The sequence below is a fragment of the Pogona vitticeps genome, chromosome 5 (genome assembly GCF_051106095.1).
Source record: "Pogona vitticeps strain Pit_001003342236 chromosome 5, PviZW2.1, whole genome shotgun sequence".
Taxonomy (NCBI): Eukaryota; Metazoa; Chordata; class Lepidosauria; order Squamata; family Agamidae; genus Pogona; species Pogona vitticeps.
Window position 1 is genome coordinate 108,881,018 of NC_135787.1, and position 143,730 is coordinate 109,024,747.

The window sequence follows — 143,730 nt, forward strand, 5'->3', positions numbered from 1 at the left end:
GGGTCAGCAAGTTAAGCAGTTTTGTCCAGTTTTGGGATACGTGCCAGAGAAGGGGTACGGGAAGCGACAAAACTAGGGCTGAACTGTGCCCTTTACCTACTGTTTCAAACCCATTCCAATGGTTGGGTCTGAACATGGTGGGACTCTTGCCCAGGGTGACTAGATGTGGGGATGATTTCGTCCAGTCTAGTATAGGTTGTGCCACTGGATGCCCTGAGGCAGTGCCCCTAAGAAAAATGGTAACAAAGCTTCTAATAAAGCTGGATGCATGGGTAAATGCAATGGATCTGTGGCAATTCACTCCTTTGTTTGCATGAGGGGAAGTACTGTATATTCTCTCTTGCCAGGTTATGGTACTGACCCTATACTGTTGCATTACCATGATAAAAGTACAATTGACTGGGCTCCATCACCTCAGTTAAAAGAGTGATGGGCAAAGGTCACTCCGTGCTACAGGCTGCTAAGGAACTGGACATTGCTCCTGTGAAAAAAACACCTTTCTCTTGAGATGGTGAACTTCAAACCTCTCCAAACTCATGATACTGCTTTGAATTATGTGGCTGCATCTCCATATCCCGAAAGAAAGCTAGTCTGTGATCTGATTCCAAAAAAAAGGCCCACATTAATGAAAAGACAAAAGATTTCCTAACTCCACTTCACTTTGCTGCAGGATGCAGCAGTGCGTCTGTGGTTAAGTGCCTTCAGCAGCAGGGGCTGATGGTCATGAGGAGGACAAGGGAAACCTTGTTCCTTTGCACGATGCTTGTTCTTGTGGTCCTTGTGAGGTGGCTGAGCTCCTTGTTGGACGTGGTGCAGTTATCGATGTGGCTGATTTGTGGAAGTTTACCCCTTTACCTAAAGCTCCTCTGTTAACCAGCTTAAAGAGGGTTCAACAAGCAGCTGCAAAAGCACTTAAAATCCTGCTAGGCAAACCCTTGCCCAAGAAACCAGATGATGAAAGTCTCAACCCTTCTGAGATAAGCCAAGTGCTTGAGATTTCACCTAAAAGAAATTTCTCAGTGAATCTTAAGGTGACCCATGATAGTGTTTCCTGACTAAAGTTCCCATGGGCAAATTTGTGGGTGAGAGTGAAAGTCAGAGCAATAAGATCTCAAAGAAGGACGCAGCCGTAGAAGTTCTGGAGGAGGAGAAGAAACTGCCTACCCTCTCCCCAGCTGAGAAACTGAAGCCACGAGCCAGAAAGAAAGCAGGCTTCACTCGGAAAAGGCGAGCGGAGGAAATCCAGTGGATGTCAGAGTGCCAGGTGACTGTCGATCGTTGGAAGAGAGCGCGGACTTCAAAACCAGTCTTTGTTGCACCAAACTCAAATTGGGAATTCCTCAGCTGTGTGGGTGCATTGAGCATCGGACGTGGAGCTGGACTGTGCCAAGTGGATGACAGTGAGAGTCTACTCCCAGTGACCTTTACCACCAGAAGACTTCGACCTCATGAGAGACATTTGTCTGCCATCGAGAGGGCATACCTGTCTGTTGTATGGACCTGGAAGAAACGTAAGCCATACAGATGGAGAAGAAAGTTGATAAAGAGATCAAATGATGGCAGCGTGTTAAAGGGCGTGTTGGGATACTTGTGTGAGCTCTGTGTTGGTGAAACAAGCAGGGGCCATGGGTAAATGCCACAATAATGTCCTTGCATATCTTGTCCTTCTGCAACCAGACAAAGACCTTTCTCTTCAGGCAAGTGTTCTCTTAGTGACTCACTACCTGAATGTGAGTTTTAGATGGATTGTTATGCATTACTGTTATGCATTACTGACTGGGTTTTTAGTACTACTTGTGCTTTCCATTTCTCATTGTGGTGTTTGTTCCTTTTTAATATTTGCATACTTACTGTATTTAGCTCTAACATTGTCTTTCAATGATGTAAGCTGCCTCTTCATACCCATTGTTTTCAGCTTTAAGTCTTTCAATTAAGGCCTGGGGATACTTTTTAAGGACAAAGGCAGGGTAAAAATATTTTGAATTAATGAATGAATGGATAAACAAAAAAACACACACACACACTCCTGACTCACATGGTTGAACAATCTCCATACATCCAGCATTATTATGCATAAGCACAGTATATAAATTATGCTGTATTTTACATACATAATTTTGTCTTCCTAAATCTGGATATGTATAAACTATATTTCTCAAACATTGAGGGTCCTCATAATCATTTTAGGGCATGCAAATTAGCCAGCATGAGAGACTCTGACCCTGTAATGATCCTTAAAAGCTTGGCATCTGCTCAGAAGATTGGCCACATGTTCCTTTATCTGAAGTGTTAGCTTTGTTTGAAACAATATAATTACTGTATTTTTAAAGCTGTGCTGGAGTCTTCTGTATCATATGTGAATCTATGAATCTGAATGGTTTTAAAAAAAGGCATTTCTTGCAGGAAGATGACAAGGTGTTCTACTCATTCCTAAGGTATCTCAAGAACTGCTTCTTTTTCCTTGGGCCAGCAACAGATCGTCCTTTGTATGCCTGGGACTCCCTCTTGTGGCATAAGATAATGGTACACATGTGAGGGAGAATCATCTCGTTAACTGACTGATTTGATTGACCATGGACTGAAGGCATTATGGACACTATGAACACAACTGCTCTGTTCTTATTGCTATGCATACTAACTGGTGGAGGAAGCTACGTATTGGCCTCTTTTGATCAAAATTAAAACTGAGTTAGTTGCAGAGAGAAAATGTCAGCACAAAGTTAAGCTTAGGTGTGAAGTATTGCTGCCAAAGAAAGGCGTGAAGGGGAAGAACTCACAAAACAAACATGGGTCTATATTTGTGAATATAGTTGAATCCTGAACTTGAATGATGATGACCTGAGAGGGGTCTTGGTGGCATATTTTTAATTAAATAATTTGGTCAATACAAGCATTAACTCATAGAAGACTAGGGAAAGAAGGGACCGTAGGGGTCACTGAATGCAGGCCCTTCCAAAGCAGGAAATCCCCACCAAGAGGGTCCCAGACAACTGGACATCTAATCTCTGCTTAAACACTTCCAAGGCCACCCATCTGATTGTCAAACATTTCTTACCGATTGTCATGCTCAACTCCCTGAACTCCCTCATGGAGCTTGGTTTGCATACCCTTTATCAGCCTTGCTGCCATCCTCAGGATGGGGACACCCACTGAGGGTGCGGTTACACTATTGAAGCAAATTGGGCAATGGGTTGTGGGTATTGAATTCTGTTTAAATTCATGTTGTAGTCACAGTATTTTGGGGTCAGTGTGTGCATCCCTTTGGGAAACCTTCTAATCCATTTTTAACTGTGTTGTATATTGGTTGAGGGTTTTTTTAGAACTCTTGCATTTGAGGTTTTGTCCTGCTCCCACCTGCCCTTATGCTGACTGCCTCTCACAGCCACTAGCTGCTGTTACTGTGGTGTTGTTTTTAATATTTTTAATTACTTTATTTACTTGAACTTCAACAACCTCTGATATGCAGATGATACCACTCTGATGGCAGAAAGTGAGGAGGAACTAAAGAACCTTGTAATGAGGGTGAAAGAGGAGAGTGCAAAAAAAAGATCTGAAACTCAACATCCAAAAAACGAAGATCATGGCCACTGGTCCCATCACCTCCTGGGAAATAGAAGGGGAAGATATGGAGGCAGTGACAGATTTTACTTTCTTGGGCTCCATGATCACTGCAGATGGAGACAGCAGCCATGAAATCAAAAGACGGTTGCTTCTTGGGTGCAAAGCGATGAGAAACCTTGACAGCATCTTAAAAAGCAGAGACATCACCTTGCCAACAAAAGTTTGCATAGTCAAAGCTATGGTTTTCCAGTAATGATGTATGGAAGTGAGAGCTGGACCATAAAGAAAACAGACCGCCGAAGAATTGATGGCTTTGAATTGTGGTGCTGGAGGAGGCTCTTGAGAGTCCTCTGGACTGCAAGGAGAACAAACCTATCAATTCTAAAGGAAATCACCCCTGAGTGCTCACTGGAAGGACAGATCCTGAAGCTGAGGCTCCAGTACTTTGGCCATCTCATGAGAAGACTCCTTGGAAAAAACCTTGATGTTAGGAAAGTGTGACGGCAAGAGGAGAAGGGGACGACCGAGAATGAGATGGCTGGACAGTGTCTGCGAAGCAACCAACATGAATTTGACACAACTCCGGGAGGCAGTGGAAGATAGGAGAGCCTGGCGTGCTCTGGTCCATGGGGTGATGAAGAGTTGGACACGACTAAACGACTAGATGATGACTTCAATTTATTACAATCTGGCATAGTGCTAGCACAGAATGACAGATAAAAAAAACTAAAACAGGTTTCTCTGCAGCCCAATACATGCACACAAAAACAGACAGACAGAAGAGGTGGAAAAGGAGGGTATCAATGGAGCCAGAGATGGAACTGACCATAAACAATGACTAGGCTTGAGAAGGTAGAGAAGGAGAGGGAGTACAGAACCCCAGTCCAGAATGAACCTGACCAGAGATATCCTGACTAGATGGCACTTCTAAGCTTGTGAAGAAGGGAGAAACACACACAAGGGATGAAGAATGAGAGGGAGAATGGAAGGCTCACCAATGAGTGGGAAACCTCACAGATACTACAATTTACATTGACTGAGGCATTCACATGTATCTAAAATGATTCAAAAGAAACTGATTTCACAAGCGATTTCAAATAAGCGACCCTCTTGCAATCAAGCAAAATGCCTCAATTTCCAATGACAACAACACCAACAAAACATGCTTCCCAGGAAAATCCAAACTTCCATGTGCGTCATGGAGCCATCTTTTTAAAAATTGATTTCAAACATGCTAAGCCTGATTCAAATATAAGTTTTTTTTCCTGCATTTAACTGCAAACTGTGTTTAACATCAATACCATCAGCATGGTCTTTCATAAGAACCTTTGTGCTTAATTCTTTCTTAGGCATCTGGATAAACCAAAAATGAAGAGTTTTGTGAAGCATTTTTCTCTAATGATTGCTCTTTGGAGATTTCTATTTACCACAGGAATAAAAGATTCCTTTGAAACTCACACCTTCCTTAATTTACAGTGATCATTTACTTTTCCCCACCTACTTTTCCCAACTATGGAACTCCCTCCCAAAAGAGGCCAGGCTGGGCCTCTCTTTGTTGTCCTTCTGCAAGCAGGCAATGACTTTTCTCTTTAAGCATCTTTCTCTCAGAGTGGTTGCCTAAGATTTTTTTAAATGGGGCTATTGTGTTTCTGCAGTTCTTAAATACATTTTTAGAACAATTTTTGTATACTAGTTTTACTATTATATTTGTTTAATTGTTTTTAATACTGTAAGAATGCATTGATTTTTAGCTTTTGATGCTTTTTAAAAAAGATATTTCAAGCTCCCTTGGTTCCTACTGAAGAGAAAGATGGAGTATAAATATTTTTTTAAAAAAATAAATAAGACATAAAATAAATATTTGTTTCCTTTCGTTCACTTACGTACAGTCTCAAATAGGTGTCCTTTTGCCTTTTGAGCCCGATAGCTCTGTCCCCGCTGGGGAGTGTGGGCTTTCTACCGCCTCACAAGCCAGTGCACCCCTACACACCTGCAGTTTGCTTTTGGACTGGGCTGGAGAGGCCAGTGGTACTCTCCAGTGTTTGCAGGTGAGCATTGGGGCAGAGGAATTTAAGGAGTTGGAACCAGAGAAGGAGGACTGTTGGGTGGATGGTCTCAAGATGCTGGAGGTCCATGAGGTAACCGTGACTGCAGGTCACTTCAAGGAGAGCTGGGGGAAGATCTACCACCGTGATCTGGGCTCCAGTCAACAGGTGGAGTTCTGCATTCCTCTGGAGGAGGCTGAAAGGGTGGGCCAGGACAAGGCAAGGTGACACAGTGGAAGAATTACACTGGGCATGCCCCTGAAAAGCAACCCCAGTGTGACCCTTTCACAGCACCAGGCTCCAAACAAAGAACCCACCAGGTCAATCAGCTATCCCAGTGGTTCTTAACCTTTTTGAAAGAAACGCCCCCTTGAGCCATTGAGGAAGTTATCATCGCCCCCCTCTTATTTCTTATTATATCTTATTTATTTGTTTGTTTGTTTATTTATTTAAGACACTTAAATCCAATGACCCCTAAAAACAAAACTCAATTCCAAGAAAATGAAATGCCCCCAAAAAGTAACATTTAATGATTTAGTTGCAAGCGAATTTTAAGACTCAAAAAGAAATATAAAAAGGGCATAAAATGCAGGAACTAAAAATTTCAAGATGAAAACTCTGAAACTAAATTAAGATAGGAGGAAAATATATATTCATGCACATTGTAAAAAGGCTGCAGCCATCTTCACAGGTTGGCTTGCTCCAGCGCCCCCTACCGCCCCCCTTCTGCTCCAGCGCCCCCACGCCGCCCCTTTTCGTTCTACCACCCCCCTGAAAAATGAAATCGCCCCCTGGGGGGCATTATCGCCCAGGTTAAGAACCACTGAGCTATCCCACCTTCTCTACTGCCACCACTGCAGGAACTGCGTTGGCAAGGCAAGACTTCCTGGGTCTGGCTGGACTTCAAGTATACCTCAAGGAAGGCACATCAGCCCATGGCTGCACCCTCACCCTCGAAGGAGCATCGTGGACCTGACTGGGTAGGTGCTGAAGCTACCCAGATACAGGAAACTCTACAAGCTTGTATATGGCATCCTTGCTGTAACCCCTCATGCCTTGTGCACTCGAGGAATGTGTTGGAGTTGATGGAGAAGGCAGGGTTCCGCCCTCCACAGACTGAGACCAGTTCATTTGGGAGAATGCTAAAACTCCCTTAAAGAGACACGTTCTGTTAAACAGAAATATTTGAGTTCCTGTAAAACAGGAATAAAGAGTTTTGTTTGCACACCACTGATCCTTTCAGTGGAAGGTAGTGTGGGGGCTTCTCACATGCCCCAAGTTTAATTTCATCAAAAAGTTCTCAGATTTCTTAGAAGTGAAAGAGTGGATTTTACATATGTCCCCCCCCCCAACAGCCAGAGAGATACTTTTGTAGTGTGGAATCAGGACCAAGAATGATCCAAATACTGGCTAGTGTTTTGTAGAAGCAGAGGAAATAGTGGTGCAACAGCAAGTAAATAACACTGACAGAGTTGTAACTAGTAACTGTGACATTTACCCCGTGGCCCCTGCTTGTTTCACCAAACTCAGAGATCACAAAGGTATACCAACACGCCCTCTAACATGCTGCCACCAGTTGATCTCCTTATCAACCTATATTTCCTATGAAAGACTGAGGTCCATTCAGTACTTAACTTTGAAATAAGAACAGGTTTATTGATTACAAGTTGTTTCAGGAATAATTCTTAAGCACATTCTTAAAGCTTTAGTAGTTTTCTTTAAATTTTTCTATCTGGTTTCTTAACTGGAGACAGGATAGGCAGTTTTTTCCCCTCCTCCAGAACATCGATGGCTACATTCTTCTTTGTGATCTGATTGCTCTTGATTTCATTCTCACCCACAAGCTTGCCCTCAGGTACTTTAGTTGCAATAGGTGGGGAACCACTATCACAGGTCACCTCAAGATTCCTATGCAAATTTTTTTAGGTGAAATCTCAAGCACTTGGTTTCGGTCAGAGGTGTCAAGACTTTCATAACTTGATTCTCTCCTTTTAATTGCTAGTTTCTCCTCTAGGGGTTTGCCTTGCAAGATTTTTAGTGCCCTTGCAGCTGCATGAGGAGCCTTCCCAGTACTAGTCCCTTCAGCTTTCTAGTACTCTGGTGACTCATCTACAGGTCCTGACCATGCTAACTGCAATTCACTCCCCTCTGTGGGTCTCAGCATCCCACTATGTCCTCAGGACAGAATGCTCTTTCCTGGGCTTTTTCATCACACCAGCCCCTCTGCTTTTCATGAGCACTCCTCAAGCTTTGCCCTGCTATCTCTGAAGAATTCTGCAGACCTATGCGTTGGCAAGGGATCGAGATCACTGGTGATGGGCATAACTTAGCTTTAGTTTTGTCATTTACTGTACCACTCGCTTGACAATATATCACAAGTCTGACAAGACTGTTTAAATTGCTGACCCATATCTGGCCAGTAAAAGTTCCTTGCAACCCTTCGTTTGGTACATGATATTCCCATGTGAGCTCCAAAAGCATCACTATGCACCTTGCTTAAGATCTTGTCTCTATATTTTTTTAAAGGCACAATCAATTGTTAAAGGTTTCCATCTCCACCCCTCTGAGGTGCTAACAAAATTTCCCTATATAACAGATTGTTATCTATTATACATCTCTCTGGGTATTCAGGCGTTAATGAAGAGGGAGTTCCCTTAGCTTTCTCAAAGCACTGCTTAAGGGTGGTATCCTCCTTCTGTTCCTTATCAAATGATGAATTATTAGGGCTTTTCATAAATATTACTTCTGCCATTTCATCCACGTCAGAGTTTTCTTTTAAACGGGGGCCTTCCAGGTTACTTTCAGAAGTTAGGGATTCCATTTCTCTCTCAGGGAAAGAATGAGGTCCATTCAGTACTTAGTTCTTAAGCACATTCTTAAAGTTACACAAAGCTTCAGTATTTTTGTTTAACCTCTTGTCTTAATTAATACAGGTCACACTCTGACTAATCACTCCTTAAACATTCTCTCTGCCTCGAACCCCCAAAACTTTCTCTCTTCTCTGTCTCTGACTGAACTTCCTAGACTATGACTCACCCCTCCCTTCTAGTTTCTCTGGCTCCGCCTCCCAACAGCTCTCATTGGTACGTGCAAATACACTGCTGAATATTCATGCCAGGGGTGATCGCTACATTCAGTATTCATGATAGTTGTCTTCTTAATTTATTTATTCATTCATTTATTTATTTATTCTATTTATATCCCGCCTATCTAGTCGATTAAGACCACTCTAGGCGGCTTACAAAATTTTCCTGCTTTTGCACTTTCTTCTTTGAACTTCATATGGAATTGTTTCAAGTCATTGCTGCTTTCTTCCAGTACTATGTTTTAATATAGCATATCTTAAATTAGCGATGTTTCTTCCACTGATTTTCATTCATCCTCCATACTAATCCAGCTTTCCATATGATATGTTCTGGATTCATTTTGAACAGAGAGAGAGATAAAATACACCTTTGTCTGATAGCTTTCACTGTGAGAAATACTATTGTAAATACACTATACTAAAGCAGGATAATTGAAGTTTGATATTGGTTTTACAGCATGGCCATTATTTTCTTCTTAGTCAGCCCTTCAACCTCTATCCTTATAGTCAATTTTCTACATTTTTGAAGAAAAATTATTCTGAAATGAAAAATAACTTGCTATTTTCTTTTATCAGGTCTTTAAAGAACAATTACAGAAGGTGGAGCTGAAACAAGTCTTTGATATAGTTTGCAATTGAAAAAAAATCTTTCCAGATTTCCTCTTCTAAATTAAACTCTCCATGCTAAAGAAAGATGGCACCAGGAGGCAGGATCTTCTTCATGAAAAGGACTGAACCCTGTCCAACTCATCTTCTTTCTAAAAATATAAATGGAAAGTCTATGGAGTTCCAGCTGTCAGAATGGGGGAAAGGATGCATACATGTGTGTGTGTGTGTGTGTGTGTGTGTGTGTGTGTGTGTGTGTGTACATGTACATATATATAAATCAGCTGCCATGAAAAGGAGTGAGGAACCGTCTAAAATATTGGGAACAAACATTCAGTATACATTTGGGAACCTAATGATTTACGTATAATCCGTATACATGGAATCCACAGTTCATCAATGCTTGCATTGGCCCAAATTGCTTCCCTTGTTATTGGTGCCAGGCTGCATACAGCAGCTGCTTTGTAAGAGTTCCAGATAAATCCAAGGGGCATTGGGCATAATTACAGTCAGTTCTGGTTCACCTTCACCTTTTGCAAAGGAACTGCCTTACAGATCCTTCCCTTTGCTGGATCAGGTGGGGCCACTTTCAGAGCCATGAAGAATCCCGCCAGTTCTCTTTGTCCAAGTCTTTAGCTGGAGACATTTGAGCTTTTAGTATTGCAACTGGAGAGCTAAATGCTCTGTTGTGCTCCTCTGCTCACAAAATAGTACTTTTAAAGCTAGACAGTACATTTCTAAACTTCAAATGATTACTGTATGCTCTGGATTCTTTTCTGTTGACTCCTTTAGAACCAAGCAACTTATAATACGCCTATTACACCATCTAACATATTTGTACTAAGCTAGCAACATGTTGCTCTTATCTTTCTGATTGCAGGCTTGTATTCTTTGTACATGTCAATAAATTTAAATTCTTGCCTAACCAGACTTGTATATTCTAATAAGAAGTTCTCTTAAACTTTGCTCAGCTCACATTACTGCCTTGATACCTTCAGCCAAGTCAGTCTATGGAAGAGTGCTTTAGCTTTCGAGGATGAACCGTTGGGATGTTGAGAGCTGTCTACGAGTAAATAAACGAGATGGGGAGCAAAATTAGGCAAGATGCTGGCAGTGAGGAGCAGAAGTGTGGTGTGGTGGCAGAGAACAACTGTGTGTCCTTCAGGTGGCCACCCTGAGAGAGGCCCATAAATTCTTTACAAGAGGTATTGCCTTCTTTGCAATGGCTCCAATTTTATGGAACCAGCTTCTGGAGGTGCTCCAGCTAGCCCCCTCCCTGTGGCCTTTTACAAAGCAACTAAAGACATTGCTATTCAGGGAGGCTTTCCACACTGAACCCAGATGACCACCTTTCTCACCCCCTTTTTTCCCCATTCCCCTCCACTTCTTCCCTCCCCTCTTCTCCTCTATCCACTCTGAGATTAATCAGTGCCATCTGGTTTTGTTTGTTTTAGGGTTATTGCTATTGGTTTTCATATTTCTATTTTTATTTTGTTTTCTATTTTACAAGTTGTAACCTGTCATCTAATCTAAACAACTGATCACCAAAAAATCATTACTACTGTACGAGGCACAGAGATCAGACTTTGATGGCATTATGGAATTGGCAAAAAAAAACTATTCCCCATAGTCTGTGAGAATGGTGCCTGGTAAGTGAAATGGCTATGAAGAATCTTACCTAAAAAGTTTCAAGGGCAAGAGAATGCCGCAAGAAACATCTTTCTATAGTGTCCCATGATACCTTAATTAGGGGCACCTGCCTTGTCTAATCAATTACTTTTGTCAAAAGTTACCAACTAGAAAATTTGGGGAAGAACACAACCTGATTGGTGAAAAGGGTCAAAACATCTAAAGAGGTGATGGTGGGATATCAGTAGGAGCAGAAGAATGGAGCATTCAAGCTTATGTCACACTAGCTTTTACAAAGCTGTTGCTTGCTTAGCTTCATCTCTCAGAAGAATGTAATCTATGCCTGCCATTCTGCTGAACTCTACATACATACTGGAACTTTGCTGCAGCTTTATTACTTTGTAAATATAGATGTTGGTTGCTAGGCTTATTATTTTCTGTCAATCTTATTCTTAACTGCCTATTCTCTGAATAAGTTTTGTTTCTATTATGGAAATGCTTCATGTCATTTTGATTCTTATGGAAGCTTTAAATGTGCTTCTGAATATGTATGTCTTTTTAAAATACCTTCAATAAAAATAATAAACTTTTACAGCTGTGTAATCTACCAAGGGGTTGGTGGTACTTAAGGGAGGGGTACTCCATATTTTTGAGTACTTTGCAGGGTTGGTTCACAGTTACAAGCAACACAGGAAGCTTTTCCCAACCACTAGCACACTGGTTCCTCTTGGCAAAGGCAGCGAGGCTAAGTGGTCAGTGGATCCTCTCTGTGGGTGGTCAGTTTCAAGATAGATGACACAACAGTAAGACCTGAATTAAGATGCATATAATACCAAAGAAAAACTTTGATTTTTAAATATGTACAGTATATATGGCCTATCCAGGTCTTAAGCAGAGTGTCAGAAAAAAATAATTATTCCCAAACCAACCTGCCAGAATGCTCAAATAAGATATAAATTTCTCCTCCTGGTGTCCTGCTCTCTGAAGTAAAGATGGTGACAGCATGAGAAAGAATCCTTTGCAGCAGAACTATCATTGGACTACTTTTTCGAAAGAGAGGTCTATCTGGTGCTTATTTTGCTATTTATTCAATACCAAACAAAGCCCTCAGTGTTCTTCCAGACTTTTAACTTTTTTGAGCTTTCAGTTCTCATTGATTTAATCTGCTGCTTTCAATTCTGACATTTCAGCCTTTATTGTCTGTTTTTAATTTTTGTTGAGTTTATCCTGATTTCTTGTGAACCATCCAGGAAACCACTCAATGTACTAATACATGAAACAAACAAGCAGACTTGAGTTTTAGTATTTTCATTTGCATCTTCATATAACAGAAGATTAGAAATAAATTTGAACCAAAATTTGATTTTTATCTTATATACAGCAGGGAACAACCCTAATGCAGACATCCCCAGAACTATTTCTTGTTTCTTCTGAACATACACAATTAGCACAGTAAACTGGGTACAGAAAGATATTATTTCTTCTGAAGCCCAACTTCAGGAATGAAATAATTTATGCTTTGCTCACTCAGATTGTCTTAGCTTCAGATGTCAGATACCACAAAAACCAAGCTTCCACCTATTTCTTCTATGAAGACCACAGTTTACAATTCCTTCTATCATTTGATTTAGCAGAGTAGAAGAGGAAGGGAAACCTCCAGTTCTCTCATACCTTCTCTTCTCCAAGATCTCACCTCTAAGGTTCATCATACCATGCCTGTAGCTGGGGGAGCATGCATTCCTCCTAAATATAGCTGTCTACAAGCTGGCCTTTTTTCAACAGCTTCTGGGATTTCCATTATGCTCTTCCACTTCCAATCACCATCCTGTGATCTTCCAAATAAATCCAAACCTCTACAGACCCACCCCAAATATGTTGCTCATGTCCCTAATACATCCAAAAACTTAATACTGTCAGCAAACTTGAGGCTACAGCAAAGGGACAATTCAGAAGTGATCTGCTTCCAGCCCAGAAAGCACTTCCTTGCAAAGCATGTGTGTAGTGATATGTCTTACAGGCACACCTTACTGGAAGCACCGCTTCATCTATGACTATACAAAGCTATTTAATTAGTGTGATGCAGCATTCTTACCTACTGACAAAGTGATAAAAGCTCAGGGCTTTTGCATAAGAAATATATGGAAATAAAATGTCAGCAACTCTCAATGTTTGAGCCAACTACAAAAATTCTCTGTAACATAAAACTTGCAAACATGCATGCTTTCTCTTATAACAGCACTACAAATTTTTCTGTAGGATAAAGGCGCCAGAGTGATGCAGGGTTTTGATTCTTCATCTCTCATCCTAACACATCTCCCCACACTTTTTGCAGAAGTACACATTTTCAACTGCTGCTGTTAATCTGGCATGGGCTGACTGTACCACTTCTTGTCTTCAGCTGTGATTGAGCAATGTCAGCTAAAGCACTTTGTATCTTTTCCAAGAGCATATCTCCACGATAAACCACCTCTTCTAGACGGGCAGCTGCCTCATGGTTCTCTTCCTCCAAGCGATACAGACTAGCAGCCTATACATGAAAGAAAGATAATTTAGCAGCACGTTTGTGGACTTGACCTGAATATATTTTTGAGAGAGAAGACACTTAAGCACTTTTTATTTTTTTGTTCTTCTGAACATATGACAGCTGCATATTATTACATAATAAAAAAACAGATGACTTCACATGCTTCCACATGATAAACATAATTTAACCTTTGCACAGTAACACTCACAGAAAATGTTTTTGTACTCCTGAGATCCTTGCTTCCTAAAAACCTACAGCTGATTTAAGATAAGCAGATTAGAGGTTTTCATGGCACAGTACCAGCTAGGTCAGTCCTCAGTTTCCATTCTTGGACATGAACTTCAAGCACATGGCTCCTCTCAAAGCCACACATGGCTCCTCTCAAAGCCACATTTTCTTGGATGGCACGGATTCCTAGATAGATTTCAATCCTGCTTTATAGCTGACTATTATACAGAAGCCGTTTAAGAAGCTCTGTTGAAGTGTGTATACTAGGGACTGGATAGAAGGTGTGACCACTATACTCTTGTGCACCATCTGACTGCACAATTTTTACCTCAGCATTATTAACAGAGATTGTGGACCTTCCTGGAAGGGTAGTTTCAGAAGGCAATGCTGGAATGCTATTTGACTCTTTGATTATTTGCCAATAATACTAATGCTAATAATAGTAATGATGATGTTTCATCAAGTCAATACTCTCTAAAGTTTTATAGTAACTACTGTAGTGTTTAATATCTGCCTGAAACTGCTAGAGACTTGCTGTGGAATTTGCAGTATCAACAACATGCAGATGACACCCACTCTTTCCATTATTTTCTTCTTCATTTAGATACCCCACGAAGGTTCTGGCCTAACATATGCAGATGGCATTGGACTAAATGGGGACAATAAAGAATTTAAGGTAAAACTAGACAAGGCAGATGTGATCCTAATCAGAACAGCTATTTTTAATAGGCTAGCACACCACTGGTGTAGAAATAATGCTAGATCTGAGTTTGAGCCTAAATGCCCACGTGATAGCATTTCCCCACATAGGTTCAGTGTACTGGCTACACTTGAGCCTAGAAAAAAAAATGCTGGTCCAGCTATACTGACACATGATTAATTATTGTACTCCACATGCAAGGTTATGTGTTCTGCATGGAAATACCAGCAAAGAATGATCAAAAACCTCAAGTAGAAAACTTTGAGGGGGGGGGGAGGCACTGTGTGGCCTGAATAATTAACTTGTAAATTGCTCAGAGTGTGTGGGACGGTATATAAGCAGCATGCTTTTTTTGCTTTACTTTTTCAACTTGTGCAAAACATAGGAGCCAGATTCCTGATTGGAATTAGATACTGGTAGTATGTAATTCCCCTACTGACCCAGTTTCAATCACTGTTTCTGTCTTCAGTTTAAGGACCAAAAATTTGAATTAGAATTACTTTAGATTTTGGTATCACCTTCTCACCTGTAAGCTCATCTACCTACTAAAAGATTATTAATTAAGACCTGTGTATCCCACAGATATATATCTGCTACTTATTTAGCTGGGATTTGAGAGGACATGATCTGTAGCTGATCCAGAGTTCTGGAACTCCCTACTTAGTGAGGGTTGCTTTGCTCCTTTTCCTACAGCCTTTCACTGAAGAGTTCAGAAAAACTTCAGGTCTAGACAAAATTCCTGATACTTTCTAATGGAAAAATTCCAAATTATTCTATCAGAAACTGCTTTTAAAGTTTTATCTGATCTGTTTTGATTTTTCAAGTGCTTCCTGTTTAAATGTACCTGCAGTTTCTGAGTTTTTATATAGTGGTGCCTCGCTTAACGGGCGCTCCGTTTAGCGATGAAACTGCGTAGCGACGAACTTTTTGCGATCGCATTGCGATGTTTCCTATGCGTTTTTTCGCTTTGCGATGATCGGTTCCATTTCGCTTACCGATCATTGCACAGCGATGATTTTTTAACAGCTGATTGGCGGTTCCAAAATGGCCACCTGGTAAAAAAATGGCCGCCCGCTGTGTTTTCGCGTGGATTCCTCGCTTTAGAGGCAGCGAAAACGGCTGCCATATGGAGGATCTTCACTTTAAGGTCAGTTTTTTGCCCATAGGAACACATTAAACAGGTTTTAATGCATTTCTATGGGCTTTTTAAAATCGCATAGCGACGAAATCGCTTAGCAGCGATTTTTGCTGCACAGATTAACATCGCTATGCGAGGCGCCACTGTATATGATTGTTGTGTTGCTTTATTGTTTGTGATATCGTATTCTTTTCATATTTTATAGGAATATTTTTAAAGAAAAACATATTGCTCCAAATCTGAAGTTTTGGTGTTTCTAAATTTAAGAAAATGTCTAGAAATCCAGAACAAATGTCATTAGCACTAAAATTTTCCTATAGAAACTTGCCAGTCTTCCACATCCATCACATCAAGTGCTTACTTCTTATCTAACTTCAATGTCAATCAAATGAATGCTTCCATGACTCTGACTTTTGATACAAACAACTGTTTACAAAAAATCCACTTGGATTTCCTGCATTGAATGCACAGAAATCTGCAGCATAAATCTGTAATATAATCACAGATTCAGGAAACCACATTATACAGGAAATTTCTACAGTCACAAAATATACAATTAATAGAATAAGAGACCGACCTTGCTACTTTTGTGGACTTCACTTTTCGACACCTGTAACTGTTTCATATGTCAAACATTCATGCACTCAGTCCAATATTTTAACATAGTGGTTAGTTACATTGTCTTGGGGTAAACTGAAATTCATAAAGCACCCTACTAATTACAGTGTTGTTCTTTTGAAGCAGCACTTTGCTACTAAAGTCATGAAAATATTTTTATGAGTGCTCTGAAGTCATTTTCAAGTGTTCTTGTTGCCCACATCTTCCAAAATGGACTAGAGTTGTTCTCAAAATATGTTACAGATTTAAACTGCATTCTTACCTGTAATGTGGCTGTAGATTCTTCACTAGGCAATGAATCTATTAAAACATCAATATCCTTAGCAGTTCTTGCTATTAGTGCAGCAAACAGTTGGGCATATTCTACAAAGGCAATAAAATACGATTTACATTACTTTTAACATTAATGCAGAAGAGTAAATTAGAGCTATCATCTTTTTTGTTCCAGTAATATTTTTGAAGAAATTAGTATTAAGCGATGTCCGCTGGAACCAGTAAGACTTAGTTCCCAGAAAAAAAACCCTCTAACATTATTCTAGACAACTACTAACAGCGCTAGTTACAATTTAAATTAGCTGTCACTAGTAACCATGCCTACACTCTTTCCCAACAGCTAAGAAAATGGAAAAACAGGTAAAAGTGAAAAATAAACACTTGGTTTCTGTTCCACATGCACAGATGTGCAACTGCTTGAGTTAAGTAGAAGTAAATATTTTGACAATACATTTAAGGAGACTTAAAGACAGCCAGAAGCTTTTTGAAAGGGTAGTTTAAAAACAAAGTAGCCAATTCATCATTTTGGAAGACATACAGTGGAGTCTCGACTTACGGTCGGCTCCATTTACGTACTTTTCAACTTACGGAATTCTCCAGCCACAAAGTTTTACTTCGACTTGCGGCCGGAGAATCGACCTACGGACCTGAAGGGGGAAGTGGGGAAAGGCTTTCTTCACCTCCCCCTTCCAGTCTGTAGGCAGTAGGTCGTGTCTCGAGATGCCTTCCAGGGCTGCTCCGCTGCCATGGAAGGCATCTCGGAGGCCCCCCACCGCCAATAGTGCTTTGGAGCCACTATTGGGAGTGGCGGGGGAGGTAACCTCCGGATGCTTTCCAGAGAAGCCTTGGAAGGCATCCGGAGGTTCCCCGCCACTGCTGCTGCTGGGAGCTGAGCCGTGCCTGGCGATCCCAGCCATGCTCGGACTCCTGGCCGGTCCGGGACTCCGAGCATGGCTGGGATCACCAGGCACGGCGCGACTCCCAGCAATGGCAGCAGCGGGGGGGACCTCCGGATGCCTTCCCTGCCGCCATGGGAGGCCTCTTGGAGGTCCTCCCCCGCCGGTCATGCATCCGAAGCACTATCGGCGGTGGTGGGGGACCTCCTATAGTGGCAGGGATGGCCTCCGGAGGTCTCCCCCCGCCGACGCAGGCTTTCCCAGGGTGGACGGGCCTACCATGGGAAATCTTGGTAGACCAGGCCTACCGGGGGAAGCCCTCCCCTGGTAGGACTGTCCACCCTGGGAAAGCCTGCATCTGGGGGGGGGGGGAGCTCCGAGAGGCCTCCAGCAGCCACGCCAAAGCCCTTGAAGTCCTCCAGCAGTGGTGATGGCGGCAGCAGAGGACCCCTGGAAGACTTCAAAAAGGTAAGATTTTCTTCTTAAAATTGTATTTTAATTTTGTATGTGTGTGTGTGGGGGGGTTGGGCGGGTTATGGATTAAATGGTTTTCAATGCATTCCTATGGGGAATGCATTTTCGACCTCCGGACTCCGTTCCCATATGGATTAATTCCGTAGGTCGAGACTCCACTGTATTTGACATAGCTTCCCAAACCTGCACTTCCTCAAAACTGGGCCGAGATAGAACTCCTTTTGTGAAAGGTGCCTCCACCTGATTTGAAGACATTGTCTTCCACTCACAACCCACCCCATTCAGCAGAATCCCTCAACCTTTTGCAGAACCTTTTGTTTGAAGATCTACAATAGGAGGAGAAGAGGAAGGAAGTCCACTTCCATCACAGGGTTATGCATGCCTAATACATGACTCAACGGAATATGTTTTTAGTATTTACAAATTTCTACAATTTATGCATAATCAATATTTGGCTTGGAAAGGTTTTATTATGAAAACAAAATAGGAATACTACAATTATTTATCTAATTCGTTGGAAGAGATTTTAAAAGTTTAAGCAATTTTATCAAAAACCCCACAATAACATATGCAATGACTAAAATAAGAAAAATGGTACATCTTGACATTCCGCTAACCTTAGGCTACTCAAGATTCAGACACTTAGCACAGAAGGCAGACAGTAATTTCTGATAGTACTGATAAATGTAGCTAGTTCATTTAGCCACCAGAGTAGACTTCAGTCTAGATGGGTGGGGTATAAATTTAACAAAATAAATAAATAAAAATTAAGGCAGCTTTTCTTAATTTTTGGGTTAGAAAAGTGGAGGAGGGGTGTCTTATAAATGGGGGCATCTTATAAAAGGAAAAATATGGTATATATAATAAGAATACATAGGACTAGAAAGAAATTCAGATTTACAACCCATTATTTACTTCACACCTGACCCTTACATCTGTGGTACTTATTTCTCCCACCTTACAGCTACAAAAGTACTACAAAGGGAATAAAGAGGTTAGCTTGCCTTCTGTAGGATTAGCAGGTTGATCTTTGTTTATTGCAGTCTGTATATTGTTGAAAGATGCAGGAGGGGCACACTGCTGCAATACTCCAATAGCATTACAAAACTGATCTGCAAGCTATAAAGAAATCCAACCTGATTAGATTCCAAAACAAGTATACTCCACTGTGTTTCTGCTCTGCCACCTAACAGTAAAATTCTACTTAGCAATTAAAAGCAAATTACACTTGACCTGGGCAAAGGCCTTTATTCTTACAGCTGTTCTATATGTGTGTTCCTTTTACAAATACAAATTGTGATGAACTTAGAGATGCAAGGGCCTGGAGGGAAAAATTGGGGGGAAAAGTTTTTCCCCATTTTTTTCCAAAGCCTTTTTGATTTTTCCCCCCAGAAAAAAAGGAAGAAGAAATGGAGTTTGGAATAAATTCTTTAACAGCGATAAACAGTATGCCTGTAATATGGTATTCAAACTATATAACATTCAAATCTTAATAAAATACTTCTGAGACTTTATGTATGTAGGTTCTATCTAGAGATATAAAATTTCTGAAAATGTCTATTTTTTCCAGGGGGGACTTTTTTTCTGGAAAAAATGGAAATTTTTGGAAATTTTACATTTCTAGATGTACTACAACTTCAGATAGGGAAAGTAGGCAGGGCAGTCAAAATTTCTTTAAACACCACAATAATTTTAAAGTTAGATGGCAGATAGATTTTAAAAGTAATTTATAAGGAAAAGAAAAGTACATACTACTAATAACATTAACAATGTTGATGATAATACAGTGGTGCCCCGTATAGCGAGGTTAATCCGTTCCGGATTAACCTTCGCTATACGAAAACATCGCTGTGCGGGTAAGGAAAGCCTATTGGAACGCATTAAACTTAGTTTAATGCGTTTCAATAAGCGTCGAAACTTACCCCTCCAGCGATGTTTTCGCGTCCGGTGGCCATTTTGGAGCCGCCGATCAGCGGCTCCAAAATGGCCGCCGGATGACCCGAAATGGCCCCTATCAGTGTTTTCGCGCCCTCCCCTTGCTTACGGAGGTTGCGAAAACGCTGCAGGGGGGGGCACTTCGGGCCATCCGCGGCCATTTGGCCACCGGACGCCCCAATCGTCGCTAAACCGCAGAAGCCTGTGCTGCCGGGTCAGAAGACCAGCAGTCATAAAATCGAATCCACGCGACAGAGTGAGCTCCCGTCGCTTTGTCCCAGCTCCTCGCCAACCTAGCAGTTCGAAAGCATGTAAATGCGAGTAGATAAATAGGTACCACCTCGGTGGGAAGGTAAAATGGCGTTCCTTAGTCATGCTGGCCATGTGACAATGGAAACTGTCTTTGGACAAGCGTTGGCTCTACGGCTTGAAAAACGGGACGAGCACAGCCCCCTAGAGTCGGACACGACTGGACTAAAAATGTCAAGGGGAACCTTTACCTTTTTATAATTCCATATGAACCTGAACTATTTTTGTTGAATATAGTACCAGATTTGATAAAAAAGAAAATATATACTTGATCATACATGTATCTACAGCAACAAGAATTTTATATGCAAAATACTGGAAAAATGGTAAGTCACCAATAATCAAGGAGTTAATAGAAAAAGTTTTTGAAGCAGCAGAAATTGATCTTTTAATCAAAGTAGTAAAGGACAAAGAAAGGGTTGAGGCTATGGGGAATAATTGGATGAGAACATGAATGGGTTAAGATTATAAGAAAGAAAATTTAAGATATAAATGTAAATCTTAAAGGCTTAGAAAAATTGGCAAGATTAGTGTGGAGTAAGTTTAGTAAGAATTCATAAAGGTAAAAGCAATAATGATATAAAGTGTTCTCTGCCAGATTCTATATTTTTATTTACCCCTTGTTCCAAATCCCCTTCCCTACTATCTTTCCTGACCTGATGAAAAATAAATAAAAAACAATGGTGATGATGAAGCACTGAAAAAAGGTGCCAAAATTTAAAGAAATTCTAATTCAAAACAGGAGAAAATAGATTTGGGGAGGGCCACATTTAAAAATGAAGCAAAGGGAAGACTAGAACTAGAGAGTAACTGTCGCAGTAACACTGAAACGATCTCTCCAGAAACATGAATAGACCACCCTCAATCAAATTACAGAAAAAATGAGGAGAAAAACACTCCCATATTATCAAAGCTTTGCAAAACTTCTGTGGGCTCTTTTCAAGTACAAGTGGTCGGCCCAGGTTCACTTTGACAAAACGTGCCAAAAATTAAGCCACAATAACAGCTTAACAGAACTTTCATATTTGAATAAAGAATACCACCAAATATCCAAACGGAGGGCATAATCTAGGGAAGTTTTTTCTCTTTTTCTGAACTCCAGCCGGTAAAATAGCCCAACTACGTCCGGGAGCCGTTCTTTAGAAAAGGAACTTTTCCACTTTCTGTGTCGGATCAAATCCCAGGATATGACCACCAGGGCCCTATTCTGCTCGCAGGTCGCACACGTGCTTTGACTGGACGGTCTTGGAAACCATACACGGGACCAGGCAGGACCTCGTTTGTTCCTGCAAGGAGACGCGTGAGGGGTGTGTGTGTCGGTGGACAGAGCACACAACTGGACGTCTCGTATCACACACCCGCCGCTTCACAGCTGTGAGCCTGCAGGCTGCCCAATGCCAGGCAACAGCAGGGCGCAGAAAGGAGCCGCCTTTTCACCTCGGCCCCAGCCCGGCGGCCCTCCCTTCCCCAACTCACCGAGTTCACCGCGTCCTGCAACTGGGTGAGACGGTCCGCCATCGCACGCCAGCCACTCGACCACCGCTTCCCCTCTAGCTACTCATAGGGCGAGCCAGCAACCAATGGGACGTCGCAATATAAGCTAAGCAGAGACGGAAGGCGGCGCTACCAGGTAACGCTCCCAAACGTTTCCTTTTGAGTCCGACCTTTACGTCGCTGGGAATCCGGAAAAGCAAAACTTAGCCCTTTCGTTGTCTCGGTGGTTAAGGAAAGAAAGAGCGGCTTCGTGGAGCTCCCTCTGTCGAAGGGAGGCGGCATCGTCGATTCCTTTTGTCGAGAGTGAGGAGGATAGCCGGTGTGATGTAGTAGCGAATAGAGAGAGATGGAGTAGCCGTGGGATCAGGCATGGAAACTCCCTAGAGGAATGAAACTGCTAAAGCTGCTTTCACTTTAAAGAAAAAAAAAAATCAATTCATCCCACTTAAACCCCCGTTGCTCCCCCGCCCCATTTCAATTCATCTCCTGCTTTTCACGTTTATTGATTCACAACTAGTTCCCAGCAATAATTTCAGGAAGTCTAAATTCGGCTTCCTAGACATAGCCTGTTTAGTGTCAAGTGCAGAACACAAGAGGTCTTCAATTCAGATGTAAAGAAGACAGAGTTACCTCTTTGTGGTGTCCTTAACTAATGGTTTAAAATCTTTTATTAATCTTGCACTGTGAACATGGTTAAATAATGAAGGTTGCCAAGTTTGCATTCAAAGTTGTGGACTCTGCACGTGCACCAATGTTTTATGTCACTTCACGATACTGGCACACTTACAGGGGGGCGGTGCAGACTAAATAGCGTTTCATCACATTGGACCATCCCACTACAACCCAGCCATATAGACAAAGGGTAATCCTGCTAAGAGTTCAGGCTCATAATGGAGTTGGGCCTCCTGACAGGGTTGGATTTTTAAAATTATTATTAAATAAAACAATAACAACACTAACATAAAATGTGTATACATATGTACCATACAATACTACTAAAATTGCCCCTCTGTGCCACCATCACCCTCGGGACCAGGTAACCAAATACGTACTGTATATCCTTTTGCAGTAATCTCTTTTCACTGCATTCCACTCAAAGAATACATTGCTGGCTTATGATCTCTCCCTTTGACAAAAACATAGTTCAAATATGGATTCCATACCTCTTTGAAATCATTATATTTTGTCATTCCCCTTTTACTTTTATTTCATCATTTATTGCTAAACTCCACATTTCTTTGTAACAATCTTCAATATTAATTTGTCATTTTTCCAATTTCTTGCAAACATTAACCTTGCTACTGTGACTATTATAACAATTAACTTTTTCTGTTTTTTTAATTATGATCATTCTTAACTATATTTAAAAGGACAATATTTGAATATTATATCTAATAATTTCTCTAATTTCTTTGAAAACCAGTGCCCATTCTTTCTTTTTTGTTTCACAAGTCCACCATATATGTAAATAGCTCCCTGATGACTGGAAACCTAACAGTTTTTTTAGTTCATCACTGCATTCTGTGAGATTCTCTTCTGTGAAATGTGGATAGAACCAGACCAGTCGTCATTGTTTAGTCGTGTCCGACTCTTCGTAACCCCATGGACCAGAGCACGCCAGGCCCTCCTGTCTTCCACTGCCTCCCGCAGTTGGGTCAAATTCAAGTTGATAGCTTCAATGACACTGTCCAACCATCTTGTCCTCTGTCGTCCCCTTCTCCTCTTGCCTTCACACTTTCCCAACATCAGGGTCTTTTCCAGGGAGACTTCTCATGAGATGGCCAAAGTACTGGAGCCTCAGCTTCAGGATCTGTCCTTCCAGTGAGCACTCAGGGTTGATTTCATTTAGAATTGATAGATTTGCTCTCCTTGCAGTCCAGGGGACTCTCATTTGATTCAGTTGTAACAGTAAACAGGGCTTCTAATCAGCAACTTTAATGTTTATTAACAACTGCAAATTATTTCACAAAATGCATTTTAAAAAATCTTTAAAATTTATTTTTTTTAAAAACAATTGAAAATCAGTACACCTTGTCAGAAACCTTCCAGCGCTTCAGCCCTATACTCGTGCAACCGTTGCTTTGTATGAAATAAACGACAACTGTTAAACTGGAATGAAAGAAGTGCAGGCATCGTCCAGACTGCTCCGTGAGCCTGACTTACAGTGGACCCTCGACTTACAGACAGCTCGATTTTCAGACTTTTCGAGTTACAGACTTCTCTAGCCACAAAATTTAGGTTCGACTTGCAGCCAGAGAATCGACCTACTTAATTGGTTTTCAATGCATTGCAGGTCAATGGAGACTTGACCTACAGATTTTTCGACCTGCAGCCACCGTTCCAATACAGATTAATTCCGTAAGTAGAGGGTCCACTGTACTCTTTAACTTCCTCTGACCAGCGGAAAACGTCCACCCAAACTATTCAAAAAGTGCCTGTTTTTTTTCACCCGCTCAGCATGTGCAGTAGACTCAAGGATCCGAAGACACGTGGGTCGTGATAGCGTGGGAGTAAAAAAAAAGTAACGAAATTACAGTTACCAAGGGAGACGGTTGCAAAGCTCGGAACGCATCTGGGCGACGAATGGAACGAAAACTCTCCAGCACGCCCGTCGGGCTGCAAGATAAAGAGGGTGAATTCCCGGAAGTGAGCGCTTGCTGGCCTCTGGCTTGAGACATGGAGGCGGGGCGGGGCGGGGCTGGCGCGGCTTCGAGCGAGTAATGAGGCTTGGGCGCGCGCCTCCGCCTCCCATTAAGGGGTCCCCCCCCCACACACTTTTTTTTTTTCTTTCTCTCCTTTCACGAGTTGGGACGGAGGTTCCTTACTCGACACAATGTGGCTCCCCGGTTTGTTGCTGCTGCTGCTGGGGCTCGTTTTCCGAAGTCAAGCTGCAGAAGAAAGCTTGGCAGGTAAAAGGCTCAACGAGAGCGCTTTTTAAATATATATATATATACACGCCGCCCAGAACAGCACGGCGCACTAACGGGGCGGTATATACAGTAAATGACCGACCCAAGCAAATATGGTTTTTTCCCCTCAGTTTATAGATAAATTCCGAAACAGCGGTCCGGCCCTTGGTTGGTTGGGAGCCCGCTTCACTTGACTGAGAGGCGCTTCAACGCTAGTAGCCATCTATAGTTTAGCTTTGTTTGGGGAAATAATCCTTCGTTACCGCTTCTGTAAGCCGAAGCAAGGGCCGTTTTGAACTTTCCGCATATTGGAAATGGGGTGTGGGACTCGGAGCTGTTTTCCCATCGAGAGGTTTAATGGGGGAGTCGACAGGGTTGAGTGCATTCAGTGAAGCAAGAGGGAGCAGGCCTTGGGTTAATCTGAAGGGTTGTAAAACCATTAGTAATGTGTTGTGAAGGTTGAGTAGAAAACTTGTCAGTTTTGAAGGTATTCCTAAATCAGCTCAAGCAAAGCTGTGTTCTTTTCAGAGGGTTGCTTAGCTAGTCTGTACCGAGGTGCACTTCACACATTGTGCAGCACAAACCTGGGGTTTGCCACAAGGTATACCCACAGAGTGCTGTAGTTAATCTCACCTCTCTGAAGTAGATGCCTGTCTATTAAACACACAGTTTCTCAGGCTTGATTGTACATTTTATTGATTGTACAATGCTTAGCTTGATTGTACATTTTAAAATAATCTTTGCCATACACATGGACTATGTGATGGCTTGAGTCCACATTTGATCATGCTTAGAGTAGACCTTTGAATGAAACTGAAGTTAGTGATGGCTAACTTAACCCATTGAATTAAGTGGGTTTCCTCTAAGTACGACCCAATTTAGACCCATCCTGATGTAGGAAAAAAGCCCAGTGAGAGTCTCTGACAATATCGATTGTGAGTTATGGCTGTTGGAAGTGGATTTTAGTATGAGAAGGAAAATTACAATCTACATTGTAGTGTACTTGTTATAATTCAATGCTTTTGTTTGCTGGAACATTCTGAATGATGATGTAGTTAAGTCCTGCAGCCTTTTTCCCAAATTAGGTGTCTCCCAAAGGAAATGAATTGGCCACGAGAACTGTAACCTTGAAAGAACTCGTCATGTGTTTTTATATTTCAGTCATGCGTTTTTGGTATAGTGAATTGCTCTTGGTTTTCTCATGGGTTAATTAACAAGCATGCTATTATTACAGAGCAAAGTCTATGCTCTCTGCTGTGGCTAATCCAGAAAAACGCAGCAGCAAATGTCTCCTTCAGCTGTAATTTTATTTAATGATTAGAGTGGTTTTGCACATCTGACTGATTTAATCTTGTAGTAGTATTATATGTACACTTTAATAATAATGCATTAAGAGTAATTTAACATTAGAAGACATGAGGAATGCTTCGGTTCTACTGCAGTGATACTTGAAATTATATAGCTGGGAAATTCCCCTTGTCTTCCGAAGGCTTATTACAACACAATCCTGTTGTCAACAGGCCTAAGTGAAAGACGTGTACGTGTCCTTGTTCAAAGTTAAGGTACAGCAGAGAGTGTGCTATTTTGGGGAGAACTGGAGGGAAATCAGTAATGCAAACTGCTTTAAACAGAGACTGAAGGCCAAAAAACAAACATATACACAGCTGGTTATACTCGCTTGTCACAGCTGCTAAACTCCAGTTTGGAAATGGACTGGCCATCTTTTTTTGTGTGCCTCACTTTCCTCATCAAAACAACTCCAGAGTGTTAGAAATGCTATTCTCCTTAGTCTACCATTGGCTTAGCACTTTGGCTGTAACCCCAAACTTCATTTTACTTCACTGGAAAATAGAAATGGGTTTCTCTGATTGGCTTTTCACTACCCCTGTCTTTTCCTGAGCATTGGTAGCTCATGCAATTAGACGGGCATGGGAAGAACAGAGCCATGCTTGTTGGCTTCGTACCTGTACTTTCAATTGTATCCTGGTTGTGTGGGCTTGCTCCGCCTCCTCCATGCTCTGTTTGGGTTAAGTCAGACAAGTTATTTACTTAAAACATTCACATCTGTTGCAAATGGTGGAGGGACAGCAAAGCCTCATTCTCCATCCAATGGAATGGTAGTTCCATGCGCTATGAATGTTTGAAGAGAGCTTCTCTTCCTAGGACATTGAGATATTAGCTCCTGTGGCTTAGTGTATTAACTGAAAACTAGAGTAGACCCATTGAATCACAGGGGATTTGATGAGCCATCCCCTTCATAAATTCCCTTGATTCAGTGGGCCAACTTTAGTTGTGACTTGCTGCACAAAGAATTTCAGCCATTGTATTGGTCCTTGTTACATTACATTGCAAGGGTTGAGCAGTCCTTCTTTCTCAAAATAGTTTCCCTTATTGAGGATTAGAACTGCATCTTCTTGGGGAATACAACTTTATATTTCATCTTCTACTGAAGATTACAAATGTTAATAACATGATGGGTTCCAAATAATACAAATGTGCAAACTGAAGAGAAAATATATAGTATGTTAAAAATAGGGAATTCAGACAAATAAAAAGCCTTCCAAAGATATTTCCTTCCTTCAGATATATGTACAAATATTTTTTTAAAAAGAGAGAAGCATGAAGATTCATTTTGGCTGCAGTGAAACCCATTTTGGGGTAGGAAGGTGAGACAGAAATCAAATACTACCTCAGGACTGTCTTTTGAAGTCCAGAGAAAAGGGACAATCACCAGATATCACCAACTTTAAAGATGCTCATTTCAAGGATTAGGGACCACAATGTCTTGTGTGAAGAAGTGTAGAAGTTTAAGATGGTGAATATGGAAAGCGTGGAATTGATCCCTGGGTTAATAATCAGTTTGTAAAAGTTGGGAAAGAGTAAAAACAAAATGGCAGTTAATTTATGCAGAATACTCTGCTCAATCTCTGGTGTTCTGATCTGGATACCATTAGAACAAATAACAAATGAAAAAAACCACAGGGACTGTTCGTGGTTGAGAAAAGTGTCTTTGTTTTACCACCTTTGCTTTTAAAAAAGGGTGTTATTGCTTTGAAAAGTATCATGAATCTTCTAGCTAAGGCATCAAAGCAGTTTGTGTGAGCTGCGCACCAACTTTATGGGCTTCTGTATTGCTAGACACCTCTCTGGAACCCTGTCATGTGCTTGTGATGAGTGTGTTGGGAAAGGAGTGATTCATGGATTCTCTTCAGCATTTACGTACTTGTATTTGAAGTGAGGTTGGTAGAAGATTGCTCTTGTGGTATTTGTAGAAACTTACCTTAATGGAGTCAAAACACTTTGAACCTAAGAGTGTAAGCACATAGTCAAGGACTGTGTGCTTAGTATTTAAGTTAAAGTGTTCCAGAAGTACAGGGATAGTTTGAGAAAAGAAAAGTAATTGAAAATATTTAAATGAATAAATGCTAAGATACAATCTGTGTTTAAAATTGTGTAATGATAAATTAGAAAAGAAATTACATTGCTCCAGAATACAATTGTTTTGTCCTGCCTTTGGTTCAATGGCTAAAATCCTGTTGCGTTAAGTTACACTGTGTAAGGCTCATGACACCTGCAAAAGGAAATTATATATGTACTGATTTTGGGGAAATTAAATGTTTCTTATTTCTCCTGAAGGTCTGAATGTGCCTATATACTGTAAATCACTTTGATTCTTAGTGAGCTATTGGAAGCCATGGAAATTACTGTGGTAATAACGTAATAACGTGGTGGCGCTGCGGGCTAAACCGCAGAAGCCTGTGCTGCAGGGTCAGAAGACCAAGCAGTCGTAAGATCGAATCCATGGGACGGAGTGAGCGCCTGTCGCTTGTCCCAGCTCCCGCCAACCTAGCGGTTCGAAAGCATGCAAATGCAAGTAGATAAATAGGTACCATCTTGGTGGGAAGGTAACAGCGTTCTGTGTCTAAGTCACACTGGCCATGGGACCACAGAAGATTGTCTTCGGACAAACGCTGGCTCTATGGCTTGGAAACAGGGATGAGCACCGCCCCCTAGAGTCGAACACGACTGGACAAAAATTGTCAAGGGGAACCTTTACCTTTACCTTTTTTAACGTCCTCTCTCTGGTGGCTATTTTGGTTAATTAAAGACTTTCCACTCCCTTTCTGCAGCCCCTGGTGTCTTTCCAATGATGAGCCTCGGGATCTCTAAGAAAGAAATTGGGGATGTTTAATTTCTGGAAAACCACCAGTGCTGGTGACCTTGTCAGCCTTATGCAATGTACTGTAATACTGTATATGGCAAAAGGATTTCAGTCAGTGTATGGAACAGTCGTGAATAATTTGAATTGGCTTTAATGTATTATATATTTATTGATTTCTTGAGGTGTTTTTTGGTAAGATGCTTTGTGTTTTCTTCAAGCAAAGTATAACTTTCTAAAATAAGAAGTGCAATTGTGTAATATGATTGTACTACATTGTTTCACTGATTATTTGTCCTGCAGGTGGAATAGTAAAAAGGGAAGAATGGGGACTGAGCACCTGACAGGTCACAATACACAGTCGGCTTTAGTGGGACACCGTTTGTTCTAGGTGAAAAACATATGAGTTGCAGGATATGTCCCAAGGGGTTCTTACCACACTTGTTATTGTGTACTCCACTACAAGAGAGGAATACTGTTTGTGTAGTATATTTATTTATTGGATTTATACATCTCATTAGTGAAATGCACTATTCTATTTTAAAAACAGAACAATCAGTCTAACTAAAATAAAACACAACGAATAGCAGTAGATTCAAAGAGGCATAAATTACAGATTGCATGCAGAATGCAAGGCATATAGAAACATCAGGCAGAGTGTGAGCAGGAGACAGCTAGTGTGCCGTCCTCCCAGGTGTCGGAACCCTAAGAAGACTGAGGCTGTGTAGAGGGAGTGTTAGTGGAGATAGAAACAGAGGGACAAATCGAGAGATGGGTGTTAGAAGTTTGCCTAGCAGACGAAGAAGGGGAGGAGCGAGACCTAATCACGTGGGAGGAGATACTAAATGAGGGGGAAAACGCGCTGGCTTTTCAGATCACGACTGAACTGCCAGGAGAGAAGGTAGAAAAGGGAGTCCAAACAGAGCCGATGATAGGACCTGAGAATTTAGCCGGGCTATTGAAGGAATTCCCTAATCTACACTCAGGCGGAGGGCTGCTGCCTGATCCGGTAGGCAAGGGAATTGGAGAAGGAGGGATAAAGGCAATAGAATGGACAGTGGTCGTGTACCCCCGCAACCACCCTGGGGGACGGAGGGTGATTTGTCTCAGTCCCTTTTTGGTCCAGCAACAACCACCCGAGGGAGACTGGGCGAGACATCCCTGTTGTGGGACTATATGTGCGGTCCGGACCACGCCACTGAGGCCGATGTCAGATCACGAGAGGTTTGGGCCAGCCCCGATGTAAGAAGCGTGTGGACTATGCCAGAGTTGCGAGTTAAAAGTTATAAAACTTTACCGGAACTAAGCTTAATGGACCCGTTCGAAGCAGTGGAACGTGAAAGTTTGTTAAATAAAAAGACAGTTGTTCTAGTTAACGACCAGCCTCCAACTCTTATTGCTGCGCCTACAGGGGACTGCCTGTGGTGGGAAGCGAACCCGCTCACAGAGTTACCAAGAAAGTCTGTCTTTTTTAAAAAATATTTTCAGATGCTTTTAAATGCTGGGAGCGATGGGGCCAGGTGCAGCTCCACTGAGATTTGGTTCCAGAGTGTTGGTGCCACCGTGAAGATGAGTTGGTGCCATCTGGTAGATGATTCCCTGGTCTTTTTCAGAGTGGCCACCTGGAAGAGCATAACCTGAGAAGACTTAGTGGAGCAGGTAGATGACACTGGGGAAAGATGCTCCATTAAGTAGCATGGCTCCAAACTGTGAAGCCTACAAAGCCATTATTTAGTGTGAAAGGGGCAAACAGGAGTGAGCAGTGATCATTCTTAGGTTTGTCTGCTGCTTCCTGTCAAGTAGCCAGGAGAAGGACAGTTTGTTCCCCCTTTTGTTTAAAGTTTGTCATCTTGTCCAGACCCACAAACTGAGGTTAACTTGGATTATATTTCAAACAATCTGAATTTGAAAATGATATCGTAGAGCTGTTACCCTTGCCCGACTAAATGCATTACCATCGGCAGTACTAGAAGGGAAGTATAAGAAAATTCCATTCTCTCAATGTAGATGTTCTTGCAATTTGGGTGCAATAGAAACAGTTATGCATGTTCTCCTGCCCTGTCCTTATGTTGATATTTGGAAGAATTTTATTGAACCTCATCTAAAATTACTCCCTGGGCACTCTGAGGCTTTTTACATGCTTTTATTGCTGTCTGGACACAATATAGATATCTGGTACAATGTGGCAAAATTTCTTGCAGCTGCTGTTAAAATCTGTTAAAGGAAGGTTTTAAAAATTACAGTACAGTACTTGACTAGTTATTAGTGGGAACCTGAAAGGGGAGACTAAGGTAGCATAATGTATTACTTTGTTAGGATGTTTTTAACTTAATACATGCTTTTATGTGTGTTTTACTGTTCCGGCTTGGGATTCCTCCAGTCCAGACTTTCGCATGATGTATTCTGCATATAAGTTAAATAAGCTGGGGGACAATATGCAGCCTTGTCGTACTCCTTTCCCAATTTTGAACCAATCAGTTGTTCCATATCCAGTTCTAAGTGTTGCTTCCTCTCCCATGTATAGATTTCTCAGATCTCTGGTTTTTCCCTTTCTATTATTTTCCTCTATTTCTTTGCACTGTTCATTTAAGAAGGCCCTCTTGTTTCTCCTTGCTATTCTTTGGAAGTCTGCATTCAATTTTCTGTCACTTTCCCTATCTCCCTTGCATTTTGTTTCTCTTCTCTGCAATTTCTAAGGCCTCGTTGGACAGCCACTTTGCTTTCTTGCATTTCCTTTTCTTTGAGATGGTTTTTGTTGCTGCCTCCTGTACAATGTTACGAGCCTTCATCCATAGTTCTTCGGGCACTCAGTCCGCCAAATCGAGTTCCTTAAATCTGTTCTTTACTTCCACTGTGCATTAATAAGGGATTTGGTTTCGATTATACCCGACTAGCCCAGTGGTTTTCCCTACTTTCTTCAGTTTAAGCTTGAATTTTGCTATGAGAAGCTGGTGATCAGAGCCACAATCACCTCCAAGTATTGTTTTTGCTGACTGTGTAGAGTTTCTCCATCTTTAGCTGCAGAGAATATAATCAATCTGGTTTCAGTGTTGCCCATCTGGTGATGTCCATGTGTTGAGTTGCCTCTTGTGTTGTTGGAAAAGAGTGTTTGTGATGACCAGCTTGTTCTCTTGACAAAACTCTATTAGGCTCTGCCCTGCTTCGTTTTGAACTCCAAGGCCAAACTTATCTGTTGTTCCTTTTATCTCTTGACTCACTACTTTAGCATTTCAGTCCCCTACAATGAGAAGAACATCTTTCTTTGGTGTCAGTTCTAGAAGGTGTTGTAAGTCTTCATAGAATTGGTCAATTTCAGCCTCTTCAGCATCGGTGGTTGGTGCATAAACATGGATGACTGTGATGTTGAAAGGTCTGCCTTGGATTCGTATTGAAATCATTCTATCATTTCTGAGATTATATCCCAGTACAGCTTTTCCTACTCTTTTGTTGACTATGAGGGCTACTCCATTTCTTCTATGGGATTCCTGCCCACAATAGTAGATACTGTATGATAATCGTCTGAACTGAATTCGCCCATTCCCCTCCACATTAGTTCACTGATGCCCAAGATGTCAATGTGTATTCTTACCACCTCCTGTTTGACCACATCCAGCTTACCATGGTTCATAGATCTTACATTCCAGGTTCCTATGCAGTATTTTTCTTTGCAGCATCAGACTTTCCTTTCATTTCCAGGCACGTCCGCAGCTGAGCGTCCTTTTGGCTTTGGCCCATCCACTTCATTAGCTCTTCATAACCACCAAGGATAATGGACTGCGATTGTAACAGAGGATGTGAGTGGTGGTTGCTTGTGTTTGTCATGAAGCACACTTCTTCCTAAATCCTCCATGTCCTGTTCAGAAATACCTGCAGTTGAATAAGGGAAGCTTTTTCTCCCACCCTGCTAGATACTGGTTTCATCCAATAAAACTATATGGCAGGAGATCAACACTGATCAAAGGCTTCCTTTGACAATTTCAGGGTGCAGGCAACTTTGTCGCATTGTGTACCCATCACGTGCACCCCGAACTGATCAATGGATTCCTGTAGACAGTGACAGTTTGTTGACTCTGCTGATGTCATTTACATTGCACACGCAGGGCAGCACAATAGGATTTCAGCCAATGTATATCTCTGTACACATTGCTGGAAAACTAGAGTGAGAAATTGTCATTGTATTCATGCCTTGCACGTGGACCTCCTGGAGGTCTTTCACCAGAGTTGGAAGAGAAGGTTGGGCTCAGTAGACCTTGGGTCTGATCCAGCAGGGCTTCTCTCATGTTATGATCTTAATTAATGCAAGCTAGGCTGTGTGGCTTACTAGGGAAGAACAAGCTGTAATTAGAAAGACTCACTAAATTCAAGAAATCTGCCTAGTTGGGGTTTCAGGGGAGTGAATAGTGTCTTGTGACCTGACAGTTTTGAAGGGCAAATAGACATGAGTAAAAGTTGTCATGTGATCTGTAATGGTCCAGTAGGAAAGATAGGCGGTCTGTTACCCAAGGCATTCACAACCGGGAGGAACTCGTCGAGTTGGTTCCAACAATCAGTTAAACTACATGTTCAGCCTGTGTGCCTTTTTCCCCTCTAGGTGGTCGTCTATGTTTCTTTACCCTTGCAAGATGGATAACCTGTATTTTGTTGATTTTTTTCTTTACAATGCAGCCTTTCTCATTCAGCTTTCTTTGGGGAAATTTAAAAATGTGCGGCTCAATGAAACAGTTCCAGCTGAAGCAGTGCTGGGGAATATTGCCAGCAATGTGACTGTCATCATCTTTCAGATCCATACCTTCCATCAGAATGTGACAATTTCTTTTGATAAGGTACTTACATTCTTGCTGGTTAACATTAATTTAGCATTGGAATGGTTTGTGACTGATTTACCTAGTAGCAGTTTTCCAGTGATATAGGCCCTCTTGATAAGTAGTGTTTCCCCCTGGTTAGGAGCTATATAAAATCTTGAGCTCATAGGTTCTGTTCCCCTATTCTGCTTTATCTGGTATAAAGAAACATATTGACCTATCTAATATCTGGTTCATTTGTATCTGGAGATGTCTGTTACCTGGATTGAAAGACTGGATAGCAGGCTGAGGGAAATCTCCTAAGCACATGAACCCACATTACACTGGCGAAGCAGATAGAGATTGTATATATGCTGTATATAAAGGTTACCATGCTCTCGCTCTCTCACTCTCACATACACGGGCACAGACATAATAAACTTTATGGTTAAATATATTTGTTTATCACTTTAATATACTGTCTTACTTCCATGATGGAACCCAAGGTGCCTTGCATAGAGTTCATAGGTAGTCTCCTGTCCAGGTAGACACAAACTTGGAATTGACTTTTTCAGAATTGCAGTCTACCATGGCTTGAATGGTTATACTGCCTTGAAGGATTGTCCTCTTCTATACAGCTTAACAGTGGATATAAATAAAGCAACCATGAATAACTTGCAAGCTTTGGCTTTGACATTCTGCTTAGGATTTCCAGTGGTAGGGAGAAAGTAAGGAGGTAAAGATTATGAACTGTGGGAGAAGAAGGAATACCCATTTTCTGACTAGAACAGCTTTTCTGAATTTCTAGTAATATGTGCCAACAACCTTGGGGAATATTGATTATTCCTTTTAATTAGCAGAATCTGTGGTACGAAAACAACAGCAGCAGCACAAAGAACAAATTTGGAGAAATCAGCTCAGTCTCATTACCCCCTCCCTTTGGTTTCCCCACACAAACAAGCACTTAGTTATGATAAAATCACTCTAGAAGCATTTAAAGTTTAAAAGGGGTATTGTTGTTTACAGTCACCATCTATAGTTACAATCAGTAGAATAAAAAAAGGAAGAGTTAAAATTGAGTCTCTACCATATGTTTCAATGCTTGTTCAGAGTTCAGGGAAAGAAGGACTATCAACAAAGACAATGCAAGCAGGCAAAAAAACCAAACCAAACCAGGAAGGGTGGTGGGAGGTTTCCAAGAGCAAGAAAATTTTTACCAACAGGTTAGAAGCAGAGGACAATCACTTCAGGTTGTAAAAGCCCTCTCCTATTGATATTCAATTTTGATGCATGCAAAATTGCTATTTTTCTAAGAAACAAATGATAATATTGTTTTTCTCCTGCACCACGAGGAAGAGTTTTTTACATTTTGATTCTCATTTCTTATTACAAGATGTATTTCAGTATACAGTGGTGTCTCGCAAGACGATTTTAATTTGTTCTGCGAAAATCGTCGTGTTGTGAAAAAATCATCTCGCAAGGTTCCCTATGCATCGGTCTAAAAAAAAAAGTCTTGCGAGGCACCATAGTGATCGCATAAACCAATCGTCTTGCAGGTTTTTCGTCCCATGAGGCAAACGTCTAGCAAGGCACCAGTGTATAGTAAATGGAAAGTAAAACTGGATTTTATTATCTAGGCTCTTAAAGGTTACTCCTAATCGCCTGGAAATTCAGATTTTTCTAAAAATGTGGTAGCCATTAAATGATTTTTTTTAATTGACTTGCTGTAACTTCTGTTGAAGAAAATCAGTGAATGGGTACCACATCTTCAGAAGAATCTGAATTTCCAATTACTTTAGTATTTCTGGAAATACTGTATCAGAGATGTTTTTGAGACTGTTGAAAGTCTAGGCACACAAGAATCGCTAGAGACTGAGTCAACATTATTGTAAGTGAGAGCATGCAGAAGAATAACCCCAAACTGCAAGCCTCAAAACATTAATTTTTAGAGGTACACATTATAATCTTTTCTGCTTCTTAGAACCCTTCTACAAACAACTCAGGAACTGGAGTAGACAAAGGGCTGGTTTCTGTCCTCCGACCTGAACAAACTGTGTGTACCTGGTATTTGAAAACTGGGGATGCCAACCATGTGCTGAGCACAGTTGTTGCGTACTCTTATGCTGAAAAAGGTAACCTCTTTCTTTCCTCCATTCAGAACTGAAATTGTCCACTGCTTTTGGGGTGTGTGATAAATGTTTTTATGTTTTCCATGCTCCTTAGAAAGGTTTGTCTGCGAAAATCATACTAAGTTGCTGATGCTGTAAATGTTTGCCTACAACTGAGGCTGCACTCGGTTGATTTGTAGAAATGAACCATAGTCCACAAATGTTTCTCCCAAATAGCACTTGTTAGTCTTTAAACTGCTAGAATTATTTGCTTTAGGTGCAGCAAACAGCCGTGGTGGCCCTTTTTTGAAAATAAAAGCAAAAAGCAAAGCATGCTGCTTATATACCGCTTCAAGCACTCTCTGGGCTGTTTACAAGTTAATTATGCAGGCTACACATTGGCACCCCCATTGAACTGGGTACTCATTTTACTGACCTCAGAAGGATAGAAGGCTGAGTCAACCTTGAGCCGGCTACCTGGGATTGAACCCCCAGGTCGTGAGCACAGTTTTGGCTGCAGTGCAGCGGTTTAACCACTGTGCTACAAGGCCCATTCTTTGTCATTCTCTTTAAAATTCTCCATATATGTATTTTTCCACCCCTTCTTAATGATGATGATGATGTACCATCAGGTCAATTTTTACTTATGGTGACCCTTTCCAGCATTTTCTAGGTATAGAGTAATGAGAAGTGGTTTACCATTCCCTTCCTCTGGGGGGCGCTCTGAAACTGTGCAGTTTGCCCAGGACCGCACAGGCTGGCTCTTAGAGGCACAGTGGAGAATTGAATTTCCAGTTTCTGGCTCCACAACCAGACACCTAACTCCCTGAGCTATCCAGCCATCTTTGACTATGGTCTGTATAGCCCTCAGCCACACAAGAATTTCATGTAGGTTTGAAAATGTCAGTTTCTTCCTTACACCAGTTAAGCTTGGAATGCTGTCCCGAAGTCACTTTTCTTTGCTCCTTTCTCTTTCATTAAGCAACCTCCTATAGCCAGTGTAGGTGCTATTTCAGCCCAGCAAAGATTTTCCAATCTTGTTTCTTTTCCTCTCAACTATTTCCTCCTCCTTTTCAGTGGTAATCATTGGTTGACAGAAACCCACTGCAAGCCATGTATCACCTCTTGATTAGAAAGGAACTGAGACTTGTATTGTTACATCTGTAATACAGAATCATAGTGGTAGCGTGATTGTATATGCAGTGCATTCATGAAACTGGCTCTTGGTTTGCAAACAATAGTTTTCAGTGACTTCACATAACTGTTATTACTCAAGTTGTCTTTTTTTTTAGATCCAATCCCTGGTGGCTGCAACTTGGAATTTAATTTGGACATTGACCCCAATATTTATTTAGAGTATAACATGGCAGAAACACACATCAAATTTGCCCCAGCAAATCTGGGGTACACAAGGTATGTACAGTTAGTCTTCATTGTTACATGAAGATCTTAATACATGTGCACAATTCTGAATGATGATGTTCAGATTTTCCTCTCTTGGAATCTTAAGACATTCTTACTTTTTAAAGCCTCTGACCAAAGCAAGAGAAAGATTAAAATGCTTTTCTGAATCTGGAAATCTAAGTCGTTTTCAAAGTTAGGTTAACCATCATTTTCCAAAGAGTTGTCCATGTGGATGTTGTGTCTGAGTTTTCAGTCATACTGAAAAAGAAGTGTAGATATTCAAATGTGGCCTTCTGGCCTTACAGTTTGCAAAGATGCTTGATTTAATAGCATAGATCCCCATGTTTATTTAGAGGATATTCTCGTAACCCATAGCTAAAATATGAAAAAAGACAGAGCCTTTTGTATTTTTTTAAAATGGCACCAGTAGCCGCTTTGTGACAGAGCTGAAGTTGGGTGGTGACCTATTACTCTGTATTAAAGGATCTGTAGCAGACACCGAGGGAAAAGAGCCTAGTCAATTCGATTTAATTTTTTGTGATGAATAATGTGAGGTTTTATATTTGAGTAACAAGAACATCTATTAAATGGTTCAGTAAGCTTCAGGGGAGGGCAGCCATTGTTTGTTGTTTAGTCGTTAAGTCATGTCCGACTCTTCGTGACCCCATGGACCAGAGCATGCCAGGCCCCCCTGTCTTCCACTGCCTTCTGGAGTTGGGTCAAATTCATGTTGGTAGCTTCGATGACACTGTCCGATCATCTTGTCCTCTGTCGTCCCCTTCTTTTCTTGCCTTCACACTTTCCCAATATCAGGGTCTTTTCCAAGGAGTCTTCTCTTCTCATGAGATGGCCAAAGTATTGGAGCCTCAGCTTCAGGATCTGTCCTTCCAGTGAGCACTCAGGGTTGATTTCCTTTGGAATAGATAGGTTTGTTCTCCCTGCAGTCCAGGGGACTCTCAAGAGTCTTTTCCAGCACCACAATTCAAAAGCATCAATTCTTCAGCGGTCAGCTTTCTTTATGGTCCCGCTCTCACTTCCATACATCACTGCAGGAAAAACCATAGCTTTGACTATGCGGACCTTTATCGGCAAGGTAATGTCTCTGCTTTTAAAGATGCTGTCGAGGTTTGTCATCGCTTTCCTCCCAAGAAGCAGGCATCTTTTAATTTCATGCCTGCTGTCACCATCTGCAGTGATCATGGAGCCCAACAAGGTAAAATCTGTCACTGCCTCCATATCTTCCCCTTCTATTTGCCAGGAGGTAATGGGACCAGTGGCCGTGATCTTAGATTTATTGATGTTGAGCTTCAGACCATTTTTTGCACTCTCCTCTTTCACCCTCATTAAGAGGTTCCTTTATTCCTCTCACTTTCTGCCATCAGAGTGGTATCACCTGCATATCGGAGGTTGTTGATATTTCTTCCAGCAATCTTAATTCCGGTTTGGGATTCCTCCAGTCCAGCCTTCCGCATGATGTATTCTGTATATAAGTTAAATAAGCAGGTAGACAATATACGGCCTTGTCATACTCCTTTCCTAATTTTGAACTAATCCGTTGTTCCATATCCAGTTCTAACTGTTGCTTCCTGTCCCACTGTGATCTTGTTCTGCCTCCTTTTTTCTGAATGTAACATCTAAATGCAATGATGAATCTGCAACGTCTACATTTTCTAACAAAACATATTGATTGTTTAACAAGGTTTCGTGAGTTTTTTCAGCCATTACATCTGTCTCTGATTTTACAGAAACGGTGTCATTTTTGTCTTCTTTAGACAACGATAAGTTCTCCTTCTTAGTGAAGGGTGATGAATTCAAAACAGATTTATAACTGTCACATTCAGACAGGAAGTCCCCCAGAGATGTTGCCTTTTGCTTCAGGGTGAGGGGTGAAAGATCCATCCCACTTGTGGCTCCCAAACCTTCTTGCCAGGCATAGGTCTCAAATTGGGACAAAGTGGACTGGCCCCACGGGGTCTCCCACCTCTCTATACATTTTGCTTGTTTTCTTTCCACCGAGCCTCCCTCTGTATCCATGCTTTATATCTTTCTCTCTTCTCTTCCTTCTGTCTCACCCCAGTAGGGTGGCTTCCTATATATCTGCCTTTTCCACTCCTTCGCCACATATTCTCGAGGAACTCTAAATTCCACCCATTCCCCTGTCCAGGGCTCTTCTTGAACCAAATCTACTAAATCTTCCTCTTCCTTCTCCATCCAGCAAGCTTCGTCTACTCTGTCCACCTCCAACTGCCCCCCTTCCCTTCCTCCTTCCTTTTCCTCCTCCTTTCCTGCCAAAATGGCACCCCCTATTGTTTCTGTCCCTATATGTAGCCCTTGTAAGTCTTATGTCTGCCAGCTGTCCCTCGTGGTTTCCTCTTGAAATGACCAGTGGTACACTTCTCGGGCTACCTCTGATGTTGGTCTCAGTCTCACACCCACATATAGATTTCTCAGGAGATAGATAAGGTGGTCAGGCACTCCCATTTCTTTAGGGACTTGCCATAGTTTGTTGTGGTCCACACAGTCAAAGACTTTTGCGTAGTCAATGAAGCAGATGTTTTTCTGGAACTTTGTGGCTTTCTCCATAATCCAGCGCATGTTAGCAATTTGGTCTCGAGTTCCTCTGCCCCTTCGAAATCCAGCTTGTACTTCTGGGAGTTCTCGGTCCACATACTGCTGAAACCTGCCTTGTAGGATTTTGAGCATAATCTTGCTAGCATGTGAAAAAACTATGAGCTGTTCTAAAATAAAAGAGTATGGCACAACTTTTTAATCTTGTAATTGTATTTTTAACCATATATTGTTTAATTTATCTTTTACTATTTAACTTACTGTGTTTTTAAATTGTATGAATTTTAATGTTGTGAGCTGCTTTGGGTCCCTTGTTGGGAGAAATGCGGTATCATCATCATAATTATATAAATTGTATGGTAGTTGGAGCATTCTTCGGCACCTCCCTTCTATGTGATTGGAATGGAGACCGATCTTTTCTAATCCTCTTGCCACCGCTGAGTTTTCCAAACTCGCTGGCCTATTGAGTATAGCATCTTAACAGCGTCATCTTTTAAGATTTTAAATAGCTAGACTGGAATGCCATCACCTCCACTGGCCTTGTTGTTAACCGTGCTTTCTAAGGCCCATTTGACTTTGCTGTCCAGAATGTCTGGCTCAAGGCCAGCAACCACACTATCTGGGTTGTCTCGGACATCCAGATCTTTCTGGTATAATTCCTCTGTGTATTCTTGCCACCTCTTCTTGATGTCTTCTGCTTCTGTGAGGTCCCTCCCATTTTTGTCCTTTATCATGTCCATCTTTGCACAAAATGTTCCTTTAATATCTCCAATTTTCTTGAACAGATCTCTGGTTTTTCCCTTTCTATTATTTTCCTCTATTTCTTTGCACTGTTCATTTATGGGCAACTGTAAAGAGTGCTAAAAACTCTAGAGCATTAAAGCAAAGTATGACAATCTTCCTAACTCATTTTAAGTTAATTTTCCCTCCTACAATCTTCCAGAGGTACAAACCCACCGTTGTGTGATTCTGGGTCTAGTCAAGATTCCAGGTTGAGGCTATACTATGATATCTATCAGTATTTCCTACCAGAGAATGACTTGTCTGAAGAAACATTTGTGAGTCACATGAGGAAGATGTCTAATGTGAAACATATTAGAACAAATGGCATTAAAGTAAGTTCTACACTTCTTATGTATGGATTAACTGTGTTTTTGAGATGCTGTCATTTTTCTATGTAAGTCCTTCAGTCAGTTTCCACTGAAGATCTCTGGGCTGTATGATACAGCCATGTGACTTGCTTCAATGGGAGTCTTGTAATGGGAACAGAATTAACAGTTAATTAGCTGGTATACACTGTGGCTTTCCAGAGACTTCAACAGAGTTATTTCCCAGTTCTTTAAACTGGACAGGTCATGGATTAACATATGACCTCTCCATGCAAAGATGCAGTTGACAGAACTTCTGTTAGTCCCTTCCTGAAGAAACTTGAGTCTAAACAATTCCTATAATATGTAAGGTGACTTAAAAATTGTATCTTTTTATATGGTTATGTTTTGCTTCTACTGTGTGTGGCGATCCCCCTTTGTGCCCTTTATACCTCTGGGCTCCACAAAGGTAAATCAGCCCTTTTCGCTGCCACCAGGTATTATACTAATACCAAATCAAATCCCACACACTCAGGAGCTGTCACCCCAAAAGGTCATACAATTTCAGGAATCAAGGGTTTTGAATAAATATTCTTTTATTATTGAACAAATCATAAGGAGAATCAAATATAACTGTTTCATATGTTCATGTATAATAAATCAGGTGTTAATGTATATCAGATCATGTCAATATTTATCTTGTTATACTGTACTTAGGCATTCATTCTTGCTTGTTCACTATATTCTAACTCTTTCAGTTCCCTTCCTTGACCCTTTTTGCTATTCCTAAATCCTAGCACTCTCTTAATAACTTCTGGTCCCTAACTCTGCCTGAACATCTCTCTCTCTCTCTCTCTCTCTCTCTCTCTCTCTCTCTCTCTCTCTCTCTCTCTCTCTCTCTCTCTCTCAAATAGAGTCATGTCATCTTCTTCTGATTGCTGCACAAGGGTGGAGAGCGGGGTTTCAATTAATTGGGGCTTATTTGGGGGGTTGGGCTTATATTACGAGCATCCTGGAAAATCATACTAGGGCTTATTTTCAAGTTAGGTCTTATTTTCGGGGAAACAGGATAGCATGTTTTGTTAAGCCAATTTGAAACTGTGTGTGTGTGTGTGTGTCCCTGTCCATCCCTTCTCTTTTAATCCTTTGCATCCTTTTTATGCTTTCTTCAGATAATGACCTTAACCAGCCAGGACAAAACTGACTTGTACTTCTCCTCACTCCCGGGACAAGGAGTGATCTACAATGTCATAGTGCGGGATCCACATTGGAACACCTCAGCTGCCTATGTACCTGTTCACACATATGCGTGTAGCCTCTCTGCGTCAACAGATAACTGTTTCACAAGCAGTAAGTTAGCCAACTATGTATATATTTCCCTGTGCATAAGGAAATATAGTGACCAAAAGTCTACCATATGTATTTTTTACAGTTCCAGGGAGAAGGAAAATATATTGCTTTATGTCAGTTTGATTATATTCATCCTTACATTTAAGTTGTTGGATAGGGAGTTGAAAGGGCTCATTTTTACTTTACAGAATTGGCATGGTTAATACATTTATGTGGTGTGTTCTCCAGTAGTAGGATGGCTGAACACCATATTCTGTATAGCTTATACATGGTAGAGCTTGGCTCATTATTTTATAAAAGGAACAGGTTTAGTTACTTGGTGCCTTGTGGTACCCAGGTTATCATTGCCAGTCTTTAAAAGTAACTTGGAAGTAAGTAGTTATCCTGAAAGACAACAGTGTAACTACTAGTGACATTCCCTTTGAAATGTAATTTGGTGAGTGACTTCCATCATTATTCCAAAAGGCAATAACTGCAGTACTTGTAACTAGTTACTTCTAAGTTCGGTAAACAGCCACAGGGGTGCTGGCGCAGCCAATGGGAATTGACAGCAGCTTTAAAAAGACAGTTTTACAAATGGACTGAAAGAGGCCACTGGAACCATGATCCAAGCTATGCCTCAGTATGGCCTAAATTGTCTCTGTACCATAAAGTCTCTGCATTTATTGCCTTTTTAAAAAAACGTATCTACAACAGGTAAAACATATCTCTCTGGTTTATGGTGTTATAGTCTCCTTGTCTTCAGACAGCTGGATAACATAGAAGAAGAATGTGTATGTCTGCTGTGGAAAAAAGTTATCAAAATTTCTTCCTTCCAATATTATTAGTATGAAGCCTCTTTATCATTCCTCAGAAGGAAGTTACCTTTTTAATGTTTAATCATGCAATGTATATATTCCATCTTTGTTTCCTCCTGTAGGAAAGCTTGCCACCAAAATATTTTTCACTGCACTTGCTGTCCTTGGCCTTTTCATCTGTTTCGTTGGACACAGATTCTGGAAAACAGGTACAAATTAGGATGTGTGTGTACAAAGCAGAGAGGTTTGTTTTCAGCACTGTGAAACCATCCCAGCTGTTGCCATTCATCAACCTTATTGCAAAACGTCAGAACAATACAGCTCCATACTTTCATAGCTGCAGCATGTTTTTTTCCTCCATTAAAGTGGCCAATATGCTGTATTACAGCTGGAAATCAAAACTCTTTGTTAGAGCAGTGGGTAAGGAACCTGCAACCTTTGAGTGGCTGAACTCCCGTTCCGATCAAAGTGAGTCAGCTTGGCTGATGGGCAGGAACTATGGGTGAACTAGTCCAGTGGTATTTGAAAGGGTCTCAACCCTTTTTGTGAACAAGAACAGTCTCTACTTCAAGGGAGAGGCACCTCTGGCCTATAGCCCTAATTTAGCTTACAGATAGACCCAATCCAGACCATGACAGCTCTTCCCCCACTTCTCCATCCTCTGGGTTGGCAGAGGTGAGGGCAGGGAGGAGTTCTCTGCTATCTCCAGTCAGGATCAGAGTGAAGTTTCTTCTTTCTCACTGCTCACTTCCCCAGTTGGGCAGGCCAGTGGTATGTGAGGTGTGGGGTAAATCCCATTGTTATCGCCAATATCCGGCAGGAGATAAAAGTAGGGAGTTTCACCAGGTCCTTCCTGTTTCAGGTGGGGGAAGGCATAGAGTGGACACAGCTTCATGGATCCAAAGACTAGCTGCACCAGCCCAGCATGAACTCCACTGGTACTGCAACTGGCTATGCCTGTGAAATCCTGATGCCTGAGTCTGTTTCTCTGCCTCAGCTCATTTCTCCTGAGGCTTTTTAAGGAGACATTGACACCGATAAAAGGCATGCTTGAAACAGCCAGTCATGCAGGCAACCTTGGGGGTTGCAAGACCCTTTTGTCCTTGTGACATGCATGCTGTGATGTTTTCCCACATAGCCCCTGCTTGTTTCCCCAAACAAAGGGCTCATGCTGTGTCTTCCTACCAGCAGATAGCAATTGGGACATTCCCCCTTTTTCTCTCTGCCACCAGTGGATTTTCTTTATCCACACCATATAAAGAACTTTATTCAGACACTTGTCAGGTTGCTGCCAACAGAACTGATTTCTTGAAAGGTATTAACTTTAATCAGAATCACAGATGTTATTTCTTCAAGGCATATATTCAAATCATTCATATATATCTTGTCACATTCACCACCTGCTCTATCACTATCTCTGCTTCTTTCTCTCTCTCTCTCCACTGCCAAACCTCCTTATCTCCTCTGACCCCGCCCCCTCCACTCCTCTCATAGGTTCATGCAAATGAAAACCCAACTGTGAGTGACAGGAGTGACGTGGGGCAACCATCATACATGCTAATTTGCACCAGTGTACAGTTTGAGGAAATACTTGAAATAGTTCCATAGAAGTAGGAACAGATCAGTGTTGCATAATGCCCCTTGCTGGTTCCTTTGCTTTAAAAATATGAACCTAGAAAAACAATTTCCTGTTCACTGGTTCATGAGAGAATGCAAATGTGGGTTCTCGGTGTCACAGTTCTACTCTTTTAGCTGTGGAAATAGTCTTTACAGCCTCAACATATTGCCATATTTTGGGGTGCTGGTCCCTTAAAAATTAAATGGACTCTCTGTAATATTCATGATTGCATTTTAATATTTACAGGCAAAAACATGGCTTTCAATGAGTTGTCTAACTTTCTTTCTTTAGGTTTATTCTTTATGGGCTTTATCATCTTGGCTTTCTTTTTCTTCATAACCATTACCAGAATACCTACTCTCAATTATGATGGTAAGGAGAGGAATGTATTGATTTATTTGTTCTCTCAACAGATTGGTTGGTTTGGAACTGAACATTAGAACATGGGTAGTGATAGGAGCTGGTGAGGGTAGTGTTTATACAGTACCGAGGATAGGCAACTCATGGGCTATAGGTAACCTGCCTGTTATTTTGGCCCTGCTTGGCTGCCATATTGCAGCAAAACCTGATTTTCCTTTAAAATGAAGGAATGTAGAGAGTACACACCTTGTGATATTATGAAGTTACGTGTGAAAACAGATGTGTGGGTGAGACTTACTGAAATCACAGCTGCAGTTTCCAAAGAATTGGGGAGAGGCTGCAAATTCAACCAGTTGCATCTTTGTCCTCCCCCACATCTAGTGATAAAACAATAAATGGCAAGAAGTAGTGGAGAATACATAATGGCTGTCACGATTCCCACATGGCCCCTGCTTGTTTCACCAAACTGAGAGCTCATGCTACATGCTCCTCAGCTGCCACCAGTTGATTACATCAACATTACTTATTATTAATGATAGCTGTCCAGGCCATGTGTCATTTAAAAGAACCAAATAGAAATTGTTTATTGTTACAGATGTTGAGAGAATAAGCAATGTTAAACGTTCTCCTTTATCCCTCTCAACCACCACTCTCCTGCCCAAACTCCAAAACTTTCAATCTTTCCAACTCTTAACTCCCTATCTAACTCCCCCTCCTCCTGCTGAGTTGCTTATATTTTGTGACTCCAGCACTCCCATTGGTCTATGCAGATAGCATATGAATATTCATGACCTGGGCAGACACCACAATGGCAAAGTAAGAGTATTATGCAAAAGTGTGTAACATTCGTAGTTGTACAGGTTGGAGAATGCTTCTCCTTTGGTGCAGAATGAGTTGGGTTCAAAGGCCTCAGCACAGCTGTGCAGGGGAGCCCAGTCCTTGTCCTAACCCAAGACTGGGGACAAAACCTCCACTTCTTGACTGTCAACACACACCGTTCCTGTCTTTCTGTACTCCTAAGAAAACGAGAGGCAATCTTGGAGACGAGAACTTAATGTTACCTTTGGCTACTGATTCCGCATGACTGCTCCTTTACCACTCTGTTTATTGAACGTGTAGCTTGAGCAACATAAGCCCCAGCTGGTAGCCGCAGGCAAACAGTAACCCCTCTGCACTGTTAAGCCCATTCTTTATATAACTGGGATAGATTCGTTCAACATGCTGCAAAACTCCAGTTTATTACTGTAACCAGCAGAGTTCATAAAAGCCCATGCCATAATAGATGTACTAGTTGTTCTAGCGCTAAAATGCTGCAACAGGCTAATGTAGCTACCGTTTTGAAAAAGTATTGCTGTGGAATTTTAAAAGCCAGTAACATGCTAAGGCAGCGATGGCCAACCTCTGGCACGCGTGCCACAGCTGGCACATACAGCCCTCTCTCTGGGCACACGAGCCATAAGTTGCCGGATTGATACCCCCTGCATCCAAACCTGAGGAAGCAAGTTCAGCCGCAGTGGTAGCACCCTAATGGGCGACGGGCCAGGATCCAGAGCAGCTGACACTGGCAGCGGGCTGGCCAAACTATAGGTGGTGGCGGGGTTGGACACGACTGGAGATGGATCCGGAGTAGGATCTGGAGGCACCTTCATGCCCAGGATTCCCCCTCCTGCTTCTGCTTCCACCACCACTTCTGCCACTGCCACCAGCGGGTTTTTTGTTTGTTTGTTTTGCAGTTTGGACACTCGGGCTCAAAAAGGTTCAATATCACTGTGCTAAGGTGTCACCTTGCACAGTGTTGGTGAAATATGCAGGGCTGACATTGCTATGATTGTGAACCTCACTTGTTCCTTCTGTTCTCTTCCCTCCAATCCTGATCTTTCTAGCTGACCTTGGTCTTACAGCACTGGCTGGTGTTATTGGAGGTATCCTCTTGGTGGCCTACTGGTGGAGATTTGGTTTTGTGATTCTCTGCATGTTGATTGTGGGACTTGTGCTGGGATTCTTTGTTGCTTCTACAGTTTTCTTCACTCCTTTAGGTATGTTGCATAATCATAATTCTTTAATCCCCGGTGTGAATATTTTTGTTGTTGTAAACTGTGCCAGGCTAAGTCGTCTTCTATCTTCTGAGTGAGTGGTTGAAGAGAAAGTAATTCTGTTTATATGCTTTTACATCTTTTGCAAAGAGTAAAAACAGTAAAATATCAGATTGCCAATCGTATATTGTGAAAGAACGTAGACAAAATTGCTAGGATGAAGCAATCTGCACTCTGAAATAACCTGGACTATTTGCAGTTGCTTTGCATCTTTTTATATGGCTGTTCATTATTGTACATTATTTTCTAAACGTGACAAGTCATGTTTAATTTAACACTAATATAGCTCAGACACATAAGTAAATATTCTACACATCCGCTTGAGGGGAAACCTCTTTGACCAGTGGGCCACACTGCCTTCCTCCTAAATGTGTGTTCTGTGCTGTCATGTCAGAACTGACTTAATAGCAACCGTAACAGGGCTTTCAAGTTAAGTGAGATATTTAAGGAGTGGTTTTACCAGTTCCACTCTCCCAGTGAGTTTCCACGGCCGAATGGGGATTCAAACTCTGTTCTCCATAGTCCTAGTTTGTCACTCTATCCACTACACCACACTGAGAATTCTGAGTAGTCCCTTTTTAAATGGTATTACTTTCCTACAGAAGTTGGATTATGGATTTTAACTTACATGATTTCAGTGAGACTTTTTGTTAAAAAAACAACAACACACATACACCTGTAGGTGGGGCATAATTTTTAACTCTGAGACACCAGTTTTGTACAGAAACTAGAACTGCTGTTCTTTCATGTTCTCAATCTGATGCCTTTGTAGGAGACTACAGAGTTTTCCAAGATGATGCTGTATTTTGGGTAACTTTCTGTTGCATTGCCTTGATGGTCCCCATCGTATTTGTTGGCTGCCCCAGAGTTGTAAGTATCTTTTGAGCCTAAACTGTGTCCACATCAGTTTTCTTGTATATTTTGGAGTGGATAGCATGCTCCAACTGAACTATCTTTACTAGTGCTTGTTTATGTCAAATGGCTTCTCCCTGCCTGAAAAATACTTGAGGGGCACCCTGCTGTGTATCCCTTTTGCTTAGAACACTAGAACTGCCAGGATTGTGGTATGTCCACTGAAAAGGCATAATCCATGCACATATTAAACACAAACGAATCTCAGCACATTTACCAGATCTGCTTTTTAGGTATGGGAGATGAGCAGCCTTTCTAGGTCAGCAGACTTTTCATAGCTAGCATTCTAGGGCCATTATATTTTCTGTCCCCCCCCCCCACCTGCATCCCCTTAGCTCCGTCCTAGCTTTGTATTTTGTTTGATTTTCTACTAGGCTAATGCTCACTAATCCACTGCTTATGGTAGGAGCCTAGTTAACATCATAAACAGAAAATAATGATAGAGTCACACTAATTAAAAGCCTGAGTCTGTTTTGCCTCTGCCTTGCTGTGTGGTTCTTAGCCATTTAAAAATTCCTGTGTTCCTAGATAGGTTCTCGTGCAGCTAAAAGTAATTTTCTTTTGCAGTCATGCATTGCAAGGGCACTAACAAATGAAATAACAACAGCAAAGGGAGTTAACAAAAATATTCAGAACAAGTCGCCCATATAAAATCTGATCTTGCTATTCAGTAAAGGAGATATAAAAACCTCTGACTACACCAGGAACAGGCAGCTTTGGCAGATCCATAGCACAGTTCCTCTCCTCTATGATCTGCGACAGACTTTACCTCCATTACCACACGTTTCTGAAATGTGGTAGCAAATTGCAGAGGGGAAAGCCCTTAAAACAAATTGGAATGGAATTTTGGCAGTGTGGTTTATCAAGGGGCCCTGTCATCTGCAGAAATGGCCTTGATGATTGACTTAGATGCCAGATGCAGTGGACTCCAGTTTTCTAACTCCAATTTTTTTTAATGGTCTAACCTTTTTCTTCAGCTCAACATCTTGACATGTGGCATAATAGGATCTTATACCATCATCTTGGCTACAGCATGTTACATATATACGAGTCTGTCTTACATTGTCATAGATCTACTTCGGAGGATACTGCATGACGACTTTAAGAGAGCTTACACCAGTGTGCCCTTTCAGTCAAATGGTATGTCTTACAATAAGTGATGGGGCAGAATTTTTTTGCCTGGATTGGAGATATCCTTGAGAAACATGTGCAATATTCCTTACTTGAAAATGCTTGCATGCTGAACTTAAGCAGAAGTAGAGAACAAACAAGAGCTGTGGGTGGTGAATGTGATTGTGCATCCCCTTAGCTTTGAGCTGTGTTGAATGTTCCCTGGAAAAAAAGAACAACTTTGCTGATACCACCCAAGCAGCTGGGCTTTTCCCAAAGGAGAAGGGGATGTGTCCATTTTGTTGCTCCATTCTTACTAAGGAGATGTGCATCTCTGCTCTCCTGATAGAACTCAGCAAAATATAGGCATAACCTTTCACACATCCCTTGAACAACTCAAGTTGGCCTTGCTGCTCTACTAGGGAGTAAAGGGGAGTGCTTTGGGAAGGACTAGCTATGGAAATGGATTTCACAAAGGGAAAATTGGAGTTGTAGATATAACAAATAAAATGTATCTGGGCTTTGGCCTGGCATATTGAGAAGGTGGGAGCAGCTTTATTTGATCTATTGATGATGATCTATTGATAATGAATTTCTTCACATTGTAGACCTCATCCTCCTGGCAGTCTGGGTGTTGCTAGCAGTAGGAGGAATAACGATACAGCTGCGCCGAGAGAGGCGGGAAGCCCCTTTTCCACCCCATCCCTATCGGATATGGAAGCGTGAAAGAGAACGCAGGGTAACTAACATCCTAGATCCCAGTCATCATGTTCCTCCCCTGAGAGAGAGGCTCCATAATAAGCTGTCTCAGATCAAGGACTTTTTTCGAAAAGAACAGCCGGCAGGAGAAAGAACACCACTGCTCTTGTAAAGACATACAATGGGAAGGACTGGGGAAAACAGCTGGGAACATGTGGTGCTGAGGATGTCTTACAGGAGTTTTAAACATTGTGCAAGAGTGACATCCCTTTTACCTTGCCCTCTTCAGCAAAGATTTGAAGGTTGGAGAAGGATCTACTCTTGTATGCTAGAAGGCATTTGCTGTGCTTTCAAGTGCTGTGGTGCACAGACACTTTTTGTCTGTTGTAACTTGTAACAGGGATCGAGTGCCTATATGTGCAATGTGTAAAGTTATTGTGGCAGGGGAGATAGGATGGAGAGGTTGCTTAATGGGAAGGTGTGCAATTGTAAAGTATCAAAGCCCCGAGAGCTGGAAAAGGGTCACCGGGCACAATACATAGTCCTTCCCTTGTCTTCAAGCGCCATTGGTAATGCCAGCCCTATTGGGGTGGCTGTTGGTTGAGCAGAGTATGCAAAATACAGGGGAAGATGGTTGGAGGTACGACTACAAGTGGAAGAACAACATCTTGGTGGCCTTGGTACTGTTGAAATTATTGACAGAAAACATGCATTATTGCTGCTAGCCAATAATAGCACAAAGTTGCCCAGCTATACTAAAAAGTTTTAGTGTTACCAGGTTAACTTGTGTTTCCTTATATGGAAAAGGACCTCTTGCAGGGTGGGGGACAGAGAGGAAGCTTTCTCAAATTTTAGGGCATAGTTCTCTAGCAGGCTAGTAATCTGGTTTTAGTGAAAGGTAGCAGCATAAGGAGAATGAATAGTCTGTTCTCTGAAAACAAAATTGAAAAAATCTAGGAAGCCACAGATGTAGAATACATGTGGCTGATTTATTTCCAGGGGCCCTTAAAACATTTAGGTTCTGTTCTAGCCGTACCCTCTTTGTGTCTGAAGTGTTTTTCCTGTTCTTTTTATATTTGAAAAATTAAATAGAGCCTTTGGGACTTACATTCCTTTGCGGCTTGGTAGCCACCTTACTGAGCCTGGGGGGGGGGGGGCGAGGGGCAGTGTTGCTTCTTCAGCAGAGCCATGTGTGTCACGAGGGAGACCATCTTTAGCCAGGTTCAGAGCCTGAAAAAGTTGCTTTCTTTTTTTGGACCCTAATATCCAGAGTCACCAGTGATCATGCTGGCTGGGGAGACTGTGAGAAGTGTAGTCCAGCAGCTAACATTTCCAAGTGTTTTGTGGCCTGGAAGTGTTCTCCAAATTGTTTAGGAGCTCAGTCACGGGAAGGATTATGCAAAGGCAGAGAAGAAAACAAAAGCCCTTCTGCTTTCTCTTCTGTGCTCTCATCCATCTTCTGATCTAGTCTGAGCTTGGCAGTGCAGCTGCTGGCCTGGACGGTGGGCCTAATAAACTGTGCTGCTGCTGGGTATACTGCCTCTTTGTCTGTCAATCAGTTACTTGCAGTGCAGTCCCTCCTGACTAGTTATAGTGGTGAAAGTGCAAGGTGTTTTTAAGCGTTGTGCAAGGATAGCATCAAGAAGCCTTGTCTTGCAACTGACAGCCTGCCACTAGTTACAGAGTTGACCAATTGCAAAGACCAAGAAGTGGCACAAGATGAGATAATGATCCAGTTTAAAACTGTCATAATGGGGACTTGTAATTGTGTCGTAGTCCCAAGATGTGCTTCAAGTTAGGGCCTGTTGGACTGTGGAGGAGGAAACGTGTCAGGAGATCCTTCATTTTGTTAGGATTTTAAGTTGCCGCCAGTGTGTGGGTCTGGGTTCCTGGTGGTATTGAGATAAGAACTTAAGATTTGAGTTTCTCCTCTCGTTGCTGGAGTTGTGAAGGTTATGCCTATAAATCTTTGGAGCTAACATAAGGTGCAGGAGCCTCATCATTATGGAACATGACACTGTGTGTGCATTTTCCCCCCTTCCTTGTGTGGACAGGCAGTCTCTTTGCTCTCTCTTTTTGTCCTCTTTCTGTTGAAATACTGTTTTTCGACAAGGATCAGACGTAGTCCATATTTTTCCTTTCTGAAGTTAGCTATGGCAGTCATTTATACATTTTAATCTACAAATGACTGCAGTAGGATGGCATTGGCTTAAAGCAAGAGAGCAACTCTGCTCTAATATTAACCTTAAAGGAGAAAGCAGCACACTTTGGAAACCTGCTGAATTTTAAGCATTATGCTTAAATTGTATTTTATGCCGAAGGTTGCTCAACGGAAACCCCAGAGATGTGCACCACACCTCTAACATTCTTAGAGCCCAAGAACTGAGGCAAACTATTTTTTTCCCTAATCTCCCCATGACTCCTTCCAGTTTAAGTGTACTCTGCAACAGAAAGGATATTAACCTCACGATGAGTAGGAATGGGAATCTGTAGGCCTTCAGAAGGTTCCAGTATGCTTCACTAAGTTGGTTAGGGAACATAGGAGATAAGAGTCAAACCATCTCTGGAATGAAATAGATTTCCGCTAGCTGCTTTGTGTGCCTTGGGGAATGCAAGGGTTTGGTGCAGAGGTCTCAAATGCATTTTGATAACCTTGCAAGGGTCTAGATAATTATATCAAATCCTTATACCATATTCTTTAAGGCTTCCTGAAGAACTGTGAAGCCTCCTTACATTAAATGGTTCAAAACAGTTAACCATTTTAATTGCATGAAAGCGAATGACTACAGGGCAAGAGACTATCAAAAAGTGGAAAATTCCATAGTTCGTGAGAACTGTTCAGAGATCAATGTAATTTTAATGTTCTAAAAAGTGAAAGAAGTAGATGAAAAACATGTCCATTTCAGCTAAGAGTTGCTTGTTGGTTACCTGGCTGCCTTTTAGCAATTAACTGAGATATCTGATGGGTCCAAGTGGTAAATACTTTGGTATAAAAGTTAGCCATGTTTTTTTAAATAAGTGCCATGATTTACAGTGCAAAAGTTGTCCTTTTCCTATCTTTTTTATAATAAAGATGTTCTTTAAATTGAAGCATTAGTTGTATGATTCCTTGGATTAGGAACCAATAAAGTAAGAAGGAAATGAAGTCCTCTAATGTTTATTGCGGGCTGAATAGCTCAGTGAGTTGTTTCCCACTGCAGAGCCAGAGGCTGGGAGTTCAATCTCCCACTGTGCATCCCATAAAAACCAGCTGTGTGGCCTTGGGCAAGTTGCAGAGTCCCAGGCCAACCTCAGAAGAAGAGAATGATAAACCACTTCTGAGTACCCTCTACTTAGAAAACCTGAAAAGGGTCACCATAAATCAGAATTGACTTTCTGGCACACAATTATTATTTTTAATACTGTACCTATTACTTTCCTCATACAGCAAAGATTAGCTTGACTCAGTGTGTGTGCTTTAGTTTAGGAAGCAGAAACCATGTTTTCCTATACCCTGCGGCTAAAACAAATGACAGGCTAGTGGAACAAGACTTTCTCGTTTTTAAGGTATAGGAGAAGGTATACATTTTCTGAAAATTATATCCCAGACTATTTTTCAGCATCTCAGTTTGCATACTGTTCAAGGGAATACACTTCCACTTTCATCACATATGAAATTATGCATTATTTTGTTAAGAGACTACTTGATACTATATTACAATTGGTTAAGAGTTGCCATCTAGTATATTATAAACATGTCTCAATTCCTCTGATGATCAATCTGTGGAGCTACTCCTATACACATAATTCAGCTTGACTGAACCCCACCCCAATTTTTCTGTTTTGAAATAATAAGATTCGTCTGGAGAATTATTTACATATCTTAGCTTCATTTGCAGAATTCATTACACTCCTGGCACAATTTCATATATGTATATTAATTACATATGTGACAAGTGCACTTTGCTGAGTTTCTTGGCCTGGGATCTAGCACCATGTTTTCTTTGAATGCTAGAGACCAGAGCTATCAATTCGTGTCAATTCACACCGGGAACTGATGGATTTACATCAAAATCAATGTTTACATTTCTTGTGACAAACGAAGACTTTTCATAAAAATAAGTGGAGAAGTTCAATTTTTCAACTGGAAAGAGACTGAAATCTTGTTACTAGATTTCACCCCCCCCCTTTGGAAGATCACTACTAGCCAATCAGAGCTGCACTGACATATCCAATTTCACCTTTATTTTCCCTTGAGCAGTTTGTTTGCATTCATCAAGAAAAAGTCTACTAAAACTAGAAGCAGAGGCTATGTATCAATATCTGTTCTATTTCTCAAAAGTCCTAGAGTCTTTTGTATAAGCAAAGTTTGGCAGAAGACAGCTGAATATATCCAGCAGTTGATTATTCCAGAGGGGATAATAATTGAAATTTCAAGATGCAGTTACGGATAAACAATACTTTAACTGTGGAGAAAAGGACTTCATTTGCTAGAGAGCTCATGGAGACTCCTGCCTTGTAAAATGAACATTATACAAAGAGATGGTCTATGTCTAATTCACCCAGGTTCCAGCATTCAGTTCCTTGTTACACAGAATTCAAATTACCTCAGTGTAGAATATCTTTAGGACTCCATACACTCCAGTGAAATAGCTTGAAAAACATAAGGTTTGCTCCTTGACAGCTGCATGTCATACTGATTAGCTTTGTTCTCATCCTTAGATCATTCTTGACAGTTCATCTCTAGGAATCAGTGCTAGTAGAAAATGTTCATGTGAGCAAAGCTGGCTTGTATCTAAGAAACTTTGCATGAGTGTTGATGAAGGCTAGAAAGACATACCAGAAAAGGCATTCTACACTTGATCTGACATGTTTGACTTCAAACATTGTCTCAAAACAATTTACCAATGAAAATATGTTTACTGTACAGGATGCAATCTTACTCATAAGGTCATTTCAAGCTTCTGCATTACAAAAATAATGAAATACGTATAGAAAACTATCACATCACACAGTTTTTTCTTCTTCAAAATCTTAGTTATACATTTTTAGGCAAAATAAAACAAAACCCTTACAACTAACAGTTTCTACTAGACAGTTACAGTAATTAACAATTATGTATCACTAGTCAAGCAGTTATCTGTAAAGAATTATTGGTGAATTAACAAATACATCCAACTCTACAATCTTGAATAATTCCACATTTACAAAATAAAACTTTGGGGAAAGACTCTGCATTTTAATAGTATGGTATAAAATGCCAGAGGAATAGTTACTATACACTCCACATATAAAGAAAATAATTTTGATAAACTATGTACAAAAATACTTTGTAATTTACAAAGGATATAAGTAAAGCTCCAAGAAATTTCATTTTTGTCAACTTTGAAAGCTACACATGAGTGTGCAGAGCAATATTTCTTTTAATTTCTTTTTATTTTGAAAAATCAGATAAATTGGCCAGCCATTTTGAACATACTTTAACAAACCAGATGGACTTCTTTATCCTCTTAAGTTGCCATGTCATGGCTCCCAGATAACTACACTTCTATAGGAAGGAATGTTGGAATAACTACCAGATGAATTAATGCAAGCAAAATTAATACAATATCATATTGACAGTGAGGGTTAGCCAGAAGAAATGATGAAGACCAAACATCTGGCTATTTACTTAATTTAGTATTCATGTTTATGCTTCAGATGAAGGTGTCACTGCGTGAGCATACTTGCAGCGTGTATGGATTAATTAACATGTGGGAGGGAACTCATGGTATCAATGAAGCATGGATAACTTTGTTAACAAAATTGGACACCAAGTTAAGAAATCAGCATTGTGCTGAACTAGGACTGGGGACACCCCTAGTTCACGTCCCTATAAAGGTGGCCACTTTCAGCCATTTAGACACTCAGGGTAATGAAGATAAAAATGTGGGCCATGCCATTTATATCTCCTTGAATGCTTTGGAGGCAAGATGGAATATACTGTATAGCAAATATACAACAGTTTTTTTCCCTGCAAGTTTCTAAACCATATTTTCCCACCATTGGTGTTTCAGATAATCTAGAACTACTGCTCGCATCGTCTCTAGTCAAAATGACTAATAGTCAGGTATGAGAAGAACTGAAGTCTGTCAAGATCTGAGGCAGTCTGAAACAATCTAACTAGATTTAGTTCTAAATCAATCACCTAAATGATCTACAGGAGTTATCCAATTATAATTCCTTCACCCAGTTGTGCAAGAATTGATACTGTGCTCCCTTTTAATTAAATTTAACTACCTTCAAGTCAATGCTGATTTACAGCAACCCTTTCCAGGATTTTCAAAAGTAGAAGGTACTTAAAAGTGGGTTACCATTCTCTTTGGGGGGAGGGGGGTTTCTTTGGGACTTTGCAGCTTGTCCACGACCACCCAGGCCAGCAGTTCTCCTGGGACACACAGTGGGGAATCCAACTCCCAATGTCTGTCTCTGCAGCTATCCAGCTAGCTCACTGAGCTATCCAGCCAGCCCCTACAGCCTGGAAAATTTACAACTCCCAGAATCCACCCATTCACTGGGCCTCTGGGTTTATCTGTCTGGAGTTATCATCAAAAGAGCAGCTTTTCCAACTTCTGTACCCTTAACATTTTAGTAAAAGATATAGAACTTTTCAGCTAGGAATAAAATCTCTACCAAAAACATTGGTTATAGTTAGCAAAGACTGTAGAAAACAGTATGCTGAGGCAGATTTATTAATTCTGCCAGAGTTATCTCTCAGCATTTCTTGTTAGGTAGGCTATCATTATATACAAAAACAAATGCTCAGATTTTGTTTTTTAAAGTGTCATTTCTTAACCGTTATCAGCATGAAAGACCTCTTTATGTTCAGGCTTGGCTCCAATGTGTCCTGTGTCTGAGTGGAAGGCAAAAGGGAAGGGATTGCTACCACACCCCATAGGAAGTGCAACTTCCCTGCTATTTTAAAAATCCTCAACTGTTACAAGGTTCCACACTATGAAAGGTATAAAACCCACAACTCACACAGAAGATTCCAGTGTTATCCAAGCTTCAGTGTTGTATTTTACAATGGAGGGGAATGAAGTGGTTCATGTTACAGAAGTAAGAGAATAAAATTATTCTTTATCTGCAAAATTATTCTGCCAAAAATCTGTAAGCAGTTCTTTCATTTTAAAAATGCATGTGGCATTCAAGTCACAAGACAGCATACTGAGAACTTCGGGCTAATTCAGTTCCATGCTTGTTTACAAGTACTGTAAGTTTGTGGTTGGATATTTTGGTTCATTTAAGGCTGAAAACAAGCCTTATATTTTAAACTAACTGGCTGATATACAATATCTTTTGTTATTTGACAGGAATGTAAAGGCGCGTATAAATGGCTATTGCAAGCGCCTAACACTGTTTCCTCTAAAAAGCAGTCAACATGAGAAACACACTGAATGTGCAGAAAATTTAATTAATCGCTATTAGCTGACTTATATTGCCCTAATATCATTGAGATTATCAATATTTATGGGAATAGACAGATATATCTACTAATAGTTTTAACTGTTCTCACAGACAAGCTCAGCTTCACCTTGCTTTTACCAGAGCTGACTATATCTAGTGTTAACTGAGTGGTATATGTAATGGTCAGAGGTTACTCTTTTTTTAGGGTACAATTTAAATGTCCATCTGTTTTATCAGTTTCATTTACTTGGAGTGAGTTGTTCCACACGGCTTCATATAAAAATTTTCACTAACAGTGTTAGACAGTCTCCTGCAAAAATTATATCTATGGAAATTAACTAACACTGGACACTAATGACAATTATAAATAAATCATTTTAATATATTGTACATTGTATAAAAGTATCAAACTCATCTGACTTAGGATGCATTATATTGTCAATGCCATGTTAGAAAACAGTTGTGTATCAAGTGGATCCTGATTTTCAGTGTGCATTAGTTACAGAAGTCACCATAGACTCTTCAACTTTTTCTCAGACTCAGGTCACTGTTTGTTACCAAAGCAGACAGAGATGTACTTTCTGATGCATCATCTTTGAGATTTAGAAATGATTCCCTGGTTATTTGCAAGATTTCTCTCAGCCCTTTGTTTTCCTGCTGTAACAAAGAAAAAAATACTTTTAAAGTAACACACAAAATGTGAAAGAATATATGCATTATGAAAATCAAGACAGAAAAAACACTGGACTTACTGGAATAGTGTTTAGTGAGAGGAGGATATCCCGAACCTTTCTGTTCAAGATGCCTTCCTCCACTACATAGAAAAATAATACATTACATTTCAACCACCTGAAAAGAATTATCTAGGAAATACAGGTAAAGAACCAGCCCTAAGCTACTCTTAAGTATAAGGCTACTAGTGGTTACTAGCTATGATGGCCACGTATTATTTCCAGTATCAGAAATGTAAAATGAATCCAGTAACAGTGAGAACTTCTTCCCCCGTCCCATGGAGCCCAAAGGTTCCTGATGACGAAAGGGATTACAAAGGAGCTGTTGGGTGACTTGGAATAAAAGTTGGAAATGTATGATTTCTGAAAACTGTCCAGTGGACAGGACATCAACCACAACATCTGAAGAGTACAATCTATTTAAAAAAATCAGCCTTCATAACCAGCATTTTCCAACTGATTTTTCTTGTTTGCCAGGTCTTTTATCACTAGAAATAGCTTATTCCCTTTCTTGAATTTCTGCAGAGTTTCATATTCATGACGAGGTATTACAGCTATCCCACTGGTGCAAAAAAAACAACAACAATCTTTTATTTAACATCCAAAAAACCAAGGAATTCATAGTGGACTATAGGAAAAAAAGAGCAGACATTCAACCACCGTATATAGATGGAGTTTGTGTGGAACAGGTGGTTGAATGTAAGTTTCTTGGGACTATCATAACAAATGACCTGACTTGGAGTGCAAACACCGCTGCGTTAATCAGGAAGGCACAACAACGGTTGTATTTTCTAAGGATTCTTAGAAAGCAACAATTGACTGAGAGTTTGTTAATCACCTTCTATCGGAGTTCGATTGAGAGCATATTATCCTACTGTCTCTGTGTATGGTTCACGAGCTGCACAGTGGCAGAGAAAAAGGCAATTCAAAGGGTGATTAAGACGGCCCAAAACATCATTGGCTGTTCACTCCTCTCTTTGGAAGAATTGTATAAGAACAGACGTAAGAGGAAGATATCTAACATACTGAAAGACTCCTCTCATCCGGGATATCAGCTCTTTAAACTATTACCATCAGAAAGGAGATTCAGGGTATTGAAAGCAAGGACAAGCAGATTCAAGAACAGTTTTTACCCAAGTGCAATATTGAGTTTAAATGCGGGGCCATAGATTTTTGGTGGAATTTTAATTGCTGAGAGAAAACGGGGTATCTATATTTGGATGGTGAAAGTTGTGTATATTTTAACTTTTTTTTGTAGTGTTGTCCAGTTTTACCTTGGGGAAGAGCACCTCATTTCGTTGCACCCACTTGTGAGCGCAATGACAAATAAATTTCTTATGTCTTATGTCTTATATTTACCTCAAGCTGAAAAATACGTTCTTGTTCTTTGCAACCTTGCTGCTCATCAATGTCAATAGCCTTTCGCATGACTGCAGCCATTTCTGTGATTTGGTCCACATGTACTTGTAACTCCTAAACCGAAACGATAAGGTACAATCAGCAGCTCATAACAAGACTAAATGTCACGCCATGTTAAAAAGAAAGGTTGTAACTCAGAAGAAATAAAATAAACTCCAAGAACCTTTCCAACATATTTACCACTGACACCTATGAAATAGTAGAGACATTACCACAGATTATTTCTTCCAGTCATGGACTTGCATTTACTATTAAAATAGGCAATGTTAAAATCACAAGGTTTCTGTATGTAGTTATGCAGATCCAGTAATGTGATGCATACTTATTACTTTTCAGCACTACCTTTACAACTGCATTTTCCATGGTACTGGGGATTGCAATATACATTTTTTCCTGTATAAAATATTCTCACTGGCATTATTTGCAATGTACTGAAGAAGAATAAAAATAATCGTATTTTTAAGGAACTCATCCAACATCAGCTATCAATAGACATCACTTATCTATTTAGATGGAACTTTAAAGAAAAGATTCAAAATTGATTTAAAAATTGCAGGAATAAATCTTTTAAACTAGCTTCTGTAAACAATTGCTCAGACTAATTTGGGATATTATAACCTATAAAGCCCTACATAGTTTGGCCCAAGCTATCTAAGGAGCATATCTCCCTTTTTGAGCCTATTTGAGTGTTAAGATCATTAGGAGGGGCATTTGTCGTGGTCCTGGCACCTTCACAGGTACGTTTGATGGGGACACAGGAGACGAGGGCCTTCTCTGTTGTTTCTCCCAGACTCTGGAACTCTCTCCCACAGGAGACCAGACTGGCCCCATCTTTACTGTCTTTCCGCAAGCAGGTGAAGACTTTTCTCTTCAGGCAATTGTCTTGCGAGGCACCACTGTATAGGAATATCTGTGGGCAATTGGTTCCAAGCCCTCCCACTGAATGGGGGGCAGGTTTGGCTCCAAACCCTCCCACTGGATTTCAAAAAACAGGGATTGTAGTGAATGCTATGTATATAGCATGGTCTCTGTGTCCTTCTAGTGGTCAGTTCTGGTGACTTCATCTTTAGAAATACAGTCGTGCCCCGCTTAACGATTACCCCGTATAACAATGAATCTGCTTCACGATGATGTTTTTGCAATCGCAGTTGCAATCGCAAAACAATATTTTAATGGGTTTTTTTTCGCTTTGCGGCGATCAGTTCCCTGCTTCGGGAACCGATTCTTCACATTACGATGATCAAAACAGCTGATTGTTGTTTTTTCAAAATGGCTCCCCACTGTGTTTTTGGACGGATTCCTCACTTTACAGGCACCGAAAATGGCTGCCCCTATGGAGGATCTTCGTTGGACGGTGAGTTATTCAGCCCATTGGAATGCATTGAACAGTTTTCAATGCGTTTCAATGGGCTTTTTTATTTCGCTTTACGTTTTCACTCTACAGCAATTTCGCTGGAACGAATTAACGTCGTCAAGCGAGGCACCACTGTACTGTATGCATTTCTCGGAAAAATCAGAAAAAGTCTTTGTGGTCTCCAAAACAATACAAATGCAGGCCACCAAATAAATAAAAGGTAGCTGTCGTTTGCTTGATTTTTTTAGTGGTCTCATAAAGGTACCACCTGCTTCTGCATTTGTATATATGTCTAGAGATTTTCTTTTAATATTTTCAGACCATGGATAAGTGAATCAGCGGATACTGATCCCAAAAATACTGAGGTCCTACTGTATCTGATTGTTTTGCAGTGGAGAAATAGGAACCAGTATTTGGAGAGGAGATTTGCTGTATAATATTAAGTTCCAAACTCAAGACATCAAGCAAAACCTGAATGTATTTAGGATGTACATAAAAGAAGGCAATAAAACATTTTATTACAGCAGATTTAAAGAGTTTTATGCATATATTACCTTAGAATGCTGCTCCTTTAATTTCATTATTATACCTGGGTCATCCTTTTTGCTGGCCATAAGCAGTCTAAACATCTGCTCTCTGTATTTGCTCATTATTAGTTCCAAGGCAGACTGATGTTCTTCAAGAGATGTACGTAATTCTGTCAAAGTAAATGTAACCCATTTAACAGCTACACAGGAAGCACAGCTAAATATTTAAAAAGTTTTTGTCTCATAACCAGAAAGGCATCTATTTTACTACAGTCACTATAGAATGAAGTAACTGGAAGGCACTAGCTGTCTGACATCAGTTTCAATTTTGATTACCGTACAGTATTGGGTGATGCCTTGTGCTCACTTACTGTTTCAGATGCTTAACAATGCATCTAGACATCAGAGATGGAAAGGAATAGTACTGCAAGCACTTAAGTTCTTCCTTGTAGTAATACAAGTTTCAAATATTAAAAAGAATTCTTAGAACCTGAAGGTTGAGACTTGTCATATTACCAACCATATAAATATAACACTGAAGTCTTTCTATACAGGATGCTTCCTCACCTTTATTTTCTTGCTGTAGTTCTCTGATCTGCCTGTTTTCCTGCTGAATACCCAGTACCAGGGAAGAGCGGGGCCTATGTCTTGCTACTTCATTAAGTTCTTGAATTTCTTCCTGGTACTGAAAGTAGGTAAATATTTCATAAAGACAGAATAACGAAAGGGCAGACATTTGCTGTTAGTAACACATTTCAACCTATATCCACCCAAAATAAAGAGAATCCCAAGAACAGCAAAAATAATAATCCCAAGGACTTAGAGCATGCTGGCCTCTAGTTCCCCCAGTGAAGCATATCCTGCTATATCATCTTCCTTAGTGACAAAGTGAGCCTTCAATGGCACCTTGTAATTTTGGTATGCAGGTGTGTCTGCCAGTTTAGTAAATCAGAGGTCTAACCAGACATGCTCAAAATGTTGGATACAAGAATAATTTCTCTTTGTATTCCAGTCAGTATTAATATCCTTTATTAATTTTTTAATCCAAAGGCTATTTTCGGAAGCCAATGCATGTTCTGAATTTCTGAACAAAAATGTCTATTGAGGGTTTTTGCAGATAGCATAATCCCCTTGATACAAAGATTTTATTAAAAACAGGTTAAATGGCATTTTAAATTCTTTCGATGAAGATACATGAAAATTGATTAATATCATCCAGATGGGTTTCTGATAGGTTAACTCTATGATCTGCTATGCAATACTGTCTTTGAACACTCTGCAGTGCAATTAACTGAATGCAAGGACAGTTGCAGCCACACAATAACACAATGTGCAACAATATAGCAAAACATGGCGAGTGAGTCCCAGAAGTGCAACATCTTCAAATATTACAGCTCGATCAGTGGTGCAAATGAAGCCTATAAAACTTGCAAAATCGAAAATCAGAACAGATTTCGGTCTAAATGGGTGGGATATATATTAAAGAAAGAAAGAAATACATAAGCAGAAGTGTTAATAAGTACCTATTCACCTAGTAACTTATGCATGTAAACAGGCAGGGCTGCAGACATTGTAAGCAGCTCTTTTCATGTTAGCACACTACAATTAGCAGAGGTGCAGTAGGCAAGTGCATTTATATCCTATTTATTCAACTGAACTCAGGAGTATGCTATGAACACAATTTAGATTAACTTTTAAAACTTAAATCATAAATCACTTTGCAAAAGTTAAACTTAATCTACAGAAAAGGGAGATGTTGATGGTTGGATTATCACTGGAGCTAGACGTAAGTCTTGCTGACTTAAAGATTACCATGTGTACTCTTGCATAGGCTTCCATAGACTTGAGTCCAGCTGATGCATAAACTATTATTTTGGTTGCCTTGTACAAGTACACACGTGAACAGAAAAAGAGAAAATATGAATTTATTTTTTTAAAAAAAATACAGCTTGTGACAACTGCTTTAACGTTCAAAATGCATGAAAACGCATAGTTATAAAAGATAGGACTCTCTCAACATTGGTGCTTAAATTGTAGAAATATTTATTTATTATTTAGAAATATTTATTGATTTAATGTTTACACTCTTATACTGTGTCATCTGGCCCGGGCCATCATCCATGGACTGCTCACTTGGCTTTTTTATTAACATACTTGAGTTAGTTATTGGGTCATAACACTACTATTGCAGGATTCTTTGGGGATAATAATACCATAGGTTATTATATCCATGCAGCCACTCAACTTTGGATTTTTTTTAAACATCATTCTACTGAATGTGGTGTATGGCATGGTTTTATAACTTTTATACATTCCCTAAATCATTTTATAGGTTCACATAGATGAAAAAGCATTTGATTTGTGAAAAATGTAAATATAGGCTATACTAATGGAAAACAGTAGAAGAAATAATGTGTTCATATGCCAGTCCAAACAGGTGCAAGATTCTAATGAAGCTTTCAAATGTATGGTGGCCAAAATCCTGTTGCATAGTATGCTATAGTAAGTCACAGTTAGAGTAGGCCTATTTGAATGAATTGAACTTATGGTGCAATTGACTCACCAAATCACCATTGATTCAATGAGCCTACTCTAGTCCAATTTACTATACTATGCAACCGGATTTTGACCAATGCAACAGAACTCATCTCCAGACAAATCAGTTAAAAAGTCCTACTGGTTGCCCTAAATTCATATAGGGTAGTTTTAAATAATAAAAGGAACATCTGGTCAAAGTTCAGCAGAATGATGTTAAAAGCTCCAAGGCTAAGTGGGCTGCGTAAGGATTTCAAAATAATAGAGTATTGTGCTATTTTAACTAGTTTCAAGTTTAAACCATCATAAAACAAAATGATGGAAGAGCCCTTTCAGTTTTAAGAACTATCTACTCACCTAACCCAAACAGCATATATAACCTCAGAAGCCTTCAAGATAATAAACAGGACACATTATGCATTTTAATCCTTTAGGCACTGCAAATAATCTTAAATGGTCAAATAGAAATATGTTATTTCTGAATAAGAACAATAAAAATATGGCTACAAACCTGCTTCATTGCTTCTACTCGTTTATTAAGAGCTGTAGTTTGTTCAATCAAAGCCTCTGCTGCATTGTCATGTTCTCTGAGTCTCTCCACTAGTGCTTTTGCATCAGCTAGAGCCTTCTCAATTGTGCAACTCATTTCTAAAAAGTAAAATAAGACAAGGAATTTTTTTATAGAACACCAACCAATATTTAGAATTGTTGTTGCTCTTATTACCTGCTGCCATATCACTTCTGAATCAAAGCAATCCTACGAATTAGTGACCTGTGAAGGTTGTATCATTAATAGCCCTCCCCAAGTCTTGCAAAATCAAGTCTGCAGTTTGCTTGATTGAGTAAATCTATCTCTTATTTAATTGTCCTCTCTTCCTGTTACCTTCCTTTTTTCTAGCATGATTATCTTTTCCAGGGAGTCTTGTCTGCCCTTGATGTACAAGAATCATAACCACAAAGTACAACAACCTCAGTTTAATAATTTTCACTTCTAGAGAAAGTTTAACCTTGATTTTCCTAGCACCCACTTGTCTTCCTGATAGTCCGTGATATCTCTCTTTGATCTTTCAAATTAATCTTTTTTTTCTTGGTCATCTTTTTCTATTTTCCACCTTTCACATCTGTACATAGTAATCTGGAATACCACAGTACTGTACAGACTATCTTCACCTTTGGTCTCTACTACACATCCTTACATGTGAAGATCTTTTCTAATTCCTTCATTGCTGCCTTTCCAAGTCTCACTGTTCTTTTGATTTCTTGATTGCAGTCTCCATTTCAATTGAACCGAGTTAGAGAACATGAGAGCATTCAAAATTAAGACATATTATTCCCCCTGCCTAAAAATGCTCTTAATTATTGCTAGATACTTTTTATCTTCATCTGTGTTCTACAATGTCAGATTCATATGTAACAGAATTCCATTAGCTTCCATAGGACTTATTTCCAATAAAGTCTTGTAACTATTGTGTTATTGTGCTCTTAATCTTGACCTCACAAATGTGCTGAATAATGTTAGAGTGGTCATCATCAATATTACCTTACAACCTGACATTTAAGTCCACCGTATTTCACAAGCAATGCTTAAATTGGTTTTGACCTATACTATCAATAGGATTCAGTGACTACAGACTATGGTCAATTTAAAACAATGTCTTAAAATTTTATATACTGAATTAGCAATACACTTAGGAAGACCATTCAGCATGTTCACTGCTCAGCTTTAATGCTGTTTTCCTGTGCTCTCCTGAACATCTGTGCACAGTCATGCTGAATTTTGATAACATAAGCAGAGTAGAGGGAAGCATATTATAAACACTCATTTTGAAATGTGGCATAGCCACTTCCTGGAAAGTGGAACAATGTGGAATAAAGCCATTAGTTGTGTATAAGTTGCAGGTGCTAATTGGACATAACAATACACACATAACAAAAAACACCCTGATCACCATAAACACCCAATCTTTTGAAAAGGACAAAAAGCTTATCCCACAACTACAAATACTTAAGTATCCCACACATTACACCAGAACACAGACAGGGTTCTAATTCCTGTCCTCTGAAGATGCCAGTTACAGAGACTGGCAAAACGTTAGGAAGAAAAACCTTCAGAACATGGCCAAACAGCCCGAAAAACCTACAACAACCACCGGATCCCGGCTGTGAAAGCCTTCGAGAAAAAATTCTGGTCTTTGATCAAACAGCCAATTTATCATATGTTGTTATTTTATAGATATGGTGTCTATATTTTATACATACATATGAAAGCTATAGTATAGCAGACAGAGTGATGGACTAGAACTCAGGAGACCTGTATCTGAATTGCCACTCAACCATGGAAACTCACTGGTGACTTGGAGCTGATAAAATTATTCCTTTTAGAGTCTCGATGGGGTCATCTGAAGTCACGGGAGAAGCAATATGCCATTTGGTGTGATCCTCATGACAACGATAATCTGTCCCGTGAAAATTGCTGTTTAGCGAAATCGTCGTCATGCGAAAACCCTTTCCCCATTGGAATGCACTGAAACCTGGTTTAATGCGTTCCAATGAGGAAAATACCTCGTCGTCTAGTGATGATCACCCATAGGATCCATTTTGCGAGGATCCATTTTACGAGCACCGTTCAGCTGTAAAAAATGGCTGCCCTGCGAAGCATGGGTCTGGAAAACAGGGCAGCCATTTTGCGAAGCTGAAAAAAATAGTCATCTTGCGAACAAACAGTTCGCGAAGCATGTACCTAATCGACGTCCAGCGAAAATCCCCCATTGGAATGACTGTTTTGTGAATCACTAGAGCGATTGCAAAAAGTCGTTGTTATGCGGATTCGGCGGTTAGCGGGGTCGTCGTTTAGCAAGGTACCACTGTATAGCATAGCAAGCTCAAGCTATTTAGTCTGTCCCCCTCCAGTGTCAATTTCCAGTAAAGTGGCTTAATAAACACGTAGTGGAGGATGTGAATTGTTAAATTTTTGCCTCTGCTAAACCACTGCTGATGTGTTGAATCACTTACATTATTTTTCAAAAAACATTTTCTTTGTGTGTAGTGATGACTGAAACTATGAATACATGCAGTTTCTTGATCATGCAAGGCAAATAATTATTTTTTTTAAAAAAAATTCATCAAGTGATTCAGCACATAAGTTATGATCTAGCAGAGGGGGTAAAAAAAAGAGGAGTAGGGGAAGTGTTCCATTTGCTGATATCCTGAAGTGGATCACTTATTAAGCCTTTTTACAATAATGGAAATTGACACTGCAAAGAGCCTTGGCAGTTCTGGCAGCCACAAGGCTCAATTTTGGTCCCTTTCCAGCAATTGTATGGACCAAATTACAGCACACCTAACCACAATAAATGCATTTTTAAAAGAGAGAGAGAGAGAGGAGCCCCTGACAGAGGTTGAAAAAGATACAGGTAGAGGTACTCTGAGGATTGAGTGGTTCATTCTAGTGATCATCTAATCGCCAGGAAAAAGAGCGAACCAACCAACCCCCACAGTGCTCCAAACAGTGGGACTAATCTTGCTAGGTAAAATATCCACAAGTAGAAGAGGATCCAGTAGATGACCTAGGCAAGACCTGATTTAGTACCAACAAACCCTCTATTCCTAAAATAACCAGACTGCTGTGAAAATGTTATTATTTAATTAAAGATGTTGCAAAAAAAGTTTAAAAAAATAAAAAATAAAGTTCAAAACTCTCAAAACTTAGTTTAAAAAGTCCAAAAGCAAACAAAATATGAAGCTAATAATCATCTCAAAAGACTTGAGACTAAGGCAATACCAGAATAGTTTCCAAAGAAAATAAGAAAACTAACTGTCCTATACTAATACGTACAATTCAGAAGGATTGAAGCAGTTCCAGATTGTACACAGTGTACAGACTAAGTAGTTAGAAGGCATAACTGTCTCATCAGAAAAGCTAATCCAAACTAACTACGGTGGTGCCCCGCATAGCGACAATAATCCGTGCAGCAAAAATAGCTGCAAAGCGATTTCATCGCTATGCGGTTTTTAAAAAGCCCATAGGAATGCACTGAAACCCCTTCAATGCATTCCTATGGGCTGTAAACTCACCTTTAAGCAAAAATCCTCCATACGGCCACCATTTTCTCTGCCCAGTAAGTGAGAAAAGTGTTTCATGGCCTTGGATGCATTTTTTTTTTTCTCACCAAATAACACCCAACTGCAAACTGTCTCCCCAATTAGCAAGCAATCTTTCCCCCTTGTGCCAGACTTCTTTGGCACAAATCAACAGGACTAAACTTTACAAGGCATCTAAAACCTACTAGCCCCTCTTTTACCAATTTCTTGACACAGAATCATTTCACCCTGCAGAACACCAAGGCTCAAAAAGCCTGCTAGAAATTCCTTCACCCTCACAATCCATTCTTGCCCGAACAGCATAGCAAACCAACAAACAAATGAGACAGCACTTTACTCCACAATTATCCCATTATTTATTGTACATTTCCTCTGACACATCATTTGGACATGTGATTTGCATGACAAACAAAATGCCAAACCAGGCATTTTTCAGATTGATAGAGTTCCAAGACCTCCATACAGAGCACGATACCATAGTCTCTTGAGACTGAAGGATGCCTACTAGAGTTCCTAAAATAAAACACTGCACCTACTTTTACTGCTACAGTATTTCTAAATCAGGGGTCCCAAACTCAATTTACCTGGAGGCTGCTGGAAGCAGAGTCTGGGTGAGGCTGGACCACATCAGATTTTCTGCCAAGTGGAGCAAGAGCCCTAGGAAGCCGCCCAGGAGTTTCCTTAGCCCGGCTGGGGTTCTGAGGAGGAGGAAGCACCGCTGGGTGTTGAGGTGGCCGCTGGCCGAGCTGGTGCTGGGGGTGCTGAGAGAGAAAGTGAGCCGCTTCCCTGGAAGAAGTGGTGGTGGCGGCTGCTGTTGGCAGCACTGTTGGAGGCGCTCTTTGAGGACAGGCTGGTAGCAAGTTCCGCTCTCAGGCATCGCTCGGTGGTGGCTCAGGCGCTTGGGGGAAAGGGCTGGCAGCGCACCTCGCTCGCTGGTTCTCCCCCAAGCCATCACGTCTTGCACCCTCCATCCGGAACTGCAGCCGGCTGGCTGGCAGGCTGCAGTTCTGGATGGAGGGTGCAAGAGGCACAGGCTTGGGAGAGAGCTGGTGAGCGAGGTGAGGCTTTTTTTTACTCTTGACAGCAGAGGATGTGTGGGCACTTCAGGGGGGGCAGCCAAGGCGGGGGCCACAAACTATCATCCAGCGGGCCGCAAATGGCCCCCGGGCCGCATGTCTGAGACACCTGTTCTAAATAGTTGTGCTAGTGAATTGCACTCTACTGGTGGAACTGATGGGGAGGGGGAAATCCTGGGGCAATTCAAAGCCTAACAAATTCATTTTACTGTGTGATATTGAGGATCAAAATGCACTCCTTCAGATACAAGGAGTGCAAATACTGTGGCCTCTTATGCAGTATTCATACATATCTAAGTGAATGGTACCAGTCATGTCCAGGTAAGGATACTAGTACTGTACGTATCACCGATCAAAGGAAAACGGGTTCGTGGACACTGGAATGTGGCTACCCAGCTAGTAAGTAGGCTGCAAGTCCAGCCCTGGGGCTAAGCTGTAGCTCAGGTAGAAACAGGGAGACCAGTACTGTAATGCCCCTTACAGGCCGTTATTCCTGGGGGGAAAGGTGCCTCTTTCCCCCGAAACGGGATCTTTAGTGCGGCGGGTTGTCCTCCTCGAATCGCGACAACCGACTCGTTACATTCCAGGAATTCCCTTCCCGCGTTCCCCAAGGAGCGGCGGAAAGAGGCTGTCCGCGCGCCCTGCCGGCCTCCGTCCTTTCAAAAGCCGTTCAACGGGGGAGGGGGCGCGAGCCGCCCGCGCGCGCGTTCGTTCGTTCCTCCGCTCGCGGTCTCGGTCTCTCTCTCCCGCTTACCTGCCGCCCGCGAACCAATCACAGCACAGGAACCGTTCCTTCTCTACAGGCATGCCGGTAGACACGCACATAAGCACACTCACCGGTGGTGCCCGCAGTTCATTCCTCGCCAGCCAGCGCGGACCGCAGGGGGATGAGGAGAGAGCCGCCCCACTACCTCTTCCGTTTACTGCGTTGCTTTCTTAAATGGCGGTAGTTCGAGGGAGAGGAGGAGGAGGAAGCGCCACCCAGCCGAACCACCCCATGAGGGGACCGGGACGGAGGCAAGCCGGAGAGCCAAGACCAGGGCTTCCACACAAATTGCCGCTGTCAGCCGGTGAAGGGAGGATGGGGAACATTCAAGCAGGAATTTATCGCGAGACTTTCGCCTTTTCCGACCGAACCGCCTGCCGCTCTGTCTCAAATATCGCGAGACGTGCCCCTAACAAGAGAGCATTACCTCAGCTCCCTCGGAGCGAATAAGGGAGGGGAATCGGGCGGCCTCTAAGATCGCGAGACTTGTCCATTTCCTCCCGCGGGACCTCGCGCTCAAGCCCTTAATTCTACGCTGGGCTTCAGCGGCAGGTCCTGCGGGAGGAAATGGGGCAACTTTTCGAATGGGAGGTAGAACGAAGCTACCGTCATAGAGTTGTTCTAGGACAGGTCATGGATCATAAAAATTAATCATGTGCCCTCAAGTCAATTCGGACTGTTGGTGACCCTTTGCAAGGGTTTTCCTGGTAGGGAAAGCTCAGAAGTCGCTTTCCATTCCCTTCTCTCTCTGACATTGCGTTGATGTCCAACCGCAGGTGTGATGCGACAGGCTGGCTTGTACTCGCAACCTCTGGTTCCGCAACCGGATAGCTAAGCCACGGGGCTGTCCAGCCGGTTCTTGCATCATAGGACCAACACATAAGCCCCCTGTTGCTCTGTGTAGCAAGTTGCACTGATGAACGAATTGGGTTCATGTTTTGGACTCAAGGAAGCCTATTGAGAGTAAGGGCATTTTAAATGTGATTAGCCTGGGTGATCACAACGACCCACTAAATTATTTTACATTTTTTAATATGAAAATTGGGAAAAATGTGTTTACGACGATAAAATACTTTTCATTATCAAAATGTTAGTTTTATAGGAACACATTCACACACCCGGGAGTTTTTTTCATGCTTTTCCATTTCAGAACCTGCCCCTGAAGTTTGCAACTATTGAATGAGTTGTTTGAGAAATTACTGGTATATCAAGTTTAAGGATGCTGCACTGCCATAATTAAGTCAAGTACATTTTTGTGCATAAACCAGTACCAAATGCGCAAGCACTATGACTTTATTGTATTCTACATGTGTTTTAACAGACGAGGCTGAAGTTAGCTTCTTATTCGGCCAGCTTCTTATTCACTTCTTATTCGACATCCAGCTTCTTATTCACTTCTTATTCGTGTCCCAGCTTCTTATTCAGAACATGTTGTATTTAAACCATTAAACCAAGTTGGATCACTCAAATATCAGGGTATTAATAATAAATCATAACTCTAACACAAATTACAATAGTATTTTGCCTGGCCCAATGCTGTTTTGGGCACGGAATAGGCCGGCAAAGTGGGCACCGCTGCATATTTTAGCATTTTGAATAAGAAGCTGGGGTTCTGCAAGGGCTAATGAGCCTTGGGCAATAACTTTCTCACCAGAAACCGACAGAGGGGGGTCACGTACACATGACCCAATTGTATTTTGCATTGCCCAACGCCGTTTTGGGCACGGAATAGGCTGGCAAAGTGGGCACCGCTGCATATTTTGCCATTTTGAATAAGAAGCTGGGGTTACTCAAGGGTTAACGAGCCTTGGGCAATAACTTTCACACCAGAAACCGACAGAGGGGGCTCACGTACATATGACCCACTTGTATTTTGCATTGCCCAACGCCGTTTTGGGCACGGAATAGGCTGGCAAAGTGGGCACCGCTGCATATTTTGCCATTTTGAATAAGAAGCTGGGGTTACTCAAGGGTTAACGAGCCTTGGGCAATAACTTTCACACCAGAAACCGACAGAGGGGGCTCACGTACATATGACCCACTTGTATTTTGCATTGCCCAACGCCGTTTTGGGCACGGAATGGGCTGGCAAAGTGGGCACCGCTGCATATTTTGCCATTTTGAATAAGAAGCTGGAGTGTTGCAAGGGTTAACGAGACTTGGGCAATAACTTTCACACCAGAAACCGACAGAGGGGGGTCACGTACACATGACCCAATTGTATTTTGCATTGCCCAACGCCGTTTTGGGCACGGAATAGGCTGGCAAAGTGGGCACCGCTGCATATTTTGCCATTTTGAATAAGAAGCTGGGGTTACTCAAGGGTTAACGAGCCTTGGGCAATAACTTTCACACCAGAAACCGACAGAGGGGGCTCACGTACATATGACCCACTTGTATTTTGCATTGCCCAACGCCGTTTTGGGCACGGAATGGGCTGGCAAAGTGGGCACCGCTGCATATTTTGCCATTTTGAATAAGAAGCTGGGGTTCTGCAAGGGCTAATGAGCCTTGGACAATAACTTTCACACCAGAAACCGACAGAGGGGGCTCACGTACACATGACCCAATTGTATTTTGCATCGCCCAACGCCGTTTTGGGCACGGAATGGGCTGGCAAAGTGGGCACCGCTGCATATTTTGCCATTTTGAATAAGAAGCTGGGGTTACTCAAGGGTTAACGAGCCTTGGGCAATAACTTTCACACCAGAAACCGACAGAGGGGGCTCACGTACATATGACCCACTTGTATTTTGCATTGCCCAACGCCGTTTTGGGCACGGAATAGGCTGGCAAAGTGGGCACCGCTGCATATTTTGCCATTTTGAATAAGAAGCTGGGGTTACTCAAGGGTTAACGAGCCTTGGGCAATAACTTTCACACCAGAAACCGACAGAGGGGGCTCACGTACATATGACCCACTTGTATTTTGCATTGCCCAACGCCGTTTTGGGCACGGAATGGGCTGGCAAAGTGGGCACCGCTGCATATTTTAGCATTTTGAATAAGAAGCTGGGGTTCTGCAAAGGCTAATGAGCCTTGGGCAATAACTTTCACACCAGAAACCGACAGAGGGGGCTCACGTACACATGACCCAATTGTATTTTGCATTGCCCAACGCCGTTTTGGGCACGGAATGGGCTGGCAAAGTGGGCACCGCTGCATATTTTAGCATTTTGAATAAGAAGCTGGGGTTCTGCAAGGGCTAACGAGCCTTGGGCAATAACTTTCACACCAGAAACCGACACAGGGGGCTCACGTACACATGACCCAATTGTATTTTGCATTGCCCAACGCCGTCTTGGGCACGGAATAGGCTGGCAAAGTGGGCACCGCTGCATATTTTAGCATTTTGAATAAGAAGCTGGGGTTCTGCAAGGGCTAATGAGCCTTGGGCAATAACTTTCACACCAGAAACCGACAGAGGGGCGTCACGTACACATGACCCACTTGTATTTTGCATTGCCCAACGCCGTCTTGGGCATGGAATAGGCTGGCAAAGTGGGCACCGCTGCATATTTTAGCATTTTGAATAAGAAGCTGGGGTTCTGTAAGGGCTAATGAGCCTTGGGCAATAACTTTCACACCAGAAACCGACAGAGGGGCGTCACGTACACATGACCCAATTGTATTTTGCATTGCCCAACGCCGTTTTGGGCACGGAATGGGCTGGCAAAGTGGGCACCACTGCATATTTTAGCATTTTGAATAAGAAGCTGGGGTTCTGCAAGGGCTAATGAGCCTTGGGCAATAACTTTCACACCAGAAACCGACAGAGGGGGCTCACGTACACATGACCCAATTGTATTTTGCATTGCCCAACGCCGTTTTGGGCACGGAATAGGCTGGCAAAGTGGGCACCGCTGCATATTTTAGCATTTTGAATAAGAAGCTGGGGTTCTGCAAAGGCTAATGAGCCTTGGGCAATAACTTTCACACCAGAAACCGACAGAGGGGGCTCACGTACATATGACCCACTTGTATTTTGCATTGCCCAACGCCGTTTTGGGCACGGAATGGGCTGGCAAAGTGGGCACCGCTGCATATTTTAGCATTTTGAATAAGAAGCTGGGGTTCTGCAAGGGCTAACGAGCCTTGGGCAATAACTTTCACACCAGAAACCGACAGAGGGGGCTCACGTACACATGACACAATTGTATTTTGCATTGCCCAACGCCGTTTTGGGCACGGAATGGGCTGGCAAAGTGGGCACCGCTGCATATTTTGCCATTTTGAATAAGAAGCTGGAGTGTTGCAAGGGTTAACGAGACTTGGGCAATAACTTTCACACCAGAAACCGACAGAGGGGCGTCACGTACACATGACCCAATTGTATTTTGCATTGCCCAACGCCGTTTTGGGCACGGAATAGGCTGGCAAAGTGGGCACCGCTGCATATTTTGCCATTTTGAATAAGAAGCTGGGGTTACTCAAGGGTTAACGAGCCTTGGGCAATAACTTTCACACCAGAAACCGACAGAGGGGGCTCACGTACACATGACCCACTTGTATTTTGCATTGCCCAACACCGTTTTGGGCACGGAATAGGCTGGCAAAGTGGGCACCGCTGCATATTTTAGCATTTTGAATAAGAAGCTGGGGTTCTGCAAAGGCTAATGAGCCTTGGGCAATAACTTTCACACCAGAAACCGACAGAGGGGGCTCACGTACATATGACCCACTTGTATTTTGCATTGCCCAACGCCGTTTTGGGCACGGAATGGGCTGGCAAAGTGGGCACCGCTGCATATTTTAGCATTTTGAATAAGAAGCTGGGGTTCTGCAAGGGCTAACGAGCCTTGGGCAATAACTTTCACACCAGAAACCGACAGAGGGGGCTCACGTACACATGACACAATTGTATTTTGCATTGCCCAACGCCGTCTTGGGCACGGAATAGGCTGGCAAAGTGGGCACCGCTGCATATTTTAGCATTTTGAATAACAAGCTGGGGTTCTGTAAGGGCTAATGAGCCTTGGGCAATAACTTTCACACCAGAAACCGACAGAGGGGCGTCACGTACACATGACCCAATTGTATTTTGCATTGCCCAACGCCATTTTGGGCACGGAATGGGCTGGCAAAGTGGGCACCACTGCATATTTTAGCATTTTGAATAAGAAGCTGGGGTTCTGCAAGGGCTAATGAGCCTTGGGCAATAACTTTCACACCAGAAACCGACAGAGGGGGCTCACGTACACATGACCCAATTGTATTTTGCATTGCCCAACGCCGTTTTGGGCACGGAATAGGCTGGCAAAGTGGGCACCGCTGCATATTTTAGCATTTTGAATAAGAAGCTGGGGTTCTGCAAAGGCTAATGAGCCTTGGGCAATAACTTTCACACCAGAAACCGACAGAGGGGGCTCACGTACACATGACCCAATTGTATTTTGCATTGCCCAACGCCGTTTTGGGCACGGAATGGGCTGGCAAAGTGGGCACCGCTGCATATTTTAGCATTTTGAATAAGAAGCTGGGGTTCTGCAAGGGCTAACGAGCCTTGGGCAATAACTTTCACACCAGAAACCGACAGAGGGGGCTCACGTACACATGACCCAATTGTATTTTGCATTGCCCAACGCCGTTTTGGGCACGGAATGGGCTGGCAAAGTGGGCACCGCTGCATATTTTGCCATTTTGAATAAGAAGCTGGAGTGTTGCAAGGGTTAACGAGACTTGGGCAATAACTTTCACACCAGAAACCGACAGAGGGGCGTCACGTACACATGACCCAATTGTATTTTGCATTGCCCAACGCCGTTTTGGGCACGGAATAGGCTGGCAAAGTGGGCACCGCTGCATATTTTGCCATTTAGAATAAGAAGCTGCAGTGTTGCAAGGGATAACGAGCCTTGGGCAATAACTTTCACACCAGAAACCGACAGAGGGGGCTCACGTACACATGACCCACTTGTATTTTGCATTGCCCAACGCCGTTTTGGGCACGGAATGGGCTGGCAAAGTGGGCACCGCTGCATATTTTAGCATTTTGAATAAGAAGCTGGGGTCCTGTAAGGGCTAATGAGCCTTGGGCAATAACTTTCACACCAGAAACCGACAGAGGGGCGTCACGTACACATGACCCAATTGTATTTTTCATTGCCCAACGCCGTTTTGGGCACGGAATGGGCTGGCAAAGTGGGCACCGCTGCATATTTTACCATTTTGAATAAGAAGCTGGAGTGTTGGAAGGATTAAGAAGTCATGGTCAACTTCTTTATTCTCATAGTGACGATAATTTTATTGTTGATTTTCCGTTTTTGCTAAATCTTTCAAGCGCTGATAATATGTCTACCTTTTACGTCATAGAGTCACTGATAACTGAAAAAACTTTAATATATTAATGGAGCACAAAAATGTATAAATGAGATTGTTTAATAATTCTATACAAAACAAGAATATCTATTTACAATAATATATCAAAATTGAATAAGAAACAGACTAATTTACTAAAACTTTGTTCACTCAAAACAATTACGTTAGAACTAAATGCAGCCAGCTGCAGTTATCTTTGAATAATATCCTGTTTCTGGGGTGGATTGAATATGTTAACAGATGGTAAATTAATAGGGCTGATTGAATTACCCCTTAATGTGGTGTGTACAAGTAGTTTTTGTTTGTCTCTTGTTGCTCTAAGAAATTTTTCCATATCATTTCTCTCCGTGAAAGTGAAAACAAAATGCTCATGATAGTCATCCATCTCATTATCCAAATTCTGATCATTCTGGTATTTTTAATGCATTCTTCGGCGTCGGATTTTGTCATTGATAGTAGTGATGGTATAAAAACTTGACCTGCAAAAGTATGTTTATGGTCTTCCACCCATTTCTGTGCAGCCATCATGTCATTTAGTATTGTAGGTTCCTACAAATTAAAAATATTGAATATGAACTTTCAAAATCTTTTATCCATATGAACCATAACAGTGTGTTGGATTGTACAAGAGAAAACAATTTTAAGACATGTTGTTTTACAAATATGAGGATGTTGGTTTTTAAATTATTGACTATTTATAGAGTCCAATGGTTTAATATTTTTTCTTTATCATGGACATGTAAAACATTTTTAAAGATTAACTACCCATTTGGGCCTTTGGGCTTGAGCAAATAGCATGCATCAAACAATACAGACATGCTGTGGGTCAGTTGCATCACTAGGGGGTACAGGACGCTTATTAGTATTACCCTGCAAGACACTAAAATGCCAGCTCCTCAGTGACAGGAGCGGAGTGCTGCACTGTAATATTGCAGGAGTGAAAACAGGGGTTTGTTCCCAATGCTGCACCCCCCTTGTCACGAGGCCACAACATTTTCCCCAGTGCCAAAGTGGTTGTCACCAAGTCACTCCTTAGGAGCTAAAGACTTAAGACAGAGCTGTCATATTTGAGGTATGTGTAAAAGTTGCAGCATACTAGATAAAGGGGCATTCATAGGGCCAAATTCAGATTTGTACTGAATCAATTGCTATATTCTAGGCAACGGAGCTGCTAATGTTAGCAGCTGCTGTTGCCACCCAAAAATAAAAAAAACATTGACTGGAGCCATCGCAATCTAAATTATGTACACATTCACAGTCTGCAAAAATTAGTCAAATTTGGGAAGGGCTGGATTAGACCCCCCCAAAAAATAAATCCACCAATATCAATTTACCTGCACAATATTCAATTAAGAATCCTTGAGACAAATCATGATTACATGACCTACAGTGACTCCTGGTACAAGAACTTCTTCTGTAAGCTCTGTAGTGGCATCTTGAATTCCTTTTCCAGGATGTTTAAATTCTTTTATCCCATCATAGTAGTGCCATAAATCATCAGCTATTAGGCTGAAGAAGCAAACAAAATGTTCTCCTACATTGTAGGTTACTGCTACTGGTTTGTACCTATGTAGGGAAGATATATTATAGTTTTAGAATATGTCTTTACATATTTAATAGTTTAAACTTTACTGATATTTGTATTGCCACATATTGATGAAATTGTTGTTTTTATCAATTTTTGAGCTGGTGTTAATAAATAATAACACATATATTATAATAATAATAATAATAATAATAATAATAATAATAATAATAATAATAATAATAATAATAATAATAATAATAATAATAATAATAATAATTAGCGGGACACAGTGGTGAGGCAGTTGAGAGGCTGCAGTGACCCTGGTGAATAGATGCTTTGCACTTGCACATAAGGGGCTCTGTGTGGCTCATAATTGTGGCATTTCCACATAGCCATGCCCCATTTGACCATGGTCACACACACTTTTACTGTGGCCACACCACCATTTCGGTGGAAGTGTCATGATTTTGGTGGCAGGAATGTTGGGAGGTATTTTTTCCAATATTTTCATTGTACCTACCGTAATAACTACAGAATGTATGATATCTCCAATGTTGTATGGGGACTTTTTAGCTTTTTAGGCAAATGTTGGCAGAGACGTGACCCGATAACAGTTGAGATAACATCTGTTTTTTTATTCCACTCCCCATTACATCTCACAAAACTGCAATAACATCCTCAATTCAAGCAGCTTTGAAAAAGTACCTTGGTGCATGCACCATGTGAGTGAGGCACATGTGCAGTTTATTGATGTGAATATTGTGATTGTTTATATATCTGATATTACATAATATTTATTTATAATATTTTTCTAAACCCTAAGGCAAAATTGAAAAATAGGACAGAATTGCTAATATGTTGCAAACAATACCCATCACACGACAGGTATCTATAAAAATTTTAATACACAAATGGTTATATAGAACCCTGCAGTTCCATATATTAAAGAATTTTTTTATCTACTGTATACTGATTTTTAAGCCCTTGAAAACTGCCCTGTGCATAGCTGAGTGTTTGTGCACATGTGCGTGTTATGCCTTTTCTCTCTTAGTCACACATGCTCTTTTTCTATTACTTTTTTCATCATATTTATTTTGCAATTTTCCCAACTCTAGCTGGAATTACTGTATATGGATGCTGACCATTGCATGGCCTAGACCTCAGTGAAGTCACAGAATCTATTGTATTAGTGGTCTTTGAGATACCTGCAGGGTTTTCTTCCTTCTATGCACATGTTTGGCTTTTAGAGGATACAGAGTGCCTTTGAGATCCCAGGTGGCAGCATCATGATGTCATTTTTCTGCAGCAGTTGTAGGTGTAGTACAGATGTGAAAGGCAGCTGGTGTTATCTTGTGGTCCATAGGAATGAAGAGGGGGAGTATTAAGAACATGGGAGAGTAGATGCTCTGGTATAGACTGCTGATCTATTCCCTGCTGCGTGGCCCGAATGCTAGCAAGTGGCCACATCTCTGCTGCAGGACACATGTTAACATGCTAGCGGCATTCTCTACCTGCCATCCAAGAGATTTCAGGGGCATTCAGAGGAAGCTGCCCAGTGTATCCAGATGTTAAGATGGCCCTTGTCCTACAAATAATGCATGTCTCTTAGAGCTAAGTGCATCTGTGACACACTGTGGTGTTTGAAAAAAGGAACAAGATATTAGGGACCTGCAGTCAGGGGAAGCAGGTGAGGCAGGGTCTCCCCGTCATTTAGGATTAAGAATGAGCCTTTTTGCAGTGCACACAGGAAATGCTGATTCCTGTGTGTACTGCAGTGTATAAGTCTTATAATTAATGTCAGGAGGCACTTATTATGCCTCTGTGTGAAAGATGGCAATCACAGCTCACCACATCATCACTTTGCCCTCTAGGGCTGGCTGAAAGGAGCCAGCAGGAGCCTATGGCCAGCAGTAATTGACTGCATGTCCCTAACAGTGAGTATTTTCTCTCTGGGGGTGACAGAGGGACAGGGAATCTGGGGTTGATAGAGGGGCAGGCAAGCTCTTCTCCCCCTCAGCCAGTGCCTCACTAGATACTGACCTCACTGCACGCCCTTGCAAGATGCTGCCACACATATGTTCAAAAGATCAAAGAGCGGCCATTTTGTTAAAGGACTGATGCCTCCCTAAAGGAGCACCATGGAGACTGCACGAATTAAAACAACTACATGAGAATTGGACATTTTACAAAGCCATTCAAATAAAATACAAATGTAAAGGAATACTAATCTATACAATGTAAACAGTAACTTACCTTTTTCCGGAAACGTTAACAATAGATGGAAGTGCAGTATAGCTTGAGGGACACGTCAAAGGATCATCTGTTGGTGTTTTCACAACAGTAACAAACAATATGCAAGGAAAACCATGTCTGAATTCTCTTCTTGAAAACTTTCTTATGCCATCACAAGAAATTGTTCCGCTGGTAACATAAAATATATTTATAATATAACATTTTCTTGTATATGGATTCTGCTTAATATATATCTTTAATACGCTTGTTGTCAACAATAATATTTAACTAACAAAATTAACTAGTAGTCCCTCTTCATAAAACTTAATGTAGGAAAGAAGCTGGCAACCTGTGACCCTTACATTATTAGTATGGAAACCCTGTTAAAAGTAGAAATTCCAGACTATCTTAATATAGCAATTTACATGATCCAAAGCAGCATGGATTTACTGGTGGGAGATCATGTCACAATAATCTTAGTGACTTTTCTGATTTTGGTTAAAGTAACAGATAAAGGGGGGGGGGAAGGTTGTAGATGGATCTTGTACAGACCTTAAGCTGACCATACACTTGTGAGGTGGGAAATTACATGAGATTTATCTCCAGATTTCCGTTGGACTCCCCGGCAGCCCCCTGCAGTCCTGGTGCATGATTTCACTTTTTTGTACATACAATAAGAAATATATTATCTTCATAAAATTTTACAGAATTGCACGTGAGGAATCAAAATCTTCTCTACAGCAGACAAGATCTTGAGATGAGACATTCAATCGTAATTGTACGTGGGGCATGTAAAATTTGCACTTTTTACATGAGATAAATGGTACAGATACATCGAAATTATATTATTGTACCAGATATCTCACAAGTGTATGGGCAGTTTTAGTGAGTTTTTTGACACTGGCTCACATCAAAGTTTAATTGTTTGGTGATAAAAACAATATAGCAATCTTGCAGATAGGATACCTTGTAATGTCCAACAAAAATAAAAGAAATTATGTTAAATAGCAAGCTTTTCAGACTTCTCAAATCTCTTCATTATCCATGATATAACAAGGCATCTGAAGAAACACATATATGAGGTCCCATCACCACAGAATAAATGAGAAAAAGACACATTTTCCTGTGGCAAAACATTTCTGCAGCCCAGGACACAATGGAGATCTTATAAAGGTGATTATATTAAAAGGAAATTTTAAATCACAAAGAGACAGGAGGGTCAGGGAATAAAAATTTATGACAAAGTTTGGCACCCTGAACACAGGACTGAATCTGTCCCCCCAGCTCCGATCCAATGCGCAGGGATAGTGGGGGCATCAGGTCTCTGGACTCACATCAATCCAGAAACAATAAAACGTTCACACTGCTTATCTGTAAACTAATTAAGGATTTACTCTCCAGCTCATCCTGTTATTCTGTGTTTTTTTTTAAATGTCCATTTATCACATCATACATTTATCACTGTATAGGTTATAGGTATGAGCTTATGTGGAATACTGTCTGTGATAACTTATGGAGGTCATAACTCCAGAAGAATATAAATACATTACAGACTGTGCATATCTTTGTAGAGTAAGTATGTGGTTAATATTTGCAAACAATTTGCCTTAAAACACAATAATGAAAATGTCACTTTCAATGTACAATTTTTTTCTTTACCGTTTTCTTTTGCAATTTCCTACATATCCATCTGTCCAAGTGTTAAGTACAGTCTGGATGTTCCGAAGGTCTTCACAACTGTGGAAAAGACATCATAATGTTACTGCTAAAAAAATTATGGCTACAGTTTAAAATCTATATATTTATTGAATAATGATTGTTTGGAATATTATTGGCATTTTTCTTGAAAATGATTGGGGCAGTTTACTTTATTAATTACTTCTACCGAAAATGTTTTATACATAAAATATATTACATATCATTTACCCATTTAGGAAGTACTGTATTTTTCGCTCCATAAGACGCACTCCCCCCCAAAAGGAGGGGGGAGTGCATGGGTCTTATAGAGCGAATACACGACGGGTGATGGCTGTCAATCACAGGCATCACCCGCCGGCGTAATAGGAAATGCTGTATAGTACAGGATTCAGCCATAGACTTCTATGGCTGAATGCTGTTCGAGTGATTGCGCCCCCCTAGTGGCCAAGTACCCTAGGGGGCCTGAAAGATGCATAAGTACTGAGTCTGTATTATAGTGTTCTAGTGGCATAAATCTGCACAGTGGTATAGATTGATGCATTTTCCTGGGTTACCACATTAAGGGTATGTTCATACATTGTGAGTCACCTGCTGGTCACCCACAGTGGGTCCACAGAAGTAGATCTGCACAGAAAAATCTGCATCAAATGGTGCTGGTTTTTCAGCGAATTTATTGCAGATTTCAAATCTGCAATAAATTTGCAACAGGATCCGCAACTTTTGATGCAGATTTTCCATGCAGATCTACTTCTGTGGACCCGCAATGTGTGAACATACCCTCAAGCTTTATCAATAGCATGTAAACACAGTGTCCCAGATCTCTCTATATATGATAGATTTCATGAAATAATATAAAGTATCCCATTTTCTATTTAAATGAAATCATACAGAGAAAATATTCATATGGCTCAGTTACTTAAGTTTGACTGTTCACATAATCTGTTATATCTATTACAGTGGTGCCTCGCTTAACGAGTGCACCGTTTAACGAAAAATCCGTATAGCGATCCCTTTTTGGGGATCGCTATACGGATCAGCCCCAATCGCCGCACTCGCTTTGCGATGATTGGGGCTCCGGCGGCCATTTTGGAGCTGCCGATCAGCTGATCGGCGGCTCCAAAATGGCCGCCGCATGACCCGAAATGCCCCCCTGCAGCGTTTTCGCGACCTCCGTAAGCAAGGGGAGGGCGCGAAAACGCTGATAGGGGCCATTTCGGGTCATCCGGCGGCCATTTTGGAGCCGCCGATCAGCTGATCGGCGGCTCCAAAATGGCCGCCAGAGGCGAAAACATCGCTGGAGGGGTAAGTTTCAAAGCTTATTGGAACGCATTAAACTAAGTTTAATGCGTTCCAATAGGTTTTCCTTACCCGCACAGCAATGTTTTCATATAGCGAAGGTTAATCCGGAACGGATTAACCTCGCTATACGGGGCACCACTATATATCTGTCATTTTCTATATCTACATAAAACACTTGGAAAATGGCCACCATGGCATTTTCCCAGCAATTTTAGCATGAGAATTACAGTTTGTGCCCTCAGAGCTCAGATAGTAACTCAGTGCTGCAGGCCAGAGAAGGGGTCCCAATGGAGGATCAGAGGGTAAGTAAAAATGTATGCAGGTTGGGCCCAAAGGACCTGAGTGCACTGCACATGTAGAACCAATTATTCATAAGCCAGTGGAACTGCAATTTAAGTCACACTCATATGGCTGTTGTGGTCAAGTTACTACAACCACAAGGAGCAGATGTGTCACCACTGGGTCACCAAGGATATTATACTGACATTTTAATATGTCAACATTTTATAACTTTCTTCATGTAAATAGTTAATATGGCAAATTTTAACATTGTGGCTATGTCGACATGATCAATTTCAACATTATTACTGTCGCCAAATCATACCACAAACACACATTTAAAAACAAGTAAAGCCTTCTTACCAAATTTCAATCAGATTGGAGGATCTTACGGTAACTGGATCAGGGCAAAAAGGACCATTGCAGATAGACTCAACTGTGGTTGTAAGCAGATAATTTAGACGACATACAACAAAATCTTCTTCACTTCCATATGCATCCCACACAGTTCGGCCTTCAAATCTATTTAGGTGCTTTAACCATTCAATTTTTCCTTTTATCCAATCTTTGCTCAGAAAATGCTGATGGACTTTTAGAAAGATTGCGATACTTAAATCCTCTGTTTTCAGACTATCTAGTTCTTTTAAGATCCAATCATAATTTCTTATTGCCATATGAATTATAAATAGCAAATTGTCAATAGTACATGTGTTGCGTAGGATAATAGTCTTTTTCCCAAGTTTTCCTTTCCCAGACCAAGGTGGACAATTTGACTGAGTCAACAGTTTTGTAGATTTTGGTGTGGGTGGCTGGTAGTATTTGGCCTGTTTACTTTTACCTTCCTTTTTTCTTTTCTGCCACTTTTCTAACTGAGTAAGATGTTCCTCTTGAGGTTTATCAAAGTAATATTTTTCATTCTCTAAGTTTTGTGCAGATTTGAAAAACTGTAAACCAACTTCTCTCATTCTTCCCTGCAAAAACTCATACATTAATTGTAGAAAATCTCCTGGCCTTCGATGAAGTCTATCATTTAAAACGACCTTCTTTGTAGTCCTAAACCAATTTTCAACTGTTGCATTAGTGTCCCGGGTTTTGAGAAGACTGAGATTTTTCAACATTAATCCACTCCATAATGGGATGGTTGCAGTGTATGACTGAAGCAGAGTTATTAATGCGGGACAGTGTAGTAAATTACCAGTTGTTGTTGCATCATCATCATCATCATCATTTGCTTTTGTTTTTGTTTGTGTGAACAATTTAGAAAATTTCTTTGAAAATGGGGAACCCCTCTTGATGTTCCATTCTTCATTGGGGTCATTATCCAATACATCTTCAGTTGTACTATCTGTAATGTTTTCCATCACTTCTATTTTCTGAATGTTGATTGCCTCATTCAATTCTGCAATGTGTGTCTTGTAGGCATTAGTTCCTTTTTTCACTGTGAAAACATATGTCATGCGTAATAGTTGAATTTCAATTTCACTGAGACTACCTGCATTCTGTAGTAATGCAAATGAGTAAAGAAAAAATTGTTTTGTAGCTTTGCTTGCCTTAATTTTTGAGAGCTTGATGCTGATAAGTTTCATCATATGTGCAGCACATATATGCAGAATTGTAAAATTGCACAATATTTTTCCTTCACAAACAAGAAGACATTTCTTTAGATAGTCCATGATGTTATTCTGATTGAAAGTCTGTGTTGCTGCATGAATCAGAGCCCAGCTAAAATCTATCTCAACCTTTTGTGGACTAAGCTTTCTTTTGCATACTTTAAAAAAGTCTCGACATAAACAAGATAGCCAATGTTGAATAGTTGGTGTGCTTTGATCGGAGGACAACATTTCTGCCACAGGGATGGTGGACCTTGTTTCACTGGTCAACGAAATACAAAGTGTATAATATAAAAATTTATTTTGTATGTTTTTTGGTTTCATTACTACAGAGCCAGTTGCATCTAGATATAGGAAACATTGACCTGCAGCCTGCAAATCCTTCAACATATGCAACTGTGATTCAGAATACATATGGATAACAAACGGGCTCATGCCTATGTGCTGTATGTAAGCATGCTTTGTGGCAATCAGATTTAATTCTTTTTCATCCATTTTTTTTTGGACTAACAAACAATTCAAGTATTCATTTGTGTCAAGCCTATTCTGAAGGTTGTTTTCACTTGATATTTTCTGAAGCACATCAATTGATTTGATTTCATCCATGTTTCCTGCAATTAACTGTTCAGTATCAGCATTAGCCATCTTCTTGGTGTGCAGTAACATTGGTCTCATTTCTCTTAGCTGTGCTTTCAGTTTATCCCTCTCTTCCCCACGTGTATGCCTTTTGAATGATTCAGTTCGATTATGATTTATTGAACCATTAACCTCTACTGACATTAACACTTGACAATTTTTTTTACTAGGTTTTTGGGGTAGTGTAACATTGAACTCCGTACATCCACGAAACTTGCACTGTCCCCTAGCACGCCAGTATACACAATTTCTTTTTCTGGAATGAGATTGTCGCACTCGATTGTATTTGAAAGTTATAACACAGAACTTATTAATTTTCTTTATTTTATTGCATATTGTGTCGGTCCAACCACTTTTTAGAACACGATAACCCGTCCTGTGTTCTGGTTTTATTTTGTTCCATTCCTCGATTGATAGAGAAATTGAGAATTTGGATGGACATGTTTCAGTAATGAATTCTTTTGTAGAATTTTGTAGATCAGCTTTAATCATGTATTGAATAGTGTCTTTTTGGAAAATGTTGTGTAACAATGATTTTTCTTGAGGAATTGCACTATTTCTATCACTGCATTCCTCCTCCGGCTGTAATTGCATTGATTCAGTTAGTTTTTGATCATTTTCTAAGGACAAAATTCTGTTCTCTTTTATTACTGAAACGTATACAACCTTATCAGATCTTTTAGTTACATTGATATCAACTTCAGCTTCGGTTTGTTCAGTTTCTACAGAAGTTGTTTTAATGTCATAAATGTCCAGTATTTTTCTTGGAGATGCTTTTTTAATTCTTTTAATTTTTTTTTTTGTTTTTTTGGCTTACAGAGAGGACACAACCATGGTGAAATGACCTGGATGTCAGTGATATTTTTGTAGCCAACACACAGTGGGTGAAACCAGTCTTTACACTGACTGCATTGTGCATAAGGTTCATCAGGGTTGTTTTTTTGTTTACATAAACAATACAGTTGCTCATCCTCTGCTTCTGCATCCATAAGTAAGGGTGATTCATTACTATATTTTGATTGACTACTTTGATCAATACTCTCAACTTTGGTAATTTCATCATAAGTTGAAACATCTAAGGTAAACTGTAAGGCTCTAGTACGCAATTTTCGTCGGTCTTCATGCCAAATATTATAAAGCCACTTTCTTGATGCTATATTATTTGCAGATAGCAAACATGCAATTTCCCCCCATACAGAGTTTTCTCTAAAATAACTTTCCTGATTTAAAATCAATTGCTTTTTAAAAAATAGTTCAACTATCTTTTTTTCTGCTGCTTTTGGATCAGGAAACAATCTCCAAGACATCGTGCAGTTTTAAAGAAGCTAGGTACAAAAATAGGGCTATTTACAGCAACTTAAACCAGATGTATATTATTAAAATTTCACCTCTAATAAGTCCACAACCGTAAACACCATCCAGTCTTGAGACAGTGAACTCTGCGCATGTCAGTTGAGAGACAAATAATCTTACTTCTCACACAAGAAGATACACCCAGTCGTGCTGAAAATCACTGATGCTGAGAAAGGTCAGTCAGGCCACATGACCTCACCCAAAATGGCCACTGGAACTCCCAAAATGGCCGCCGGAGAGACCCAAAATGGCCACCAAAACACCCAAAATGGCCACGACAACATGGGGAAACATTGCAGAACGGTGGGTTTTGGGCCCATTTGGAAACCCAATGGTTTTTTTTGATCCGTATAGCGATGTTTCCCCATAGCGAAGGTTAATCTGCTGTCCAATTTGTGACCCAAGGCTCGTTAACCCTTGCAACACTCCAGCTTCTTATTCAAAATGGCAAAATATGCAGCGGTGCCCACTTTGCCAGCCCATTCCGTGCCCAAAACGGCATTGGGCAATGCAAAATAGAATTGGGTCATGTGTATGTGAGCCCCCTCTGTCGGTTTCTGGTTTGAAAGTTATTGCCCAAGTCTCGTTAACCCTTGCAACACTCCTGCTTCTTATTCAAAATGGCAAAATATGCAGCGGTGCCCACTTTGCCAGCCCATTCCGTGCCCAAAACGGCGTTGGGCAATGCAAAATACAATTGGGTCATGTGTACGTGACGCCCCTCTGTCGGTTTCTGGTGTGAAAGTTATTGCCCAAGGCTCATTAGCCCTTGCAGAACCCCAGCTTCTTATTCAAAATGCTAAAATATGCAGCGGTGCCCACTTTGCCAGCCTATTCCGTGCCCAAAACGGCGTTGGGCAATGCAAAATACAAGTGGGTCATGTGTACGTGAGCCCCCTCTGTCGGTTTCTGGTGTGAAAGTTATTGCCCAAGGCTCGTTAACCCTTGCAACACTCCAGCTTCTTATTCAAAATGGCAAAATATGCAGCGGTGCCCACTTTGCCAGCCTATTCCGTGCCCAAAACGGCGTTGGGCAATGCAAAATACAATTGGGTCATGTGTACGTGACGCCCCTCTGTCGGTTTCTGGTGTGAAAGTTATTGCCCAAGGCTCGTTAACCCTTGCAACACTCCAGCTTCTTATTCAAAATGGCAAAATATGCAGCGGTGCCCACTTTGCCAGCCTATTCCGTGCCCAAAACGGCGTTGGGCAATGCAAAATACAAGTGGGTCATGTGTACGTGACGCCCCTCTGTCGGTTCCTGGTGTGAAAGTTATTGCCCAAGGCTCATTAGCCCTTGCAGAACCCCAGCTTCTTATTCAAAATGCTAAAATATGCAGCGGTGCCCACTTTGCCAGCCTATTCCGTGCCCAAAACGGCGTTGGGCAATGCAAAATACAAGTGGGTCATGTGTACATGAGCCCCCTCTGTCGGTTTCTGGTGTGAAAGTTATTGCCCAAGGCTCGTTAAGCCTTGAGTAACCCCAGCTTCTTATTCAAAATGGCAAAATATGCAGCGGTGCCCACTTTGCCAGCCTATTCCGTGCCCAAAACGGCGTTGGGCAATGCAAAATACAAGTGGGTCATGTGTACGTGAGCCCCCTCTGTCGGTTTCTGGTGTGAAAGTTATTGCCCAAGGCTCGTTAACCCTTGCAACACTCCAGCTTCTTATTCAAAATGGCAAAATATGCAGCGGTGCCCACTTTGCCAGCCTATTCCGTGCCCAAGACGGCGTTGGGCAATGCAAAATACAAGTGGGTCATGTGTACGTGAGCCCCCTCTGTCGGTTTCTGGTGTGAAAGTTATTGCCCAAGGCTCGTTAACCCTTGCAACACTCCAGCTTCTTATTCAAAATGGCAAAATATGCAGCGGTGCCCACTTTGCCAGCCTATTCCGTGCCCAAGACGGCGTTGGGCAATGCAAAATACAATTGGGTCATGTGTACGTGAGCCCCCTCTGTCGGTTTCTGGTGTGAAAGTTATTGCCCAAGGCTCGTTAACCCTTGAGTAACCCCAGCTTCTTATTCAAAATGGCAAAATATGCAGCGGTGCCCACTTTGCCAGCCTATTCCGTGCCGAAAACGGCGTTGGGCAATGCAAAATACAAGTGGGTCATGTGTACGTGAGCCCCCTCTGTCGGTTTCTGGTGTGAAAGTTATTGCCCAAGGCTCGTTAACCCTTGCAACACTCCTGCTTCTTATTCAAAATGGCAAAATATGCAGCGGTGCCCACTTTGCCAGCCCATTCCGTGCCCAAAACGGCGTTGGGCAATGCAAAATACAATTGGGTCATGTGTACGTGACGCCCCTCTGTCGGTTTCTGGTGTGAAAGTTATTGCCCAAGGCTCATTAGCCCTTGCAGAACCCCAGCTTCTTATTCAAAATGCTAAAATATGCAGCGGTGCCCACTTTGCCAGCCTATTCCGTGCCCAAAACGGCGTTGGGCAATGCAAAATACAAGTGGGTCATGTGTACGTGAGCCCCCTCTGTCGGTTTCTGGTGTGAAAGTTATTGCCCAAGGCTCGTTAACCCTTGCAACACTCCAGCTTCTTATTCAAAATGGCAAAATATGCAGCGGTGCCCACTTTGCCAGCCCATTCCGTGCCCAAAACGGCGTTGGGCAATGCAAAATACAAGTGGGTCATGTGTACGTGACCCCCCTCTGTCAGTTTCTGGTGTGAAAGTTATTGCCCAAGGCTCATTAGCCCTTGCAGAACCCCAGCTTCTTATTCAAAATGGCAAAATATGCAGCGGTGCCCACTTTGCCAGCCTATTCCGTGCCCAAGACGGCGTTGGGCAATGCAAAATACAATTGGGTCATGTGTACGTGAGCCCCCTCTGTCGGTTTCTGGTGTGAAAGTTATTGCCCAAGGCTCGTTAACCCTTGAGTAACCCCAGCTTCTTATTCAAAATGGCAAAATATGCAGCGGTGCCCACTTTGCCAGCCTATTCCGTGCCGAAAACGGCGTTGGGCAATGCAAAATACAAGTGGGTCATGTGTACGTGAGCCCCCTCTGTCGGTTTCTGGTGTGAAAGTTATTGCCCAAGGCTCGTTAACCCTTGCAACACTCCTGCTTCTTATTCAAAATGGCAAAATATGCAGCGGTGCCCACTTTGCCAGCCCATTCCGTGCCCAAAACGGCGTTGGGCAATGCAAAATACAATTGGGTCATGTGTACGTGACGCCCCTCTGTCGGTTTCTGGTGTGAAAGTTGTTGCCCAAGGCTCATTAGCCCTTGCAGAACCCCAGCTTCTTATTCAAAATGCTAAAATATGCAGTGGTGCCCACTTTGCCAGCCTATTCCGTGCCCAAAACGGCGTTGGGCAATGCAAAATACAAGTGGGTCATGTGTACGTGAGCCCCCTCTGTCGGTTTCTGGTGTGAAAGTTATTGCCCAAGTCTTGTTAACCCTTGCAACACTCCAGCTTCTTATTCAAAATGGCAAAATATGCAGCGGTGCCCACTTTGCCAGCCTATTCCGTGCCCAAGACGGCGTTGGGCAATGCAAAATACAAGTGGGTCATGTGTACATGAGCCCCCTCTGTCGGTTTCTGGTGTGAAAGTTATTGCCCAAGGCTCGTTAAGCCTTGAGTAACCCCAGCTTCTTATTCAAAATGGCAAAATATGCAGCGGTGCCCACTTTGCCAGCCTATTCCGTGCCCAAAACGGCGTTGGGCAATGCAAAATACAAGTGGGTCATGTGTACGTGAGCCCCCTCTGTCGGTTTCTGGTGTGAAAGTTATTGCCCAAGGCTCGTTAACCCTTGCAACACTCCAGCTTCTTATTCAAAATGGCAAAATATGCAGCGGTGCCCACTTTGCCAGCCCATTCCGTGCCCAAAACGGTGTTGGGCAATGCAAAATACAATTGGGTCATGTGTACGTGACCCCCCTCTGTCGGTTTCTGGTGTGAAAGTTATTGCCCAAGGCTCATTAGCCCTTGCAGAACCCCAGCTTCTTATTCAAAATGCTAAAATATGCAGCGGTGCCCACTTTACCAGCCTATTCCGTGCCCAAAACGGCGTTGGGCAATGCAAAATACAAGTGGGTCATGTGTACGTGAGCCCCCTCTGTCGGTTTCTGGTGTGAAAGTTATTGCCCAAGGCTCGTTAACCCTTGCAACACTCCAGCTTCTTATTCAAAATGGCAAAATATGCAGCGGTGCCCACTTTGCCAGCCCATTCCATGCCCAAAACGGCGTTGGGCAATGCAAAATACAATTGGGTCATGTGTACGTGACCCCCCTCTGTCAGTTTCTGGTGTGAAAGTTATTGCCCAAGGCTCATTAGCTCTTGCAGAACCCCAGCTTCTTATTCAAAATGCTAAAATATGCAGCGGTGCCCACTTTGCCAGCCTATTCCGTGCCCAAAACGGTGTTGGGCAATGCAAAATACAAGTGGGTCATGTGTACGTGAGCCCCCTCTGTCGGTTTCAGGTGTGAAAGTTATTGCCCAAGGCTCGTTAACCCTTGCAACACTCCAGCTTCTTATTCAAAATGGCAAAATATGTAGCGGTGCCCACTTTGCCAGCCTATTCCGTGCCCAAAACGGCGTTGGGCAATGCAAAATACAATTGGGTCATGTGTACGTGAGCCGCCTCTGTCGGTTTCTGGTGTGAAAGTTATTGCCCAAGGCTCATTAGCCCTTGCAGAACCCCAGCTTCTTATTCAAAATGCTAAAACATGCAGCGGTGCCCACTTTGCCAGCCTATTCCGTGCTGAAAACGGCGTTGGGCAATGCAAAATACAAGTGGGTCATGTGTACGTGAGCCCCCTCTGTCGGTTTCTGGTGTGAAAGTTATTGCCCAAGGCTCGTTAACCCTTGCAACACTCCAGCTTCTTATTCAAAATGCTAAAACATGCAGCGGTGCCCACTTTGCCAGCCTATTCCGTGCTGAAAACGGCGTTGGGCAATGCAAAATACAAGTGGGTCATGTGTACGTGAGCCCCCTCTGTCGGTTTCTGGTGTGAAAGTTATTGCCCAAGGCTCGTTAACCCTTGCAACACTCCAGCTTCTTATTCAAAATGGCAAAATATGCAGCGGTGCCCACTTTGCCAGCCTATTCCGTGCCCAAAACGGCGTTGGGCAATGCAAAATACAAGTGGGTCATGTGTACGTGAGCCCCCTCTGTCGGTTTCTGGTGTGAAAGTTATTGCCCAAGGCTCGTTAACCCTTGCAACACTCCAGCTTCTTATTCAAAATGGCAAAATATGCAGCGGTGCCCACTTTGCCAGCCTATTCCGTGCCCAAGACGGCGTTGGGCAATGCAAAATACAATTGGGTCATGTGTACGTGACGCCCCTCTGTCGGTTTCTGGTGTGAAAGTTATTGCCCAAGTCTCGTTAACCCTTGCAACACTCCAGCTTCTTATTCAAAATGGCAAAATATGCAGCGGTGCCCACTTTGCCAGCCTATTCCGTGCCCAAAACGGCGTTGGGCAATGCAAAATACAATTGGGTCATGTGTACGTGACGCCCCTCTGTCGGTTTCTGGTGTGAAAGTTATTGCCCAAGGCTCGTTAACCCTTGCAACACTCCAGCTTCTTATTCAAAATGGCAAAATATGCAGCGGTGCCCACTTTGCCAGCCTATTCCGTGCCCAAAACGGCGTTGGGCAATGCAAAATACAAGTGGGTCATGTGTACGTGACGCCCCTCTGTCGGTTTCTGGTGTGAAAGTTATTGCCCAAGGCTCATTAGCCCTTGCAGAACCCCAGCTTCTTATTCAAAATGGCAAAATATGCAGCGGTGCCCACTTTGCCAGCCTATTCCGTGCCCAAAACGGCGTTGGGCAATGCAAAATACAAGTGGGTCATGTGTACGTGACGCCCCTCTGTCGGTTTCTGGTGTGAACGTTATTGCCCAAGGCTCATTAGCCCTTGCAGAACCCCAGCTTCTTATTCAAAATGCTAAAATATGCAGCGGTGCCCACTTTGCCAGCCTATTCCGTGCCCAAAACGGCGTTGGGCAATGCAAAATACAAGTGGGTCATGTGTACGTGAGCCCCCTCTGTCGGTTTCTGGTGTGAAAGTTATTGCCCAAGGCTCGTTAACCCTTGCAACACTCCTGCTTCTTATTCAAAATGGCAAAATATGCAGCGGTGCCCACTTTGCCAGCCCATTCCGTGCCCAAAACGGCGTTGGGCAATGCAAAATACAATTGGGTCATGTGTACGTGACGCCCCTCTGTCGGTTTCTGGTGTGAAAGTTATTGCCCAAGGCTCATTAGCCCTTGCAGAACCCCAGCTTCTTATTCAAAATGCTAAAATATGCAGCGGTGCCCACTTTGCCAGCCTATTCCGTGCCCAAAACGGCGTTGGGCAATGCAAAATACAAGTGGGTCATGTGTACGTGAGCCCCCTCTGTCGGTTTCTGGTGTGAAAGTTATTGCCCAAGTCTCGTTAACCCTTGCAACACTCCAGCTTCTTATTCAAAATGGCAAAATATGCAGCGGTGCCCACTTTGCCAGCCTATTCCGTGCCCAAAACGGCGTTGGGCAATGCAAAATACAATTGGGTCATGTGTACGTGACGCCCCTCTGTCGGTTTCTGGTGTGAAAGTTATTGCCCAAGGCTCGTTAACCCTTGCAACACTCCAGCTTCTTATTCAAAATGGCAAAATATGCAGCGGTGCCCACTTTGCCAGCCTATTCCGTGCCCAAAACGGCGTTGGGCAATGCAAAATACAAGTGGGTCATGTGTACGTGACGCCCCTCTGTCGGTTCCTGGTGTGAAAGTTATTGCCCAAGGCTCATTAGCCCTTGCAGAACCCCAGCTTCTTATTCAAAATGCTAAAATATGCAGCGGTGCCCACTTTGCCAGCCTATTCCGTGCCCAAAACGGCGTTGGGCAATGCAAAATACAAGTGGGTCATGTGTACGTGAGCACCCTCTGTCGGTTTCTGGTGTGAAAGTTATTGCCCAAGGCTCATTAGCCCTTGCAGAACCCCAGCTTCTTATTCAAAATGCTAAAATATGCAGCGGTGCCCACTTTGCCAGCCTATTCCGTGCCCAAAACGGCGTTGGGCAATGCAAAATACAAGTGGGTCATGTGTACGTGAGCCCCCTCTGTCGGTTTCTGGTGTGAAAGTTATTGCCCAAGGCTCGTTAACCCTTGCAACACTCCAGCTTCTTATTCAAAATGGCAAAATATGCAGCGGTGCCCACTTTGCCAGCCTATTCCGTGCCCAAGACGGCGTTGGGCAATGCAAAATACAAGTGGGTCATGTGTACGTGAGCCCCCTCTGTCGGTTTCTGGTGTGAAAGTTATTGCCCAAGGCTCGTTAACCCTTGCAACACTCCAGCTTCTTATTCAAAATGGCAAAATATGCAGCGGTGCCCACTTTGCCAGCCTATTCCGTGCCCAAGACGGCGTTGGGCAATGCAAAATACAATTGGGTCATGTGTACGTGAGCCCCCTCTGTCGGTTTCTGGTGTGAAAGTTATTGCCCAAGGCTCGTTAACCCTTGAGTAACCCCAGCTTCTTATTCAAAATGGCAAAATATGCAGCGGTGCCCACTTTGCCAGCCTATTCCGTGCCGAAAACGGCGTTGGGCAATGCAAAATACAAGTGGGTCATGTGTACGTGAGCCCCCTCTGTCGGTTTCTGGTGTGAAAGTTATTGCCCAAGGCTCGTTAACCCTTGCAACACTCCTGCTTCTTATTCAAAATGGCAAAATATGCAGCGGTGCCCACTTTGCCAGCCCATTCCGTGCCCAAAACGGCGTTGGGCAATGCAAAATACAATTGGGTCATGTGTACGTGACGCCCCTCTGTCGGTTTCTGGTGTGAAAGTTATTGCCCAAGGCTCATTAGCCCTTGCAGAACCCCAGCTTCTTATTCAAAATGCTAAAATATGCAGCGGTGCCCACTTTGCCAGCCTATTCCGTGCCCAAAACGGCGTTGGGCAATGCAAAATACAAGTGGGTCATGTGTACGTGAGCCCCCTCTGTCGGTTTCTGGTGTGAAAGTTATTGCCCAAGGCTCGTTAACCCTTGCAACACTCCAGCTTCTTATTCAAAATGGCAAAATATGCAGCGGTGCCCACTTTGCCAGCCCATTCCGTGCCCAAAACGGCGTTGGGCAATGCAAAATACAAGTGGGTCATGTGTACGTGACCCCCCTCTGTCAGTTTCTGGTGTGAAAGTTATTGCCCAAGGCTCATTAGCCCTTGCAGAACCCCAGCTTCTTATTCAAAATGGCAAAATATGCAGCGGTGCCCACTTTGCCAGCCTATTCCGTGCCCAAGACGGCGTTGGGCAATGCAAAATACAATTGGGTCATGTGTACGTGAGCCCCCTCTGTCGGTTTCTGGTGTGAAAGTTATTGCCCAAGGCTCGTTAACCCTTGAGTAACCCCAGCTTCTTATTCAAAATGGCAAAATATGCAGCGGTGCCCACTTTGCCAGCCTATTCCGTGCCGAAAACGGCGTTGGGCAATGCAAAATACAAGTGGGTCATGTGTACGTGAGCCCCCTCTGTCGGTTTCTGGTGTGAAAGTTATTGCCCAAGGCTCGTTAACCCTTGCAACACTCCTGCTTCTTATTCAAAATGCTAAAATATGCAGCGGTGCCCACTTTGCCAGCCCATTCCGTGCCCAAAACGGCGTTGGGCAATGCAAAATACAATTGGGTCATGTGTACGTGACGCCCCTCTGTCGGTTTCTGGTGTGAAAGTTGTTGCCCAAGGCTCATTAGCCCTTGCAGAACCCCAGCTTCTTATTCAAAATGCTAAAATATGCAGTGGTGCCCACTTTGCCAGCCTATTCCGTGCCCAAAACGGCGTTGGGCAATGCAAAATACAAGTGGGTCATGTGTACGTGAGCCCCCTCTGTCGGTTTCTGGTGTGAAAGTTATTGCCCAAGTCTTGTTAACCCTTGCAACACTCCAGCTTCTTATTCAAAATGGCAAAATATGCAGCGGTGCCCACTTTGCCAGCCTATTCCGTGCCCAAGACGGCGTTGGGCAATGCAAAATACAAGTGGGTCATGTGTACATGAGCCCCCTCTGTCGGTTTCTGGTGTGAAAGTTATTGCCCAAGGCTCGTTAAGCCTTGAGTAACCCCAGCTTCTTATTCAAAATGGCAAAATATGCAGCGGTGCCCACTTTGCCAGCCTATTCCGTGCCCAAAACGGCGTTGGGCAATGCAAAATACAAGTGGGTCATGTGTACGTGAGCCCCCTCTGTCGGTTTCTGGTGTGAAAGTTATTGCCCAAGGCTCGTTAACCCTTGCAACACTCCAGCTTCTTATTCAAAATGGCAAAATATGCAGCGGTGCCCACTTTGCCAGCCCATTCCGTGCCCAAAACGGTGTTGGGCAATGCAAAATACAATTGGGTCATGTGTACGTGACCCCCCTCTGTCGGTTTCTGGTGTGAAAGTTATTGCCCAAGGCTCATTAGCCCTTGCAGAACCCCAGCTTCTTATTCAAAATGCTAAAATATGCAGCGGTGCCCACTTTACCAGCCTATTCCGTGCCCAAAACGGCGTTGGGCAATGCAAAATACAAGTGGGTCATGTGTACGTGAGCCCCCTCTGTCGGTTTCTGGTGTGAAAGTTATTGCCCAAGGCTCGTTAACCCTTGCAACACTCCAGCTTCTTATTCAAAATGGCAAAATATGCAGCGGTGCCCACTTTGCCAGCCCATTCCATGCCCAAAACGGCGTTGGGCAATGCAAAATACAATTGGGTCATGTGTACGTGACCCCCCTCTGTCAGTTTCTGGTGTGAAAGTTATTGCCCAAGGCTCATTAGCTCTTGCAGAACCCCAGCTTCTTATTCAAAATGCTAAAATATGCAGCGGTGCCCACTTTGCCAGCCTATTCCGTGCCCAAAACGGTGTTGGGCAATGCAAAATACAAGTGGGTCATGTGTACGTGAGCCCCCTCTGTCGGTTTCAGGTGTGAAAGTTATTGCCCAAGGCTCGTTAACCCTTGCAACACTCCAGCTTCTTATTCAAAATGGCAAAATATGTAGCGGTGCCCACTTTGCCAGCCTATTCCGTGCCCAAAACGGCGTTGGGCAATGCAAAATACAATTGGGTCATGTGTACGTGAGCCGCCTCTGTCGGTTTCTGGTGTGAAAGTTATTGCCCAAGGCTCATTAGCCCTTGCAGAACCCCAGCTTCTTATTCAAAATGCTAAAACATGCAGCGGTGCCCACTTTGCCAGCCTATTCCGTGCTGAAAACGGCGTTGGGCAATGCAAAATACAAGTGGGTCATGTGTACGTGAGCCCCCTCTGTCGGTTTCTGGTGTGAAAGTTATTGCCCAAGGCTCGTTAACCCTTGCAACACTCCAGCTTCTTATTCAAAATGGCAAAATATGCAGCGGTGCCCACTTTGCCAGCCTATTCCGTGCCCAAAACGGCGTTGGGCAATGCAAAATACAATTGGGTCATGTGTACGTGACGCCCCTCTGTCGGTTTCTGGTGTGAAAGTTATTGCCCAAGGCTCGTTAACCCTTGCAACACTCCAGCTTCTTATTCAAAATGGCAAAATATGCAGCGGTGCCCACTTTGCCAGCCCATTCCATGCCCAAAACGGCGTTGGGCAATGCAAAATACAATTGGGTCATGTGTACGTGACCCCCCTCTGTCGGTTTCTGGTGTGAAAGTTATTGCCCAAGGCTCATTAGCTCTTGCAGAACCCCAGCTTCTTATTCAAAATGCTAAAATATGCAGCGGTGCCCACTTTGCCAGCCTATTCCGTGCCCAAAACGGTGTTGGGCAATGCAAAATACAAGTGGGTCATGTGTACGTGAGCCCCCTCTGTCGGTTTCAGGTGTGAAAGTTATTGCCCAAGGCTCGTTAACCCTTGCAACACTCCAGCTTCTTATTCAAAATGGCAAAATATGTAGCGGTGCCCACTTTGCCAGCCTATTCCGTGCCCAAAACGGCGTTGGGCAATGCAAAATACAATTGGGTCATGTGTACGTGAGCCCCCTCTGTCGGTTTCTGGTGTGAAAGTTATTGCCCAAGGCTCATTAGCCCTTGCAGAACCCCAGCTTCTTATTCAAAATGCTAAAACATGCAGCGGTGCCCACTTTGCCAGCCTATTCCGTGCTGAAAACGGCGTTGGGCAATGCAAAATACAAGTGGGTCATGTGTACGTGAGCCCCCTCTGTCGGTTTCTGGTGTGAAAGTTATTGCCCAAGGCTCGTTAACCCTTGCAACACTCCAGCTTCTTATTCAAAATGGCAAAATATGCAGCGGTGCCCACTTTGCCAGCCTATTCCGTGCCCAAAACGGCGTTGGGCAATGCAAAATACAAGTGGGTCATGTGTACGTGACGCCCCTCTGTCGGTTTCTGGTGTGAAAGTTATTGCCCAAGGCTCATTAGCCCTTGCAGAACCCCAGCTTCTTATTCAAAATGCTAAAATATGCAGCGGTGCCCACTTTGCCAGCCTATTCCGTGCCCAAAACAGCATTGGGCCAGGCAAAATACTATTGTAATTTGTGTTAGAGTTATGATTTATTATTAATACCCTGATATTTGAGTGATCCAACTTGGTTTAATGGTTTAAATACAACATGTTCTGAATAAGAAGCTGGGACACGAATAAGAAGTGAATAAGAAGCTGGATGTCGAATAAGAAGTGAATAAGAAGCTGGCCGAATAAGAAGCTAACTTCAGCCTCGTTTTTAACAGTAAAGTTCTTTAATGCTGCTTTTAAAGACGACCAAATGGCCATTTTATTTACTTTCAACCACTGGTGCGAGCGAGCGCGTAAACAGAGGAGAAAACCATTTTTACTCTGCATGTGGTGTTTTTTTTTTAATTATCATAACGCTTGAATCTGCTGTGCGCAAACTCTTGTCATTTACACTTATAATAATACGTGTGCGCGTATAAATATATAAAGCCAAAAGATTTCCAAACCAACACCACAGATTCCTCCATATTCTTTTCGGCGGCAGTCTCACTTCCTCATACAGTAGAAGGGGGTCAGGAACTCGCCCGCCGGCAAACGGACTGGCCGTTCTACTGTTTCCTGTCTCTATAGGCTCGTGGAAGGTGCTCTCCGGATCTCGCGGTGTTGGGGGGGGGAAAAGTGGGGGCTGGTTAGAGGGGCTGGCGGACGGGGGGAGAAAGACCGAGAGACCGGGAGTTGGCGGGGGGTCTCTCGAGGCGTTCGCTTTTGTGCAGAAGAGGGTGGCGTTCGAGGCCCGCCGGCGGGAAATGGAGGCTGGAGCGACCCCGGTGGGTTTTTCTGCCGCTGCGCAGTAAACCGCCAGGGACCTCTTCCTCTTCCCGAGGGAAGACGCGAACGACAGTAAGCGAAGCCCTTGGCGACCGTTTGCGCCGCGAAACCGGATGATTTCTGCCCCCGCCCCCGTATATAGACCAGCTTTTCACCCAGGCAGCTTTCCCCTTATTCCTGACACCCACCTCCCGCTGAGTGCAATTAGTGCAGTGTGATTAATTGCCGCCCCTTGCAGTTTACTGAGACAGGAGCGTGGGAAATCACCCGGTTTTCCTCCCCGCCGGTCCAGGCTAGTTCCATGCGGTAGCGTCCTGACTTTAAAAGGATGAAGTATTTCAGATAAAAGAAATAGTATTTGTGTCTTAGGAATCCCATGCCAGTGAGAATTGTCTGGGAAATTAAAATATGTGGGTATGTAGTCAGTATCAGCAGCAATAAAAACACACCTTTAACACTAAGAATGTTTTTTATCACATGTATCTGAAAATTGTATTCCTGAAACCTCACACTAGTCTTAAAGCTCCTATCATACTTTTGCTTTGTTTTATTTTGCTTGTTACTAGGATTTAATCCTAACAGCAATTTACATTGAGTTTTTCCCCCCATTAGCTGCTGCCTTTTCAGAGTTTTAGATAAATAGGTGCTTGAGCATTAGGCACCAACAAGTACCATACTTTTTTGGTGACAGAGGAGAAAACAATGGGTATAGCAAGTTTATGTACAGTGATGCCTCGACTTACGAACTTAATCCGTTTCAGAAGATGGTCGTAAGTGGAAATTGTTGTAAGCCGAAGCAACATTTCCCATTGAAATGCATTGAAACCTGTTTAATGCGCTCCGGCTGTTTTTGGTTGTACTGTATGTACGAACTAATGCAAAGCCAGTTAATCTGTACCACTAGGGGGAGAATTTTTCTTCTTTTAACCTAAGATGACTTAGGTTTAAAAAAGAATAGGAAAGGAGGGAGAGAGGGAAGGAACAATGGGGGAAAGAGGAAAGAAAGAAGGTCATCACTGGGGTACACAGACCTCTCAGACAAAGGTTTGTGCTGTTAAGCACAACAAGAGAGAAGAGAGAGAGAGAGAGAGAAGATAGTGGGGGAGGGAGACTTGAGTCTAAACCACATTGTACACCATTCCAGCAACCAGAGCCCTTCAGAGAAAGGTTTCTGATTTTAAAACAAAAAGACTTTGGAGTCGCATTTTAAACCCACAGATTTTAAAACAAAGGAGAGGTCTCGGTACACAAGGAGCCACAGAATGCAACAATCAATCAATCAGTCAATCCAGCAACCATTATTCTAGCAAACAGATCTCTTAATCTAATTTTACATTTTAAAATTACAGTCTAATTTTCACATTTAATTTTAATTTAATATTACAGTCTAATTTTCACATTTTGAACCCACACTGGAAGACCCATCAGATCACAGAAACATAACACCCCACCTAGCCCAAACCCATGCTGCAAAAACCCTGTACAGTGCATACAGTACTCACCCAGAACAGGCAGTCTCTCTGTTTTAAATAAGAAAGTCAAAAATCCAAAAAGAAAAAAAATGTAAAACTACAGTACAGTACCAGGCAGTCTGAAGTCTTTCTCCGTACCCACACTCTCTAACTGCTGGGGTGAACTAGGTACAGAGAAGCAGCCTCTTCACTGACCAATGGTTAATGGAAAACAGTTCAAATTTCCCGCTTTCCCTGCCTTCCCCACCTTTTTTGGTTGTGAGTCGAAGCTCCGGCCGCAAGTTGAAACAAAATTTTGCAACTGGAGCTGTTTGTAACTCGAAGTGGTCGTAAGTCAGGATATTCGTAAGTAGAGGCACCACTTTATACTGATCAGCAACCAGTTCACACAATGTTCTGGGAGGAAACTAAAACTGAGAATAAAACGAAGAAGTGAGTTTCTTGGATGTTATTCTTAACCTCACTCCATTGAATGTGCTTTGGTGTTGCATATGTTTTATGGCATTGTATTTATTAATCCTATTAGTATTGTATACTCATTGTTACCAACTTAAATACTCTTGTAATTATTGTAAGCCACCTTGGGTCCTTTTAAAGGAGAAAGGTGGGTTAAAATATTTTAAATAAACATTCTCATGCATCATACAATTTCATTTAAAAATATTAATTAGCATGTTTGAGGTGCTTTATAGTATTGGCCAAAATTAAATTTAACACCCAATGCCAAAAGCAGCTATGATTCTCAAAAATCACAATATTTGTGTTTTTATTTAGTACTATAGTTTTTAATTTGAATAGTATTTTATTAATGTTGTGATTCATTTATTGTAGAAAGAAAAATGAAACTTTTTTCAGAGTCACACAAAACCGTTTTTGTGGTGGATCACTGCCCTTATATGGCAGAATCCTGCAGACAGCATGTTGAGTTTGATATGCTGATAAAGAATCGGACCCAAGGAATTATACCTCTAGCACCTATATCAAGATCACTATGGACCTGCTCAGTGGAATCGTCGATGGAATACTGTAGAATAATGTATGATATATTTCCTTTTAAGAAACTAGTAAGTGATTTTTTTTAATCTTCTGTATTTAGGGAGGTCTGTGCTAATAGTGGAATCATATGTTTATCTTCACTTTGGGGTGGTAGTGTTATTCTTTAGTAACTGAGAGTCTTAAATCTATATTGTGCTTTCCTGATCTCATGAAGATATTTATGGGGTAGTGTTGGTTGTTGCAGTGTCCAGAACTTTTAAAATGTATTTTGAAACTATTTTTTAAATGATTTGTAGGTGAACTTCATTGTAAGTGATTCTGGAGCAAATGTCTTAAACACTTGGAATCAAGAAGATCAAAACCTGCAGGAGGTATAATTAAGTACTGGATAATTTTAAAGCTGCTTTTCATGTACCGTAAAATAGAGGTGTATAAGGTTGCATCCAAACAAAGTTAATTGAACCCAGGTGCTGTTGAAATCATGGTATATCTGTCATAACTTGGGTCCAGCTGGGTTTTTTTGCACCCAGTTTGTATTTTCTAGCACTGATACAAAGAGGTGCAAGTGGCACAAGTAGTTGATTGCAGGGAGAGAGAGAGAGACACTCCACTAGGTAAATAAATGGGTTTTAAAGCTATCTTGGAGAACCCTTTGTTTCAGGCCTGCTGTTGGCAGAAACATAACTGGTGGTAGACATACATCTGATGAGTTTTCTGCCAGTATTTTGTGGTGTCCATGACTAATAGACTTCAACATATTTGGAGGATACCAGGTCAGTTTTTAAATTGATTTACTGACTTGTTTTGTCTCATCTAAGAAATGCTGAAGTTGTTTCAGAATATTGCCAAAGAATGGAGTGGAACCGGCTGGTAATTATCCAGTACAGTAGATAAGGAGGTGTTCCCAATTCCTTTACCCAGTCAGCCAGTTCCCCTAGTTGCTTGTATGAGTCAGGAAAGGCAAGGTTCCAATGCATATCCTGTCTCCTCTCTCCAAGGATTTTTGCCACACCTTCAGTCTGCACAAACTAGAATCTCCCATCTGTAATACAGTCCAAAGCCTTTAGATCTACCTTTTTTGTGCCTGTTTTGTTGAACATGGAATAACTTGTGTTAATAAAGGAAAGAAATATGTTTCTCTAGGCGGATCTCTCTAGCACCTTAATGTGCAATCTACCAACAAAACTACTTCTTTTCTTAAACAGTTAATGGCAGCTTTAGCAGCTGTAGGCCCTCCCAATCCTCGTGCAGATCCTGAATGTTGCAGTATACTCCATGGCTTAGTTTCTGCAGTAGAAGCACTCTGCAAAATTACAGAATACCAACACGAGGCCCGAACCTTACTGATGGAGAATGCTGACCGTGTTGGAAATAGAGGACGGATAATTTGTATTACTAATGCGAAGAGGTTTGTGTCTCCAGCAATGTGAGTGTACCAGTTTTATAATGCAGTGAAACCCTTTGGTCTCTGACTTGCTTGGAAGGTTTCATGTATATAAGAAGATAATTGAAATACGGGTTGCAAATTGACACATGTATGTTCACAGCTTTATGCATTGCTACAGAACTAGGATGAGCCATGTGACAATCAAGTGGATTGATTGTAAAAACTGAGTGACTGAGCATACAGTATACTGCCTTCTTCCCACATAGCTATCCCAATAGAGTAGGGCATGAAAGAAGAATTATTTTTTTTCTGTTGAGGGCTGTATTCCCATAGGCATTCTGTCTTTGAGGTTGAAGTCAGTGGTTCCTGGCTCTGAAGTTACCTGCTGGTGTTTGTAAATGGTCTGACAAAGCTCCAGGCTCAAAAAACAAACAAAGCTAAATACATCCAGAAATTGCTGTTTTTAGAGAAAATAATTTGTTTAATTATTTATATGTAATTACAGATTATTGGAGAAACAGAACATAACACATTAGAAATGACACGGGTTGGAGATAGTCTGAGCTGTCTATCCCTAATCTCTACCAAGAAACTATCGAGGGAATTATATAGAAAGAAAATGGCTGTCCAAATTTTACAGTGTTCTGGGAAATGCCATGGAAATTTACTATTAAAATTGTCTTAATGAGTGCATAACTATTTATTTTTCTCATTTTATATGGATTTCAATATTTTTCTAAAATTGTTTTCTCCCTTTTCCAGTGACAGCCATGTCCGAATGCTGGAAGAGTTTGTCCAGGAAACAATACATGAGCATAACAAACTAGCAGCTAATTCAGATCAGTAAGTGTGCATGTTAGTAGCACTCTATACTTGTGCTGTATAAAACTGAAGAGAGGACTCTTTTGTAATGACTTTTTTGTGCAAGCTACAGGAGTTCTAGCTCAGTTGGAAGGCAGGAAGGCATATATTCTACATGCAAAATATTTCAGACTCAGTTTGTGGCATCTAAGAAGTAAGGCTGGGAAAGACCCGTGCTGCCAGTCATTTATTGATAATACTGAACCAGGTGCTCTGACTCAGAATAAGTTAGCTTTCTTATCTCCGTAGATGAGGAAAGAATGATACATGATTCTTGCTTTTATTGAAGCTCTTATTTTCCCTTCACCATAACACATCAAAAGCAGTGTGGATCCTGATCTATTCCCATTGCATGGAGAGGTGGTAGGTAAATATTACCATTGAGTATGACCTAGTAAAGAAAGTAGGTCAGCATGTATATGAAAACATGGGATAGTCCTTGCAGCAAGACATTATTTAGGTACACTCAGTACTTGTATCTATTTTGGTACTTATTTTATTTATTTATTTATTTATTGGACTTATATACCGCCCCATAGCGCTACAAGCACTCTCCGGGCGGTTTACAATTTAATTATACAGGCTACACATTGCCCCCCCCCAGCAAGCTGGGTACTCATTTTACCGACCTTGGAAGGATGGAAGGCTGAGTCAACCTTGAGCCGGCTACCTGGGATTTGAACCCCAGGTCGTGAGCACAGTTTTGGCTGCAGGACAGCATTTTAACCACTGCGCCACGAGGCTCACTTGTGTCTACTACTTTAGTAGTTGAACAAATAAAGAGCCCAAAGATATTTAGGGGTAGTGTTTCTCTGTTAAAATTCTGTTTGGAATTATTCCGCTTGAATTCCCTAAGTTCAATGCACCACATCCTCCTGAGTTTGTGGGAAGGGGCTACATTGGAAGTATCACAGATGCTTGAGGAGGTTGACATGCTATCTGGTGTCATCTTCATTGGATGGTTTGAGCCACATCCTGTGCATTCGGACATGAAAAATAGGTTAGTCTGTAAACATAATGTTATATTTGCTGTCACCTCTTTCTGTTGTCTGTGTCATCATCTTAACTTTTATTTTTAAAAGTGGCAATTTTAATGTTTAAATTATAAGTATTTTGTAAAATGCAGTGAAAGGAGACATGCTGAAAGTGTGTCAAGAAATGGATGTTGTAGGACAAAAGGACAAAAAGCTGACCCCACAGCTATAAATAGTCACACAGCATCCTGAGAGACTCTTCCCATCCTACTTATAACTTTTTTGAACTGTTGCCGTCTGGCAGAAGATATAGAACAGTTAAGACTCGGACCACACGTTTTCTGAATAGTTTTTATCCCAGAGCTATAATTGCACTTAATAATGAGCTTAAAGACCACCAGTAGTGAATAGTTAGTTGGACTGTGTTACGTGGCCTGTGGTGTAGATGTTTGTATTTTTAGTGGGGACTTTCAGTGGGTGGGGAGTGTTTGGGGATTTTTTAGTGGGTGGGGAGTGTTTGGGGAATATTATGTTTGTGCATGTGTCTGGTCTCTGGGTGTCTGAATTTCATTGTACGGGTATACTGTGTATATACTTACAATGACGATAGATAGATAGATAGATAGATAGATAGATAGATAGATAGATAGATAGATAGATAGATAGATAGATAGATAGATAGATAACTATCCCACAGAACTGCACTAGAGCACAGGCAGAGTTCTGACTCCTGTCCTCTGAAGATGCCAGTCACAGAGACTGGCGAAATGTTAGGAAGAACAGTCTTCAGAATACGGCCAAAGAGCCTGAAAAACCTACAACCACCATCGGATCCCTGCTGTGAAAGCCTTTGAGAATAAAGAGAAAAGTGCTTATGTAGTTGGTGTTCTTTTTATATTTCAGAAATAAGTTGATTGTTTGGTGTTGATGCAACCGTATGAGCTTTGTAACAGGATATTTTGATTTCTGTAGCCTTATGCAGATCCAGAAGTGTGAGCTGGTCTTAATTCATACTTATCCTGTTGGTGAGGATAACCTTGTATCAGATCATCTTAAAAAAGAGGTAAAACTGCTAAATTACTTTGTAGCCCTGCAATGGCAAATTTTTTTTTTTTTAATTTTATCTAAGCATTTACTTCACATTATACCTCCAGTATTGTATAAAGAAGTCTTGATATAATCCAGGGTTCTTAGCACAAAGGTGTGTGAGAGAAAACCTTTGGCTAGAGAATCTGTATGTCATAGGGACAGGGAAAGTGTGAGAGCTGTGGGTTAACAGGGTGCATGTGAGGGAATCTTGCAAAGGGAGTGAAGGATGCAGAAAATATACTACTCCACAGATTTGATTGTGTTTTAAAGGTTCAGATTTAAATATTGTATACTTAATAAATCAGTGATAAGATAGATCTAAAACTTTTGAGGTGAATCAAGATATTCTTGCTTTTTCATATGATACTTTACCATTTTTGCTACAACTGAGTATTCTGTGTGTGTGTGTGTGTGTGTGTGTGTTTGTCTTTTTTTAAAAAGCTCTCTCCTGTCTTAACCAGCGAAGTACATAGTGTTCGGGCTGGACGGCATCTGGCCACCAGACTGAATCTTTTAGTACAGCAGCATTTTGATCTGGCTTCAACCACTATAACTAACATCCCTATGAAGGTAAGATGGTGCCAGCAGCTTTGTGCCAAACCAGCTGCACCATTTCTTTTAAATTTGTTTAATGGTTTTAATATTTATTTTAATTGAATTTTTACATTTGTTTTTTTCTCTCCATATCACATTTTTTTCTGTTTTTTTTTATTAGCCCACATTCAATGTCTGTGACCAGGTTAGTAAATTTTATGAAGGAGAACAAAGGATCACAGAACAAACGGCCATCCTAGCTTTTCAGCAATCCAATCAGTTTTAAAAGTCGTACTTCCTCCCTACCTCATTTTATGTAAATGTATCCCATTTTGCTTCAAATTCCTTTGTCTGTGATTCTTTTGTTTTTATACATGTTTTAGAAACTTCTGCCCCCTTGTGCATTTTAGTGGCATAGTGAGCCTTTCATTCCTCTGTGTCATTTCCATGCCCTCCCAACATAAAGGTGTTTGTAACAAATAGTAACCAGTGGGAGTAAAAAATTAAAAATGATTTTTTTTCTCAAGTTATTTAGTGCTGTTTCAACAAGAAGTGTAGGAAGAAGAAAGGAATTTCAAAGAGATTGAAATGTGGTATTTTACCCATAGAGAATGGACACTCTCCCTTCTAAGAGCACAGTCTTAACTCAGAAGTACAGTCCATTGTGTTTAGTGGGACTTACTCCTTAGTAAATGTGTTTAGGATTGCATCCTTGGATTATTTTTGCTATTGGCTTCATTATCTCTGTATTGGCCATCAGATATTCCAATTATACAAATTTTAATTGTATACACTGTAATTGGGCACTAGTATGAAAAAAGAATTTTTTAATTATCTGTATGAAAAATAAAAAAAGAATGCACAAAAGGAAAAATGTTATAATACTAATAGCAGTGCTCTTTGTACAATATTAATTGTACTGCCTGGATGATGTAAGCTAAAAAGCAGCCAATAAATTATTTTTAAATGATATGCTCTGGCCATTTTAACTAAACTTAATTGGACCATTGCATACAACTTTTTATATGTGCAAATACCTTGTTTGCAATTTACTGACCTGTGTGCTGCTGGTATGCCGCTCTTTCTTCTTGCCTTTTGTTCTTAGTAGTAATAGTATATATGTTGGGTTCCCTGTGTATTTTTCATAAAAACCAAGTTCTATGGTGATTTATTTTGCCAGTCTGCCATCCATGATGTTTGCTAATTTGCCCCAGCTGTTTAAAGATGCTGTTTCCTTTTGCTTTTACCCTTATGCATGCAGTTTGAACCACAGTAGCTATTAGTCTTCAGCTGTGGAAGCCAGATAAGACTGTGTGGCTTCTCTTGTTAACCTGAAGTGAAACAAGAAATTCCATAAAATGAAAAATGGCCGTACTTGCTGATTGTTGTTCTATTACCATAACCATTCTTGTTTGCTTAGGAAATGAAAGTGCTTCTCTGTTGGAAAACTTGTCTCTGGATAGAAGTGGGTGCTGGATATATTTTTATATTGCATCCATAATTAATTCTTTGTAAAGAAATTGAAGTGACGGCAAGGCTATAGAATAAATTTAATTTGGCTTTTTCGATATAATGTTCATAGTCTTTAAGGCTGTATACAGATGTGGTAGTAAGCTCTGTCCCGAATCTGAGTAAACGAGAATAGGATGGTTCTACATATGATGTTAAGCTTCTATATTTTAAAAATATTTCCGCAAACAAATAAGTTTCTCAGAAGTCTAATTTTTATGTTATATAAGGGTGTTTTCCTTTCAGCTATTTGTGTTGTAAAGCAAAATGTAGAATTATCTGTGTGAATTATTTTTAGAAAAACTGATGAACCTTCTAAAATTGTTTAATTGTTTATTTTTATCGTGTTTTTCTTTAAAAGGAAGAACAGCATGCCAATACATCTGCAAATTATGATGTGGAGCTGCTTCATCACAAGGAAGCCCATGTAGATTTTTTAAAAAGTGGTGAGTGGGGAAATAATTCAGGTTGTTATATCTGAAATGTAAAAAGAAAATAGCTAGTCTTTACTCTTCAGTGTTGTATTTAAAGATTTTTTTTTGCTTACTTGTACAAGAACAAAAATTGTATGCGATTGGTGTCCACAGAATTTCTTGCAAGAGACAAAATTCATCCTTCAGGCTTCCAGCTCTAACTGTAGCCCTCCTCAAACCCTATTCCTTGGTCTCAAGGGCTCTTTCCTTGGAGAGTCCAAGGGGTTATGATATGAGCGAGAAGTAGGAAAGCTGTGTTTCACGAGTGGCACTACCTGCCGTTCTCTAAATTCAGTCCAGTTACAGTTCCTGTTAATATTATTTTGGATGTATTAATGCAATAAAAATTAGAGTATATTGGGAACAGTAGTTTTATGCACATGGTTGATTCCTGCTTTTCCAGCTGAACATTTAGTTACATTCTTTAGTTCTGTTAGTTGAAGTACTTAAGTGATACTTGATACCTGACCCAAAAAGGGTTTGTAGTGGAAACAGCGCTTTTTAATCTCACTGATTTCAGTGGATGAAAATTAAGTAAATGTACTAATACTCTAAATGAAATAAAGGGTACTTAAATGTGTTTAGTGTTGTACCAGATCATTATCAAAACACTTAGAACAACAGGGAACTCATGCGAGGCTGTTGTTTGTGGATTATAGCTCTGCTTTTAATACCATTCTACCCAATAGGTTGTTTTTTAAAATGATCAGCCTGGGATTACCTCAGAAGATTTGCATGTGGGTAAAGGACTCTGTCAGATAGGCTACAATCAGTAAGGATGGGCTCTCACCATTCTTCTACCCTGGTACTAAGTACAGGAGCTCCCCAGGGCTGTATGCTAAGTCCCTTCCTCTATTCCCTGTACACACATGATTGCACCCCACTGTATAACACCAACACAATTATTAAATTTGTGGACGATACGAAAGTGGTGGGCCTCATAAACAAGAACAATGAGTCTGCTTATAGAAAGGAAGTACAAGGGTTGATACTCTGGTGTAAAGAAAATAATCTTACACTTAACAAAAAAAAACTCATAATTGATTTTAAGAGGAAGAGAAATGTACATTTACCACTGTACATAAATGGCGAGGAAGTAGAGATAGTTGGTAGTTTTATATTTCTGGGCACTTACATCTCAGAGTGTGACACAATTCAGAGATTGTGTCTGAAAGAAAACAGTGGGGAAAAATGAATAATTTTAACTAGACCATTCATATAATTAAAGATTTAGAAGGTAGAGAGTTGGGGGGAAACGAGACTGATGACCCAGCTAAAATGTTGAAGGAAGCTTCATCACCTTTGAAGGTGAAGATGAAACTAGCAATAATGTTTTTGTGATGGGCACAGTGAGAATTTTAAATACATGAGAATTTAAAAAAATAATTTATATATTTGTTTCCATTTGTATGCTGCCTTTCTCCCAGTTAAGGAACTCAAGGTGGATGGGAATGACTAGTGTTTGTCTTAAGTTGTGTAACTTGCCATGGCTAATTGTAGCTAATTGACAAGATGCCTGGGTACATCTCACCTATGCAGTTAGGCTTGTGACAAAGCATTGAATAGAGGCATGCCCCAATGCCTCATCAGTCAAATTGTACAAACCTCATGTGAACACTAGTAACATTGAGAGCAAAGAACTCCCGCAGACATATAGTATGCATAGAAAAGTAAATTGGGAGCACAAAGCGGTGAACTAAAATGAACACTTAGAGTTTTCTTGGTTCTGTAAGGCAACTCAACATCATATAAAACATCTACATAGCGCTGCCAGTGTGTTGATTGAACTAGGACTGAACCTTGGACTTGCACAATAACAGAAGAGAGGGAAATCTCTCTGGATATCTGAGCTGTAGAAAGTTCCTGAAATAGCATTTCACATATGTATGTAAATTCACAGGTGACAAATCAGAGAATTATAATCACATACAAGCAACTTGCTCATTCAAAAGGGATAGGGTTTCTTAAAATTTATTCATTCTTGAAATGGTACCTAGCAATAATATTTTTGTGACAGGCACAATAAGACTATGTAATAGGTTGTGACAATCTTTAGTGCCACACCTTACTAATTGTCATCACTTTTTGTTCATGAATTAATTATATTCCTTTCTCTCTGTCTTTGTGTTGCAGGTGATAATCATATGTCTGCTGGTAGCAAAGAGGGCCCCTGTAAAGAAACTGTAACTTTAAAATGGTGTACGCCAAGAACAAACAGTGTTGGTAGGAGTTCTGTTTTCTATTGTAAAGATGTCTGTATATGTCATAATGTTCAGAGAGTGTTTTTTGTTTTTCTTTCCCCCTCTCTTGCAAGATACTAGTATTTGGAGAACATAAATTGCAATACAGTGGTGCCTCGCTTGACTACATTAATTCGTTCTAGCGAAATCGCTGTAGAGCAAAAACGTCATCAAACGAAATTAATAAAACCATTGAAATGCATTGAAAACGGTTCAATGCGTTCCAGTGGGCTGAATACCTGCTCGTCCAGTGAAGATCCTCCATAAGGCGGCCATTTTCGGTGCCTGTAAAGCGAGGAATCTGTCCTAGAAAACAGCAGGGGGCCATTTTCTTCAGCCGGCGGCCATTTTGAAACCTAACAATCAGCTGTTTGCTGATCGTCGTAAAGCAAAAATAGGTTTCCGAAGCAGGGAACCCATCATCGCACAGCGAAAAAAACCCATTTAAAACATTGTTTTGTGATCGCAAAAACTTCGTCGTGAAGCGGATTCGTCATTATACGGGGTGATCGTCCAGCGGGGCATGGCTGTACCTTGTAAGACAGCCAGGAGACTTGTATGATACACATTTGTTTCAGGTATGATAGGTTATTCATAATGCTTCATTGCTTTGAGGTCCTTCTGTATGCCTCAGAGCTCTTCATTAAAACTAGATATTCTCTGAGAGTTTAAAAATTATCAAACATATATTATGGTGAATTGATGTATGATGAATAGATGATATGCAAGCTTACATGAAAGTGGAACATGAATAGATAATTTTTAAATATTATGAGAGCAATATGTATGGTCTTCAAGTAACATTGAAAACCTACAAGAAATAACAGCACAAAACATTTAGAGGCTTATGTATATTGTCTGGGGAAATAAGCATAGCTTCTTCTTTGTATAGAAGTGGATGACATATTCTTTCTTTCTTTACACGTCTACCTGCACAAACATGTATCAGCAGCAGTGCTTCCCTTCAGTTCCACTCAAATTATAATATATGCTGTTTATTTATTAGCAAAGAGGTTAACAGTTTTACTTTGAGGGTATTAATTTTTTTTCCAGACTGTGGAGTTGCTATTATATTCTGTAGTGTTATCAAATGACCCTGTCTTTCACTCCTCCCTTTTTCTTCCACTTCAGAACTACATTATTGCACTGGAGCATACAGAATATCGCCTGTAGATGTGAATAGTCGACCTTCTTCTTGCCTTACTAATTTCCTTCTTAATGGTAAAATACTTTTCTGGCCCAACAACTCAGATAAAAAATGCATTGAATTTTCATTGTTGAGGACTTGGGGTTGAATCAGCTACCCACACGTTCTGGGATAGGAGAATGAAGCTTAGAACTTACTTCTGGTGCAGAAGGCAGTAAGGTTTGCTGTATTACCCTTTGTATTTGACAAACAGTATGAAGTCACAGTATGATTGCCTAGGTAGGGCGTGAGTAGCAAACAGTAAGACACTAGTTGTATCTGTCTGGTCATTAGGGAATTATCTGGCAGCTCTCATGACTTTAATACCAGGACAATGGATGTTAACAATATAGGCAACAATCCAGAGGGCTAAAGTCTGTTTAGCATGCCTTCTGAAAGAGTAACTGCTTCTGGAAGTCTTTGTAACTCAGGTAGACTGTTTGTTTTTCTATAATAATTTTGTGAAAGCCTGAAGTGTATTTCTCAAGCAAGTAACGAATATTGTTAGTCCTAAAGTGACACCATTTGTTACTTAACCTCTACCTCCAATGATTTAGATTCAAAGATTTTTGCTGTAATGTGGTTTTAAAAAACTTTCTGAAGTACAACACTGAATGGACATTCCTAATGAAATTCATGCTGTGCTTCTTAAAGCTTCAGAAACCCTCTTTAGGAATGTGTCAGGTGGGATTATTTTCCGAAAAAAAGAATTAAACTGATGAGGAATAAATAAAACAATGATAGATTTTTTTTTCATAAAAGTTCTGTGTTTGGTTTTAATATTTTAATGTAGCACTTTTCTCATTGATGGTGTACTAGTGTGTGTTATTAACATATATGTACACATTAAAAATAGGATTTGCGTGAGAAATGTTGACCAAACAACCTTGTAACTTGGGGGACAAATTTTATTTGAGTTTATTCAAGATCTATTTTTAATTGTAAAAAAACAGAAGCAAGATTTTAATCATTCCTAGCTTTATATAGGCTGCTAATACAGTGGTGCCTCGCTTAACAAGCATACCCTATAACGATGAATTCGCATAACGATCCCTTTTTTGGGATCGCTAATGCGAAGGCATCCCAACCGCCGCAATGGGCAAAACTCACATTGTGACGCCTGCGGATCAGCTGTTCGTCAGTTTCAAAATGGCCGCCGGACGCCCAAAATGGCCGCGCGCAGCGTTTTCGCACCCTGCCCTCACCAAGGGAGCGAAAATGGCTGCGGATGGGGAAAACTTCGCTTAACGGTGAGTACAGAAGCCATTGGAACGCATTAAACTAAGTTTAATGCGTTCCAATGGCATTTTCCATCCCGTTTAGCGATGTTTTCTTAACATCGTTATGTGGGGCACCACTGTACAGTAGTGCCTCGCATTGCGACGTTAATTCGTTCCGCAAAAATCGCTGTTGAACGAAAACTTCGCTATGCGATATTAAAAAGCCCATAGAAACACATTAAAACCTGATTAATGCATTCCTATTGGCTTAAAACTCACCGTTCAGCGAAGATCCTCCATAGTGTGGCCATTTTCGGTGCCTTTTAAGCAAGGAATCCATCCCAGAAAACAGCGGGCGGCCATTTTGAAATTGCCGATCAGCTGTGCAAAAATGGTCGCTTTGCGATGATCGGTTCCCGAAGCAGGGAACCGATCATCGCAAAACAAAATTCCCCCATAAGGAACATCGCAAAGCGATCGCTTTTGCGATTGCAAAAAGTTTGTCGCAAAGCTATTTTGTCGCTAAACGGAGCTCTCGCTAAGCGAGGCACCACTGTTTTTGTACTTATAATGACCTGTGGAATCTCATGTTTTGGGTTTACTTAAGAGTCTGGTATTGGATTGATGATAATGGTGATAACAATTATTCTACTAATAATGATGAATTATCAGATGATGAATTAACATGTAAGACTGCCAGGTAAGTGCTGAAGATGTTTTTCTTTCAATAGGTCGTTCTGTATTGTTAGAACAACCACGCAAGTCTGGCTCTAAAGTAATTAGTCATATGCTTAGTAGCCATGGAGGAGAGATTTTTCTTCACGTATTAAGCAGTTCTCGGTCCATTTTGGAAGATCCTCCTTCAATTAGTGAAGGATGTGGTGGCCGAGTCACAGACTACAGGATTACAGTAAGATTCTCTCATATGTGATATGTGTGTTTGAGGTTCTTTTTGGTTTTAGTCATTATTTTGTTAAATGGTAAAATCAGCCAAAGTCTTAGTATCATAGAGATCAATTCATAATAAAAGGGCAAGTAGAAAAGGAATCTGGGCAAAGAGGAAAATTCAAGAAAAAACAATAGACTGATTCCTTCCCTTAATGATTAATGGAATAGCCTGACATTTGGTGGCCATTTGCTTAGTTTTGAATAATCATTTAATGGATAGATGTCATGATGACCAACAGTTTTTGTGGAACCGTGGCAGCCTTATTGAGATCAATGAAACTTAAGTCTGCTCTAAAAACAATTTGTACAATGTAATTCAGAACATCCACAATGCTGCTTGAAGCATGAATAACCCTTGTGGGTTTGCATTGGTTTAACAGAAAAAACAACTGGCCTGCCTTTTAGAAAGTTAACTCATGAATAATTCATAGTTTCAAAACTTAATTCATATATGAACTTTTTGTAAAACTGTATCACTGGTCAATTATGTTGAATATCATTTAAATCTGTTTAAATTGAATTGGGTGTTGTATTGAAAAAGATGTGAAGTTTGTAAAGATGTTATATCATGAAATTATACTCAGAAAAAAGATCTAACTTTATTTTATTCACCTGTTTAGGATTTTGGTGAATTTATGAGGGAAAACAGACTTACTCCTTTTCTAGAACCTAGATACAAAAGTGATGGAAGCATTGAGAGTCCTTTGGAGCGAGCAAAAGATCAACTAGAAAAGCATACTCGTTACTGGCCCATGATTATTTCCCAGACTACTATATTTAACATGCAAGCGGTAGGTCATCATCAATAGATTTAAACCATACACCTTATTTACTTGAAAGCAGGTGAATCTAATTTCATTTTGGCTTGCTTTCAAGTAGATATGGCTGTGAATACATGTGATAGCAGGATCCAGTGGAGGTATTAACACTGATGGAATTGTTTCTGGTGTTCTTGTCTAATTTTACCACCTCTGACACACCCCTAAAACCTCCCCCAGAGGGCTGGGGAAATCTTCCAGAGCAAGGGTTTAGGAGGGAACAGCAGAGGATAGATGGGGGAAAATGTCTGGCTGTGTTATTGGTCGTCATACACTCGCACTCTGATTATAATGTTTCCTTTGGAATCTGTAGAAGTAATGCTGCAGAAAAGTACATCAGTATTCCTTCACCCCTTCGGTACCTAGACAAGACATTTCATTCTCTTCCACTTTGGTTTTCTATTTTTTAGCTTTTGAACTGATCGGATACTTAGTACTTGAATATCAGTTTCTAAGGTCCTTACAGGACTGTTACGGAGTGAGCCTAGCTTCTTGTGAAAGAAGCTTTAGATCTTTATAAACCCTGGGGTTCTTCAGACACCTCTTCATTGTTTCCCTTTTTCCTTGTTTGGCTCAGTTTCCACTTGAACAGGGGCCTTGAGTTCAGTATTAGATGGCATAGATTTTATAAGGGTCTGTTGTTTATAGCATCAGTTAGAATAACATCCTGTCCTCATCTTCTGATTCTGTTGTCTGTATCTTTTTTGGAATTGCTGTGTTTCTAAATCACATGTGGAACTTTAGCAACTTTAGACAAGTATAAATATTGGGCAATAACGTGTTTAATTCATCAGTACAGGAGGGTGCTATGTATGCTAACAGATTCATAAAGGGTATCTATAGTCATGTCTTCCTCTTGCAGGTAGTGCCATTAGCCAGTGTTATTGTGAAGGAAACATTAACAGATGAAGATGTGCTAAATTGTCAGAAAACAATTTACAATCTAGTAGACATGGAAAGGAAAAATGATCCACTGCCAATATCAACAGTTGGAACACGAGGAAAGGGTCCTAAAAGGTAGGGTTTTTTTTTTTAAAATGGTACACAACTTCAGTTGTATATCTAAAGTAGATACTTATCCATCTCCACTATTTTTGGTTTATTTTTACAATGCAAAGCACTATGTATAATACAGGAATTAAATAATAATAATAATTTGGATAGATTAGTGCAATATCCCATTTATCCATAGATCACTGTCTATCTCAGAGTAGGCTACTAAAATGGTTCCAGGTGTGCTTGATAGAAAGGAAGATGAAATAGGTATTTGAGATCTTTTGATACTTTTGTTAATTAAGATTGAGCTCATTTTTGTTTGCTTGTGCAGGGATGAACAGTACAGGATTATGTGGAATGAACTGGAGACACTTGTTCGAGCACATATCGCCAACTCAGATAAACATCAGAGAGTCTTGGAATGTCTCCTGGCTTGTAGAAGCAAACCTCCTGAAGAAGAGGAGCGCAAGAAGCGAGGGAGGAAGAGAGAGGACAAAGAGGACAAAGTAGAGAAAACAGGAAGAGATTATGAATCTGAAAAATCATGGCAAGAATCAGAAAGGTGAGTTTTCAGCATTAATAGTATTTCAGTTTTTAAATTTGTATAAGTGCTATGAATGTAGGACTAGTTCTTCCTTCCTGACTGCAAACGGAGAAATCAGGGTAAAATTTAGTCTGTTGCAAGGAGATGCTAGCATAAAGTTACCATCCCAAATAATCTGCAGAGTGTTTAATTGTCAGCAGAGGGAACATGTGCACTATATTAATCCCTCTGCTTTTACATAGGGCTCATGCTAGCACCCAAAATCAAGAGTTGTTTGAGTAATGGGTATTCTGTAGTTGTCTGGCAAACGTAGGCCAAAATCTTGTGCAGTTCTACCTGTGCAACAAGCGTGATAGCAGCAGCAGATTGCCAGTGATTAAAAATTTCTTTGTGCAGTTTTGGAATACACACAGCTTTGTTGCATAGTGTGTGAGCTGTATATAATCTAAAGTCCTGTTTTGTGGGTGTGTCCACTTATATTACTGACAGGATGTCTAAATTTTTATTGATTGCTATGAGAACTAGAGATAAAATGTTGCAATCATTTCAACATGAAAGAAGGATTCATGTACTCCATATAGGAGTTTTCTGTATGTTCTCTCTTTTTATAATCTTGCTGGTCTGTGACTGTAATAAAGAATGCTGATGATGAAGCTGCAAAAGGAAGCCTTTAATCCAGGGATCAGGGAACTTTTTTACCTCCCCCCCAAAAAAATTTTTTTTATATACACCGACATTACCCCCGTGATTCGAAAGGAAGGAAATCATACATTATTTGAATTCAAAATATTATTGAATCTACACAGGCTGTGTACTGAACTAGCAGGATATATCATCAGTATCAATGGCTGCCAGGCTATGTATCGAACTAGCAGGGTGCACTAAATTTAATAAAGATGTACACTATTTTTGCTAGAACACATTGCACTCCAGCCATGGGGTGGTATAGGGAGTAGTAAGATGTCCAACGTGCCTAGCAAGTTGCATTAAATTTATGCTAGCTTGCAGAGGATTTAATCATCATCAGTGGCTGCCAGAGTGGTGCTAGCAATGACGTGCTTGCTAGAGACAGCCAACACAGAGTTGGGTGGGGCTTTTCCTACCACTTTAATCATTCTGTGTGTGGTGTGCAAAAAGGAACAAACCAGGCTAAAGGTCATGTCACCCACCCTGGTGCCACAGCCCAGTATCAAAGGACCAGTGTGCTATTTTTTATCATCATCAATGAAAAACTCAGCAGTGGCCAGAGGATTGGAAAAGATCAGTCTACATCCCAATCTCAAAGAAGGGAAGTGCCACAATTGCACTCATTTCACACGCTAGCAAGCTTATGCTCAAAATCCTACAAGGTAGGCTTCAGCAGTATGTGGACCGAGAACTCCCAGAAGTACAAGCTGGATTTCGAAGGGGCAGAGGAACTAGAGACCAAATTGCTAACATGCGCTGGATTATGGAGAAAGCTAGAGAGTTCCAGAAAAACATCTACTTCTGCTTCATTGACTACGCAATAACCTTTCACTGTGTGGACCACAGCAAACTACAGCAAGTTCTTAAAGAAATGGGAGTGCTGACCACCTTATCTACTTCCTGAGAAATCTATATGTGGGACAGGAAGCAACAATTAGAACTGGATATGGAACAAGTGATTGGTTCAAAATTGAGAAAGGAATACGACAAGGCTGTATATTGTCTCCCTGCTTATTTAACTTATATGCAGAATACATCATGCAAAAGGCTGGACTGGAGGAATCCCAAAATGGAATTAAGATTGCTGGAAGAAATATCAGTAACCTTAGATATGCAGACCATACCACTCTGTTGGCAGAAAGTGAGGAGGAATTAAAGAACCTCTTAATGAGGGTGAAAGAGGAGAGCGCAAAAATGGTCTGAAGCTCAACATCAGAAAAACTAAGATCATGGCCACTGGTCCTATCACCTCCTGGCAAATAGAAGGGGAAGATATGGAGGCAGTGACAGATTTTACTTTCTTGGGCTCCATGGTTACTGCAGATGGGGACATCAGCTACGAAATTAAAATATGCCTGCTTCTTGGGAGGAAAGCACCGACAAACCTATTATGACTTGTCAGAAAGATAAGTAAAGCAAATTAAGTGTGGACTTTTACTACAAGCTAAAATAACCAAACAAGAGGTACTGTACTACACTGGTTCTTAACCTTGGGTTACTCAGGAGTTTTGGACTGCAACTCCCAGAAGCCTTCACCACCAACTGTGCTGGCTGGGGTTTCTGGGATTTGCAGTTCAAAAACATCCGAGTAACAAAGGTTAAGAACCACTGCTGTACTACATTGGCATCATAAGAAGACAAGCTCACTGGAAAAGACAGCAATGCAGGAAAAAGTCCGATGCAGTTGGAAAGAGGAAGACTGCACATGAGATGGATTGACTCAATAAAGAAACCCACAGTCTTTTGTTTGGTGCTGCAGTCAAAGTAGGACCAGGAGCAGAAAGGCTGGGATTCAGATTTTGGGAATAAACTATGATACTCTTGTCTGCTTTGGGGATAAGAAATAGAGAAACGTGATTGCTACATGCTTCAGACTTCTGCTGTGCTCAGCAGAAACTGCAGAGCTAAATGCAGTGGAGATTAAATTTTAGAAGGTTCCTTTTTTCATGGTTTTATGAAAGACTCAAGTCTCTCTCTCTCTCTCTCTCTCTCTCTCTCACACACACACACACACACAGACAGACAGACACACACACACACACACACACACACACACACACAAACCCTTCCTCAATTTTCAACAATTAGTTGATTCAATTCAGTATATCCATTTCCCCTCATTACATTTAAACTAGCTTGATGAAGCCACCCTTCCCCCCCCTTAATTCAAGCCTTTGGTCCTGTTTGCCTGTTCCTTTTTTCATAATTTTGAGTCAGTCTCTCTGTCTCTCTCATACACACATACACCCACCCACTGACCCTCCCTCCCTCCATTTTCTACATACATTTAAACAAGCTGATGAAGCCACTCGTCCCTCTCTCGCACCTTTCTTCCTGCCTTAATTGGAGCTTTCCCTCCTAATTGGAGCTTTCCCTCCTCCTGCTTGCAGTCACCTCCGGTGGAAGCAGTCCTTCACAAGATGTACCCAGGCATCTTGTCAATTAGCTGGGATTAGCCATGGCAAGTTACACAACTTTGGACAAACACTAGTCATTCCCATCCACCTTTACTGTCCGGGGCTGTTCTGCAGCTGTAACCAATCAAGCAGCCTTATCTCTGATCTCTGAAAGAACGGATTTACAAGTGGCACAACCAAAGAAGGTAGCAGGGAGAGGTGGCTTCCAGTTTGAGGTTTGGCTGCAGGGAGTGGGAGTGGGGGGTGGGGGGTAGCGCTCTACTCATTACCCCCAGGATTTTCATTTTTACCCCATTTGGGGTAATTTACTCCTGTTCTCTGACCACTGCATTAATCGGTAACAGTCTGCTGCTGCTGATGTCATTCCTGTTGCAAAGGCAGAGCTATACAACAGGATTTCAGCAATAATGTACAGTACTTGATAACAAACCAGAAGTGTTTGTGTGTACTTAAAGTGCTACCCTGTTTTTAAAAAGGTGATTTGGCTTTAATCAGGGCTATACAGTTTGACGTAACCATGCTTTAGGAGTAATGAATATATGTTGTAAAATACTGGCTGTAGTTTTAATATGAATCTCTTTTCTACTTAGCTTTCCTGTTTCCCTTATTTATTTGAGTGTCTAGACAATACCAGTATATTGTAACTTAAAGGACTAAAATGCTTGAGTCAGAAATGCAATTATAATTCTTATTCTATATCTCAAAGGCTGAAAAGTTTATTAGATCGTGAAAAAGAGGAACTGGCAGAAGCAGAAGTAATAAAAGATTCACCTGATTCTCCTGAACCACCTAACAAAAAGCCTCTCATTACAATAGATGAAATGCCAACCACTGAGAAATCCAAAGGTAAATCCATAATAATTGCAAAAACGTTAAACTGAAAAATGATATATTTGTCACCAGACACCTCATGTATGATGTGTATGTTTTTAAGTTGAACTTGGACTTTTAAAAACCATAATAAAATTTAAAGCTTACACTGACATTTACACTTTCCTCATCTCTTCAGGAGAAAGGGCAGTGCTGGATGGCCTTGCCAGTTCAGAGAGGAATGTGCCACTGTTTCCTCTGCCAGTTGCTAACCAGAACATTATTCCATTAGAACACAATGAAACAGTTTGGTCTAAGCTGTAATAGTTCCTTGATCAAACTAAGACAGTTGCTAGAGTTATTTCACTTTCACTTGTCAAAAAGGGCTTCTTGCTGTTTGATTCTGTTTTGTAAAAATTTTTGGAAACTATTTGTACTGTCGTCTCTAATGGATTGAGGAGTGCTTTGTGGAAAATCAGAATTCTGTTGCATGAGCTCATAAGTTGTATTGACACAGGTCAGGTTTATGTATAATATAATATGACAAAAGATACCGAATCATCAGATAAAAAGAGAAAACAATACAATTATATGTAGAACCAAGCAAACTCAAACAATGGCAAGACGGTGGCAAAAATCTAGCTTTTAACATTCTCTTAAAAGCAGAGAGGGAGGGACCCAGGCTCAACTCCACCAGGAGTCCATTCCAAAGGGAGGGTGTCACATTTTATCATATTTTGTATACAAAAAATTCAGGTGCTGTAAATTGTTTATTTGCCTTCTCAATGGGGGAGGTGATTATTTTTCTGGATCAAATAGAACTAGGAACACAGTTGATGCTCTATGTAACAACGAAACATGCTTACTGTTTTTGAGAATGCAAACTGATGTGTACACTTATATTCTGTATATTAAATCTTATTCTAGGCCCAATGTCTCTGCTGTCTTTATGGAGCAACAGAATTAACACTGCAAATTCTAGGAAACATCAAGAATTCATGGGACGCTTGAATTCTGTGAACAATAAAGCTGAACTGTACCAACATCTTAAAGAGGAGAATGGGTTTGTATGGCTAAATATATAAATGTAATTTTAGTAGATAAACACAAATTACTCCATTTGCTTGGCAGTGTTAGGTTTCTTTTTAACTAATTGGCAAGGCTTAGTAATGCAAGATCTTGTTTATACGTTTGGAGGAAATGGTGTGATCTGATTTTCTCTTTTCTGTTATAACATATTTCAATATAGGTATCCTGCTTTAGGTTTTTGGAGCAAATACTGTATTTTCCCGTGTATACGACCCCCCATGTATAAAATGACCCCCTAATTTTGTCCCTTGATGGAGGAGAAGGAGCCGTTAATGGGCAACTGCTCCTCCACCTCCGTCTCCTGCTGCTGCTGCCTCCAGCTCACGTCACTGCTTTGTCCCCTGCCCTAAGGAGACATTGGCTAGGGGACGTGATTTGGTGGCAGCAGAAGGAGGCACCTGAGAGTGAGAGCATGAGAGTGCTCGTTTGTCTCTGCCTCCTGCTGAGCCCCACTGGAGGAGGTAATCGGGTGGGCAGGGGAGGCAGCAGCAAGAGGCGCCCAAGCACAAGTGACTGCTCCTTCGCCTCCATCTCCGCTTCCTGCTGCTGCTGCCTCGGCCACCAAAGGGAACAAGCTGTGAGCTCTGGAAGAGGCAATGGGGCAGTGGCGGCAGCAAGAGGCGCCTGAGTGCACGTGTGACTGTCTCCTTCTGTGTATAAAACGACCCTCACTTTTTCCTCGCATTTTAGGAAAAAGTATTGTTTTATACACGGAAAAATACTATATGTTTAGGATAAATAGCAGCCCTTGAATTATAATTTTTATTGAAGGTTATTTTAAACTGCTTTCAGCATGTGTGGTAACTTGAGCTGTGTTTTTAAAAGGCAGCTGAATTCACATGGAATAATGATTTTAATTGTAAAGTCTGAAGAAATTCATTTTAAATAATTATTCATAAATTATTTAGTATTATAAGGTGAACTTAATTAGCTTTTTTCCTTTTTCTTTTTAGAATGGAAACCACCGAAAATGGAAAAGCCAGCCGGCAGTGAATACCCAGTCCAAAAACGATGTTTAGTCATGTTGCATAAACCTCTTTATGCTTAATTTGATACCTGTATCAAATTGTACAGTATAGTTGCTTCAATCGGTTTTTACTTTTTCTAATTTCAGCCCTTTTCTATGAAAATACAAAATCTGAATATTAAATGCATAAATCATCTACTCTAGTGTTGAATAAAGTAAAACTTTATTTACCACTAGTTCTAATGTCTTTATAATGAAAAGTAGCTTTTTGCCTATTGAAGAAATGCAGAATTTTGGATGAGACTGGGGGAATTGATCTCTCCTACCTCTGCTCAACTGGATTTTCTGTGGAGCACAAATAAGACCCTAGGGTGGCAGTGGAGTTGCAGTGGTCTGTTCTGATTCTGTCTGTCATATCAGGTGTGGCATTCCTCATTTTTTTTCAGTTTGAGTGTATTTACCTGGAAGTTGGTGTCTAGGACAGAACAGAGATTCTATTGGTATACTACCCATCCTGCTGCTTAATGGTCTCACCGCCTCAGCTAGCCAAGTTGGTCTTCAGGGTGATGCTGGAATCCCCTTGGCTTCTTTTGTTGGGATATTTTAACACACATTATGTGAGGGTGCCTTTGAAGATGGTTCAAGAAATTTCAAAATGTTGCAAAATGTTGCAGCCAGTCTGTTGACTAGGATTCATTATCAGGAGCATCTAACTCTCTTGTTAGTTGCACTGGCTACTAGTTCATTTCTGAGTCCAATTCAAAGTACTTGTTAAAACCTATACAGCTGTATATGACCTGGGCCCAGGCTGTCCAATGGACATATCTCCCCATATATTGTCCTCAAGTCTTAAGACCTTCTTCCTCTCCATCCCTTCCGTTTCACAAGTATGTCTGATGGAACCCGAGAGAGGGCCTTCACAGTGCTTGCTCCCAGGTTATGGAATATCCTCCCATATGAGGCTATGCAGGTAGCTTTTAATACTTAATTTTATCATGGCTAGATGCCCTACACTTCCTGCCATTATATACTTTTATGTCTGTGTGTGTTTTGATGTTTTATATATTTTCATCTGTTCTTTAAAACATCCATGTCTGATAACTTTTTAATGATTCACATATCTTGTTTTAAATTTTTATTTGTTTTACTGTGAGCTGCCTAGAGCCCCTGCCACCTGAGTAAAAGACACCATAAAAGTGAAATAGACAAACACGTTTAACACAATTTAAGACATACCAAATTTAAAACATCAAACATTTTTCTTGTTACTGCTGTTTATGCATGGATTAACAAAATGTGCCCCATGTTGTTTCTACTACACTTCTTGCTAATTGTTTAAAGCACTTAATCCAGCCCCAAATCACCACTTTGGCTCCTTCATGGATTTTTTAATAAAACATTAATCCCCCTTTTTTAATTTGACAGCAGGTTCTATATTTTGGCCAACACCTCACTGCAAAATGCCAAATTAAGGATTTCATTCTAAACTATTAATCAGATAAGAGCTGTAGTTGCAAATACTATAGGTATGAAGAAGGGCTTTTTTTCTAGTGGTGAGAGGTTTCCATGTTACCTTGTCATACCAGCTAATGGTAGCAACTGTGCTTTCGGGAGCAGGCGGGGGGAGAGGCATCTTTTAAAATTAAAGCTTGAAATCTCTCCTGCCTTTTACTCATGGACAGCGCAGAATGACAATTTATCCATATGGACAACACAGAATGGCAAATGGAGTAAAATCTGTAATTTTCTAAACCCTGCTTCCAGTGGTAGGACTAGCTTTTGATGGAACTTATCTGATCCTGGAATGTGTTTCTGGTGAAAAACTTTGAGCAACACACACGAACACCCTATGGACCAGATTTTTAGTAACATCTTGTACTAGACTGAAGGCTGAAATAGCAATTCTTTCTGCTTTGGGTATAGTTTCCTTAGAAATCCTGATGCAAGTTGGTCTGATTTCTACAGTGAGTCCAAAGTGTCATGCCTAAGTATTAACTTACTTTTTTTATTTGTACAATGGATTTTCTCGGTATTCTATGGTACAAAAAAGGATGGTGGTTTAGTCCCAATTCTAAACTTGAAAGAAGTTAACAGGTATATAACAGCAAAAAATGTTCAGATGGTGACTTTGCAGACACTATTGAAGCAGGGGGATTGGTTTGCAGCAATAGAGATAAAGGAAACATACTTTCATGTTTCAGTAAAACCAGAACATTGTTATTTCCTTCGTGTCAACGTGGGTCAAAATATTTACCAATTCAAAGTTCCTCCTTTCAGTCTATCAACAGCTCAAAGATTGTTCACAAACATATTGCATTGGTAGCTGCTTTCCTGCAAATGTAAGATAATACCATTTCCCCATACATAGACGATCAGTTACTAGTAGCAAACAATCAGAACATTGTTGCAGATAATGTAAATTACACCTTTTGAACTCCGTTGGATCTCGGACTGAAAGTAAACCTGAAAAAAATCTCATCTAATATCTTGCTGAGCAGTTCAATAGTTAGATTATATTAGGCATCCTTCAGTCTCGAAAGACTATGATAACGTGCTCTGTATGGAGGACTTGGAACAGTGTCTAGTGTGTCTGAGAAGGCCAATTCGAGAGTGACAATCCCTTCCACATACATTCAATAGTATGTAGGTGCTATTTTCAGTTTGATTACAATGAGAGCTTATCTACTAGAAGACAGGATGAACAAAATTACATGCTGAGCAATGAGAAGGTGTGCCTCTCCAACAGCAACAATACACTCAATTCAGAGGCCATTATGCCTTGCGGCAATGGCCATAGTATATCATGCCAAGTTGAAAACAAGACCCTTGAATGAATATTCTGAGCTATGACAAAAAAGAGACTCGTACTTCAAGACATTTCTATCACCGATCTTGACATAATATTTGATATGGTGGAGAAGAAAGGAGCATCCTGAAATGGGAATACCCTTTCATCAGTTATGTCCATCCATTATATAACAGATTAAAGCTAAACTGGATGGGAAGCACCATGTCTAAAGAAAGAGGCACACGCCACATGGAAATCCCATGAATCATCACATCAGGGTTTTTTTTAGAACTTTTGGTGATAAAGCGATGAAAGCATTTGAGAACATGATAGTTGGGAAAGTTGTCCGGATAGTAACAGACAATACAATAGGTATGTATTACATAAACAAGCAAGGGGGAACAAAACCAATGAGCCACTTTTACCTGTCAATTCTTGTATGAGAATGGAGCATTATAAACACATTTTTCCAATAGTGGTTCATGTCACCAGCAAAGACTATTAAAAGGCAAAATATTGAAAAGGACACTGAAATGGGAATTGTCTCAATTATGCAGTACTTAATAGATGGGGAAAGCTGAAGGTAGACATGTTCACTTATTACAGTAACAAGAAAACAAAGAGAAACATTCTTTGGGAGATGTGTTTAAGAGCTCCAAGAGATGCTTCATTTGGTAGAGCAGTCCTATCTTTGATGACAACCTGCCTCTTGTAAGTGAGCTTTCCAGTAACCCATTTATGTGAATCATAGAGACCACAACGAAGAATAGGTTACTCAACTGTAGCTGGTTCTTTGAGTAGACATCTAAGTATGTTACCTGCCCAATTCTCCAAACATAACATTTGTGGTGAACAAGGTGGAACTGAGCAAAATGGGTGAGACGTGCAATAAAAGCAAGGGAGAAAAGACTTGAGGCTAAAGCTCTGGAAGAGTAGAGAGTTTTCATACAGACGCAGAACCCAATTGTGTGAAAACATAGATGACCACTCAACAAATCTGAATTGGACATGGGCAACCTGTCATTTTCTTTCCTTGAAACTGTTGTAGAATAAAATTTTGCATGGGTTGCTGTCTACTTTATATGCTAGTCTGTTACGAAATGCATATTCTGCATACGAAATTAAAGTCTTAATTGGAATATGTTTGCCTACTACCAATATTGGGTTCTTCAAATAACTTCTGACAAGTATGAAGACTATGAGATATGAATGCCGTAAAATGGGAAAGGACATGACAAGAAGAATCATTGAGTAGGAGACTCAAAGAGATAACTGAAATAGATGCTACAGATGAGGGACTAGGAGCTGTACAAATAATTAAGGTTGTACCCACCTGTGTCCAATCTTTCTAAGCTTTCAGCTTGTAGCTAGCATGTTTTCAGTAGCAATGATATGAGCTAGAACTAGCCTGAGAAAACTACACTCTGCATGCTAAATTCTATATGTCATACATGGATCCACAATTCGTGTTCTTACAGCATTTTTGTAGGCGTATCTCCAGAATGTGTATTTTTAGGCACTGAAGAAAGATTTTAAATGCATATTTTTAGAAGTGTGGTGCAAGTCATTCACAGGTCATGGAAAGGGCTATTTAGAGAGAAAATTCTCCTTTCATAAACATTCCTACCAATATTCTTTCCCAACAACTTCATAAATTTTGTTCTTATATTTTAATAATTGTCTCAGCAATTAAGCAATCTGTATACACCAGCAGCTAGAGTCCAGTTTATTGAAGCATAATGTAAAATTACACCATTGTGAATATGCCAGGCATTCTGTCCAAGCAGCAAGGACTGTGTGATTGTCCAACCAATCATGCAGTTCTTGTTTGAGCAATTGTGCTGTGGGCCAGTGGAGATGCTTCATGGATAGCACTTCTGCCTTAGTGCAGTTGTAACTACTGAGGATGCAATGTTGAGCTGTACAGTCTATTAACAACAGATCCATACAACTTCTCAAATTATACTTTTGCAACATGTACTGCATTTATTTGGGCTGATGGAAGTTCTGGCACAAGAGATGGTCAGATGAGTATCACCAAAACATCCAGCCTGATTTGTTGTGCTGCTAAACAAGCAGCTTGATCTACAGAAATAAGCAGTTATAAGAATTCCATGTCACTTAAGATAAGGATTGTCAATAACTTAATGCTTGCAGATCCTGTGGTATCCATGGGAAGAAGAAACTCCCAGTGTTTCTCTGACTTCATTTGATCAGAAGAAGAATTAAGAAAGTCTTGTGTTCTTACAATATTTGGCGGAACGCCTCCTGCCACCAAGGTCTACCAGGATCACCCGCGCGAGTCAGGAGGTGAGGCTGAGGAGCCTGATGCCGAGAGGCCCGGAAGGAGAAGACACGGAACCGGGCCTTCTCGGCGGTGGCTCCTCACCTCTGGAACAATCTCCCTCCGGCGATTCGCGCGGCCCCCACGCTGGGCACCTTTAAAACCCAATTAAAAACATGGCTGTTTATTCAGGCCTTCCCTCCAGCCAACTCTTGATTTTTTTCTTACTTTTCCTTTTTATTTTTACTGCTGTTCTTGTTTGATTATTATGTATTTGTCTATGTTTTATTTGATTTTATATTTGGAAGCTGCCTAGAGTGGTCCGGTGGGCCAGATAGACGGGGTATAAATTAAATAAATAAATAAATAAATAAATAAATAAAATTGACATTATAATAAAATTGTTCCTAAGTAACTAGTTCCTAAGTATTTCTTTTCTCCCATTCCTCTATGCTTCGTAATAACATGTTGGCAGAATCTGCAGTATATTAGCAGTTTTAAGTCAGTCCTGGTGGTCCAGTAGAATGACACACACAGGCAGCTTCTTCCCAATGCCATGTATATTTACAAGTATATACAGAAGTTCTCACAGTCCAATCTGACAGCATAACAACATAGCACTCATCAGGATGAGATCCACATCTTCTCCACATGTCCCACACATTTATATCCATGTACATTTACGCATGGCCAATCAGTAAAGACATTATATCACTCAGATATTACTTCATATTCATCTTGTATGAATCAGCACTTTGCCCACCTGTTCAACATGGCTGCTGATTACCACAGGCCTGGTTCTGTCTCTGCATGGAAATTATCCTTTACACTACCGAGCACATAACTGAAAGCAATGGAATGGGAAAAGCCATGTAGTGAAAAGGATTTGGGATCTTCAGTTATTAAAAATTGAATATTCTGTCAGTAACGTCCTATAAAATATTCTCAGAAAATAATCCAATTACCCAGTATACATTAACACATGTACACAGTTGGGAATCATATTTTATTCTCCCAGAGCATATATGAGAGAAGAGATGCAAGTGACACTGCATTTATATATTATGTGTTACTGTGCTTGCCTTTAATGGAGCCAACTTTCTGTATGTGCATGGCAATTGACAGTAAATGCATTACTTTATGGATTTTGCATGTAATTCCATTTTACTTCGCACTTCATTAGCTAAGTTGTTCTGTATTATGTGACAGGTTTAAGTCAAACCTGAGGGAATTGTTGAATACAATTCTGCAAGTATTGACAGGATCAGAGCTATGTATAGCTAGAATTAATACAGCTGATTTGATTGTGACAGCTGAGAGAAGAATCTCAGGATTGGACAATCCTGAGATAAAGCTAGCTGAGCTAGCACACACACTCTGTTGGTGGTGTGGGATGGTTGATGCTGTGTCGGATTGCTGTTGTCGAAGTGCTACATATTGAGAGATCCTGGGAGAAGCCTGTCTCTGTGCTACATATTGGGAGAAGAACTTTGGCTTCAGGACTGCTCATCTGGTAAATGGACTAATTTACAAGGACTTTGACTGTGATTTGCATATTGAATCCTGTTGAACTGCTGTGCATGACCTCGGACTGGAAAACTAAGACTAAAGCTGTATATGTGTGTATAACTCCTGTAAATAATACAAGTAATTCTTCTATCAACACTACAAGTTGTTTGGCGTCTTCATCTTAGCGAAGTTTTTCTACTGCTAGTGCCACCTGGTGTATCTTGGTAATACCGCACCTCTGTCATTATGTCACCATGAACAATTACTAGGGAATACAAATTCTTAACAATGCCAAGAAAAGTAACTTTTCATTTTAAAATCCACTTGCTGCTCATACCAAAGTAAAGACAAAAACAATCGACTTCTTCCCGAATGTCTTCCTAAATTGTAGTAAAAGATAGTTGTGTTGTCCAAACAAACTTAAAGTTTAAACATACATGGCAAGAAGGATTTAGTCAGGAAAGTTGCTCTTAGATGTTAAGTCCTGCAGTTCTTGGCAAGATGGATTTCACCATGCTAGTCTCATAGATGGAAGTCAGGAGACTGGTTGCTATTTTATGGTTACAGCTTAAGCAACTGTGGAATAAGTGTAACAATCCAGTTCTCCAGACAAAGAAGCATGGGCTATGTGCATACCCATACATTTCCATTTGGCCTTTGTTAGAAACAGGTATGTTCTGCTTTGCTGGCTGGGTGGGGTGTGTAGCACAGAAAACCTGAGTTCTCTTAGATGGAAATCAGCTGTTTACACTGTTTTGGACATTGAGTTCTTCACACTGGTACAAACCTGATGAAGTGGTGATTTAATTCATGAAAGCTCATTTATTGTACGATGATTTTTTAATGGTCTATAATATTGTCTATTTTTGTATTTAGATTCCTAAATTGTGTTTTTAGTATACTCTAGCTTTGGAATAATATTTTCTGTGACTAACATCACAATGAATGTTAGTTTCTTCCATTCTATAAGATGGGGGAAGTCTGTATTTTGGAGGTGGAGGGATCCCTGAGGCAGCAAGACTCCTGTTTGGCCTGTAGAGAGGCTGTTGTGAAGGTACAGGCAACCATAATTGAGCTGATGGTAGGATCTCTTGTTCCAGTATAGGTGGCGCATGGGATTTTAGAGTATCCATTTCCAAGTCAATGTAGCTCAAGAAGGGTCTCCCATGAACAGATGCAGATTGTGAATGAAATGTTTTCTTACGATGTTTACAGTAGTGGAGGACAATTATCAGAATCACCATAATTGTAGTACACATGCTGATGAGCAAGGCAGAGAATATGCTTCTTACCCAGGAATGGCTATCTTTAAACACAGTTAAAGTTCTGTTTGATGTTAGTGATTCATTCAGTGGTTTTGCAGTAGATGAGCATGTTCCACCATATACAACATTCCCAATCTGATAAATTCTGAAATCTGGTAACATTGCCTTCAAAAAATCTGGGTTAACATATCTACCAGGTACTCCTAGTTTTGTTAGCACATCCTGGATTTCATCTCTTTCACACCTGTTGGTCCTTGTGCAAAAAGACTTACTGTACCATGATATCACAGTGGACCCAGGTTCAAGGTGAAGAAGTACCATATTCCCAGGATTGCCCACAGATACATACTTAGACAGTTTATCAAAAAACAAGTCAATCTTTTCTCTATTTCTCAAGAACGAATGGTAGCTGTTTTTTGTTTTTACAGTGTACTTGTAACATGGTTTAGTGGTTGGCCTGACCATTTCTATTGTGAGGGCATCTGAAGTCCTCAGGCCTCCTGAGTCAGTGGCAAAGATTAGAAATTCCTGAGGTGAATACTGAAAATCATTATCAAGTGGATAGCCATAAATCATTTGATAACTTGAATTAAACCGCAACCAGCATTCTGGACCTGTTGGTGAACCATCAACTGGATTTATTTCAAGAGTCAGTTGGGTTGTATTTCCATCCTCTTCATCATAAAATGTATGCGGAGGTACAGTAAAAGAGAATCTGTATCCAATTGTTGCTGTTATCCACTTAATAGCATTAACAACGCTTGGGGAATTGTTTGTCTCACCTATGTAGGAGAAAATATTCAGAACAAACCATTATGAAGTCTGACATGAAATGACAAAAAATATCAATTCATTTAGATAAAATTGAATAAAATAAGATAGGCCTTAAGCCCTGCTGCTGGGCTTTCACTGAAGGCAAATCTTGCATCAAGATAGCTGTCCCCTTCATTCAGTTCAAATGAGTGACAAATATAATTTATTTCCTTATCCACCATTCCTGGAATTTGGAATAGTAACAGGCTTGGGGACAGGTGGATAAAATAAATATCATGCTATTGACAGAGCACTTAGTGATATTGAGAGATTGGTCTCATACTCCTTCATTTAATTCTTATTTGCCCTTGAAGGCAGAATATCTCTACAAGGATTCTATTAGCTGAATGGACATGAAAAGAGATTACAGTATTTGATGGATCAGCATCAAAAATAATAAAGGCACAAAGTCTGACAGAACATCAAATTCTGCTTTTGCACTTCTAATGACCTGTGAGGGCAAATGTCTGCATGCAATTGTCCATCTTTTCATTGCTTCCAAAGTCTTTTCTCATGGCTCTAAAAACATCCATTATTTTGTTGTACAGTTTTATGCTTCCAAACACAGCAAACAGAATTCTGTCAGAAGGACCTTATATGGAATATACAGTGGAACCTCTGCTTACGAACTTAATCCGTCCCAGATGATGTTCGTAAGTTGAAATGTTCATAAGTAGAAGCATCATTTCCCATAGGAATGCATTGAAAACTGATTAATCCATTCTGGCTGAAGAAAAAAAATACCCCCCCAAAATAAAGTAAAATAAAACACTGCAAGCCCCTGGGGCTGCAAAAAACAAAACAAATCCAAAAATAAACAGAAATATAACCCCACCAGCTCAATCCCACCCTGCAAAAGACAAAAAAAGTTTTTAAAAAGCAAAAAGAAGCACCTTACCGTGACCGCTGCTGCCAGGAGGCTTCCCAGGCTCCATCTGCTGCTGCTGGACCAGGGCTTCTCTGACGCCATCAGAGGTTTTCCTGGGGCTCATTGCAAGCGCCACCTTTCTCCGCTGCCATCCGCTGCCGGGCCAAGGTTTCTACACCGCCGATGCACGCTTTCCTCGGGTAGACCAGGCCTACCAGTCTACCCCAGGAAATCCTGCATCGGCGGCACGGAAACCCTGGCCCAGAAGCAGATGGTGGCGGAGAAAGGTAGCACTTGTGGCGAGCCCCGGGAAAGCCTGCGGCAGTGGCGCTGGAAGCCCAGGAGGCTGAGCCCAGCTGAGATGGTCTGGCGGCTCACCTCCTGGAGGCGGCAGCAGCAGCAGTGGAAGCCCGGGAGGCTGAGCCTCCCTTTTCCTAACCGTAGGGGTGAAAGAGCTACAAAGAAGCAGCCTCTTCACCACCAACAATTAGCAAATTTAAATTTCCCGCCCTTTTCCCCTGCCTTTTTTCGTTCATACATTGGAGCTCCGTTTGCAAGTAGGTGCTGTTCGTAAGTTGGATGGTTCATAGGTAGGGACGTTCATAAGTAGAGGTTCCAGTGTACTGACATTATCTTATTTTTTTTATCATTTATGACAAAGGCTGGGCTACTGCATGTAAAAGACAGACATGCAGAGTAGTTGATGGCAGAAGTCTTTTGAATAGGTATGTACAGCATTATTCTGTATTTGGGAAACAGGGAAAGTGGCCATATTTTAAATTATGTTTAAATATATCTTACCTATGGACAAAGGAAATAAAGGTGTCTTTATTTCTCCTGTACCTTGCGGAGACCTGTACATGGTAGGCATCAAAATGGCTGTATCTGTGTAAAATAATGAAATACTGTGATTGCACTGTGAGACCCAGTGTGCTATGGAAACTCATGAAACTCAAGCTACCCTTTGAATGTCTCACATACTTTTAACACTAGTATGGTCACCATAAATCAGAAGAACTTGATGGCCCATTACTGCAGCATGGTTTCAGTAGTACTGCTTTTAAAGAAATCCATTAACAAATGCGTTTTAATATATAGGATGAACCCATGTAATTAAACATTTGAAATTAGGAAAATGGTTGCTTATTGGTCTTGATTACATATTGGTTTGTTACACTGATGCTGCTGTTGCAAGTTTGCAGTCTAGACGTAACCCTGTAAACACATAAATACATATCAGCCATGAATTAGGAGGACATGAATCTTAAAGTAACCCTGTGAGTTCTTACTGGTGAAGATCCTGCTGCTCCACCTTCATAATTTAACATTTTAGACAAACTGCCTCTGGTTCTACAATGAGTTGACTCCAAAGGTGTGATGCCACCCATGTATGATCAGAGTACAGTACATATCTGCGATGTTCTTCTTGCATCCCAATAGAAAGTATAGAACATAAAGACACCTGTATATTAGCTGAAGAATGCTCAGCTGGTAAGTTGCAAGTCTGCAGCTATTCTAGACTGCTGCCTTAACCCAAAAGTTTCTGCAAGATGAAAGCTGACTCTTAACCTAACCTCCTGAAGTTTATGAAACAATACAGTAGATTTTTGAAGTCATAACTTTAAAAACTATAAATACTTAGTCCCTGACAATTTTGGCCTTCTCTCCAGCTTCATCATGGACTGGATGCCCCCATTATTCTCCCATTACATCATCTTCTATTATCTGCATAATGGCAGCTGGTTGGTGCCAGCAAGTAGATACAAAGTAAATACAAAAATGATTTTAGGGAGTGTAACCTACAGCCACCGTCAGATTTTTTTTTAAAGCTTAATATAGGATTCTGTGGCTAGAACCCCAAAATACACTTTGCAGCCTCACTGAGTATATCAGAGCAAGTTTAATAATCCAGATGAGAGCGAGAAAAATCTGACAGAATTTAACGTTGAATAGGTTGGGGTTTTAAGAAGTCTTAGACCGCTTCAGACAATGCATACTCCTTTATAATGCACCTTTTTCCCACTGTAATCATCACTGCTGTCTATACTTACATATAATGTTATCACCTGCAGGAGCACTCATAAAAGAGGGAAAATCATAAAGTAGGAGAAGGAGAAAGAGGCAACAAATTGTGCCTTCCTGCATTGCTTATGACCTTCTCTGAGGTGTCTGGCTCATCACGGTTGAAAATAAGACAGGGGGACCCTTGTTTTGACTTGCCAGGACCCTACTTTTTATTAATACTGTATATTTATTAGATTTATATACTAGTAGCCAGCATCTCTGAATATTTACAGCTCTTTTGCCATGGGGTAAAAAGTGTTTTGTGAAGAATTTTATTTACAGTCTCTTCTGCTACAACTAATAATGCTTACGGCAGTGGTGTCGAACTGTGGCCCTCCAGATGTTCTTGGCCTTCAACTCCCAGAAATCCTGGCCAGCAGAGGTGGTGGTGAAGGCTTCTGGGAGTTGAAGTCCAAGAACATCTGGAGGGCCACAGTTCGACACCACTGGCTTACGGTGTGTTAATAAGCAGGTGACGGTAACTGTTGTTTCCTAGAGTGAATTGCTTTATACTGAATAAAAATATCAGGCAAAAAAATTTAAAAAGAAAACAAAAACATTGTGCTACTCTAAAGACAAACTGCTATATTTTAAAGTAAGATTTTGTGGACCAGTCCACTTCCTCAGACATAAGAGTGGGACTACATATATGTTTGTCTTCTTTAATGTTTTTCTTGTTTTGTTTTTGCCTGATATGCTAGCACAGGCTATCATGGCTCCCTCTTCTAAAACTGAATAAGCAGTTTTATTCCCCACTCCACCATCAATCCATTGTTAGCTTACCTTGAGGTCCATGGTACGATGTAGTAGCATAAAATCCAGTCTCTGTGGGTATTTTGTTATTGGAGAAAATCGTTGCCTGCTCCATCACTTTTGAGATCAACTCTCCAGTCATTTGGAAATTTATTTTTGTTCCAAATGACTCTTCCAAGCTTAAATGACTTGTGTCCAGTTGTACAACTTCAGAATATATCATGCCGGTTTTAATAACACTGTTGCCATAAAAGCCAAATTCATTTGTAGGGAAACTTTTATTGCGGGTGGTAGAAAATACTGCAGACTGACTAAGCACTAAGGCTTCGTAAGCATATTGGTCAGGTGTCCATTTCATTCCATGAGCAAATTCTTCACCAAGTAACTTGCTCCTGGATTCTGTAACATAAGCGAGATGTGGTTGTTTTTTCTCTAAGGAAGCATCTATGTGGCTCATAGTAATAGGTTTAATTTTGTCTTCTGTAACAAAATGCCTGTATGTCTGTGAAGCAGCTATGAAAGCATCTGATGCATGTGTATAAATCTCAGTCACTTCATGTGTCCCATGAGACAATGGCTCTTCTGTTGGAAATGCATTGCTAAATCTAAATGATGCTGTCAGTCCCATTGGTGTTGATAAAAACAATGAAAGAATAATTGCTGGAGTGTGACTTGTCCTAGATAATCCAAATTGTATGAAATTGTCAAATAGGGATAGGCTGATGTCCGGGATGGTATACATTGGTAAGGACAGAATATTTTCAGTGCAGTACAATTGGACTGTTGGAGTTGCATCAGGGAGCAATCCAAGCTTGTAGGCAGAAGCACTGCTTATAGCTGTAGCATCAAATGTTGACATAATATAAGTCAAGCTGAAATCAATGTTCCACCTGGATACTTCAATCTGCTGTGTAGTAAATGGTGATGACATAAATGCCCCTGAGGCATATTTATAGTTGTTGAATGCATCTGAAGTCTTATGGCTACCATGCAACAAGAGCACAGACATGGCAGTACTGACAAATGGAAATCCAGGTGATGCCCTCAGATCCATCAGTGCTGACATAAATGGTAGAGAATACTTTGTTATGGAAGTAGTACTTTGCGATGGTAATACAGGCAATGTTAGTCTGTAAGGGCCACTATAAACTATATGTGTTGTTTCTCCTGCTGGAGATGGTCTTGTGGAAGGAATTGCTTCTTGTGAGCTGCCCATTGGCAGCTGGGTTTTTCTTGTAGGAATGGAAACAACTAAATTGTATAGCATGGAATTGTGCTTTTGCTCAGACATCTTGGGCGTGGAGTATACAGCTTGTGGCACTTGAAATTGTTGGTGTTCTGAGATTGTCGGTGTTTTGGAAACAACCTTATCCATAAATTCTATTGTTGTTGACACCAAAGAAGGTGAAAGTTCAGAAGAGAGAAACTGAAAAACATTGGATGCTGGTGATTTGGTCTGAATATGCAGTGATGCCTGTGTGTCCATGGTCTGTAAATTCATTTCATTTATTACAGAATGTAAAAAGATATCCGTGTAAGTGGGGGTAGCTATCTTAGTAGCCTCATACAGAGGTGATGAATTTTCACTAGGATTTGTAAAATACTGTGTTTCCAGCACAGTACCTGACAAGTATGTGAACTCCTCCATCTTGGTTGGTCTCAGGACAGGTCTTGGAGTGGCCATTAAGTGTCTCCTGTGATGCTTTCCAAAATGTTTTTTTTCATTCCCTTCTTTCTTAAGTACTCTCCAGCCAACAATTTCATATCCTAGCAACTGTGAGAGGTTGTTTGACTCAACATTATGTCGTAGGACCTGTACTAATTCATAGAACATGGTGAACACCCCAACCCCAACAGGCCAGTAGAGTCCAATGTAATGTTTTTTTGTAGTGTCACTATATCTAAGGTCTTCAGCTAATATTGTTAGATTCCATAACCGTTTGTGGACTGGAGCAAGAGTGAGTAAGAAAGGATCCAAATGAAGATATTCTGCCATGGTACAAATGAGATATAATCGTTCTTGAGTTTCTAGAGAGCTAGCTGTCTCTAATATGATCTCAGCCAAAGTGACAGAAAGATCCCTCCTGCACGGTGCTCCAGAACAAGTACTGAAAAGCCCAAAGCATATTAATAAATACATATTTTTATAGACCAATACTAGTCATGTTTACTCAAAAGTAAGACTAATATAATCTAGGTGTATCTACATTTCACATTTAAATATAGTATTTATGGCTCACAAAGCATTCAGTTATTAGAGGAAAGCTGCAGTTAACAAATAAACACTATTTGAAAAATATCTGGGCTTTTATTTAGTTGACATTGGATCTAAAGTACATTTTAAAAACGTATGAGTTATCCTTCCTACTTGAAGAAGCCATCTTGTCAAAACATGTTAAATGTTTGCCGTTGAGTTAATTCTCTGCTGTGCACCAGGTCGATCGCTTCTCTTGACTTAATAATGCTTGGCACTGCCCTGCTTTTCATTTTGAACAACAATATTTACTCTAGACTTGCCAGAAGTGCATACAGTGTAATTTCTGTGTAGGATTAGTAAAACAAGTAGTACATGATAGGCAAATACTTAACAAAAAATATAGCCATAGCTCACTCACATGCATTGCACAGGTAACCTGCAGCAACCAGAGAGGGTACCTGGGCTGAAATTTTAGGGTGACTACCCTTCTCACTTAGACTTCAAGCTACCCCAGTGTACCATCAATTCTAACAGGAAGATACTGTAACCTTGGTCTTGTAACAAATCATGTCCTTCACATGTACACCTAGCAGCTTTTGGTTGAAGAAGCTACATATAGGGATTAGTCACATGCTATGCAGCACGTGGTGGTGCTGCGGGTTAAACCGCAGAAGCCTCTGTGCTGTTAGGTCAGAAGACCTGCAGTCGTAAGATCGAATCCACACAATGGAGTGAGCCCCCGTCGCTTGTCCCAGCTCCCGCCAACCTAACTGTTCGAAAGCATGCAAAAATGCAAAATGTGAGTAGATAAATAGGTACCACCACAGTGGAAGGTAAACGCCATTCCGTATCTAGTCGCGCTGGCCATGTGACCACGGAAGATTGTCTTCGGACCAACGCTAGCTCTGTGGGTTGGAAACGGAGACAAGCACCGCCCCCTAGAGTTGGACACGACTGAACAAATTGTCAAGGGGAACATTTACCTTTACCTTTACATGCCAGCTCTAGAAAATGTTATGTGTTTGATGTCACTGTACTGAAGCTCCCCTCATCTTTCATCATCGGCTATGCTGGTTAGGGCTATGGAAGCTGCAATCTAACAACATCGGGCATATATAAGTTGTTGTTTCAACTTATATATGCCTGATATTGCTCTCTGGGCGGTTTGCAACATAATTATGCAAATAGCACTTTGCTTATACCAACCTCAGAAGAGCTGAAAGATGAATCAATCTTGAGCCTGCTACCTGAATCTGTTGGGACAGAACTCAGGTTGTGAGCTGGGGCCGGACTGCAGTACTACAGTTTAACTACTGCAGCACAGGATTCTGGACGTGGCAAGTTAGCCCTCCTGTAAAAGAGCTTTGTACATAACTTTCTGGGATTGCAGTTATCTACATAGTAGTTGCTACAACTGGTGCTTGAATGTGATCTCAAGCCTAAGATGCCATTCTTTACTTTTTGCTACTACAATTAAAGAGGTTCCACGAACACATCTGAGTTTTGGGGAGTTTTCTTTATCTTTTCAACCCATTATCTCCAAAAAAACCCCTACTCATAAAAGGAACAAGCCTTTTGATTTTAACTGAATTTCTACAAATAGAAGTAAAAGGGAGTCACTTTGGGAAATGTTGCAGAGTTTGGGCTCACAGTCCTTGTCTTTTTCATACAAGAGTTTTAATTATGTTTGAGAAGAAGACATAAAATAAGTTTCCATTTAATTTGTTTCTAGAAGGCAATACAACTTACATGCCATGTTTTTTGTTCTGGCTAATTTCCTTTGCATGGATAAGAATGTCATCCTGAACATGAAGTGCAAAAGTTGCATTAGCTGTTGGTGTTTTTTGGCCACACGTTTCTCCATAAGCAAATACAGTTAGATAGTATTCTCCACTCTCCTCTGGCATTGGCAACCCTTGAAGAGTATTAATGTTACGGTTATATTCCAACCATTTTGGTAAAGATGAGCCATTAGCCAGAGTAATCTGTTTAAATGAAATGAAAACAAACACAAAGCATGAGGATGTATTTCCATACGCACCATGCTAGATATAGTGCCATATGGTGTTTTTTCAAGACCGAAACTGATATGTAAAAAAATTACCAAAGTTTGAAATATATAGATTCTTTGTCACCACTGCTATTTAACATCTCACCAATCCCCATGTCAATAATTTTAAATAAAACTGGATTGGGCTACCATACTTCAGAACAAGGAGGGGGAAAAAATCAATATTCTGTTATACATGGATGACCTAAAACTTTATGCAAAAAGTTCCACAGAGACAAAATCACTGCTAAACACAGTGCAAATATTTAGTGGAATTTGGAATTTACAAATGTGCAGCTAAGTCTATACACCATGGCAAGATCCAAAAACTAGATGGAATAGAGTTTAAAAATTGCATTCTTGTAAAATTACTCTCATGTGATGAAAATTATAAATACCTTGGAATACTAGAAGCAGGTAATATCATGCACACAAAAACTAAAGAACTGACAGAAAGGAATGCATCGAAAGGCTGTGGAAAATCTTAAAATCAAAATTAAATGGTGGAAATACAATCAAAGCCATAAACACATGGGCAGCTCCAGTAATTAGATTCCCAGCTGGAATAGTAGATTGCACCCAAAACAGATCAGAAGATTTGTATCTAAAAACATGGAAACTAATGAACATGCATCACACATTATATCCAAAATGTGATATGGACAGATTATATTTACCACAAAAAATTGGAGGCCATGGATTACTGCAAATACAGCACATAGTAGAGGGGGAAAAAGAAGCCTAAATGATTATATCAGTACAAGCACAGAACAAGTACTTAAGGCAGTGAAAATGGAGAATATTTTGAAAACAACAGAAACAAAGGCTCAATATAAGAAGCAACAATTAGAAAATAAAGCAAACAGCTGGAAAAATAAACCACTACATGGACACCACCTGAGAAATATTCATGGAAAGCATGATCATAATGGCTGAAACTGGGGACCCTTAAGAAAGAAATCGAAGGCTTGATTTTTGCTGTACAAGAACAAGCACTCCAAACCAATCTGATGAAAGCTAAGATCAAAGGAATTAGTGCTAACAGCAAATGTCAACTCTGTCGAGAAAAAGATGAAACTGTATCACACCTCATCTGCGAGTGTGCAAAGATTGCACAAACAGATTACAAAGTTAGTGCACTGGTCATTATGCAAAAAATATAACTTGCCAGCCTCCAAAAACCCAACATCACGTAGAGAAGGTGTCAGAAAATGAGGAAGTGAAGATCTTGTGGGATATCTGGATTCAAACTGATAGACATATTGGAACAGCAAACATACTGCACCAATATTTAACAGATACTTAGGTTTTAGGTTAAACGTTGTATCTGGTCTATAATACCAGTCAATGTTTTTGTAATTTTGACTGTGCCTGGTGTTTTTGTAATTTTGACTGTGCCTGGTGTTTTTGTAATTTTGACTGTGCCTGGTGTTTCTGAATAATAATAATAATAAAAATAATTTCACACAGTACTATAAAGCAGTTGCAGATCTCAGAAATAACTTCATCAGAGATACAAAAAATAGCAATATTAGGAAAACCATACATACTGTGCCAATATTTAACAGATACCTAGGTTTTTGGTTTTGAGCCAAACTCAAAATACGTTTTAGTTCTTTTAATTGTATTTATTTATGCATTTAACATATTTATATGCCGCCTTTCCAAATTGATCCAATTTGATTTATTTATTTCATCTGGAAGTCAAGATAATAAAGTATTGTCAAAAAAGGAGAAAGAAGAGAATGTTCCCTAATCTCTTTGAAAGATGAAGGGAGGTCATTGGTATGAATCAGGATCCTATTTCAGGTTTTGTAACAGGGAAGACTTAATATTTTTTACAAGGCTTGAAAAAGGTGGTTCTCTGAGGTACTCAAGTCTGCAATTCTAAACATATATCTAAGGTTGCAAACCTCATTGATTACATTGATAAACATACAAAGAATTGTGCTGTTTAACTGTAGCAAACCTGTGTACAGTATTTTAAAAGTGTTGTTTTGCATTGACATGTCTGTACTTTCTAATACCTATATTGGTATAATTTTTTAAAAAAATCATTTTCCATTAGGTAAGGGAATATTATAGGGAAGGGGGTTTGGATCAGGGTATTGGGATTCATAAAATTACAGAATGTGATAGAGAACAGTATATATCATTATTACATTTGTCAATATGTTTCTTACTAAGCTTACTTCACACTTACCTTACCATTTTTTCTAAGCCTTTAAAATCTAAAATTATATCTTATACTTTCTCATAATTTAACCCATTCATGTTCTCATCTCTCATCCAATTATACAAAGATTCCCACTTTGTTCTAGCCTCCACAATTTCTTTGTCTTTTAATACTTCAGTTAAAATATCCATCTCCACTGCTTCAATAATTTTTTCTATTAACTCCTGGGTTGTTGGAGTCTCCTCTTTTTTCTAGTATTTGGCATATAAAATTCTTGCTGCTGTAGTTACATTTATGATCAAATATCTTTTTTCTTTTTCTATTCAATCTGGTATTATATTAAAAAAATATTTAGGTTCGTATGGAATTATAGAGGATAACATTTTTTGTAAAAACTCATGGATTACTTTCCAAAAGCTCTTAGCTTCCCTACAAGTCCACTACATATGATAAAATGTATGATAATTTTCCAGTGTCATATACCATCTGTAAAACATCTTACAGTATACACATTTTCTTTGCAATTAATTGCTTTTGTTAGCTTAATATTACCTTCCCATATTTGTGACCATGACTTTAAGTTAATTGTCACAAATTTTATCATAGATTCCTTAACTATTTTTATCATACATTCTTTAACTATTTCATCTTGCATTTTTAATTCTAGTAGACAATTATACAACATTTTAATCAGTTTTTCCTTTACATTCAGAAGTATCTTATTTAGTGGTATTTGTTCCTTACAAAAGCCTACTGCTTCATCTCTTGTATATCTTGAATCTATTTGTGTTCTTGTCCACCAATCAAGTATTGTACCTTGTTCTTCTAGCTCTTCCCTTCTTTTCATACTTAAGTCCTCTTTTAACAAATTTCTCTATCTCAAGAGTTTCTTCTTTTCCATTAATGTTGGTTGTGTAAATGCTTCCATTGGTGAGACTCGTTCAGGTAATTTTCTTCCTGAATTTTGGTCCATACCCAGTTTAAAGCTTTCCTTAGCTATACTGGTATAACGTTTTTAGCACAAGTTGAGCAGTCATTTAATTATTCACGGCATGAATGATTTAGTGTGTATTTAACTATCAAGTCAGCTCGAAGGACAGGTGCTACTGTGGCATAATATCTCAGGACCCATTCCTGAAATGTAGGGTGGAATCAATCCATCCTTCCTTCTCTGCCTCCATACATTATACTCTTGCCCTGCTGTTTTTCACCAGAAATATAAACCATTCCAATAACTGTGTGTAGCTACCTAGCAGGATTCGTACGAGCATCCTACAAATAAGCATTACCTTGTAGTGAGTTATTTTGCCCTGAAAAGCAAATGGTGGTATGGGATAAGAGAAGAGTCTTCCTATGCTTGCTGTTGTATTTTCAACTCCTTGAAGCATCTGTATTTCTTCACAGGTGTTATGTGACTCCTTGGCAACAACAGCAAGCCTGACTGTGATGAGAGAGGCCAGGGTGAAGAGCAGGGTCAAACCTGTCAAAATTTGTCTGTCCAGAAGAAAACGGGCACCAAAGCCACAACAGATGTCATATGGACCAGTGTGCCCAGCTGGCACATCCATTCTCATTCAGAGCATGTTTGTAACTGTGAGAGAAGATGAAATATAATTGCAGGACAGAACTGTAGAAAAACAAAGAGTATATAACATGAACTTAGCAGGAAAGCTTTAAAACTGTGCACAACTTCGAGGAATCTGTTCAATATTATAAAGGCACGAGTATTAATTTACCCAGTTATCGTCGTCGTCGCGCGCATTCACTGTTCAGTTCAGATAAGGCTTCTTTTCTTGAATCTCCACCTGTAATGCAATCTGCTTCCTTTAAAGATTATGACAGGGTTTCCTCCATTTTATCTCTCTTACCATGATAAAGAAGGCCACTTCAGGTCTCTAGGAGATGAAATGTTATACTGGGGCTCCCTGAGGGAGGTCTTCAACTCACACCTTAACGGAAGAAACATCAAATCAGCTGATCTTTGTTCGTTGTTGGGGATTTTTTGTATGTGACTAGAAGCATAAAATAACTGCTCATCTCCTGAGCAGTCAATAAGAATAAATGAGATTTTGTCTTGCTCAGTGGCAGTGAGCTCTAAATAGTCCATATTTTTGACCTCCCTCCACAGAGGACTTAAGAATTTTTTTTGACAGTTTTGTGCATTTTTAATTTTTTGGTGACAAACCCCACTTATTTTCCACTTCAAGCATTCCAAAGCACATAAATTACATACTCAAGGCAGTCATAGATAACACTCCAGAAAAGCCTTGTGTGAATGAAACTACAAAATGTGATATGCAAGGAGAAATCCACTTTAACAGTGCATAGCGAATTCCATTAAATCATGTATTAATTTACACAGCGATGACATTGGCTATTTACCCCACAACTTCCATTGGATTGTTGTTGTTTAGTTGTTAAGTCGTGTCTGACTCTTTGTGACCCCATAGACCAGAGCACGCCAGGCCCTCCTGTCTTCCACTGCCTCCCAGAGTTGGGTCAAATTAATGTTGGTCACTTCGATGACACTGTCCAACCATCTCGTCCTCTGTTGTCCCTTCTCCTCTTGCCTTCACACTTTCCTAACATCAAGGTCTTTTCCAGGGAGTCTTCTCTTCTCATGAGATGGCCAAAGTATTGGAGCCTCAGCTTCAGGATCTGTCCTTCCAGTGAGCACTCAGGGTTGATTTCCTTTAGAATTGATAGGTTTGTTCTCCTTGCAGTCCAGGGGACTCTCAAGAGACTCCTCCAGCACCACATTGGATTAGGCACAGATTAATTTGAATTATGCTGGAATGGAGTAATTCAAATTCATCCAGTGCTGGAATACAGTACTGCTGAGTCACTTAGGATTTTTTTAATGGAAATTGCCATTTAGCACCTTGTTAAAAAGCCAGCTTATGGTGTTGGAGCTCCATGCGAACACTGCTTTCTTCCTCTGCTGACTCCTGCAAATTATTTGTAGTCTGGATGGCAAAAAGCAATTTTACCTACAGAAACCTGATTTGAACAATTATGGATTACAGTAGATCCAAGAGTATTTTCCCTGTTGTGTAGCTGCACCCTTAGTTACATATTTGTAACTCTTGCATCTTTCTGAACACCATCAACATTGATAGGCTGCTCTTGTGCCCTTGCACCTATCTGAAGTCTGACAGGCATCATCTCTTCCTAGGGACTGCTAAGTCTGCAAATTTCTA

The 143,730-nt window shown here is 40.9% G+C and overlaps 6 protein-coding genes across 16 annotated transcripts; 2 read left to right on the forward strand and 4 right to left on the reverse strand.

The window, feature by feature from the left end:
- Positions 1-12,218: 12,218 nt before the first annotated feature.
- Positions 12,219-21,653, reverse strand: MED21 (mediator complex subunit 21). The gene is made up of 4 exons (XM_020797777.3): positions 21,498-21,653; positions 18,782-18,896; positions 16,397-16,497; positions 12,219-13,453 (listed from the first exon to the last, which is right to left on the reverse strand). Exons 1-4 carry the CDS (start codon positions 21,537-21,539, stop codon positions 13,271-13,273), a joined length of 441 nt encoding a protein of 146 aa, XP_020653436.1. The 5' UTR covers positions 21,540-21,653; the 3' UTR covers positions 12,219-13,270.
- Positions 21,654-24,210: 2,557 nt separating this feature from the next.
- On the forward strand, positions 24,211-52,561 carry TM7SF3 (transmembrane 7 superfamily member 3). Of its 2 annotated transcripts, XM_020797774.3 has the most exons (12): positions 24,211-24,424; positions 33,249-33,406; positions 35,346-35,496; positions 36,765-36,885; positions 40,388-40,559; positions 41,705-41,882; positions 42,802-42,888; positions 44,589-44,669; positions 46,541-46,693; positions 47,523-47,620; positions 48,640-48,802; positions 49,381-52,561. In XM_020797774.3, exons 1-12 carry the CDS (start codon positions 24,349-24,351, stop codon positions 49,641-49,643), a joined length of 1,701 nt encoding a protein of 566 aa, XP_020653433.3. In that variant the 5' UTR covers positions 24,211-24,348; the 3' UTR covers positions 49,644-52,561. The 2 variants fall into 2 exon arrangements, with proteins under 2 accessions (XP_020653433.3, XP_020653434.3); XM_020797775.3 differs by lacking the exon at positions 46,541-46,693.
- A 1,789-nt stretch (positions 52,562-54,350) lies between these two features.
- Positions 54,351-69,783, reverse strand: FGFR1OP2 (FGFR1 oncogene partner 2). 2 transcript variants are annotated; one of them, XM_020797792.3, is made up of 6 exons: positions 69,477-69,783; positions 63,974-64,110; positions 61,495-61,612; positions 60,955-61,097; positions 58,987-59,100; positions 54,351-57,550 (listed from the first exon to the last, which is right to left on the reverse strand). In XM_020797792.3, the coding sequence occupies exons 2-6, from the start codon at positions 64,106-64,108 to the stop codon at positions 57,419-57,421; spliced, it is 642 nt and encodes a 213-aa protein (XP_020653451.1). In that variant the 5' UTR covers positions 64,109-64,110; positions 69,477-69,783; the 3' UTR covers positions 54,351-57,418. The 2 variants fall into 2 exon arrangements, with proteins under 2 accessions (XP_020653451.1, XP_020653450.1); XM_020797791.3 differs by having other exon boundaries at positions 54,351-57,553.
- Positions 69,784-75,765: 5,982 nt separating this feature from the next.
- On the reverse strand, positions 75,766-88,957 carry LOC144589491 (uncharacterized). 3 transcript variants are annotated; one of them, XM_078394246.1, is made up of 5 exons: positions 83,123-88,957; positions 81,143-81,220; positions 79,505-79,672; positions 77,112-77,289; positions 75,766-76,272 (listed from the first exon to the last, which is right to left on the reverse strand). In XM_078394246.1, exons 1-5 carry the CDS (start codon positions 85,597-85,599, stop codon positions 75,997-75,999), a joined length of 3,177 nt encoding a protein of 1,058 aa, XP_078250372.1. In that variant the 5' UTR covers positions 85,600-88,957; the 3' UTR covers positions 75,766-75,996. The 3 variants fall into 3 exon arrangements, with proteins under 3 accessions (XP_078250372.1, XP_078250373.1, XP_078250374.1); XM_078394247.1 differs by having other exon boundaries at positions 77,058-77,289; XM_078394248.1 differs by lacking the exons at positions 75,766-76,272; positions 77,112-77,289 and adding an exon at positions 78,058-78,600.
- A 9,303-nt stretch (positions 88,958-98,260) lies between these two features.
- On the forward strand, positions 98,261-121,996 carry INTS13 (integrator complex subunit 13). 7 transcript variants are annotated; one of them, XM_078394250.1, is made up of 18 exons: positions 98,261-98,359; positions 100,850-101,082; positions 101,311-101,385; positions 102,220-102,440; positions 103,164-103,244; positions 105,209-105,299; positions 105,767-105,895; positions 106,041-106,064; positions 107,730-107,814; positions 109,975-110,064; positions 111,213-111,302; positions 113,219-113,397; positions 114,056-114,226; positions 115,116-115,270; positions 115,581-115,811; positions 119,604-119,743; positions 120,635-120,770; positions 121,750-121,996. In XM_078394250.1, the coding sequence occupies exons 2-18, from the start codon at positions 100,858-100,860 to the stop codon at positions 121,787-121,789; spliced, it is 2,163 nt and encodes a 720-aa protein (XP_078250376.1). In that variant the 5' UTR covers positions 98,261-98,359; positions 100,850-100,857; the 3' UTR covers positions 121,790-121,996. The 7 variants fall into 7 exon arrangements, with proteins under 7 accessions (XP_078250376.1, XP_078250378.1, XP_078250381.1 ...); XM_078394249.1 differs by lacking the exon at positions 98,261-98,359 and adding an exon at positions 98,410-98,618; XM_078394251.1 differs by lacking the exon at positions 98,261-98,359 and adding an exon at positions 98,410-98,618 and having other exon boundaries at positions 102,220-102,422.
- Positions 121,997-132,020: 10,024 nt separating this feature from the next.
- Positions 132,021-139,018, reverse strand: LOC144589493 (uncharacterized). Its single transcript, XM_078394256.1, has 2 exons — positions 134,138-139,018; positions 132,021-132,175 (listed from the first exon to the last, which is right to left on the reverse strand). The coding sequence occupies exons 1-2, from the start codon at positions 136,245-136,247 to the stop codon at positions 132,066-132,068; spliced, it is 2,220 nt and encodes a 739-aa protein (XP_078250382.1). The 5' UTR covers positions 136,248-139,018; the 3' UTR covers positions 132,021-132,065.
- Between the last annotated feature and the right edge of the window lie 4,712 nt (positions 139,019-143,730).

Coding starts and splice junctions, on each gene's coding strand:
- MED21 (XM_020797777.3), bottom strand. CDS start 21,539: ATGGCGGACCGTCTCACCCAGTTGCAGGACGCGGTGAACTCG. Junction 18,897..21,497: donor TGCAGGACGCGGTGAACTCG/GTGAGTTGGGGA, acceptor ATTTCTTTATAG/CTTGCAGATCAGTTTTGTAA. Junction 16,498..18,781: donor ACCTGCTAATCCTACAGAAG/GCAAGCTAACCT, acceptor TTGCCTTTGTAG/AATATGCCCAACTGTTTGCT.
- TM7SF3 (XM_020797774.3), top strand. CDS start 24,349: ATGTGGCTCCCCGGTTTGTTGCTGCTGCTGCTGGGGCTCGTTTTCCGA. Junction 41,883..42,801: donor AGATAACTGTTTCACAAGCA/GTAAGTTAGCCA, acceptor TTCCTCCTGTAG/GAAAGCTTGCCACCAAAATA. Junction 47,621..48,639: donor TTGTTGGCTGCCCCAGAGTT/GTAAGTATCTTT, acceptor CTTTTTCTTCAG/CTCAACATCTTGACATGTGG.
- FGFR1OP2 (XM_020797791.3), bottom strand. CDS start 64,108: ATGAGTTGCACAATTGAGAAGGCTCTAGCTGATGCAAAAGCACTAGTG. Junction 59,101..60,954: donor TAAAGGAGCAGCATTCTAAG/GTAATATATGCA, acceptor GTTTCGGTTTAG/GAGTTACAAGTACATGTGGA. Junction 57,554..58,986: donor AACGTATTTTTCAGCTTGAG/GTAAATATAAGA, acceptor TCTTTGTTACAG/CAGGAAAACAAAGGGCTGAG.
- LOC144589491 (XM_078394246.1), bottom strand. CDS start 85,599: ATGCAATTACAGCCGGAGGAGGAATGCAGTGATAGAAATAGTGCAATT. Junction 79,673..81,142: donor GGAAATTGCAAAAGAAAACG/GTAAAGAAAAAA, acceptor TTATGTTACCAG/CGGAACAATTTCTTGTGATG. Junction 77,290..79,504: donor GTTAACGTTTCCGGAAAAAG/GTAAGTTACTGT, acceptor TTCCCTACATAG/GTACAAACCAGTAGCAGTAA.
- INTS13 (XM_078394250.1), top strand. CDS start 100,858: ATGAAACTTTTTTCAGAGTCACACAAAACCGTTTTTGTGGTGGATCAC. Junction 105,896..106,040: donor TAACTAACATCCCTATGAAG/GTAAGATGGTGC, acceptor TTTTTTTATTAG/CCCACATTCAATGTCTGTGA. Junction 120,771..121,749: donor CATCTTAAAGAGGAGAATGG/GTTTGTATGGCT, acceptor TTTTCTTTTTAG/AATGGAAACCACCGAAAATG.
- LOC144589493 (XM_078394256.1), bottom strand. CDS start 136,247: ATGTATTTATTAATATGCTTTGGGCTTTTCAGTACTTGTTCTGGAGCA. Junction 132,176..134,137: donor ATCGTACCATGGACCTCAAG/GTAAGCTAACAA, acceptor TATTTTACACAG/ATACAGCCATTTTGATGCCT.